This window comes from Zalophus californianus, chromosome 14, assembly GCF_009762305.2.
Source record: "Zalophus californianus isolate mZalCal1 chromosome 14, mZalCal1.pri.v2, whole genome shotgun sequence".
NCBI lineage: Eukaryota > Metazoa > Chordata > Mammalia > Carnivora > Otariidae > Zalophus > Zalophus californianus.
The window spans coordinates 29,698,983-29,843,161 of NC_045608.1; the positions used below are offsets into that span (position 1 = coordinate 29,698,983).

Below are 144,179 nucleotides of genomic sequence, written 5' to 3' on the forward strand. Positions count from 1 at the left end.
TCAATAATCAATCTCAATGTGAATGGCCTAAATGCTCCCATAAAACAGCACAGGGTTGCAGATTGGATAAAAAGACAGGACCCATCCATATGCTGTCTACAAGAGACTCATTTTGAACCTAAAGATACATCCAGACTGAAACTGAAGGGATGGAGATCCATCTTCCATGCCAATAGACCTCAAAAGAAAGCTGGGGTAGCAATTCTTATATCAGACAAATTAGATTTTAAAGCTAAAGTTTGTAGTTAGAGACACAGAAGGATACTATTATCACTCTTAAAGTGCCTATCCAACAAGAGGAGTTAAAAATTGTAAATATCTATGCTCCCAACATGGAAGAAGCCAACTACATAAGCCAACAGTTAACCAAAATAAGAAGTCATATTGATAACAATACATAAATTGCAGGAGACCTCAATACTCCACTCTCAGCAATAGACAGATCATCTAAGCAGAAAATCAATGAAGAAACAAGAGCTTTGAATGACACACTGGACCAGATGGACCTCAAAGATATATAGTGAACATTCCACCCTAAAACAACAGAATACTCATTCTCTCAAGCACACATGGAACTTTCTCCAGAAGAGATCACATACTGGCTCAAAAATCAGGTCTCAATAGATACCAAAAGATTGAGATTATTCCCTGCATATTTTCAGACCATAATGCTTTAAAACTGGAACTCTATCACAAGAAAAAATTTGGCAGAAATTCAAACACTTGGAAGCTAAAGACCATTCTGCTCAAGAATGTTTGGGTCAACCAGGAAATCAAAGAAGAACTTAAACAATTCATGGAAACCAATGAGAATGAAAACATATTGGTCCAAAACCTATGGGATACTGCAAAGGCAGTCCTAAGGGGGAAATACATAGCCATCCAAGCCTCACTCAAAAAAACACAAAAATCCCAAACTCACCATCTAAGTCTACACCTTAAAGAACTAGAGAAAAAGCAACAAATGATGCCTAAGCCACGAAGTAGAAGAGAAATAATTAAGATTAGAGCAGAGAGCAATGAATTAGAAACCAGAAACACAGTAGATCAGATCAACAAAACTAGAAGCTGGCCCTTTGAAAGAATTAAGAAGATCGATAAACCACTGGCCAGACTTATCCAAAAGAAAACAGAAAGGACCCAAATTAAAAAAATTATGAATGAAAGGGGAGAGATAATGACTAACACCAAGGAAATAGAAACAATTATTAGAAATTATTATCAACAACTATATGCCAATAAGCTGAGCAAGCTGGATGAAGTGGATGTCTTACTGGAAACCTATAAACTACCAAGACTGAAACCTAGGAAGAAATTGACAACATGAATAGGCCAATAACAGGTAACAAATTGAAGCAGTGACCAAAAACCTCCCAAAAAATAAAAGTTGAGGCCCTGATGGATTCCCTGGGGAATTCTACCAAACATTCAAAGAAGAAATAATACCTATTGTACTGAAGCTGTTTCAAAAGATAGAAACTGAAGGAAAACTTTCAAACTCATTCTGTGAGGTCAGCATTCCCTTAATCCCCAAACCCGGCAAGGACCCCATCCAAAATGAGAATTAGACGCCATTATCCCTGATGAATATGGATTCCAAAATTCTCAACAAAATCCTAGCTAAAAGGATCATCCACCATGAGCAAGTGGGATTTATCCCCGGGATGCAAGGGTGGTTCAACATTTGAAATCATTCAATGTGATAGAACACATTAATAAGAGGAGAGAGAAGAACAATGTGGTTCTCTCAATTGATGCAGAAAAAGCATTTCACAAAATACAGCATCCTTTTCTGATTAAAACTCTTCAGAGTATAGGGATAGAGGGAACATACCTCAAGTTCATAAAATCCATCTATGTAAAAACCCACAGTGAATATCACCCTTTCTCTTAAGATCAGGAACACTTCAAGGATGCCCACTCTCACCATTATTGTTCAACATAGTACTAGAAGTCCTAGCAACAGCAATCAGACAACAAAAAGAAATAAAAGAGTATTCAAATTGGCAAAGAAGTCAAACTCTCTCTCTTCACAGATGACATGATACTTTATGTGGAAAACCCAAAAGACTCCACCCCCAAATTATTAGAACTCAAACAGCAATTCAGTAACGTGGCAGGATACAAAGTCAATGCACAGAAATCAGTTGCTTTCTTATACACTAACAATGCAACTGTAAAAAGAGAAATTAGAGAAATGATTCCATTTACAATAGCACCAAAAACCGTAAGATACCTCGGAATAAACCTAACCAAAGAGGTAAAGGATCTATACTCTAGGAACTACAGAACACTCACGAAAGAAATTTAAGAAGACAGAAAAAGATGGAAAAATATTCCATGCTCATGAATCCGAAGAAAAAACATTGTTAACATGTCTATGCTACCCAGACCAATCTACACCTTCAATGCCAACCCGATCAAAATTCCAATGACATTTTTCAAAGTGCTGGAACAAACAATCCTAAAATTTGTATGGAATCAGAAAAGATCCCAAATCGCCAAGGAAATGTTGAAAAAGAAAAAAAAAAAACAACTGGGGGCATCACGTTGCCTGATTTCAAGCTATATTACAAAGCAGTGATCACAAAGACAGCATGGTACTGGCACAAAAACAGACATATAGACCAATGGAACAGAATAGAGAGCCCAGATGTGGACCCTCAACTCTGTGGTCAAATAATCTTCGACAAAGCAGAAAAAAACATGCAATGGAAAAAAGACAGTCTCTTCAATAAATGGTGTTGGGAAAATTGGACAGCCACATGCAGAAGAATGAAACTCGACCATTCTCTAACACCATACACACAGATAAACTCAAAATGGATGAAAGACCTCAATGTGAGACAGGAATCCATCAAAATCCTAGAGGATAACATAGGCAATAACCTCTTTGACAACGGCCACAGCAACTTCTTTCAAGATACATCTCCAAAAGCTAGTGAAACAAGAGCAAAAATGAACTTTTGGGACTTCCTCAAGATAAAAAGCTTCTGCACAGCAAAGGAAACAGTCAACAAAACAAAGAGGCAACCCACAGAATGGGAGAAGATATTTGCAAATGACACTACAGATAAAGGGCTGGTATCCAAGATCTATAAAAACTTCTCAAACTCAACAGCCAAAAAACAAATAATCAAGTCAAAAACGGACAGAAGACATAAACAGACACTTCTCCAAAGAAGACATACAAATGGCTAACAGACACATGAAAAAATATTCATCATCATTAGCCATCAGAGAAATTCAAATCAAAACCACATTGAGATACCACCTTACACGAGTTAGAATGGCAAAAATGGACAAGGCAAGAAACAACAAATGTTGGAGAGGTTGTGGAGAAAGGGGAACCCTCTTACACTGTTGGTGGGAATGCAAGTTGGTAGCCACTTTGGAAAACATTGTGGAGGTGCCTCAGAAAATTAAAAATAGAGCTACTCTGTGACCCAGCAATTGCACTCCTGGGTATATATATCCCAAGGGCACAGATGTAGTAAAAAGAAGGGCCATATGCACCCCAATGTTCATAGCAGCAATGTCTGCAATAGCCAAACTGGAAAGAGCCAAAATGCCCTTCAACAGATGATTGGATAAAGAAGATGTGGTCCATATATACAATGGAATAATCCTCATCCATCAGAAAGGATGAATACCCAACTTTTGCATCCACATGAATGGGACTGGAGGAGATTATGTTAAGTGAAATAAGTCAAGCCAGTGGTTTATTGACCGTGGTCAATTATCATATGGTTTCACTTGTTTGTAGTACATAAGGAATAGCATAGAGGACATTAGAAGGAAGGGAAAAATAAAGGGGGGGAAATCGGAGAGAGAGATGAAACATGAGAGACTATGGACTCTGAGAAACAAACTGAGGGTTTTAGAGGGGAGCAAGTGGAGGGATGGCTTAGCCTGGTGATGGGTATTAAGGAGGGCACGTACAGCATGGAGCACTGGGTGTTATACAAAAACAATGAATTGTGGATCACTACATCAAAAAGTAATGATGTATAGTATGGTGACTAACATAACATAATAAAATAAAATAAAAAAAAAAGAAACACAGTAGATCAGATCAACGAAACTAGAAACTGGCCCTTTGAAAGAATTAAGAAGATCGATAAACCACTGGCCAGACTTATCCAAAAGAAAACAGAAAGGACCCAAATTAATAAAATTATGAATGAAAGGGGAGAGATCACAACTAACACCATGGAAATAGAAACAATTATTAGAAATTATTATCAACAACTATATGCCAATAAGCTGAGCAACCTGGATGAAATGGATGCCTTCCTGGAAACGTATAAACTACTAAGACTGAAACAGGAAGAAATTGACAACCTGAATTTTCCAATAACCAGCAACGAGATTGAAGCAATGATCAAAAACCTCCCATAAAACAAGAGTCTAGGGCCTAGTGGATTCCCAGAGGAATTCTACCAAATATTCAAAGAAGAAATAATACCTATTGTACTGAAGCTGTTTCAAAAAACAGAAACAGAAGGAAAGCTTCCAGATTCATTCTAGGAGTCTTAATTACCTTAATCCCCAAACCAGGCAAAGACCCCATCAAAAAGGAGAATTTCAGGCTGATATCCTGATGAATATGGATTCCAAAATTCTCAACAAAATCCTAGCTAAAAGTATCATCCACCATGACCAAGTGCGGTTTATCCCCGGGATGCAAGGATGGTTCAACATTTGAAATCATTCAATGTGATAGAACACATTAATAAGAGGAGAGAGAAGAACGATGTGGTTCTCTCAATTGATGCAGAAAAAGCATTTCACAAAATACAGCATCCTTTTCTGATTAAAACTCTTCAGAGTATAGGGATAGAGGGAACATACCTCAAGTTCATAAAATCCATCTATGTAAAACCCACAGCGAATATCATCCTCAATGGGGAAAAGCTGAAAGCTTTTCCCTTAAGATCAGGAACATGTCAAGGATGCCCACTCTCAGCACTATGTGTTAACATAGTACTAGAAGTCCTAGCAACAGCAATCAGACAACAAAAATAAATAAAAGGTATTCAAATTGTCAAAGAAGAAGTCAAACTCTCTCTCTTCACAGATGACATGATAATTTATATGGGAAAACCCAAAAGACTCCACCCCCAAATTACTAGAATTCAAACAGCAATTCAGTAATGTGACAGGATACAAAATCAATGCACAGAAATCAGTTGTTTTCCTATACACCAACAATGTAACTGTAGAAAGAGAAATTAGAGAAACGATTCCATTTACAATAGCACCAAAAACCGTAAGATAACTCAGAATAAACCTAACTAAAGAGGTAAAGGATCTATACTCTAGGAACTACAGAACACTGATGAAAGAAATTGAAGAAGACACAAAAAGATGGAAAAACATTCCATGCTCATGGATCGGAAGAATAAACAATGTTAAAAAGGCAATGCTACCCAGGCCAATCTATACTTTCAATGCCATCCCAATCAAAACTCCAATGACATTTTCCCAGTGCTGGAACAAACAATCCTAAAATTTGTATGGAATCAGAAAAGACCCCATATCGCCAAGGAAATGTTGAAAAAGAAAAAAAGCTGGGGGCATCACGTTGCCTGATTTCAAGCTATATTACAAAGCAGTGATCACAAAGACAGCATGGTATTGGCACAAAAACAGACATATAGTCCAATGGAACAGAATAGAGAGCCCAGATGTGGACCCTCAACATCTGTGGTCAAATAATCTTTGACAAAACAGAAGAAAATATGCAATGGAAAAAAGTCTCTTCAATAAATGGTGGTGGGAAAATTGGACAGCCACATGCATAAAAATGAAACTCGACCATTCTCTAACACCATACACAAACATAAACTCAGAATGGATGAAAGACCTCAATATGAGACAGGAATCCATCAAAATCTTAGAGGAGAACATAGGCAATAACCTCTTTGACAACGGCCACAACAACTTCTTTCAAGATACATCTCCAAAGGCTAGTGAAACAAAAGCAAAAGTGAACTGTTGGGACTTCATCAAGATAAAAATCTTCTGCACAGCAAAGGCAACAGTCAACAAAATAAGAGGCAACCCATGGAATGGGAGAAGATATTTGCAAGTGACACTCAGACAAAGCGCTGATTTCCAAGATCTATAAAGAACTTCTCAAACTCAACACCCAAGAAACAAATAATCAAGTGAAAAACTGGGGAGAAGACATGAACAGACACTTCTCCAAAGAAGACATACAAATGGCTAACAGATATATGAAAAAATGCTCATCATCATTAGCCATCAGAGAAATTCAAATCAAAACCACATTGAGATACCACCTTACACCATTTAGTATGGCAAAATTGACAAGGCAAGAAACAACAAATGTTGGAGAGGTTGTGGAGAAAGGGGAACCCTCTTACACTGTTGGTGGGAATGCAAGTTGGTAGCCACTTTGGAAAACAGTGTGGAGATGCCTCAGAAAATTAAAAATAGAGCTACCCTATGACCCAGCAATTGCACTCCTGGGTATTTACCTCAAAGACACAGATGTAGTAAAAAGAAGAGCCATATGCACCCCAATGTTCATAGCAGCAATGTCTGCAATAACCAAACTGTGGAAAGTGTCAAGATGCCCTTCAACAGATGAATGGATAAAGAAGATGTGGTCCATATATACAATGGAATATTCCTCAGCCATCAGAAAAGATGAATACCCAACTTTTACATCCACATGGATGGGACTGGAGGAGATAATGCTAAGTGAAATAAGTCAAGCAGAGAAGGTCAATTATATGGTTTCACTTATATGTGGAACATAAGGAATAGCGTGGAGGACCTTAGGAGAAAGAAGGAAAAAATGAAGGGGGGGAAATCGGAGGGGGAGACGAATCATGACAGACTATGGACTCTGAGAAACAATCTAAGAGTTTTAGAGGGGAGGGGGTTGGGGGCATGGGTTAGCCTGGTGATGGGTATTAAGGAGGGCATGTACTGCATGGAGCCGTGTGTGTTATATGAAAACAATGAATCATGGAACACTACATCAAAAACTAATGATGTATTGTATGGTGACTAACATAACATAATAAAATTAAATTAAATTAATAAAATAAATAAATAAAGAATAAAATTATTTGAATTCACATTTTTCCAAAGAAGACATAGAGATGGCCTTAAGGCACATGAAAAGATGTTTAACATCTCTTATCATCAGGGGAATACAGATCAATTTGTCTATTATTTTGTAACATAAGTAGAGACAAGAAAAATGGAAGTTTTTAGTAGAATGTCATTGTTTTATATGGCTGGTGGGAGATACACTGAGAAAAGATGATTAATGAACAATGGGATAATCAGTTTTCAAGTTCTAAAAACAATATCCAGATAATGACCAGCATTTTTTGTTCTTAGCCTTTGTTTCATTTTATCAAATAAAACAAAAGTATGGTATATCTTTAAACATCATTCTTACTGCATATTGGGAGAAAATGATATACTTATAACTCATCAGACAACGAACCCCTTGACGATAGATAATATTGTACCTTGGCGCCAAATATAGGAGTGTTTGTTGAATTAATAATTTTTTAACAATATTCTTCACCTGACAGCATGGAGACTGTGCATAATGTAACATTTGTTATACTCTCCTTAATCCCAGTATTCAGGGCCTCCAGACTCTCAGCTGGCTTGGGAACATCCCCACTTACCAAAAGAATTTATCAAATTTTCATCATCATTTTTGCATCAACCCAGAGCTGAAGCCAGAGTTCTCCTAACTTTTGGCTGATGATTCCTGCATTTGGGTGTAACTGATGTTTAAAACTTACAGAGATTCCATATTCACTCTTCATTCTTTCTGTTGCTAAAAAAAAAAAAAGAGAGAGAGAGAGAGAATTTAATGACTGTTGGCCATATAATATGTAAATAGGCATAGTTTTTGCCAAAATGAACATTCTAAATTCTCACTACAGAATCCACAGAGGGAAAAAAAGACTTAGAACACCCAAGGCAGGTTGTTTCAGGTGAGTGAAAACAGGTAAGTTGGTTACTGTATGAAAGTGCATGTCCACCCACAAACTATTCAACCAACAGCCCCAGCCACCTCCCCTCTCCAAGTTGGCAGAAGACCTGCTTGTGAAATCAAGGACAAAGATCAGATCCACACAAGACAATGGTTCCAATATTAACTTAAAACTTCCAAAACTCACTTCCATATTTTTATTGGTCAAAGCAGTCATAGACCCACTCCAGAGTCAAAAGGAAAAGACATAAGCTCTTGATGCAAGAAACATTATGTACAAAAAGGAGGAATGAAATTTTTAAAAGTTCTTTTTGGACACTAGTTCCCTCAGTCTGCCATCTAGCCACAATCCTTGTGCTACACATGCAAAAATACATACATACATACATACATACATACATACTAACCTTTCTCAAGATCCCAAAAATACTGCTCTCATAAAATCATCAGCTCAAATTTCAGGATCTTGTGATCCAAATCACAAGATACATTTCCTCCATTGTGGCTCCTTGGTTGCAGCTTCTGGGGTAGTTTATCTAAATTCGAAGACCTGTGAACTAAGGAGACAAATTCTCAGCTTCATATACACCCAACATAGGACAAACAAGATCATCACTGCCATTCCTCTCATTTCAAAGGGAAGGAGAGGAGGAAGCACACAGTCACTGGTGGAGAGCAATTGTGAAATCTAGCTGTACCCACAGCACCAGTTGATTAGGGCCCACTGCAGCTACCTGGGAGTAGTCCTCTGTGATTCTTGACTCCATCCTTTAAATAATCCTTCATTTCCCATAAGAAATGGCTTATGTTATAGCTAAAATAATTTCTCACCTTGCTTCCTGCCCATAGGACCTTGAAGGCCCAGAGTCCTCTTTTTATTGTAAACTGGCTTTGTGCCTTTTAGTCCAAGATGATACAATTTCTTTAAAACTTTTGTGAGTTTCTCATGTATAAAATTAGACTGAAGTCACAATCACTCTCCATTAGACAGAAGCCATACCACATTTATTTACTGAGATAGGCGTTTCTCTACCTTGTGCTCAATGTGAGATTGATATAGGAGAATAATCTTGAGATTCTTAGAAGCCCAAATGTCCAGTCGACAGGTGTACAAGGCACACCCTTGATATTATTAGAAGAATTTTTGTCCAGCTTAAAGACACCACCTTAAATATCTCTTGTCTGAGCTAAGACCAACTTACTCTAAGGATATGTTAGGCTGTAAGTGTTCTGGATTTTATTTTTTCCTTAAGGCGATTTATTACTTTCAAAATATCTTGCTATCTGGAGAAGCTGAGAAGGATATACTGCTTTATTTCCAACACAGTAAATTCTGGCTTCTTTGTATTTCCTCTAAATTCTGCTTGAAATTAAATAGTTGCCCTCTAACTCATGTAGCTTCTCCTATACTTTATTATAGTCAGCTGAAAGTAGCCAGTTATCCCCTACAAAATTCTGCTTTGAAATCTTAATCAGACCCATAAGTTCATTAGGTATCCATCTAACTTCCGTTTGCTGAAGCCTACAATTTCACCAAATGTTTCATCACCATATAATATGGGTCTCCCTTTCCTCAGTCTTATAAAAATTTTCTTACTGTCCTTCAAGCCTTCATAATTGTTTTTTTTTCTTTTTGAAAACTTCAGGCTTCTGCAACCACTCAGACTCAAAGCCACATTCTTTAAGATTTCTTTTACTGAGGACCCCTATTTTTAGCTGTTAAATTCTTCAGTCAGCATTCAGAAATACAGTCATTATGCGTATTATTAAATAAGGGATGTATTATAGAAATAAGATCCTACAAAATTTCAGGAAAGACTGGAGAAGTAGAAATCTGAAAGGAGGACTTGAGGGATAAGAATAAAGTCCCCAAGCAGCCCTCTTATTTATTTATTTTTTAAAAGTTTATTTATTTATTTATTTATTTATTTATTTATTTATTTATTTATTTATTTATTTATTTATTTGGCAGAGAGATACAGAGAGAGAACAAGTAGGCCAGTGTGCCCAGCTGCCAGAGCAGGGTCATCAGAGAGAACAGATGGGGAGTCAGTGGTAGGTTTGGCCTCTGCATCTGATCTGTGTGCCTGGATCACTGGGAGTTGGCCAGACCAGCAGTCCAGAAGAGGACCTGATGACACCTGGTGGAAGAGACTAAGACAAGATGGGACCTGCTTGCACCTGTCTCTCTCACTGCCTCCCACCAGGATGACCTTCAGAACATCACAGCTCCTGCTAGCTTCTGCCTGCTCAATTCCATTCAGCCTTCTCTTTTAGCTAACTCTAATCTGGAATCAGTGAAGGGGGTCCTGCAAAACGGAGTTCCAGTTTAGCCAGGATGATGTAGTACACCCCACTTCAACTTCAACCCAGTGAGATCTGGGTATATGTGGTGAAAGTTAAAATGTTCTCTGGATTATTCTTCTGGATATCAAAATTGTTGTCAGTAGTAACCAGTTTATTTCTCTTGTTTTCTTTCTGAAGTGAGGTGGTCCCTGGGGATAAAAGTCGTCTTGACCAGCAGATGAGATATGTGGACCTCTCTTGAATGTGCTAAAATCATCCTTCTTCAAATTTTGTCACTACCATAAACTAAACAAGACTTAAATTTTAGAATGGTGATCTTAGGGCAACTTATACATTTGTGGTCAATTTTATACCATATAGCCATCTCACCAAGGGAAAATAGTGAATTTGGATGACAAGAAAGGAATGATGTGCGAGTCATCTTAATGACTAATTTTAAATGCAGGTGGATCACGTCACTTCCTCACTGAATCTGCCCAGCCACAACATTTCTGCTCCTTCTTCAGCTCCAGCTGTACAGCCCAGAATTGCTGGGTTCTCCACATGCAACTTGGGGCCCATGCTCTGTCCATGCTCCTTCCCCTCCCCAGTTTGCCTTCTTGTCCTGTACAACTTTCCATTTATTCAATAAGCCCCTCTTTCTGCCTGGAAGATTTCTACTCCTCACTTCAGATCCGGCTCCACATCACTTCTCAGGAAACCTTTCCTAGATCCCCCAGCCCCACATGCAGAAGAGAATTAATTACTTCTTCCACCTCCAGGGTGCTTCATGCCTGCCTATGTTATAATGCATATGACATTCTAGTAAAATGCATACTTAGTCTGACTCCAGATGTAGCAATGAGCTCCGGGGGGGGGGGGGGCAGATAAGGATCTTATTCTTCATTAAGAATATCTCCATCCATAGGACAAGATTGGCACATAGATCATCACAAATATTGGTCAGAAATGGATGTGCCAATTGGTGGGTAGTGCAAAGGATGGATAAATGAATAAATGGGAAATACATGAAAAAAATAGTGAACATTTCCCCTAAGCCTTGCCCTGTACCTTACTGCCAACTAAAATACCAGCCAGAATTAATGTGCAACCCTGAGATGACCAGTAGAGTAAGGGTGAGGAGCAGATGGTCTCCATGACTACACACATTCCCTGAGCAGTAGTCTTGGGAAATCAGGAAGGCCTTACAGGCAGACACAGCATGACAAATCTAATGGAAAAATCCATAATTCCACCAGAAAGATAGGTGTGCAAGTGCTCCCTTTCCATCCCCCAGACTGCCTCCATCCCATAAAATAAATGTAACTGCATTTGTCATCAATAGGACTGAGCTGTCTTCTTCCACTACGGGAATTCCCTGGTACGGGCTGGCACAATTGCATTTCCTTAAACCAACCAGTAAAAAGATGGGGCATGTAGAATCTTTAAAAAAGAAAGACCCTAGTCCTGCCATTCACTGATTCCGACATTACTATACCCTTAGTCTCAGCCATGTACTCACATTCACACATACACAAATACACAGCATTTCTTCCTTCTACATCCACCCAGTCAAAAAATTGACAAACCAGAGGAAGGAAACCCAGAAAGTTTTGATGGACACAGAAAACATCTAAAGGTCCTAAGGCAAAAATAGGAAACAATAAGTCAAGACAAATCGCATCCTTCACTATTGATTTTTTAAAAAAACTCATTATAAATGCAACTTGCCACATTTTGAAGGCAAAAAAAATTGAACCGTATGAAATAAAAAGAAAACTTACTTCATTACTTTATCCCACCCCCCAATCCATAAAGCCTTCTCCCTCAAAGTGTCCACCATTAAGATTTTGGTATCTTTCATGATATACAATGACCTTTGAACAACACAGATTTGAACTGCATGGGTCCACTTATACAAAGATTTTTTAGTCTATAAATACAGTACTGTACTGTCAATGCATTTTCTCTTCCTTATGATTTTCTTTTTTAAAAAAGATTTATTTATTTATTTGAGAGAGAGAGAGAGAGAACGAGTAGGAGGGGCAGAGGGAGAGGGAGAGAGAATCTCAAGCAGACTCTGTGCTGAGTGCAGAGCTCAATGTAGGGCTCAATCCCAGGACTCTGAGATCATGACCTGAGCTGAAATCAAGAGTTGGACACTTAACTGATTGAGGCACATAGGTGTCCCCTTATGACTTTCTTAATAACATTTTTTCCTAGCTTTATTGTAAGAATACAGTATATAATACATATACAAGATATGTGCTAATTGATTGTTTATGTTATAAGTAAGACAACAGGTGGCTACTAAGTTTTCATGGCGTCAAAAGTCATGCTCAGATTTTCAATTGCGTGGGAGGTCAGCACCCCTATCCTCCAGGTTGTTCAAGAGTCATCTGTATTTAGATACATACATAAAGACATATGTTTTTGAATGCAGTTGTAAACAAGTTATACATATTGTCATCCAACTGGTTCTTTCCATTTAACAATTCTTTCCATATGAATATATACGCATTTACTGAATTCTCTTTTTTCATTCTCTTCCTTCGTACCCTCTTCTACACAGTCATACACTCATAGACACATACACACACATACACATAGTTTTTTCATTGTTTGTTATTCCAATTTGTTATTATATTGCATATTTTATGTATCTTGTTTTTCTGACCCAAATATATCTCATGAAATCAACTGGTTTAGCTCTAGTTCATTCTTCTTAATAGCTGAACTATTCCATTCCATAATATCACAAATATTGCACTGTGTGAACACACCATGGTTTATTAAATCATTTCTCATTTGATGTATGTTAATTTTGTTTGTTGTGATCACAACCAATGCTGCAGTCAATGCATATACATATTCTTAAACACCAGTGTTTTTATGTATATTACAAATTCTCAGGAGTCAGCTCACTGATAAGGGTACAATATATTTTATTTTAAAAGATAATGCTGCTGGGGGACCTGGGTGGCTCAGTCAGTTAAATATCTGACGCTTGATTTTGACTCAGGTCATGATCTCAGGGTCATGAGATCGACCCCGGCATTGGGTTCCTCTGCTCAGTGTGGAGTTTGCTCTAGATTCTCTCTCCCTCTCTCTCCCCTTCTGCCCTCCACTCGCTCATTCTTTCTCTAAAATAAATAAATAAAATCTTTAAAAAAAAAAGATAATGCTGGATTGTTTTCTCAAAATGCTATAACAATTCTGATTTCCTCCAGAGATCTATGTAAATATCTTTTTTGCATATTTCTGCCAGGATTGAAGTTATAATCATTTCAAATTTTCATCAATCTAGTGAGAAGTTAAATGTCATTGTTACCTGGTTTTTCATTACCTGGTTTTTCATTTTCATTCTGTTCACCCCCACTAAGGGTGAACAGAATCTCTGATATATTGATTCTTTTCCTTGACCTGCATTTCTGGAATTGGTCTTTTCATAATCTTCAACTGCCTTTATTGCATTGTTTCTCTTTTTATTACTAATTTGTACAATATTCATTTATTTATTCAATGATATTATTAAATGCATACTAGAGCCAGGCACTGTATTGGGCACTGTGAAACAGGAAAGTCCCTACCTTCAGATAGCTTCTGCTCTAATGTGGGAAGACAGGCAATCAGTCAGCAAGAGATACATTATGTCTAATGGAAGGCAGTGCTGTGGAGAAATGTGAGACCAGGAGAGACACAGGAAATACCTGAAGGAAGTTCTTTAACTGACTTATACAGTGAAAATAGTTTGATCCCAAATGATTATTTCTCATATTACTTTATGAGATATTTTACCTCAGAAATTTTTTTTCTGACAAAGATTTTTACTATTGTTTTTATTTTACTTCATTTTATTTTTCATTATGTTCAGTTAACCAACATAGAGTACATAATAAGTTCTTGTTGTAGTGTTCAATCATTCATTAGTTGCGTATAACACCCAGTGCTCATCACAACACCTGCCTACCTAATACCCATCATCCGATCACCCCATCCCCCCACTACCTCCCTTCTGTAACCCTCAGTTTGTTTCCTGGAGTCCAGAGTCTCTCATGGTTTGTCTCCTTCTCTGATTTCTTCCCATTCAGTTTTCCTTCCCTTGCCCTGTGGTCCTCTATTTTATTCCTTAAGTTCCACATGTGACTGAAACTATATGGTAATTGTCTTTCTCTGCTTGACTTATTTCACTTAGCAGAATCCCCTCCAACTCCATCCATGTCAATACAATGGTGGGTAATCATCCTTTCTGATGGCTGAATAATATTCCATTGTATATATGAACCACATATTCTTTATCCATTCATCTGTTGAAGGGCATCTCAGTTCCTTCCACAGTTTGGCTATTGTGGACATTGCTTCTGTGAACATTGAGGTGCATGTGCCCCTTCTTTCACTACATCTGTATCTATGGGGTAAAAACCTAGTAGTACAATTGCTGGGTTGTAGGGTAGCTCTATTTTTAACATCTTGAGGAACCTCTGTAGTGTTTTCTAGACTGGCTGTACCAGCTTGCATTCCCACCAACAGTGTAAGACGGTTCCCCTTTCTCCACATTCTCGCCAACATTTGTTGTTTCCTGTTTTGTTAATTTTTGCCATTCTGACTGGTGGTAAGGTGGTATCTCATTGTGGTTTTGATTTGTTATTTCCCTGATGGCTAGTAATGTTGAACATTTTTTCATGTGTCTGTTAGCCATTTGTATGTCTTCTTTGGAGAAGTGTCTGTTCATGTCTTCTGCCCATTTCTTGATTGGATTCTTTGTTTTTTGGGTGTTGAGTTTGGGAAGTTCTTTATAGATTTTTGAATATCAGCTCTTTATCCGAAATGTCATTTGCAAATAGCTTCTCCCTTCCATGGGCTGCCTCTTTGTTTTGTTGACTGTTTCCTTTGTTGTGCAAAAGCTTTTTATCTTGATGAAGTCCCAAAAGTTCATTTTTGCTTTTGTTTCCCTTGACTTTAGGGATGTGTCCTGAAAGAAGTTGCTGTGTCCAATGTCAAAGAGGTTACTGCCTATGATCTCTAGGATTTTGATGGATTCCTATCTCACACTGAGGTCTTTCATCCATTTTGAGTTTTTCTTTGTGTATGGTGTAAGAGAATGGTCCAGTTTCATTCTTCTGCATGTGGCTGTCCAATTTTCCCAGCACCATTTATTGAAGAGACTGTCTTTTTTCCATTGGATGTTCTTTCCTGCTTTGTTGAAGATTATTTGACCATGGAGCTGATGGTCCATTTCTGGGGTCTCTATTCTTTCCGTTGATCTAGTGTCTCTGACTGTGTGCCAATATCATACCGTCTTGATGACTACAGCTTTGTAATATAGCTTGAAGTCAGGCATTGTGATGCCCCCAGCATTGGTTTCCTTTTTCAACATTCCCCTGGTAATTTGGGGTCTTTGTGGTTCCATACAAATTTTAGGATTGTTTGTTCCAACTCTGTAAAAAATGTCAATGCTATCAAAATAGGGATTGCATTGAAAGTGTAATTTGCTCTGAGCAGCGTAGACATTTTAACAATGTTAATTCTTCTGATCCATGAGCATGGAATGTTTTTCCATCTCTTTGTGTCTTCCTCAATTTCTTTCAGAAGTGTCCTGTAGGTTCTAGAATATAGATCTTTTACCTCTTTGGTTAGGTTTATTCCTAGGTGTCTTATGGTTTTTGGAGCTGTTGTAAGTGGAATCGATTCCTTATTTTCTCTTTCTACAGTCACATTGTTAGTGTAAAGAAATGCAAATGATTTATGTGCATTGATTTTGTATCCTGATGTATTGCTGAATTGCTATATGAGTTCTAGCAATTTGGGGGTGAAGTCTTTAAGGTTTTCAACATAATGTATCATGTCATCTGTGAAGAGAGAGAGTTTGACTTCTTCTTTGCCAATTTGAATACACTTTATTTCTTTTTGTTGTCTGATTGCTGTTGCTAGGACTTCTAATACTATGTTGAACAATAGTAGTGAGAGTGGGTATCCCTGTCGGGTTCCTGACCTTAAGGGAAAAGCTCTCAGTTTTTCCCCATTGAGGATGATATTCACTGTGGGCTTTTCATAGATGGCTTTTATGATATTGAGGTATGCTCTCTCTATCCCTATACTTTAAAGAGTTTTAATCAGGAAAGGATAGTGTATTTTGTCAAATGCTTTTTCTGCAACAATTGAGAAGATCATATGTTTCTTGTCTTTTATTGATGTGCTCTATCACGTTGATTGATTTGCAAATGTTGAACCACACTTGCATCTTAGGAATAAATCCCACCTGGTAATAGTGAATAATCCTATAAGGTACTGTTGGATCCTATTGGTTAGAATCATGTTGAGTATTTTGGCATTCATGTTCATCAAGGATATTGGTCTGTAATTCTCCTTTTTGATTTGGTTTTAGGGTCAGGATAATCCTGGCCTCATAGAACGAGTTTGGACGTTTCCTTGTATTTATATGTTTTTGAAACAGCTTCAGTAGAATAGGTATTATTTCTTCCTTAAATGTGTGGTAGAATTCCCCTGGGAAGCCTTCAGCATGGACTCTTGTTTTTTGGGAGGTTTTTGATTACTGCTTCAATTTCTCTGCTGGTTATTGGTCTGTTCAGATTGTCTATTTCTTCCTGTTTCAGTTTTGGTAGTTTATAAGTGTCTAGGAATGCATGGATTGCTTAATTTGTTGGCGTATAATTGCTGGTAATAATTTCTAATAATTGTTTCTATTTCCTTGGTGTTAGTCATGATCTCTCTCCCCTTTCATTCATGACTGTATTGATTTGGGTTCTTTCCCTTTTCTTTTGGATAAGTCTGGCCAGTGGTTTATCAATTTATCAATTCTTTCAAAGAACCAACTTCTAGTTTCATTGATCTGTTCTACTGTTTTTCTGGTTTCTATTTCATTGATTTCTGCTCTAATGTTCATTATTTCTCTTCTCCTATTTGGTTTAGGCTTTATTTGCTGTTCTTTCTCCAGGTCCTTTAGGTGTAAGGTTAGCTTGTGCATTTGGGATTTTTCTAATTTTTTGAAAGAGGTTTGGGTGGCTATGTATTTCTCCCTTAGGACTGCCTTTGCAGTATCCCATGGGTTTTGAATCGATGTGTTTTCATTCTTGTTGGTTTCTATGAATTGTTTAAGTTCTTCTTTAATTTCCTGGTTGACCCAATGATTCTTTAGCAAGATGCTTTTTAACTTCCACGTGATTGAATTCCTTCCAAATTTATTCTTGTGATTGAGTTCCGGTTTCAAAGTATTGTGGTCTGAAAATAATGCAGGGAATAATCTCAATTTTTTGGTACCAGTTGAGATCTGATTTGTAACCCAGTATGTGGTCTATTCTGGAGAAAGGTCCATGTGCACTCGAGAAGAATGGATATTCTGTTGTTTTAGGATGGAATGTTCTGTATATATGTATGAAGTCCATCTGGTCCAATGTGTCATTCAAAGCCCTTGTTTCTTTGTTGATCTTCTGCTTAGATGGCCTGTCCATTGCTGTGAGTGGAGTGTTGAGATCTCCTACTATTAATGCATTACTATCTATATGTTTCTTTATTTTGTTTCTTAATTGGTTTGTATAATTGGGTGCTTCTATGTTGGGGGCATAGATATGTACAATTGTTAGCTCTTCTTTTTGGATGGACCCTTTAAGTATGATATAGTGTCCCTTTACATCTCTTACTATATATAGCCTTTGGTTTAAAATCTAATTTGTCTGATATGAGAATTGCTACCCCAGCTTTCTTTTGACATCTGTTGACATGATAAATTGTTCTCCATCCCCTTACCTTCAATCTGGGGGTGTCTTTAGTTTCAAAATGTGTCTCTTGTAGACAGCATATGGATGCGTCCTGCTTTGTTATCCAATCTGAAACCCTGTGCCTCTTGATGGGAGCATTCAGCCCATTCATGTTTAAAGTAACTATTGAAAGATATGAATTTAGTGCCATTGTATTATCTGTAAGGTCCCTGTTTCTGTAAGTTTTCTGTTTCTTTATGGTCTATGTGACTCTTAGGGTTTCTTTTCATTTACAGAATCCCCTTTAATATTTCTTGAAGGGCTGGCTTGTTTGTAACACACTCTTTCAGTTTCTGCCTGTCTTGAAAGCTCTTTATCTATCCATCCATTCTAAAGACAGTCTTGCTGGGTAATGTATTCTTGGCTGCATGTTCTTTTCATTTAGTAGCCTGAATATGTCCTGCCAGCCCTTTCTGGGTTGCCAGGTCTCTGTGGACAGGTTTGATGTTATTCTGATGTTCCTCCCTCTGTATGTAAGAAATCTCTTCCCCCTAGCAGCTCTAAGAATAGCTTCCTTGGTTCTAAGATTTGCAAGCTTCACTAGTACATGTTGGGGTGTTGCTCTATTTTTCTTGATTTTGAGAGGAGTCCTCTCTGCCTCTTGGACTCAAATGCTTGTTTCCTTCTCCAGATTATGGAAGTTCTCAGCTATGATTTGTTCAAATACACCTTCTAGTCCTCTCTCTCTCCACCCTCTCGGGGATCCAAATAATTCTGACATTGGAGCATTTCATGGCATCATTGATCCCTCTAATTCTAATCTCATGTGCCACTAGCTGTTTATCCCTTTCTTCTGTATTTTCCTTCCTTTCTATCAGTTTATCTTCTAGGTCATTCATCTGTTTTTCTGCTTCATTCACCCTGGCTGTTAGAGTATCCAGTTTAGACTGCGTTTCATTCATAGCACTTTTAAGTTCTGCCTCATTAGATCTCATTTCTGCCCTTAGAGGTTCTATATAGTCACTAAACTTTTTTCAAGCCTAGCTATTGACCTCATGATTGTTATCCTGAAGTCCATCTCTGACATCTTGCTTATATCCATATCCATTAGTTCTGTGGCAGAAGACATTGTCTCTGGTTCTTTTCTTTGTTGGGAGTTCCTCCTCCTAGTCATTCTGTTGATGGATGGGTGAACAACTTGACAGAGTCTAAAATACCAACCACGACCCAAGTCAGATGTACCCTAGCAAAATCCAGGATGGTTGGATGTTATCACAGAAAAAACAAACCCAAAATGAAACACAAGAATAAAATTTAAAAAGTGAAAAAAAAGAAAAAAGATTAAAAATAGGAATATAAAGGAAAAAAGTGGGGGGATGGATTGGGGGGCTATTATCTCTCAGTGTGGACAAAACAGGGAGTTTCAGTTGTTCCTGGGTGTATTTTGATCTGTGTGTTAGCGGACACTACATCCCCAAATCACTAGGAAAGTAAAACTTGTATATATAAAAAGGTAAAACTGAGTGAAAAATGGGCTAAAATAAAGCATATGTCTATAAAAAATATAGCTGTGTAAAAATACAAATTAAAAAGTGCCTATGCAAAAATGAGTTGGTATAATAGATATCTAGTTGAAATGAGAAGGTATAAGGAAGAATACGGCAGGGGAAAACGGCATGAGAAAAGGAAAAAATCAAAAAGAAAGAAAGAAACAAACAAAAGGAAAGGAAAATTATATCTGAAAAGTAAACAAGTCATGAGGCCACACCTGGAGCTCAATATACAATTTTCCCCTTCTGTTGGGATTTTATAGTTTTATAGGATTCAAAGGATTATTATCCACTTGACTTCCAGCCTGTCTTCTGGGGGAGGGTCCTGCTGCTCTATTTCTCAGGTAATCCTGCCTGTGTGGATTTGCCCCACCCCCTAGCTTCCAGGTTTCTTAACTTGACACAAAATTAGCAAGATAAGTCCACATTTAACTGTTTCCTTGATTACTCTCAGATATTTACCACTGCACAAAAATTTTATCATTCTTTTATGCAATTCAAAAAATTGCAGTTTTAGTTGGAATTACATTAAAGTTGCTTATTAATTTTGAAGCCTAAGTTTACAATGTCTTCACATCTAAAAATATTAGATAATTTTTACACTTTCATATCTTGCTTTACTCTTTCACATATAATTTAGTGTTGAATTTAATTCCTAATCATTCCTTCATTTTTTTATACCCTAAAGTGAATTGGAATTCTTTTTCCTATCTCAATTTGTTACTTATTTTTGCTGGTTAACAAAAACAACATCTATTGACAATATTTATCTCTTATTCAATCACCTCATCAAAATGCCAGAATAATTTTATGAAGGTTTTATTATTGAATTTTCCATGTATCAAATAACATCAAAAATAATTTTCTCTTCCAATATTTTACTATCTTTGCTTATCCCATTCACTAGGTCTTACTAACACAGTGTTGGAATACAGTGATGGTAGCTGGCATTTTGTTCCTGAATAAGCGGTTGTAATATTTGTGGCAGAGGGAAAGATGTGATAGAGGAACCCAGACATGGATGTTAAAACTTTGTCTCTTAGTGGCCTCACTTCAGCTCATATCTCATTGGCCAGTGCAAGTCATATTGAAAAGAAAAATTACCCAGAGCAGGCCCAGGCTGGTGGACCCCAGAAGATGGAGAGTTACTAGATATAGCTAGAGATAACCAGAATCCCTGCTGGGAGCAAGTGATAACCAGCTGTTTCTGCTTCTTTTCTGCCACAAGTTCCCTGCACTGCCCTAACCGCTGTTCCAGCCTAAAGCAACCACCCCTCTCCCAATTTAAACCCACCTACCAGCAGTCAACATAGCCCTTGGAACCTGACCCCCTGCACTCCCCTATAAAATCTCTATAACCCCACTGCCTGGGGCCCAGAATTTTTTTTTTTTTAAAGATTTTATTTATTTATTCATGAGAGACAGAGGAGAGAGAGAGAGAGAGGCAGAGGGAGAAGCAGGCTCCCAAGGAGCAGGGAGCCCGATGCGGGACTCGATCCCAGGACCCTGGGATCATGACCTGAGCTGAAGGCAGACGCTTAACCATCTGAGCCACCCAGGCGCCCTGGGGCCCAGAATTTTGAGTGCGAGCTTGTCTGGGTCCACTGGTGTAAAATAAACCTGAGTTCTCCTACTTCTCTGTCACTTGGTTTCTCACCAGTCTGATTTTTATTTTCTGCAACATTTCAGCCTTGCCTGACTTCAGTAAGATGGGAGTATAACCTCACAGAGAAGTGTGAGTAGGGGGTACCATAAGAAAAGGCCTTGTAGGAAGAAGCAGAAAATATTCTGAAAAATAATACTACTTGCCACAATAGTCTACATCAGTTAGCAAACTACAACCTGTCAGCCAAATTCTATGTTTTGTATGGCCTGTGAGCTAAAATTGGTCCTTATATTTTTAAATTATTGAAAAAAATTATGAAGAATGATATATTGTGAAATACGAAAATTATATGTTTACGTTCGTCCATAAGTAAAATCTTACTGGAACACAGCCATGCTATTCCTTTATGTGTTCCCTGCAATTGCTTTCATATTTTATAACAGAAGAATTGATTAGTTGTGATCTACTTCATAGCTACCAGCTACTAGCTACTGGTGGCCCTCAGTTCAGATTCTTCTCTCTGCACCCTCATATAGCTTATCCTCTAGACACCTCCTATGACAACCTTCTTGTTTTTCCCTGAAGTCCACTTTTTTCAGGACACAAGTAATGACTTCAAATCACAAGCATTCCCATGGGGCATGCCACTATACCTATCATGTCTTGGAAGAAATGTCCCATTCTTTAAGAGCTGGGCACCATTCTCTTATCCACAGTGATCTGAGATTTATCCATATATATCAAGAACATTTATGCCTCCACAGAAAGAAGTTAACATCAGTGACTCAAAAATAGCAGAGGAGATTGGAATTTTAAAAAGACAACTGGTGTTTAGTGCCTTGAAATAACTTGGATTATTCCACAAATACCTTCTGTTACCTGAGCTTACTCCATGGTGAGTAAGGGCCAGGCAGGGCTAGGTAGGGAGAGATAGACTGGGGGGGCTCCATGCCCAGGCTCACAAAAATCGTAAAAATATGGAGCTGTAAGGAAACCAGAGATAAGGGACTAAACCAGACAATCCTGTCCTAAGTGCCAGAAGTGGGGTCTTAGTTATAACAGCTGCTTGTGACCAACAAAGAATTACCACACCCCAAAAAGGAAGTAAGCCATTAAAAGTTATCACTAGTCCTTACCCAATGTTGCTATCAATAGAGATGTTAAAAGGATTTAAGTTCCCTGGTTAGCTTCCTATAAAAGACCAACCCTAAAAGCCCCCAGTGGCAACCCTGTTGGGACCCCTCTCACTCTTGAGAGCTTTTTCTGTTATCCTCACTTAAAACTATCGCTTTACTCACTCTCCTTTGTCCTCAAGATTCATTCCTCAACTCCATGAGACAAGAACCTCACTCTCACACTTCAATAGGACATTAAAACATTTTTTTCCCCTTGGTAACTTCAAATAAAAAAATCAGCCACAAGTTGTGTGTGGATTTCTTTGAATTCGCATCCAATTGTAGAACTCTGTCTGGGGCTGGCTGAGAACCTCTTCTGAGAATTTGGAGTGCCAGACTAACCAAATTCAAAGAGAGGCCTCTTGTGCAGAGGTACGAGGAGCTAAGGCAGCTCAAACCTCAATTGGAGTGTTGTCCTAGAGGGGAAAGAATGCGCATGCCAACTTTCTTATGGATATTCAGCAAAATAAATACTTTGAAACTAAAATAGATGACTTTGACAAATGTACATGTACAAGTACATGTTTTGCAGAGAAACATAGATGAGTGACAAAGTGACATACACTGACATCCTAGAAACTAGAAAAAATGTTAGAGCTACTACCCAAGGTAAACTTAAACTGGTTACTGGATAATTCAAACAAAAACATCTGTGGTAGAGAGGGGACAAGATGAGGGAAGCCATGTTCCCTACCCCAGGGGAGCTCGTGACCTAGTAGAGGACACTGGGCAAATCATCACAGTACAAGGAGATGAGCAGTATGTGTGTTCCATGTGGTAGGGTGAGCAGGAGCACTCCCTTTTGCAAGTTTTCCAGGGTGGGTGGAGATAAGGTGAATGTACCAGCCCCACTTTGCTGGAAATTGGAGAGGTAAGCAGAAGCCATATCACAAAGGTTATTTACATTAAGAACTGTAGCTTTGATTTTTTTTTATTTTTTAAAGGTTTTATTTATTTATTTGGCAGAGAGATCCAGAGAGAGAACAAGTAGGCAGAGAGGCAGGCAGAGGGAGAGGGAGAAGCAGGCTCCCCACCGAGCAGGGAGCCCAATGCGGGGCTCGATCCCAGGACCCTGGGATCATGACCTGAGCCGAAGGCAGCCGCTTAACCGACTGAGCCACCCAGGCGCCCCAAGAACTGTAGCTTTGATACTGTAGATCAGTTGTTTTAAAATATTTTTGCTCAAATGCCCACTAAAAGGATCTTGAAAGCCTACATCTCCCATGTGCATTTCTCATGGAAACTTCAAACTTTTTTTTGTCATAAGCTTAAGTAACTGCAAAAGATATCATTCCTGTTCTTCGTAAATACTGACATTTAAAACTATTACATCAATTATTATGTCCAGGGGAGTCTAAATACTATATAATTTGATACCTGTCTATGATCTATTTTCAAAAATACATGAACAATGTGTTCCTAAAAGTCAGAAATTTTACATTCTCTTTTTTTATTCCTTAAACTTACTGAGAGTAACTTTCTTTTCTTTGGGAAAGCACTTTATCAGATCCCTTGGTTATGTAAAGAAAAGCCCCAGGCCTAGAAGGAATAGAAGGTTGAGACAAATGGGAGTTAAATTGCTCTGCAACTGTCTTTCTCAAACCTTCAGGACATCAGGATCACCTGGAGAGTTTGTTAAGGCACAGGTGGCAGGGTTCCCCCCACCTCCACCCCAGGATTCTGACCCAGCAGGTTTGCTGAGTTCCTGACATGTTTCCAGGTAATATTCAGGCTGCTCATCTGAAGACCACACTTTTAAAACTACTGCTCAACAAAATCAAATAAAGAAGTATTGTTTTTGGACAAATTTTTAAAATTGTTTAAAGAGATTTTCAGTTTTCCTCTGGCCCACTGAGATAAAAGGAATTTGGGGAGGCCAAGGATTAAAAGCTGTAAAGGATGTAATATAAAAGATTCTGCTTTAAGGGACAAGGCCCCTATTAAGGTGGTGTCAGGCAGGGGAGAGGAGAAAGAAAAAAGCCTTTTCCATAAAGTAGATTAGCCCTAACATAAAAACTCCATGAGGGTGGTGACCTGTTTTGTTAATTGCCAAATTGTCAGCACCAAAAACATTGTCAGGCACAGTAAGCTTTCAACAAATTTTGAGTGAATAAATAGTTCAATCTGGCTGAGGCTCTGAGCTACCATACTGCTCTATCAAGTCTTCTGTTCTGCATAGGAGCCTAATACTAGGAGAATAAGGAGCCTCAGCTTGCTTGAAGCAGTATGGGAAAGGTCAGCCTGGGCCAGGATGGATGAGCCAAGGTAATATGAGATGCCGGTGCAGGCCCTCAGAGCAAGTGGAGGCCAGCAGCAACCAAGGAAATGCTGGTTACAAATTCCAAGCAGGAGTTAGGGAAAGGAGCCAGAATTCCAACAGTGTCACAGGATGGCAGCTCAAGTACTTTAATTTTTATATCAAGGAAAATGCAAACACATAAAAAAGAAGGAAATCTTGCCACTTGCAACCACATGAATAGAACTAGAGAGTATTATTATACTAAGCAAAAGAAGTCAGTCAGAGAAAGACAAATATCATATGATTTCACTCATATGTGGAATTTAAGAAACAAAATAATAAAGTGAGCAAAGGGGGAAAAAGAGAGAGAGGCAAACCAAGAAACAGACTCTCAACTATAGAGAACTGATGGTTACTAGAGGGAAGGTGGGTGGGGATGGTTAAATAGGTAACAGGGATTAAGGAGTGTACTTGTGATAAGCAGCAGGTGTTGTATGGAAGTGTTGGATCACTAAATTAGACACCTGAAACTAATAGGTACGTTAACTAACTGGAATTTAAATAAAAACTTAAAAAAATTAAAGTATATAATTGTTAAAAAAAATTTAAAAGGAGAGAAGACAAGCAAAATTTGGGCCTCTGGTGAAACATGTGTTAAGTATGAAAGACAGTTACTTAGCCTTACCGGATGACATTGAGTCATTTCACCTCCCTGGGCATCAGTTTCCTTACCTGCAAATCAATTTTTTTTTCAATTTAAATTCAATTTAATTAATGTATGGTGTATTATTACTTTCAGAGGTAGAATTTAGTGATTCATCAGTTGCATATAACACCCAGTGCTCATTCCATCAAGTGCCCTACTTAATGCCTATCACCCAGTTACCCCATCTTCCCACCCACCTACCCTCCTGCAAATCAAAATTTTTAAACTGAAGGACTTGTGAGTACCCTTCCAATTCTGAGAGAATGGGATTTGCTAGAGGTTTTTCATTAAAAGCAATAGTGATTGGTCCTGTGCATATGGACTTGCTCTGAGACAAAATCAAGGGCCTTATTTTTCCTTTTTGGGAGAAACTCCAAAACCAAAAATGATTGACAGCATGCCTATGCCCAAACCAGAATATTTATTAACAGTTCCTTATGTTCTCAAGTTTTTTCGAACCTTATTATTTGTTTATTTAAATTAGCACAGATAGGCTATGTTTTCTGATAGATGGAATCTCTCCCTGGTAAAGAGAGAGAGTGCTAAGATCTTGAAGCATTTTCGACAGTTTGGCCAAATGCAAAAGGAGCATTCTGGAATGTTGTGTACTTTAAACATGGGAAATACACATATCTTTGATGAGCATAAAACACTGTCTCTCTAGCTACAGACTACAAAGGCATTATCTCTGACTTTAAGCCTTACAGATTGCACAGAGTATTCTTGTTACAGAACCATTCTGTTGTGTAATAAAGCCAAGATGCGGACATAGCAGTGCTTAGTGAAATGGGAGCAATGTGGGAGCAGGAACATGTGGGTACAGAGATAACACAAGTCAGTGACTAGGACCTGGGCTAAGGGCAGAACTGGGAGGCTCAGACTGATATGTGCCAGGTGGCAAACATATGATGACCTCTGCAAACTCTTTCCAAGCCAGTTTTTGTTGAACTTGTGTGTCTGTGCAGAAAATCTTCCATTTGCCCCACCCCTCCTTCCAGCTCTGTGCCCTGGGAGGCTCAGCAGTAGGGATCTGTCAATAACTGCTTGCCCTCTGGCTACAGGTTGGATTAAACCCATGAGGCTGGGTTGCAGATCAGAGAGGAAGGAAGAGGAATGGGGTGCCCCCCAGTTCCTCCCTGTTTGGTGGGGATGTCACCACAGGCATATACTCTCTCCAGTGCAGTCAGTCAACACAGTCTCTGCTCTCCCCTCAGACCCAGGACTGCAAATAGGGGAACAGGCATGACTGTCCCAAATACCTGTGGGGGTTTAACTATACTCTGCCCACATTTTTGTAGATAGTCCTTTTATTTGACTCTTCTCAAATAATCCAGTTTGAGTGGGCCATCCTTTCCAGGACCCTGAATGTCTAAATGAAGCTCCATATCTGGGAGGGATATGAGAACACTTACAGAAACTCAGGAAGAGAAAAAATAAAGTGATCACTAGGATAAAGGGAAAGAAGGCAGGAAAACTGAAGTTTACTTGAAGAAGAAAAGACCAAGAGAAAGTCTTCACTACCGTGGTCTCCTTGAGAACACAAAGAGCAGTAGGTAAGGGTGAGGAAATGCAGACTTACCTTTTGTCTGGCACAGAATAGCTACTTGACCTTGGGCAAGTCAGCCTTTCTGGGGTCACTTTCTTCCTCTGTGAAACTGGAAGAGCTGGACCAAGGTAAAGAGACTCTAGTGTACCTTTTAACTCTGAAAAAAAAAGGGGGGGTTCTCACCATGTTGACTCTGTAACCTACCCTTACACTTTCCTTTATTTTGTGGCTTCCCTTAGCCCTAAGGGCGATGCTCTGCATGCAATGGGGCTAAGGTATAAATCTCTATTTCAAAAATAGTCACCACCACCATGTCCCCCTTCCCAAATCAATCAATTGAATCCTTCTAACAGTCTTCAGCTTCAGGTTGTGGCTGGTACCACCCCATCTTCCCTGCTCTACCCCACCCACCAGTCAAGGAACATAATGTGACACACAAAGGCTGGTCATCATTAAGGGTTTACTATGTGCAAGGCACTGCCTTTTTATTCTCTCTACCCATGCTTCAAAAAATCTTATCTACTTTTAATGTACTCCTCTAATTAAAAATCACATTTTTATATGGCATTCAAGGTTTTTCATGATCCAAATCATGTTGGCTTTACTTACCCCCATGTCCTCACCAATCCCTACTGTCTGACCCTGTATTTAGCTGAGCAAACTCTTATATAGCACTTACTATATGCCAGGTGTCATTCTAAATGCTTTACAAGTGTTGATTCATTTGATTCTTATAACAACAGTAAATGCTACTGTATTAGTTAGAATAGGGCAGGCTAAAATGCAGTAACAAATTAACCCAAAAATATCAGTGGCTTAAAACACAAAAGATTTGTTGTTCATTATTTGTACAGTATGGGGCAGAGAGGGCTCTGCTCCACATTGTCATCCAGGGACCAGGCTGCCAGAGGCATCTATCATCATATAGAACATATGGCCTCTGAGGACCCTGAAGATGTGAAAAAGGAAGTGAGTGGGGAGGCATTGGCATTCACTGGCTCAGGGTGGAACTGACACCCATCACCTCACAGAAAGCCTGCTGGCCAGAAGTAGTCACACGGTGGGTCCCAACTGAACTATAACAGAAACTGGAAAGAGAGAGCATACATGGGGTTTGGTGAGCTCAGGTTCCCTGCCACAGTTAGGAAATCTTAGTATCCTTTTCAGAGAGAAGGAAATTAAAAATCAAAGTCCTGGAAAGTTTATGTAACAGGTTCAAGCTCACACAGGTCGTCAATTGAAAATCCAGATCCATACCCAGTCAGTCTGGCTCTAAGGTCAATATGGTTAATTGCTGTGACAGTCTACCTCCTGTCCTACCCCATCCTTCCCTATTCCCTCTCTACCCCTTCCTACCCCCAAATATGTGCTTTTATCATAACTTTCCTTCTTTTTCTGTAACACTCTTCCCAACTGTGCCTGCCTAGCAAAATCCTATTTACTGTTCACAGTGCAACTTCAACAGTATGGGAAGATGTCCTCACACTTCGCTGATGGAGAGACAGGCACCCTGACGTCTGAGTTCTTCAAGTATTGTACATACACTTAGGATATAACACTTTTTACATATAACCTTTGTGTGTTGCACATTTATTCTTGTGTTATCCTTCTTCCCAACTAGATGAACTCTGCTTGGTCAGAGACTGTCATACTCATCTGTCTCCCCGGCACCCAACAGGGGGCCAGGCATGAGGAACACACAATCAAAGGAGTGCTGTGGTGCCTGTGTGGCTCAGGTCATGATCTTGGGGTCCTGGGATTGAGCCCCATGTCAGGCTCCCTGCTGAGCAGGGAGTCTGCTTGTCCCTCTCCCGCTGCCCCTCCCTTTGCTCTCTCTCTCTCTCTCTCAAATAAATAAATAAATAATAAATAAAATTTTAAATAAACTTTTAAAAAATAAAATTAAAATTTTAAAAAAATAAAGGAGTGCTGAATAAATGAGCAAACGAATGGATAAATATTTCCCTTATTTTAAAATAAAATTTTAAAAAATAAAAGGAGTGCTGAATAAATGAGCAAACGAATGGATAAATATTTCCCTTTCTGTACATGCTGTTGTTATGAGGATCCAAGGGCCAAACGTATGTGAAAGTGCTAACAACAGAATGTTCTGAGTGGGGATGGGACAAAAATCTTTTATTGAGCCAAGCTCTGTGCCAATTGTTATTGCTGGGCTTTTTGTGCAGGTAGAGGTGTTCTGCAAATGGATTTCGATATATTTCCTTTACCACTGGAAGTGGGGTCAGAATAGGAAATATAAACCTCTAAGAAATTTGCTTCCTTTGGTTTTATGGGCAGAAGCTAAATTTGTGTCTGCAGTTGACCCTCTATTCTGGGCAGCATGATTTGGCATGACTTTGGTGAGCCCTTCTGGTCATGCACCTATCCCAAATATATGCTCCTAATTCATTTGTTAGCTCAGAAATTGGTGAAATCACCCAAATGTTAGATTAGACTAAAATAACATTGCTTCATATTTCTTTGAGAACATAAACAATTAAGCAGGCAGGCCCTCATCTTTCCACAGTCAGGCCATTGCCTCCCACAGACCATCTTGTCATTCTGGCTGAAGTGTCCCACTTCTGTCGATGATCCCCTCCTGCCTTCTCAGATAGTGTCCCACAACCTCTCTGGTACTGTTATCTGCCTCCCTAAGGCCCCCAACCTATTGGATGTTTCCATCAATACATACACATACCCATGAGACCCTTTACTGAAGAGAATGCTTCCTTTACCCCATGCTGACTCCCCCTCTGCACCCTCTAGCATAAAAACTGCTGAAAGTACTTGTCCATACTTGCTGTTATTACTTCCTCACTTTCCATCATTCCCTAAGCAACTCCAACTAGGCCCCCACCTGTACGGCTGCTCACCATTTCCTCTCTTGCTCCTGAAATCCACTCTCCATGAAAAAGCCAGAAGGATCCTTTTAAAACCTGAAAACCCAGTGGCTTCTCATCATTCTCAGAATGGAATCTTAGGTATGAATCATGCCTCTAGCTAGCAACTGAACTTCTCTGAACCTCCTGTGTAAATGGAGTCAATAAGCCCACCTCCACATTTGTTGTAAATGTCAAATGTCAACATCTGTAAGGCACTTAGAAAAATCTTAGTGGTTGGCACATAGAAAGCACTATGTAAATTTTTTAAAGATTTTTATTTATTTTATTTTATTTTTATTTTTTACTTTTTAATTTCTGCAGCAAAATGGGTTCTGCATTTTCTTATATATTTTTTTATTATGTTATGTTAGTCACCATACAGTACGTCATTAGTTTTTGATGTAGTGATCCATGATTCATTGTTTGTATATAACACCCAGTGCTCCATGCAATACGTGCCCTCAATACCCATCACCGGGCTAACCGATCCCCCCACCCCCCTCCCCTCTGAAACCCTCAGTTTGTTTCCCAGAGTCCATAGTCTCTCATGGTTCGTCTCCTATGATTCCCCCCCTTCATTTTCCCCTTCCTTCTCCTAAAGTCTTACATGCTATTCCTTATGTTCCACAAATAAGTGAAATCATATGATAATTGTCTTTCTCTGCTTGACTTATTTCACTCAGCATCATCTCCTCCAGTCCCATCCATGTTGATGTAAATATTGGGTATTCATCCTTTCTGATGGCTGAGTAATATTCCATTGTATATATGAACCATATTGTCTTCATCCATCTGTCTGTTGAAGGGCATCTCGGCTCTTTCCACAGTTTGGCTGTTGTGGACATTGCTGCTATGAATATTGGGGTGCATGTGCCCCTTCTTTTCACTACATCTCTATCTTTGGGGTGAATACCCAGTAGTGCAATTGCTGGGTCATAGGATAGCTCTATTTTTAACATTTTGAGGAATCTCTATACTGTTTTCCAAAGTGGCTGTACCAACTTGCATTCCCACCAACAGTGTAAGAGGGTTCCACTTTCTCCACAACCTCTCCAACATTTGTTGTTTCTTGTCTTGTCAATTTTTGCCATTCTAACTGGTGTAAGGTGGTATCTCAATGTGGTTTTGATTTGAATTTCCCCGATGGCTAATGATGTTGAACATTTTTTCATGTGTCTGTTAGCCATTTGTATGTCTTCTTTAGAGAAGTGTCTGTTCATGTCTTCTGCCCATTTCTTGACTGGATTATTTGTTTTGTGGGTGTTGAGTTTGAGAAGTTCTTTATAGATCTTGAATACCAGCCCTTTGTCTGTAGCGTCATTTGCAAATACCTTCTCCCATTCTGTGGGTTGCCTCTTTGTTTTGTTGACTGTTTCCTTTGCTGTGCAGAAGCTTTTTATCTTGATGAAGACCCAAAAGTCCATGTTTGCTTTTGTTTCCCTATGCCTTTGGAGACTTGTCTTAAAAGAAGTTTCTGATGGCTGATGTCGAAGAGATTACTGCCTGTGTTCTCCTCTAGGATTTTGATGGATTCCTATCTCACTTTGAGGTCTATCATCCATTTAGAGTTTATCTTTGTGGATCGTGTAAGAGAATGGTCGAGTTTCATTTTTCTGTATTAGCTGTCCAATTTTCCCAGCATCATTTATTGAAGAGAGTGGCTTTTTTCCATTGCATATTTTTTCCTGCTTTTTCGAAGATTATTTGACCAAAGAATTCAGGGTCCATATCTGGGCTCTCTATTCTGTTCCATTGGTCTATGTGTCTATTTTAGTGCCAGTACCATGCTGTCTTGGTGTTCATGGCTTTGTAATATAGCTTTAAATCAGGCAACCTGATACCTCCAGCTTTGTTTTTCTTTTTCAGTATTTCCTTGGTGATTCGGGGTCTTTTCTGGTTCCATACAAATTTTAGGATTGTTTATTCCAGCTCTTTGAAAAATATTGTTGGTATTTTGGTTGGGATGGTGTGGAAACTATAGATCACTCTGAGCAGCATAGACATTTTAACAATTTTTGTTCTTCCAATACATGAACATGGAATGTTTTCCATCTCTTTGTGTCTTCCTCAATTTCTTTCAAAGTGTTCTGTAGTTTCTAGAGTATAGATTCTTTACTTCTTTGGTTAGGTTTATTCCAATGTATCTTATAGTTTTTGGTGCTATTGTAAATGGAATCGATTCTCTAATTTCTCTTTCTACAGTTATATTGTTAGTGTATAGAAAAGCAACTGATTTCTGTGCATTGATTTTGTATCTTGCCACATGACTGAATGGTTATATGAGTTCTAGTAATTTGGGGGTGGAGTCTTTTGGATTTTCCTCATAAAGTGTCATGTCATCTGTGAAGAGAGAGAGTTTGACTTCTTCTTTGCCAATTTGAATACCTTTTATTTCTTTTTGTTGTCTGATTGCTGTTGCTAGGACTTCTAGTACTATATTGAACAATAGTTGAGAGTGGGCATCCTTGTAGTGTTCCTGATCTTAAGGGAAAAGCTCTCATATTTTCCCCCTTGAGGATGATATTCACTGTGGGCTTTTCATAGATGCTTTTTATGAATTTGAGGAATGTTCCCTCTATCCCTATACTCTGAAGAGTTTTAATCAGGAAAAGATGTTGTAATTTGTCAAATGCTTTTTTTTTTTTTTGCATCAGTTGAGAGAATCATATCGTTCTTGTCTCTTCTCTTAGTAATGTGTTCTATCACATTGATTGATTTGCAACTCATGAACCACCTCTGCATCCCAGGAATAAATCCCACCTGGTCGTGATGGATAATCCTTTTAATGTACTGTTGGATCCTATTGGCTGTGATCTTGTTGAGAATTTTTGTATGCATATTTATCAGGTATATTGGTCTGTAATTCTCCTCCTTGATGGGATCTTTGCCTGGCTTGTGGATCAAGTTAATCCTGGCTTCATAGAACAAGTTTGGACGTTTTCCTTCTGTTTCTATTTTTTGAAACAGCTTCAGTAGAATAGGTATTATGTCTTCTTTAAATGTTTGGTAGAATTCCCCAGGGAATCCATCAGGCCCTGGACTCTTGTTTTTTGGGAGGTTTTTGATCATTGCTTCAATCTCGTTCCTGGTTATTGGTCTAATTAGATTGTCAATTCCTTCCTGTTTCAATCTTGGTAGTTTATAGTTTCCAGGAATGCATCCATTTCTTCCTAGTTGCTTAATTTATTGGCATATAGTTGTCGATAATAATTTCTGATAATTGTTTCTATTTCCTTGGTGCTAGTCGTGATCTCTCCCCTTTCAATCATAATTTTATTACTTTGGGTCCTTTCTCTTTTCTTTTGGATAAGTCTGGCCAGAGGTTTATCGATCTTATTAATTCTTTCAAAGAGCAAGCTTCTAGCTTTGTCGATCATCTCTACTGTATTTCTGGTTTCTAATTCATTGATCTCTGCACTAATCTTAATTATTTCTCTTCTTCTGCTGGGCTTAGACTTTATTTGTTGTTCTTTCTCCATCTTTTTAAGGTGTAAAGGTAGCTTGTGTATTCAGGATTTTTCTATTTTTTTTGAGTGAGGCTTGGATGGCTATGTATTTTCCCCACAAGACCACCTTTGCAGTATACCTTAGCTTTTGAACCAATATGTGTTTGTTCTCATTGGTTTCCATGAATTGTTTAAGTTCTTCTTTGATTTCCTGGTTGAATTAATATTCTTAAGCAGGATGGTCTTTAGCTTCTGAGTGTTTGAATTTCTTCCAAATTTTTCTTGTGATTGAGTTCCAGTTTTAAAGCATTGTGGTCTGAGAATATGCAGGGAATAATCCCAATCTTTTGGTATCAGTCAAGACCTGATTTGTAACCCAGTATTGGTCTATTCTGGAGAAAGTTCCATATGCGCTTGAGAGGAATGAGTATTCTGTTGTTTTAGGGTGGAATGTTCTGTATATATCTATGAGGTCCATCTGGTCCAGTGTGTCATTCAAAGCTCTTATTTCTTTGTTGATCTTCTGCTTAAATGATTTGTCTATTGCTGAGAGTGGAGTGTTGAGGTCTTCTACTATTAACGTATTATTATCAATATGACTCTTTATTTTGGTTAACAGTTCGCTTATGTAGTTAGCTGCTCCCCCATTGGGGGCATAGATATTTACAAATGTTAGTTCCTCTTGTTGGATAGACCCTTTTAGAATGATAATATAGTGTCTTTCTGTGTCTCTAACTACAGTCTTTAGCTTAAAATCTAATTTGTCTGATATGTGAATTGCTACCCTATCTTTCTTTTGAGGTCTGTTGGCATGAAAAATGGTTCTCCATCCCCTCACTTTCAGTCTGGATGTATCTATAGATTCAAAATGAGTCTCTTGTAGACAGCATATGGATGGGTCCTGTCTTTTTATCCAATCTGCAACTCTGTGCCATTTCATGGGAGAATTTAGGCCATTCATGGTGAGAGTGATTATTGAAAGATATGATTTTATTACCATCATGTTGCCTGTGAAGTCCTTTTTCCTATAGATTGTCTCTGTAACTTTCTGGTCTATATTACTCTTGGGGTCTTTCTTCTTTTGTAGAACCCCATTAATATTTCTTACAGGGCCAGCTTGGTGGTCACATATTCTTTCAGTTTCTGCTGGCCTTGGAAGTTTCTTGTCTCTCCATTCATTCTGAATGACAACCTTGCTGGATAAAGTATCCTTGGCTGCATGTTCTTCTCATTTAGTACCCTGAATATGTCTTGCCAGCCCTTTCTGTCTTGCCAGGTCTCTGTGGACAGGTCTGCCATTATTCTGATGTTCCTCCCTCTGTACGTAAGATATCTCTTCCCCCTAGCCACTTTCAAGATTGTTTCCCTGGATCTAAGATTTGCAAATTGTACTATTATATGCTGGGGTGTTGGTCTATTCTCTTGATCTTGGGAGGGATCCTCTCTGCCTCTTGGACACAAATACTTGTTTCTTTCCCCAGATTAGGGAAGTTCTCAGCTACTATTTGTTCAAATATACCTTTTAGTCCTTTCTCTCTCTCCACCCCTTTAGGGATCCCAATAATTCTGACATTGGAATGTTTCATGGCATCCTTAATCTCTCTCAGTCTGATCTCTTAGGCTTTAATCTGTTTTTCCCATGCTTCCCCGGTTTCCTTCTTTTCTATCATCTTATCTTCTAGTTCACTAATTTGTTCTTCTCTCCCATTTACCCTGGCATTCAGAGTATCCAGTTTAGAATGCTTTTCATTCATAGCATTTTTAAGTTTGGCCTGATTAGATCTCATTTCTGGCCTTAGAGATTCTATATTGTTGCTAATATTTTTCTCAAGCCTAGATATCAACTTCATAATTGTTACTCTGAAGTCTATTTCTGACATCGTGCTTATATCTGTATCCATTAAGTCTGTGGCAGAGGCCACAGTTTTTTATTCTTTTCTTTGTTGGGAGTTCCTCCTCTTAGTCATTCTGTTGGGGGGTGGTTGAGAGAATTACAGACTCCAAAATAGTAGCCTCAACCCAAGCAGGACACAACTGTTTTATAGGGACCCTAGGGTTGTTGTCCTCTTGTTCTTCCAACCTGTTTTCTGGGGGAGGGCTTGCCATGCTGTTACTCAGGCAACCCTGCCTGGGTGGATTTGCCCTGCCCCCTCTGGGGGGAGGAGTGGGTGGGCTCAATGAAAACCGGTTTTGGGGGGGGGCTTTTGTTCTCTGGTGGCTTTCCCTGGTGGCTTTCTGTGTCTCTTCCAAGAGACAGAGCAGAGATGACTGCCTCCAAACCTCTGTCTCAGGACAGAGAAATCACAATCTTCTCTTCACTGAGCTCTCCAGGCCACGCTGTCTCCATTTCTATCTGTGCTGCTAAAAACCAGAGTCTCCTGGGTAGTGTGCCCCACAGCAACATACCCAGTGGTGGAACCCAGGGCCAGGCACATCTCTGCCCTTTGTGCTTCTAAAACTGCGAGCTGCCAGTTCGCATTCGCACACTTGCAGCTCCTGGATCCTGTCTGGGGTCTGGACTAAAGTCCTTTACCTGCCACTACTGGTCTGCAAATCTGTGACCAGTCCCCAGCATGGGACACCTTTGTGCCCTGGTGTTATATCACCTTCCCGGTGCCAGCTTATGGTGGCTCCCTCCCCTTTCTGTTTATCTTCCGATATCTGTGGGCAGAATCACAGCTCCCTGCTTCATACCTCGAGACCATCAGATATATTCTGTTTGTAGAGACCCAGATATATATTCTTACATCTCAGGCTGATTTCATGGGTGTTCAGAATGGTTTGGTAGATATCCAGCTAAATTCAGGAGACTGGTTGGAAGAGTGTCCCCTACACCTCTGCCATCTTTTCCGCCCTCCAATGTAAATTCTTATTATGGCTTCAGTGGCATATTTTCGCAAAGATGTGTGAAGCAATAGAAAAAATATATATTGACCTCTGTTCCCAGTTCCTGGCACAGAGCTACTAAAATCCTTGTAATTTCCTGAGTGGTAATTACACTAATGGCATCTTTGTTCTAATATTTGATCTTTGACCTTGGTTCCTGACACAGAGCTCCTAAATCCCTTGGATGATCCTGGGTGATAGGGGTGCTTTTTCTTCTAATGAGGCAACTGTGAGATCACACCTATGTGATTAAGCCTCCATAAACACCCCAAAGTACAGAGTTTGAAGTTTCTGGGTTGCTGAACACATCTACATTTTCATTTGGCTGTTCATTTGTATCCTTTATAATATTCTTTATAATAAACCAGGAACCCTAAGTTTTTCTCTGAGTTGTGTGAGCCATTCTAGCAAATTACACAACCCAAGGAAGGGGTCATGGGAACCTAGATTTATAAATTCAGAAGCACAAGTGACAACCTGGGACTTGCAATTGGCATCTGAAGTGGGGAGCAGTTTTGTGGGATATAAGCCCTTATGCTATAGGCCTTAATACTCTCTCCAGATAGATAATATCAGAACCTAATTGAATTTTAGGACATCATCTGGTGTCAGATCATTGCTTGATTGTGGAAAGCCACCCACACATCTGGCATTAGAAGTTATTGTGAGCATGTAAGTAAAGGAGAAATACAAGAGAAGTGTGTCTTTACAGAGTTACTTTTCAACACCCAGCATTGTATGTGTTGTGCAAATGGCACAGCCCTTCATATGTGAAGGACACCTGCCCCTGTGTCTTCTTGCTCCCCATTCCATATCCTTCCCCAGGCTCTGTCTCTTTACTCAGTCACCCCCCCCGACACTCTCTCCCTCTCTTTCTCTTTCTCTTTCTCTCTCTCCCTCCCTCCCTCTCTCTCTCTGTCTTGCTCCCTCTCTCTCTCATTCTGCATTTCCCTCTGTCTCTGTCCTTCTCCCCCTCTCTCTTTCTCTCTCTCCCCCTTTCTCTTTCCCCTTCTCTCTCTTTCTCCCTCTCTTACCTCTCCCCCCCTTTCTCCCTCTCTTCCTCTCTTTTTCTACAAAGGCAGCATAACACTGAGGAGGGTGGTGGAGCTGTGAAGAGCAGAGGTGTCTGAGCTGTTGGGTTGTACAAGAAGAGAGAGAGCTCTATGCATGCTCCCTACAATCCTCTTTTCCACCCTTTCAGAGAAAAAGACATGGGCTGGTGTGGCATGCAGTGCACTTGCAGCACCCATCATTGCAGTTGTGTGGCCAGTGTCTCAGTTCACAAGTTTGCTTTTTATTGTTCATCAACTGAATGAGTTTCTCTCCAGCTAAGGTCACTTTTAAAAAAAGACCACTCTTTCAATCATATTTTGGACCCGGCTGTAAGGAGAACCACAGGGATTGGTGTATGATTGATTGCACAGTTCTCTAAGAATTTTCAAAGACTTAATCTCATTTAATCCCCACAACAACCCACTTAACATGAGGACACTGGAGACCCAGAAACCCAGCAGAGTCAGAACCCTAACCCATGCCTCTGGGTCAAAATCTCATGTTATTTCTACTCTGCTTCTTCCAAGAGATTTTTGCCCTATTTTCTTGCATAATTGGAGGGAGATCAGCCCTCCCACCCTTGCAAAAAAGGGAAGAACTAAAATAGCAAAACCTACTCTCTTTCCTAGGACTTAGCCAAACCCTTAGGTCACCTTGCCCATCCTTGAAATTTCTTTCATCTCTCCAGGACTGCACACAGAAGGCAGCTGCTGAGGCTTGCCTTCTTCCAAGAGCACCCTGTGCTCTAACACCTCTCCTTCCACAACATGCCTGGGGCTCACTCCCTGGATCCTGCCACCAGTTTTCCCAACTAGCTAATCACATCTACAGATCTTTGACAAAGGTTCCAGAATGCTGCAAGTCTGAGGGTTAAGGACAAGTTGTCTCTTCTTTTCCAGGTAACATAAACAGTGGCTTTCTGAAGGCCCTGCCCGGCTTTTATATAGTGTCTCAACTATGTGATTCTGGTGGGGAAAAGATGCCTGTGAAATACCCTCATCTGAGCCCCAGGGCATGTTGCTAGAGCAACAACCTTAAGCCTGGAATGACCTTGGGTCAGGCGGCACCCAGAGAGAACATGCTTTGCTTCAGGGACAAGCCAGAGGGAAGTCACTTTACAAAATGTATTTCCATGCCTGGGAAATCAAACTCAGACCTCTGTCCTCAGCCCTTTCCAGACCACCCACTTGTGAACATCTTTCAGCTTGGGGCTGGAGCTGGTATTTTCAGAAATGGGCACTGGTGGGCGCCTGGGTGGCTCAGTTGGTTAAGCAACTGCCTTCGGCTCAGGTCATGATCGTGGAGTCCCGGGATCGAGTCCCGCATCGGGCTCCCTGCTCAACAGGGTGTCTGCTTCTCCCTCTGACCCTCTTCCCTCTCGTGCTCTCTCTATCTCATTCTCTCTCTCAAATAAATAAATAAAATCTTAAAAAAAATAAAGAAATGGGCACTGGTTTGGACTCTACCTCAAAGCCCCGGTCCATCCCAAAATTTGGCGCGAGGCTGCATTTAAACATGCAGGTTGTTGTGCCTGATACCAACAGTATTCCTGCCCTGCAAGTTTTAGCAAAGAGAAAACCAACAATATTGTACTTAAAACTAAACAATTTTGCTTTGGATAATGGAATGATTGATGATGGTTTCTGTGCAGTTTTATGATAGAGAAGAACTGGCAGAAAGGAGGGTTTTTCCTTGTCTTGGCCAGTGCTCCATGAGGTGCCCTTGAGCAACACAATTCCCCCATCTCACTATTTGAACTTGTGAAATATGGACAATAGGGTTATTTCCTTCTTCTTAATGAGATGAATGAGGCAGATGTTCATGAGATGTCTTGAGAAGTTTGCTGGAAATTTTAAAACAAATTCTACCAAAATCATTTCCTCAAAACCTCAGTTTATTGAATTTCCTATCTTGAAAATTAAATGCAATTCTAAAATGATATTAAAAAAAGAGGAAGATCTCAATTCCATAATATGCCATAAACCTTGTAAAAAACATTGGAAGTGACCTTGTCTAGCTGAGGCTGTGGAAATTATGTCCTAATCTAATTGTTTCTTTCCATTTCTCTAACTTCACATTACCAGAAATATGCAGTTCACTTCATAATGACATTTACTCAAGGTTATGATAACAAACTAACTGTCTCTCCCAGTGATGCATATGTTCTGGTGTTTTCCGGCCCAAGGCCCACTTGCTTGCTTTTCTTTCAAACCTCATTCATTCTCAGTCATCTCAGCCAGAAAGTTCCTGCTTCAGAATTGAAGGTAAGTACATTTTCTACTAGTCCTCGGGTTCTTAATTGCTTTTGGATCATAAATAGAACTAAGTCAAAAACAAATCTGGGAAAAGGTTAAGTTCAGAATTTCCTTTTAATTATGGTCCTTCATCCTTCTTGAGGGAATTTGTTATCTTTCTAATGAAACTATAACAATAAAATCTATTATTTGTTTGTCTAAAGCAGACTTCCCTATTAATGATTTCATTAGCTTCTCTATACTTGTATTCTTTAAAGTATCATCAAGCTCACTGCAAGGACTATCATCAAGCTCACTGCAAGGACTATGGTCAGGTCTATCCTCATGTTTCTTTCGCTCCTTCATGAGAGTCGCCCTTTTACTTGATTAGCTTTTCTGTTTCTACAAGCACTATAGTTTTGCTGCCATGGTGATTAGGGATGCTGGCATGTGGTTGGCTTCCTGTGCCTCTGGTATGAGTGTTTAAGCAACTCTACCATCAACATTGTATGTGGATTATTTGTGGTTCTGGGGCAATGTACACTCTTTCTGCCTTTAAGATCACTAGTCCTCTGACTTCCTAGACAGTAATACGGGATGTAGTATAAACAAGAATTAAAAGTAATGTTCATTATCACATACTCCTTCAAAGTGGTTCTTACTTGGAAAGCCATGCAGTCACTGCAGACTTGAGACACTCCCTCTTTGCTTGTTTGGCTCTGTCATCGGAGACATGCATTCTCCAGAGTGGAGGTCCCAGTCTTTTTATAAAACCAGCTGTTCTTTATATTTTTGTTTCTTTGGGCTGCTTTTAGACAACTCTACCACTCATCCTCCCCCAAACACATGTATATACACACATACACACATATGTACACATACATGCACAGATATACACATATACACACAGAAAAAGCCCAAGAAGAGTAGAAATGGTAATGGGATAAAAGAGGTACTGAGAGTAAGAACTTGAGCAAGACTGAGAAAAGAACTCCTTTCAGTGCACCCTGAGCAGGAGTGCAGAAGAGATGGTTATAACCCGTACTCACTCATTCATGTACTGATCAAAAATGTCTACTGATACTTAGGTGCCAGGCCTTGCTGTGAACCACAGTCAGAGTGCCCGCTGCAAACCTCCAGAAGCTCCAGGGGCTGAGGACACAGATGTGAGACAGCATTTCACACTATCTCCTACCTGAGCACACACACAACTGGGGGAGCACAGAGCAGGAAGCCTAACTCTGCCTTTTGGGAACCCCAGCCCATGTAGAGAGGGGAGGGAGGGCCCCTAATAGGGAATGCAGTAGACAGCTCTGCAACAGTCTTCACTTTTCAGGTAACCCCATATCTCTTATGGCAGGGGGAGAGATTTGCTCCAGCAACAATTGCCCTCTCACTGCCTCAGAGCAACTTAAGGCAGTTTAGTGTAAAAAAAAAAATTGTTTTAAGCCATCCTATTCTTTACCTTGTTAATTTTTCCAGGTATGTTTCCCATCTGAATATTTAATGGCTAATTAACTTTTAATGAGATCCTTCTGCTCAGTGTAAGCAGCATCCATCTTGCATTCATTGTACAAATATTGCTATGGCCAGGTTCTCTGCTAGGTGCTGGGTGTACAGAGATGGTGAGGACAGTTCTTACCCTAAAAAGCTCAGAATCCATTTATGAGGGAAGACTGTGTTTTAATGAGAGCAATGCCATCAGAAAAATAAGGACATACAGTCTATAGGAACATAGATGGAAAGCTCTCTCATTCTCCTTTGGGAGAAAGGAGGCAGTGTAGGGAAGTCTGGTCTGCACAGAGAAAAGAATGAATGTGCTGAACATGAGAAGGTGATGAAGAAAATGAGGAAGGGACACAACACAGAAATTATACCACGTGCACAGGCTCAGTGGGAACTTATGAGCTGACAGACAGATGGCCGGGTGTATGTGGAACCCAGGTGTACCTGGGGCTCAGCGAGGTGAAAGATAAAAAAGAAGTTATAAAAATAGTGTAAATCTTAAGTTTGTGCTTTGTTCTCTGGCTATGAAGAGCCATGGTATTAAAATTTAGCAGGTGGTTTTAAAGTAAGTGCTCAACTCAAAATACGCATGTTCCAAGCACTATGCCAGCAACACATACAAGACTTATACGGACCCTGACTTGGTGGGAAAACAAAACATATGCAAACAATAGAGCATGTTCAAGTGTAAATGACCTAGCATGTGTTCAAGTGTCAAAGTGTAGAGCCAGCAAGCATTTTTGAAGCTGTTACAACCAACTTCAGAGAAAGGTCAACATGGAGACACATGAAGGAAGGGTCTTGGAAGAATGTGTACCGCTAGAGTAGAACTTCAACAAGGGGAGCACTGGAGTCAGTGGAAGGTCAAGGATCAGGGTGAGGAGGGGAAAAAAGAGTGGAGATAACCCACGCATGGAGGGAGCCTCCCCAGCTGTGTAAATGTGGGCAAAACCTCACTTCTTGGGACCTTCATTTCCTTGTTCTAAAATGTGGTAGCATTGTGATTGATGTGTAATTCCAGTCTCCTTGTGAATATCAAATAAGACATTAGACTACAAGAGAAGAGCTCTGTAAAATGTTGTAATATCTATACACTGGCCACCTACAGGTCCATTGCCAGCTGGTTGCTTACACTGACTGTGCCTCTGCATATACCATGCATTGGGAAAGAAAAGAATGAAGCTGCCTCATACCCCAATATACAGGGTTACTGGGAGTCCTCTTATAAGTGATCCTAGATGGAATTCAAAGAAGACTGTGCACTGGATTCAGATGAGCCATTGTTTATCATTAAATAGCACTGCCAAGTGAATAGCCAGTGTTTAGAGTTAGAGATGCTTCTCCTCGGTCAGATCAAGAAAATTGAGATTAGCTGGTAGTGGTAATTTGATGCCAGCGAAGGCTGTTGGAACATCTCAGGATCAATAAGTGAACTGAAAATTCATCTGTCATTGGAGTTCCCTTTTCCCTACTTCTTTCAACAGAGTGCTGATTAATAATATCCACAAGTCTTACTATGATGCTCGTCTGTTCTATTTTTCTATTCCATTCTATTCTGTTATTCTATTCTATTCTATTCTATTCTATTCTATTCTATTATTTTATTCTATTCAGCACCCAAATAGCCTTAGTGTAGGAGCCCCCAGTCTCCAGCTCCTCCTACCACTCCAGGCCTAAACTTAAACACCCCTTAAATGCCCACATGCTTGGAGGGTCAGTATCATTACCTAGGCAGACTAGCCTTGTGGTCTGGAATCCTGCTTCTTCCACTTATGCTCAGACTCCAAAGTCTGTATGGAATAAAAGAGAGAACATGGGCGTTGGAGCAAGGCAGATTTAGTAGCTGGTTGACCTTGAGCAAGTTACTTAACCTCTCTGAGCCTGTTTTCTTATCATGAAATGGATGGGAAAGCAAGGGAATAGGAATAGTACCTCTTATGTTTAATTGGAGCATTAGAGAATACCTTTTAATATTCACCCTCTCTGACCTTTAACATAGAGACCATTGTAAGAGAAGTCATGCAAAATCAAATTGTCCTTAAAGTACAGAATTTTAATGATATGCTGATGTACCAGGAATTTGCTTTTTTATCCACTAGAGTATTAATTAAAATTGCTCAACACACATTTTGGGCCCTACACAGCACTTGTAGGTAAAGCCAATCCTTTTTCATATCATCTACACCATGTGGAAGCTATGACTCAGATTAGCAAGTTCATATAGACTTACGTGTTCTTTTTCTTGTGTGAACATATCACATCTCCCCAGTTAGATTTTGGTGGACAGCATGGTGTTTCCTATCTTTTTTATTCCCAACCACACATAACCTGAAATTGGGTCCTAGAAGGTATTCACAAATGCCAATTCTTTCTTTGACTACTTGGATTAAAGTAAAAAAATCCTAAAGCTGTCCTCCCATCCTGACCCTCCCAACCACCCACTCTCACCACTTGCCTTGGATAACAACTGCCCCCAACTAACATCCCTTTGTCCTCTGGGACTAAGACCCACTATGGAGTGCATGAAGCACAAAGTTAGTGACCACTAGTTCCTCAAAACTCCAAAACAAGATCCAAAGATCTAAGCTGCTCATTGTGTTCATGGCCGCTTTGGGGTCCATTTAGGTTGGAGTCAACTCACTTCCCAAAGGTAGTGAGAAGGCTTCAGGGAACCCATCAAATGTATGAAGAGTTTAAAATTCTTCATCTGGAAGAGGAAAGCAGTTGTTTAATATTGTTTTATTTAATTGCATTTGTTCAGCTGACTAAATCAGTTAGAAATCACTTCATGCTTTTGGAAAGGAGGGTGAATCTAGAGCTATTTCAGTAATGGGAATAGAAATGGAACTGTGTAGTAAAGAATCTAGTACTCATTTTTAAGGAGAACTGCAACAAGTGTTCGATGGATTTTCTTCATTTGATAAAGATGAAGTCCCAGGAGAGATTGAACGCCACTAAGACTGCTCCCTGATACACGTACCCCTGCCAGGGGCCCTCAGCTCCCCTTATGTGCATGTGTTCTTGGTCCCCAATACTGTAGCATGTTTCCTTTTCCTAGCAGTGACACAACTCTGGGGTCTTCCTATTTCACACTCTCACCAAAGTCAACTACACTTGCCCATATTCCCTTCTGAGCTATCTGACCACTTTCTATAAATCATAAATAACGGGATTAAGTGAACTTGTATCAACCTTGTCTCAGGTATAAATAAAAAAAGAGATTGAAAAAGAAAGCATTTTCTGCAGCTGATACTTTCACCCAAAGGAAGGCACCAGGATAGGAGTGGCAGACTGGTGTCAGTTTTGTGCAAGACAGTGGAGGACAGCTGGGACTATCCAGAAATCTCCCCATGCTAAGACTGAGATGACTGGAAGCAACCGCTCTTATAATGAGAATCAGAGATGGTTTGAAAGAGACTCCAAGGCATACACTTGGTACACAGAAGCAAACCACAGTGTTAAAGAGTAGTGAGGGTATCCACCTAATAGCTGGAGTGGAGGCTGAGGGTAAACTTTAGTGGAGGCTGAGGATAAACTGTACAAGCTCCCCTCATGTATTTTGCAGCATGTTTTAAATACCAAATTCAGAAAACTTGGAAAGCAACAACAACAACAAAAACACAATCAAAAAAATCTCTCCAACTTGATCTATAGATTCAACACAATCCTAGTCAAAATCCCAACAAGCTGTTTTGTAGACTTTGATAAACTCATCCTAGAATTTATATGAAAAAGCAAAAGGCTTAGAATAGCCAACACAATACCAAATAACAAAGTTGGAGGACTGACATGACCCCACTTCAAGACTTACTATAAAACTACAGAAATCAAGACAACGTTGGTATTAACAAAAGAATCAGCAAATAGATAAGTGGAACACAATAGAAAGCATAGAAGTAGACCCACATAAATGTAGCCAACTGATTTCAACATAGGTGCAAGAGCAACTCAATTGAAACGTGGTAAGCTTTTCAACAAATAATACTGGAGATTTGGATATTTATATGCAAACAAAAAAGAATCTAAACATAGATCTTACACACAAAACAATTAACTCCAAATGGAAAATACAAAACTATACAAATTCTAGAAGCAAAAAGGAGAAAATCTACATAACGTTGGATTTGGTGATGAGGTTTTTTTAAAATTTAATTAATAGGTTAATTTAAATTCAATTAGAAAACATATAGTACATCATTAGTTCCAGATTACTGTTCAATAATTCATAAGTTGCTATAACACCCAGTGCTCATAACATCACATGACCTCTTTAATGCCCATCACCCAGTTGCCCAATTCCCCCCCACCTCCCGTTCCACAACCCTCAGTTTGTTTCCCAGAGTCAAGATTCTTTCATGGTTTGTCTCCTCTCTGATGACTTCCCATTCAGTTTTCCTCACTTCCCTTATGATCCTCTGCACTATTCCTTATATTACACACATGAGTAAACCATAAAAGAATTGTCTTTCTCTGATTGACTTATTTCGCTCAGCATAATGCCCTCCAGGTCTAACCACATTGATTTAATGGTAGGTATTCATCTTTTCTGAAGGCTGAATAATATTCCATTCTATAAATAAACCACATGTTCTTTATTCATTCATCTGTTAAAGGGCAGCTCAAGTCCTTCCACAGTTTGCCTATTGTGGACATTGCTGCTTTGAACATTGGGATGCAGGTGCCCCTTTGTTTCACTACATATGTATCTTGGGGGTAAATACACAGTAGTGCAATTGCTGGGTCATAGGGTAGCTCTATTTTTAATTTTGAGGAACCTCCATACTGTTTTCCAGAGTGGCTGTACCAGTTTGCATTCCCATCAACAATGTGAGAGGGTTCCCCTTTCTCCACATCCTTACCAACATTTGTTGATCCCTGTCTTGTTAATTTTTGCCATTCTAACAGATATAAGGTGGTATCTCATTGTGGTATTGATTTGTATTTCCCTGCTGGCTAGAGATGTTGGACATTTTCTCAAGTGTCTATTGGTCATTTGTATGTCTTCTTTGGAGAAGTGTCTGTCCATGTCTTCTGCCCATTTCTTGACTGGATTGTTTGTTTGTCTGGTGTTGAGTTTGATCAGTTCTTTATAGATCTTGGATACTAGACTTTTATCTGATATGTCATTTGCAAATATCTTCTCCCATTCCATAGGTGGCTTTTAGTTTTGTTGACTGTTTCCTTTGCTGTGCAGGAGCTTTTATCTTGATGAAACCCTAAAAGCTCGTTTTTGTTTTTGTGTCCCTTGCCTTTACAGATGTGTTTAGCAAGAAGGTACTGCAGCTGAGGTCACAGGAGTTGCTGCCTGTGTTCTCCTCTAGGATTTTGATGGATTCCTGTCTCACATTGAGGTCTTTCATCCATTTTGACTTTATCTTTGTCTATGGTGTAAAGAATGGTCCAGTTTCATTCTTTGATATAAAACTGTCCAATTTTCCCAGCACCATTTATTGAAGAGACTGTCTTTTTGCCATTGGATATTCTTCCCTGCTTTGTCAAAGAGTGGTTGACCATAGAGTTGAGGGTCCATTTCTGTATTTATTCTGTTCCATTGATCTATGTGTCTGCTTTTGTGCCAGTACCATGCTGCCTTGATGATCACAGCTTTGTAATATAGATTGAAGTCAGGTATTGTAATGCCCCCAGCTTTGGTTTTCTTTTTCAACATTCCCCTGGGTCTTTTGTGGTTCCATACAAATTTTAGGATTATTTGTTCCAGTTCTCTGAAAAATGCTGATGGTATTTTGATAGGGATTGCATTAAAAGAGTAGATTGCTCTAGGCAGCAAAGATATTTTCACAATGTTTATTCTTCCAATCCATGAGCATGGAATGTTTGTCCATTCTTTTCTCTTCCTCAATTTCTTTCATAAGTATTCTGTAGGTTTTAGAGTGCAGATTCTTTGCCTCTTTCGTTAGGTTTATTCCTAAGATTCTTATGTGGTTTTTTTTTTTAAGATTTTATTTATTTATTTGAGAGAGAGAGAATGAGAGATAGCACGAGAGGGAAGAAGGTCAGAGGGAGAAGCAGGGAGCCTGATGTGGGACTCAATCCCAGGACTCCAGGATCATGACCTGAGCCGAAGGCAGTTGCTTAACCAACTGAGCCACCCAGGTGCCCGATTCTTATGGTTTTTGGTGCTATTGTAAATGGGTTCGATTCATTAATTTCTCTTTCTTTAGTCACATTATTAGTGTATAGAAATGCAACTGATTTTTATTTTATTTTATTTTATTTTATTATGTTATGTTAGTCACAATACAATACAAAATTAGTTTTTGATGTAGTGATCCACACTTCATTGTTTTCATATAACACCCAGTGCTCCATGTAGTACATGCCCTCCTTAATACCCATCACCAGGCTAACCCATTCTCCACCCCCCTCCCCTCTAACACCCTCAGTTTGTTTCTCAGAGTCCATAGTCTCTCATGGTTCATCTCTCCCTCTGATTCCTGCTCTTCATTTTTCCCTTCCTTCTCCTAATGTCCTCCATGCTATTCCTTATGTTCCACAAATAAGTAAAACCCTATGATAATTGATTTTCTCTGCTTGACTTATTTCACTTAACATAATCTCCTCCAGTCCCATCCATGTGGATATAAAAGTTGGGTATTCATCCTTTCTGATGGCTGAGTAATATTCCATTGTATATATGGACCACATCTTCTTTATCCATTCATCTGTTGAAGGGCATCTCGGCTCTTTCCACAGTTTGGCTATTGCGGACATTGCTGCTATGAATATTGGGGTGCATATGGCCCTCCTTTTCACTACATCTGTGTCTTTGGGGTAAATACCCAGTAGTGCAATTGCTGGGTCATACTGTAGCTCTATTTTTAATTTCCTGAGGCACCTCCACACTGTTTTCCAAAGTGGCTACCAACTTGCATTCCCACCAACAGTGTAAGAGGGTTCCCCTTTCTCCACAACCTCTCCAACATTTGTTGTTTCTTGCCATGTCAATTTTTGCCATTCTAATTGGTGTAAGGTGATATCTCAATGTGGTTTTGATTTGAATTTCTCTGATGGCTAATGAGGATGAATATTTTTTCACGTGTCTGTTAGCCATTTGTATGTCTTCTTTGGAGAAGTGTCTGTTCATGTCTTCTGCCCACTTTTTGACTTGATTATTTGTTTTTTGGGGGTTGAGTTTGAGAAGTTCTTTATAGATCTTGGATACCAGCCCTTTATCTGTAGTGTCATTTGCAAATATCTTCTCCCATTCTGTGGGTTCCCTCTTTGTTTTGTTGACTGTTTCCTTCTCTGTGCAGAAGCTTTTTATCTTGATGAAATCCCAAAGATCATTTTTGCTTTTCTTTCACTAACCCTTGGAGAAGAATCTTGAAAGAAGTTGCTATGGCCGATGTCAAAGAGGTTACTGCCTATCTTCTCCTCTAGGATTTTGATGGATTCCTGTCTCACATTGAGGTCTATTATCCAGAGTTTATCTTTGTGTATGGTGTTAGAGAATGGTTGAGTTTCATTCTTCTGCATGTGGCTGTCCAATTTTCTCAGGACCATTTATTGAAGAGACTGTCTTTTTTCCATTGCATATTTTTTCCTGCTTTGTCGAAGATTATTTGACCATAGAGTTGAGGGCTCTCTATTCTACTTTAAATTTTTATTGTTATGTTAATCACCGTACATCACATCATTAGTTTTTGATGTAGTGTTCCATGATTCATTGTTTGTGCAAAACACCCAGTGCTCCATGCAGAACGTGCCCTCTTTAATACCCATCACCAGGCTAACCCATCCCCCCACCCCCTCCCCTCTAGAACCCTCAGTTTGTTTTTCAGAGTCCATCATCTCTCTATTCTGTTCCATTGGTCTATATGTCTGTTTTAGTGACAGTACCATGCTGTCTTGGTGATCACTGCTTTGTAATATATCTTGAAATCGGGCAACATGATGCCCCAGCTTTGCTTTTCTTTTTCAACATTTCCTTGGCGATTCAGGATCTTTACTGATTTCATACAAATTTTAGGATTGTTTATTTCAGCACTTTGAAAAATGTCATTGGAATTTTTAAAAATTTTATTATGTATGTTAGTCACCATACAATACATCATTAGTTTTTGATGTGGTGATCCATGAATCATTGTTTTTGTATAACACTGAGTGCTCCATGCAGTACATGCCCTCCTTAATACTCATCACTGGGCTAACCAATCCCCCCTCCCCCTCCCCCCTAAAACCCTGTTTGTTTCTCAGAGTCCATAGTTTCTCATGGTTCATGTCATTGGAATTTTGATGGGGATGGCAATGAGGGTATAGATTGCTCTGTGTAGCATAGACATTTTAACAATGTTTATTCCTCTGATCCATGAGCATGGAATATTTTTCCATCTTTTTTGTGTCTTCTTCAATATTTTTCATGAGTGTTCTGTAGTTCCTAGAGTATAGATCCTTTACCTCTTTGGTTAGGTTTATTCCGAAGTATCTTACGGTTTTTGGTGCTATTGTAAATGGAATCGTTTCCCTAATTTCTCTTTCTACAGTTGCATTTTTAGTGTATAACAGAGCAGCTGATTTCTGTGCATTGATTTTGTATCCTACCACATTACTGCATTGCTGTATGCGTTCTAGTAATTCCAGGGTGGAGTCTTTTGGATTTTCCACATAAAGTATCATGTCATCTGCAAAGAGAGAGAGTTTGACTTCTTCTTTGCCAATTTGAATACATTTTATTTCTTTTTGTTGTCTGATTGCTGTTGCTAGGACTTCTAGTGCTATGTTGAACAATAGTGGCGAGAGTGGGCATCCTTGACGTGTTCCTGATCTTAAGGGAAAGGCTCTCAACTTTTCTCCATTGAGGATGATATTCGCTTGGGTTTTTCATAGATTGATTTTATGAACTTGAGGAATGTTCCCTCTATCTCTATACTTTGAAGAGTTTTAATCAGGAAAGGATGCTGTATTTTTTCAAATGCTTTTTCTGCATCAATTGAGAGGATCATGTGGTTCTTGTCTCTTCTTTTATTAATGTGTTCTATCACATTGATTGATTTGAAATGTTTACCATCCCTGCATCCCAGGGTTAAATCCCACTTGGTCATGTTGGATGATCCTTTTGATGTTTGTTGGATCCTATTAGCTAGGATTTTGTTGAGAATTTTGGAATCCATTTTCATCAGGGATATTGGTGTGAAATTCTCCATTTTGATGGGGTCCTTGCCTGGTTTGGGGTTAAGGGAATGCTGGCCTCATAGAATGAGTCTGGAAGCTTTCCTTCCGTTTCTATTTTTTGAAACAGCTTCAGTACAATGGGTATTATTTCTTCTTTGAATGTTTGGTTGAATTCCCCAGAGAATCCATCAGGTCCTGGAGTCTTGTTTTTTGGGAAGTTTTTGATCACTACTTTAATCTTATTACTGGTTATTGGTCTATTCAGGTCGTCAATTTCTTCCTGTTTCAACCTTGGGAGTTTATAGATTTCCAGGAAGGCATCCATTTCATCCAGGTTGCTCAGCTTATTGGCATATAGTTGTTGATAATAATTTCTAGTAATTATTTCTGTTTCTTTGATGTTAGTTGTGATCTCTTCCTTTTCATTCATAGTTTTATTAATTTGGGTCCTTTCTCTTTTCTTTTGGATAAGTCTACCCAGTGGTTTTCCAATCTTATTAATTCTTTAAAGAATGAGCTTCTAGTTTCGTTGATCTGATCTACTGTTTCTGGTTTATAATTCATTGATCTCTGCTCTAATCTTAATTATTTCTCTTCTAATGCATGGCTTAGCCATCGTTTGTGGCTTTTTCTATAGTTCTTTAAGGTAGAGAGTTAGATGGTGAATTTGGGATTTTTCTGTTTTTTGAGTGAGGCTTGGATGGCTCTGTATTTCCCCCCTAGGACTGCCTTTGCAGTACCCCATAGGTTTTGGACTGATTGTGTTCATTCTTTTTGGTTTCCATGAATTGTTTAAGTTCTTCTTTGATTTCCTATTTGACCCAAACATTCTTGAGCACAGTGGTCTTTAGCTTCCAAGTGTTTGAATTTCTGCCAAGTTTTTTCTCGTGATTGAGTTCCAGTTTTAAAGCATTATGATCTGAGAATATGCAGGGAATAATCTTAATCTTTTGGTATCAGTTGAGACCTGATTTCTGAGCCAGTATGTGGTCTATTCTGGAGAAAGTTCCATGTGTGTTCAAGAAGAATGAGTATTCTGTTGTTTTAAGGTTAAATATTCTGTATATATCTATGAGGTCCATCTGGTCCAGTGTTTCATTCAAAGCTCTTATTTCTTTGTTGATCTGCTTAAATGATTTGTCTATTGCTGAGAGTGGAGTACTGAGGTCTCCTACAATTAACATATTGTTATCAATATGACTTTTTATTTTGGTTAACAGTTGGCTTATGTAGATGGCTGCTCCCATGTTGGGGGCATAGATATTTACAATTGTTAGATCTTCTTGTTGGATAGACCCTTTAAGAATGATATAGTGTCCTTCTGTGTCTCTAACTACAGTCTTTAGTTTAAAATCTAATTTGTCTGATATAAGAATTGCTACGCCAGCTTTCTTTTGCCGTCCATTGGCATGGAAGATGGATCTCCATCCCTTCACTTTCAGTCTGGATGTACCTTTAGGTTCAAAATGAGTCTCTTGTAGACAGCATATGGATGGGTGCTGTCTTTTTATACAATCTGCAACCCTGTGCCATGTTATGGGAGCATTTAGGCCATTCATGTTGAGAGTGACTATTGAAAGATATGAATTTATTGTCATCATGTTGCCTATGAAGGCCTTTTTTTTTTATAGTTTGTTCCTGTAAATTTCTGTTCTATATCACTCTTGGGGTCCTTCTCCTTTTATAGAACCCTCCTTAATATTTCTTGCAGGACCAGCTTAGTGGTCACATATTCTTTCAGTTTCTGCCAGTCATGGAAGGTCTGCATCTCTCCATCCATTCTAAATGACAGCCCTGCCAGATAAAGTATTCTTGGCTGCATGTTCTTCTCATTTAGTACCCTGAATATGTCTTGCCAGGCCTTTCTGGCTTGCCAGGTCTCTGTGGATAGGTCTGACATTATTCTGTTGTTCCTCCCTCTGTATGTAAGGAATCTCTTACCCCAACTGCCCTTAAGATGGTTTCCTGGGCTCTAAGATTTGCTAGTTTTACTATTACTTGCTGGGGTGTTGGCCTGTTCTCCTTGATCTTGGGAGGGGTCCTCTCTGCCTCTAGGACATGAATGTTTGTTTCATTCCCCAGATTAGGGAAGTTCTCAGCTACGATTTGCTCAAATATATCTTCTAGTCCTCTCTCTCTCTCCACCCTCTCAGGGATCCCAGTAGTTCTGACATTGTAATGTTTCATGGTGTCACTTATTTCTCTGATTCTATTTTCATGGATTCTGAGTTGTTTTTCCCTGGCCTCCTCTTTTCCCTTCTTGTCTATTAATTGGTTTTCTAGGTCAGTAATTCGTTCTGCCTCACTTACCCTAGTTGTTAGATTATCTAGATTAGATTGGATCTCATTGATAGCATTTTTATTTAAATTCTGCCTGAATTTCATTTTTCCCCTTAGAGACTCTATGTTGCCATTAATTGATTTCTCCATTTTAGTTATTGTCTTCACAATTGCTAGCCTGAATTCCATCTCTAACATCTTGCTTATATCTGAATCCATTTGTAAATCTGTGACATAAGTCATAGTCTCTGAGTCTTTCTTATTTTGGGGTTTCCTCCTCCTAGTCATTCTGTTCAGGGGTGGTTCAGGGAATGTATGAGTTCAAATTGTTGACCACAACCCAAGCAAGATGCACCTGTTTTCTAGGGACCTTAGAGTTGCTGGCCTCTTGTTCTTCCAGCCTGTCTTCTGGGGGAGGGGCCTGCCACGCTGTTACTCAGGCAACCCTGTTTGGCAGAGTTGCCCTGCCCCCTGTGGCGGGGGCTGGGCTCAGTGAGAACCGGTTTTGGGGGGTTTTTGTTCTCTGGCGGCTTTCCCTGGTGGCTTTCTGCATCTCTTCCGAGAGTCAGAGCAGCAGAGATTGTTTCCAGCCCTCTGCCTCAGAGCAGAGAGATCGCAGTCTGTTCTTTAGTGAGCTCGCCAGGTCGCAATATCTCCGTTTCTGTCTGTGCTGCTATAAACTGCAGCGTCCTGGGTTGTGCACCCCTTAGCAGTGCTCCTAGTCCTCGCCTTCAGGTTGGGGCACGTCTCTGCCCTTTGTGCTTCTAAAACCACCAGCTGCCCCCAGTTCACACGCGCAGCCCCACAGCTCTGGGTTTCCATCTGGGGGGCTGCTCTAAAGTCCTTTCCCCATAGCTACCAGTCTGCAGATCTGTGCCTGGTCCCCAGCGCGAGAGGCTATGTCTCACCAGTGGTGTAGGATCCCGATGGCCAGACTTCCTCCCCCTTTCGTTTATCCTCCAATATCTCCTGGCGGAATCAAGGCTCCCCACTTCGTACCTTGAAACCAACTGCCTGTGATTTTGTAGAGATCCAGACCTATCTTCTTACAACTCAGGCTGATTTTGTGGGTGTTCAGAGTGGTCTGGTAAATATCCAGCTCAATTCCAGGGATCGGTTGGACTAGGGTCCTCTACTCCGCCACCATCTTTCCCCCTACCTCTGTTTTCATGGATTTTAAGCTGCTTCTCCCAGGCATCCTCTTTATCCTTCTTTTCTATCAATTTGTGTTCTAGATCACGAATTCATTCTTCTGCCTCGTTTACCCTAGCTGTTAGAGTATCTAGACTAGATTGGATCTCATTGATAGCATTTTTAAGTTCTGCCAATTCGGCTTTCACTTCTGCCCTTAGAGATTCTATTTGTCATTAATCGATTTCTCCATTCTAGCTATTGTCTTCATAACTGTTACCCTGAAGTCCATCTCCGACATCTTGGTTATATCTGTGTCCATTTGTAAATCTGTGGCAGAAGTCACATTCTCTGAGTCTTACCTATTTTGGGGGTTCTTCCTCTTAGTCATTGGTTGTGGGGAGTTTGAGGGAATGTACAGAGTCCAAATTATTGACCACAACCCAAGCAAGATGCACCTGTTTTATAGGGACCTTAGGATAACAATCATGAGGTCAATAGCTAGGCTTGAAAAAAGTTTAGTGACTATATGGAACCTCTAAGGGCAGAAATGAGATCTAATGAGGCAGAACTTAAAAGTGCTATGAATGAAACGCGGTCTAAACTGGATACTCTAACAGCCAGGGTGAATGAAGCAGAAAAACAGGTTAATGACCTAGAAGATAAACTGATAGAAAGGAAGGAAAATATAGAAGAAAGGGATAAACAGCTAGTGGCACATGAGATTAGAATTAGAGGGATCAATGATGCCATGAAATGCTCCAATGTCAGAATTATTTGGATCCCCGAGAGGGTGGAGAGAGAGAGGACTAGAAGGTGTATTTGAACAAATCATAGCTGAGAACTTCCATAATCTGGAGAAGGAAACAAGCATTTGAGTCCAAGAGGCAGAGAGGACTCCTCTCAAAATCAAGAAAAATAGAGCAACACCCCAACATGTACTAGTGAAGCTTGCAAATCTTAGAACCAAGGAAGCTATTCTTAGAGCTGTTAGGGGGAAGAGATTTCTTACATACAGAGGGAGGAACATCAGAATAACATCAAACCTGTCCACAGAGACCTGGCAACCCAGAAAGGGCTGGCAGGACATATTCAGGCTACTAAATGAAAAGAACATGCAGCCAAGAATACATTACCCAGCAAGATTGTCTTTAGAATGGATGGATAGAAAGAGTTTCCAGGACAGGCAGAAACTGAAAGAATATGTGACAACTCTGGGAAAGAAACTGAAGGTTACAGAATGGAGGGGGTTGGAGAGATAGCATAACCTCGTGATGGATATTAAGGAGGGCATGTTTTGGGATAAGCACTGGGTCTTATATGCAACTAATGAATCACTGAAGGCTACAACAAAAACTTACGATGTAATATATGCTGGCTAACTTAACATTAAAAAAAAACCTGTCAAGATCATCAAAAACAATGAAGATCTGAGAAATTTTCACAGCCAAAAGGAGCATAGGAGACATGCCACATGTAATGACTACTATATATTATGTGGGATCCTAGAACAGAAAAAGGACATTAGGTAAAAACAAAGGAAATATGAAGAAGTGTAGACTTTAGTTAATAATCATATGTGAGTATTGGTCATTAATTGTGCTTAATGTACAATACTAATGTAAGATATTAATAATATGACAATCTGTACAAGACTGTTGAATCACAGATCTGTACTTCTGAAACAAATAATGCAACATATGTTAAGAAAAAAGAAAAAGAAGAAGATAGCAGGACGGGAAGAATGAAGGGGAGTAAGTCAGAAGGGGAGACAAACCATGAGAGACGATGGACTCTGAAAAACAAACTGAGGGTTCTAGAGGGGAGGAGAGTAGGGGGATGGGTTAGCCTGGTGATGGGTATTAAAGAAGGCACATTCTGCATGGAGCACTGGGTGTTATGCACAAACAATGAATCATGGAACACTACATCAAAAACTAATGATGTAATATATGGTGATTAACATAACAAGAAAAAATAAAAAAAAATATGACAATCTGCGTGTGCTCCCTATGGGAACCCATTGTGCTATCTTTGTAGCTTTTCCATGAATCTAAAATAAGCTTATTTTAGGGATGCCTGGGTGGCTCAGCTGGTAAAGCAGCAGACTCTTGATTTTGGTGCAGTCATGATCTCAGGGTTGTGAGATCAAGCCTTGGGTCATTCTCTGCACTGGACATGGAGCCTGCTTAAGATTCTCTCTCTCTCCATCCCCCACCCCGCTCCTTCCTCTCTCTCTCCCTCTGTCTCTAAGAAAAAAAAAAACTAAATTATGTTTATTTTTTAAAAATGGTTCTGGGGTTCCTGGGTGGCTCAGCTGGTTAAGCAACTAACTTCAGCACAGGTCATGATCTCAGCGTCCTGATATCTAGTCCCACGTCCACTCCATGCTCAGCAAGGGGTCTGCTTGGCCCTCTGCCCCTCCCTCCTCCACTCATATTCTCTCTCTCAAATAAATAAATTAAATCTTTTTAAAAAGATGTTTAAAAAATAAAAAATTCTTCCATCACCCAGTTAAAATTTGAGGTATGTCTTTTGGGGATTCTTCTATGCCTATGCATATATATATTATATGTGTATAACAAATTATATATATAATAGATATATATTGAGCCATGATTTTAATCTACCTGATGGACCTTCCAGAATTTATTTAATGAATCCTCAATCACCAGTCTCTTATGTTGTTTTCAGTTTTTCACTGTTATAATAAACAATTCAATGAATATTATTGTATATACATATTATTTGTACATATCACTGATTATTTCTTTAGGAGTCACAGATCAGTCAGGTTTTTAGGTCCTAAAGGCAAACAGTGTGATAGTGGAACTATTATCTGTCACCTCCTATTGGGTTAAAGTGTGTGACTAGGATCATTACTCTAGATTTTCAGTGATGACACATTTTCTAATTAAGGTGTTTGAAGTATACCCCTTAATATTTAACAAAAAATTGGTACCTGAATTTTGAACAACCTAAAATTATTAAAATTTAAATAATCAGCTGTGATTATCTTTCACAGCACCCGTTTATTTATAACTATTTTTTCATCTTCTTTTCTTCTATTTTGATTTTTCTGAACTGTCATTGGTCAGATTAGACTCCAATGTTAAAACTATTTGTGGGGCGCCTGGGTGGCTCAGTCATTAAGCATCTGCTTTTGGCTCAGGTCATGATCCCAGGGTCCTGGGATCAAGCCCTGCATCAGGCTCCCTGCTAAACGGGAAGCCTGCTTCTCCCTCTCCCACTCCCCCTGTTTGTGTTCCCTCTCTCGCTGTGTCTCTCTCTGTCAAATAAATAAATAAAATCTTTTTTTAAAAAAGAAAGAAAACTATTTGCTTTAACTACTGTATTTTTCATTCCCTCCAACTTATACCCAGAGTAAAGAATAATTACTTCTTATACCTTCCAGACAATTATCAGTATTTTTCTCCTGGATGAATAGACTTTGTACAAAGCCAAGGAGGGATGACCAGCTTCTGGGAGACCCATTACCTTTCTCAACTCACTAGGCCACCTTTTGATTTGTACCAGATAGATCCCCAGAGATCTGAAATTAATGAATATTTTAATCCCTTTATATTGATAATATTGGGCTTATACTTTTTTTTATCATGGTGTATATTTCCTGTTTTATTCACTAAAACAGTGCTTTTTATCCTGAATATCTCAAAGTCTTCTATATGTTAATATAGACCTCACATACCAGTTTTGGTTGCTCCACAAACTACTGGTAAAAATAGTCACATCTCTTAATATTTGAACTAAATGTTCAAATATTAATATGCTATGTTAGGGAAAAAAGCTAGTATCTTCCTCTGGGTTGCCACTGTACCATGAATTTTCTAAAACCCCAAATTACAGATGTATAGGGGCTTAAAGACTCCAAAACCCAGCAAGAAAAGTTTGGCGTTTGATCACTGCCACGTGGTGTCACTGTTAGAAATGGCTCCACTTTTTTTTTGTAAGTTTTTATTTAAATTCCAGTTAGTTAACATACAATGTAATATTAGTTTCAGGTGTAGGACTTTGTTGGTCCAGGCAGTCCTAACTCCTCCAGACACAGAACCGGCCAAGCATGCCTAACTGGGATCCTCAGAGCATTCCTCAGCACTTTCCAAGACCTCAACAGCTATCCACAGGGTACTAACTGCCCTGGAGCCCCGGGCCAAAACTGGGTCCAACATTCACCGGCTCACTCCTTCTAGATAAGGACTGTGTCTCTTTCTATTTCTGAGAATAAACATTCCCAGAGGTTTGACTTTTTTTTCCTTTTCAACTTTCAAAAAATTAAGACATCTGATTTCAACTATTCTCTACAGATAGAAGTACTCACTTTCTCTTAAAGTAAAACCCATTTTCTTTCTCTCTTGTACAAAAGGTCTCATTATTTTCTGCTTTTACAACCCAGGAGACCTTGGGCCCTGCACATGCACCTGTAAATAAAGCTGCTTTCTGAGAGTCTAGACAACCTGATGCTTCTCCTTGCCTAAGAAGAGAGTGAAGGCTATGTGTAGATCAGATACTGGGTCACAAATCAGGTCTCAACCAGTACCGAAAGATTGAGATTATATCCTGCATATTTTCAGACCACAATGCTTTGAAACTGGAACTCAATCACAGATGATATTTGGAAGGAACACAAACACTTGGAAGTTAAAGAGCATCCTGCTAAAAAATGAATTGTTCAACCAGGAAATTAAAGAAGAAATCAAAAAAATTCATGGGAACTAATGAGAATGAAAACACATCTGTTCTAAACCTTTGGGATACAGCAGAGGTGGTCCTAAGAGGCAAGTACATTGTAATTAATACAAAAAATTTTTAGAAAAATCTCAAATACAAAAGCTAACCTTATAGCTAAAGGACCTGGAGAAAAAAAAGCAAATAAAGCCTAAACCAAGCAGGAGAAGAGAAATAATAAAGATTAGAGCAGAAATAAATGAAATAGAAACCAGAAGAACAGTAGGACAGATCAACAAAACTAAAAGCATGTTCTTTGAAAGAATTAATAAGATTGGTAAGCCTCTAGCCAGACTTATCCAAAAGAAAAGAGAAAGGACCCAAATTAATAAAATCATGAATGAAAGGGGAGAGATCACAACCAACACCAAGGAAATTCAGACAATTTTAAGAACATACTAAGAGCAACTATATGCCAACAAATTAGGCAATATGGAAGAAATAGATGCATTTCTGGAAACCTATAAACTAACAAAACTGAAACAAGAAGAAATAGACAATCTGAACAGACCAATAACCAGCAAGCAATTGAAATGGTATTCAAAAACGTCTCCCCCCAAAAAGATTCCAGGGCCAAGGGCTTCCCAGGAGAATTCTACCAAACATTTAAAGAAGAAATAATACCTATTCTACTGATTCTGTTTCAAAAAATAGAAATGGAGGGCACCTGGGTGGCTCAGTCATTTAGCGTCTGCCTTTGGCTCAGATCATGATCCCAGAGTCCTGGGATCGAGTCCCACATCAGGCTCCCTGCTCAGTGGGAAGCCTGCTTCTCCCTCTCCCACTCCCCCTGCTTGTGTTCCCTCTCTCGCTGTATCTCTCTCTGTCAAATAAATAAATTAAATCTTTAAAAAAAAAAAAGAAATGGAAGGAAAATTTCCAAACTCATTCTATGAGGCCAGCATTACCTCGATCCCAAAACCACACAAAGACCCCATCAATAAGGAGAATTATAGACAATAACCTTATAAATATGGAGGCCAAAATTCACAAAAGATCCTAGCCAATAGGATCCAACGGTACATAAAAAGGATTATTAAAAGATGGCGGAGGAGTAGGAGACCTAAATTTTGTCTGGTCCCAGGAATTCAGATAGATAGGGATCAAACCATTCTGAACACCTAAGAACTCAACAGGAGATCAAAGAAAAGAATAGCAGCAACTCTCTGAACAGAAAAGCGACCACTTTCTGGAAGGTAGGATGTGAGGAGAAGTGAATCTGAGGCGATATTTGGGAAGCTAGATGGTGGAGGAGGGGGCCTCTGTCAGGCGCTACTGGCAAGTGATAGAGCAGCAAAGCACAAAATCGAAATACTTCGCTAGGGGAATACTGCACATTGAATTCATGGCTTTTTTTTTTTTTTTTTTACCATGATTCTTTAGTCTTTCAAAGTTAATTTTTTTTAATTTTTTTTAATTTTTCTTTTTCCTTTTTTATTTTCTTTTAAATTTTTTATTGTTATGTTAATCACCATACATTACATCATTAGGTTTTGATGCAGTGTTCCATGATTCATTGTTTGTGCATAACACCCAGGGCTCCACGCAGAACGTGCCCTTTTTAATACCCATCACCAGGCTAACCCATCCCCCTACCCTCCTCCCCTCTAGAACCCTCAGTTTGTTTTTCAGAGTCCATCGACTCTCATGGTTTGTTTCCCCCTCCGATTTACTCCCCTTCATTCTTCCCTCCTGCAATCTTCTTCTTCTTCTTTTTTTTCTTAACATATATTGCATTATTTGTTTCAGAGGTACAGATCTATGATTCAACAGTCTTGGACAATTCACAGCAGTCACCATAGCACATACCCTCCCCACTGTCTATCACCCAGGCACCCCATCCCTCCCACACTCCCACCACTCCAGCAACCCTCAGTTTGCTTCCTGAGATTAAGAATTCCTCATATAAGTGAGGTCATATGATATATGTCTTTCTCTGATTGACTTATTTCACTCAGCATAACACCCTCCAGTTCTATCCACGTCATTGCAAATGGCAAGATCTCATTCCTTTTCATGACTTCATAATATTCCATTGTGTATATATACTACATCTTCTTTATCCATTCATCTGTCAATGGACATCTTGGCTCTTTCCACAGTTTGGCTATTGTTGACATTGCTGCTATATACATTGGGGTGCACGTACCCCCTCAGATACCTACATTTGTATCTTTGTGGTAAATACCCAGTAGTGCAATTCCTGGGTCATAGGGCAGCTCTATTTTCAACTTTTTGAGGAATTTCATACTCTTTTCCAAAGTGGCTGCACCAGCTTTCTTTACCACCAACAGTGTAGGAGGGTTTCTCTTTCTCTGCAACCCTGCCAACATCTGTTGTTTCCTAACTTGTTAATTTTAGCCTTTCTGACTACTGTGAGGTGGTATATCATTGAGGTTTTGATTTGGATTTCCCTGATGCCAAGGGATGTTGAGCACTTTTTTAGTGCCTGTTGGCCATTTGGATGTCTTCTTTGGAGAAATGTCTGTTCATGTCTTCTGCCCATTTCTTGATTGGATTATTTGTTCTTTGGGTGTGAGTTTGATAAGTTCTTTATAGATTTTGGATACTAGCCCTTTATCTGATATGTCGTTTGCAAATATTTTCTCCCATTCTGTCGGTTGTCTTTCGGTTTTGTGGACTGTTTCTTTTGCTGTGCAGAAGCTTTTTATCTTGATGAAATCCCAATAGTTCATTTTTGCCCTGGCTTCCCGTGCCTTTGGCGATGTTTCTAGAAAGAAGTTACTGCGGCTCAGGTCGAAAAGGTTGCTACCTGTGTTCTCCTTTAGGATTTGGATGGACTCCTGTCTCACGTTTAGGTCTTTCAACCATTTGGAGTCTATTTTTGTGTGTGGTGTAAGGAAATGGTCCAGTTTCATTCTTCTGCATGTGGTTGTCCAATTTTCCCAAAACCATTTGTTGAAGAGACTGTCTTTTTTCCACTGGGCTTTCTTTCCTGCTTTGTCAAAGATGAGTTGACAATAGAATTGAGGGTCCATTTCTGGGCTCTCTATTCTGTTGCATTGATCTATGTGTCTGTTTGTGCCAGTACCATACTGTCTTGATGATGACAGATTTGTACTAGAGAGGGAAGTCTGAAATTATGATGCCGCCCACTTTGCTTTTCTTTTCAGTATTCCTCTGGATATTCGGGGTCTCTTCTGGTTCCATACAAATTTTAGGATTATTTATTCCATTTCTTTGAAAAAAGTGGATGGCATTTTGATAGGGATTGCATTGAATGTGTAGATTGCTCTAGGTAGCATTGACTCTTCACAATGTTTGTTTTTCCAATCCATGAGCATGGAACGTTTTTCCCTTTCTTTGTGTCTTCCTCAATTTCTTTCCTGAGTATTTTATAGTTTTCTGAGTACAGATCCTTTGCCTCTTTGGTTAGATTTATTCCTAGGTATCTTATGCTTTAGGGTGCAATTGTAAATGGGATCGACTCCTTAATTTCTCTTTCTTCTGTCTTGTTGTTGGTGTATAGGAATGCCACTGATTTCTGTGCATTGATTTTATATCCTGCCACTTGACCGAATTCCTGTATGAGTTCTAGCAGTTTTGGGGTGGAGTTTTTTGGGTTTTCCACATAAAGTATCATATCATCTGCAAAGAGTGAGAGTTTGACTTCCTCTTTGCCTATTTGGATGCCTTTCATTTCTTTTTGTTGTCTGATTGCTGTGGCTAGGACTTCTAATATTATATTGAATAGCAGTGGTGATACTGGACATCCCTGCTGCGTTCCTGACCTTAGGGGAAAAGCTCTCAGCTTTTCCCCATTGAGAATCATATTGGCTGTAGGTTTTTCAGAGATGGCTTTTATGATATTGAGGTATGTACCCTCTATGCCCATATTCTGAAGAGTTTTGATCAAGAAAGGATGCTGTACTTTGTCAAATGCTTTTTCTGCATCTATTGAGAGGATCATAGGGTTCTTGTTCTTTCTTTTATTAATGTATTGTATCACGTTGATTGATTTGTGGATGTTGAACCAAACTTGCAGCCCAGGGATAAATCCCACTTGGTCATGGTGAGGAATCTCTTTAATGTACTGTTGGATCCTACTGGGTAGTATTTTGGTGAGAATGTTTGCATCCATGTTCATCAAGGATATTGGTCTGTAATTCTCCTTTTTGATGGAATCTTTCTCTGATTTGGGGATCAAGGTAATGGTGGTCTCATAAAATGAGTTTGGAAGTTTTCCTTCCATTTCTATTTTTTGGAACAGTTTCAGAAGAATAGGTATTAAATCTTCCTTAAACGTTTGGTAGAATTCCCCTGGGAAGCCATCTGGCCCCGGGCTTTGGTTTGTTGGGAGATTTTTGATGACTGCTTCAATTTCCTTAGTGGTTATAGGTCTGTTCAGGTTTTCTATTTCTTCCTGGTTCAATTTTGGTAGTTGATACATCTCTAGGAATGCATCTATTTCTTCCAGGTTATCTAATTTGCTGGCATAGAGTTGCTCATAATATGTTCTTATAATTGTTTCTATTTCTATGGTGTTGGTTGTGATCTCTCCTCTTTCATTCATGATTTTGTTGATTTGGGTCTTTTCTCTTTTCTTTTTGATAAGTCTGGACAAACGTTTATGAATCTTCTTAATTCTTTCAAAGAAACAGCTCCTAATTTCATTGATCTTTTCTACTGTTATTTTGGTTCCTATTTCATTGATTTCTGCTCTGATCTTTATTATTTCTCTTCTCCTGCTGTGTTTAGCCATTATTTGCTGGTTTTTTTTTCTAGCTCCTTTAGGTGTAGGGTTAGGTTGTGTATTTGAGACCTTTCTTGTTTCTAGAGAAAGTCTTGTATTGCTATATACTTTCCTCTCAGGACTGCCTTTGCTGCATCCCAAAGATTTTGAACAGTTGTGTTTTCATTTTCATTGGTTTCCATGGATTTTTTAAATTCTTCTTTAATTTCCTGGTTGACCCATTCATTCCTTAGTAGGATGCCCTTTAGCCTCCCTGTATTTGAGTTCTTTCTGACTATCCTCTTGTGATTGAGGTCTAGTTTCAAATCATTGTGGTCTGAAGATATGCAGGAAATGATCCCAATTTTTGGTACCGGTTGAGACCTGATTTGTGACCTAGGATGTGATCTATTCTGGAGAATGTGCCATGGGCACTAGAAAAGAATGTGTATTCCTATGCTTTGGGATGGAATGTTCTGAATATGTCTGTGAAGTCCATTTGGTCCAGTGTGTCATTTAAAGTCTTTATTTCCTTGTTGATCTTTTGCTTGGATGATCTGTCCATTTCAGTCAGGGGGGTGTTAAAGTCCCCCACTATTATTGTATTGTTGTCAATGTGTTTCTTTGCTTTTGTTATTAATTGCCTTATAGAATTGGCTGCTCCTATGTTCGGGGCATAGATATTTACAATTGTTAGATCTTCTTGTTGGATAGAACCTTTAAATAGGATATAATGTCCTTCTTAATCTCTTATTACAGTCTTTGTTTTAAAATCTAATTTGTCTGATATAAGGATTGCCACCCCAGCTTTCTTTTGGTGTCTATTAGCATGGTAAATGGTTTTCCACCCATGCACTTTCAATGTGGGGGTGTGTTTGGGTCTAAAATGAATCTCTTGCAGACAGCATATCGATGGGTCTTGTTTTTTATCCACTCTGATAGCCTGTGTCTTTTGATTGGAGCATTTAGCACATTTACATTCACGGAAACTATTGAAAGATATGAATTTAGTGCCATTGTATTGCCTGTAAGATGACTGTTACTCTATATTGTCTCTGTTCCTTTCCGGTCTATGCTGCTTTTAGGCTCTCTCTTTGCTTAGAGGACCCCTTTCAATATTTCTTGGAGGGCTGGTTTCGTGTTTGCAAATTCCTTTAGTTTTTGTTTGTTCTGGAAGCTTTTTATCTCTCCTTCTATTTTCAATGACAGCCTAGCTGGATATAGTAATCTTGGCTGCATATTTTTCTCATTTAGTGCTCTGAAGATATCCTGCCAGTCCTTTCTGGCCTGCCAGGTCTCTGTGGATAGGTCTGTTGCCAATCTCATGTTTCTACCATTATAGGTTACATATCTCTTTTCTCGAGCTGCTTTCAAGATTTTCTCTTTGTCTCTGAGACTCGTAAGTTTTACTATTAGATGTCGGGGTGTTGACCTATTTTTATTGATTTTGAGAGGGGTTCTCTGTGCCTCCTGGATTTTGATGCCTGTTTCCTTCCCCACATTAGGGAAGTTCTCTTCTATGATTTGCTCCAATATGCCTTCTGCCCCTCTCTCTCTTTCTTCTTCTTGTGGGATCCCAATTATTCTAAATTTGTTTCATCTTATGGTATCGCTTATCTCTCGAATTCTGGCCTCATGATCCAGTAGTTCTTTATCTCTCTTTTTCTCAGCCTCTTTATTTTCCATCATTTCATCTTCTATATCGCTAATTCTCTCTTCTGCCTCATTTATCCTAGCAGTTAGTGCCCTCGTTTTTTATTGCACCTCATTAATAGCCTTTTTGATTTCGACTTGGTTAGATTTTAGTTCTTTTATTTCTCCAGGAAGCGTTTCTCTAATAACTTCCATGCTTTTTTAAAGCCCAGCTAGTATCTTTAAAATCATGATTCTGAACTCTCAGTCTGACATTGTACTAATGTCCGTATTGAGTAGATCCCTGGAAGACGGTGCTACTCTTGTTCTTTTTGTTGAGGTGATTTTTTTTTTGTCTTCTCATTTTGTCTGGGGAGAATAGATGAATGAGAGAAGAAAATGCTAACAGGCTAACAAGGTCCACAGAAAATATACTCTAATCAAATCAGAAAAGACCTGAAACCAGGGGAAAAGAAAGGGAAAGAGAAAAAAGAAAGAGAAAAAAAGAAAAAGAATAAGATAAAAACAAACAAAAACAGAACAAAACAAATAAAACGAATATGATCAAATATGATCAAGCTAGTGCATAGATCAGTGCCACACACTAGATTTTGCGTGTATTTTGGTCTGTTAGAAGAAAGTGCCTCCTAAAATTTTAAAGAGAGAAAGACTTATATATGTACAAAATAATGGTTGATACAATAAAGGGATGCAATATGACTGTATAGATGAAAATTATTAAAAATTTTAAAAGAGGAATTGGTAAGGTGCTTGAAAAAATAAAGAAGAGGATAAAAAAAAGAAAGAAAGAAAGAAAAAAAGGAGATGGAGAGAATGTGATCAGGCAGGAGACTAGAACAAAGACATACACTAGAGATTTAGGGTATATTTTGATATGTTAGAAGAAACTGTATCTCAAATTTTAAAGAGAGAACAACATATATATATATATGCAAAAATAAGGATAACTAGTATGAAGGGATAGAATATGACTCTAAAAATGAAAAATAAAAATTTTTTTTAATAGGGATTGATAAGATGTTGGTTGAAAAAGGGAAAAAATATTTTAAAAAACCGTTAAAAAATTAACTTTGAAAGACTAATGAATCATGGTGAAAAAGCCATGAATTCTGTGTGCAATATTCCCCTAGCGCCAGAGTTCTGCTGTTCTCATTGATCGGTAACCTTGGTCTTGGCTCGCTGCTCTTGCTGATCTTCTGGGGGAGGGGCCTGTTGCCGTGGTTCCCAAATGTCTTTGCTGGAGGCGGAATTGCCCCGCCCTTCCGGGTCTGGGCTAAGCAATCTGCTCCAGGTTTGATCTCGGGAGCTTTTGTTCCCAGCAAGCTTTCCGTGCAGGTATGGAGGATGACAGTGAAAATGGTGGCCTCCCAATCTCCAACCCGGAGGAGCCAAGAACTCGGGGCCCTGCTCCTCATTGCGCCCCCAGAGAAAAGAAGTCAGTCACTCCCATCTCCCCGGTCTCCGGCCACACTCCGTGCTCACCCAGCCTGTGACCGAGCGTTTCTATCTCTGGCACCTGACCCTGTGGGGAGTCTCCAAACCCAGCAGATCCCTGTGGTGTGCTCCCGCGCTGCTCCTCCCCAGGGGAGGAAGGGGAGTCTCCCCAGCTCTGCGCCTTGTTGGTTCCCTGCTGGAGGAGCAGTGGCCCGACTGTCACCGATCACAGTTTATGGCAACCCCGAGCTATGAGCTCCTGCCTCGGCTCCATCTCTACAGCTGGCTTTCCCGCTCTGATACCTGGGAGCTTTGCCACACTCAGGCACCCCAGGTCTTTCTGTGACCCCGAGGGTCCCGAGACCACTCAGTCCCGCGAGGTTTCCACCCCCAGCTTAGCCACTGGACCGACGTCCCTCAGCGGATCCGAGTTCTAAAAGTTCCGATTTTGTGCTCCACGGCTCTATCACTTGTCAGAAGCGGCCGAGGGAGGCCCCCTCCCCTGCCGTCTATCCTCCCGAATATCGCCTCGGATTCACTTCTCTGCACGTCCTACCTTCCAGTAAGTGGTCGCTTCTCTGTTCAGATAGTTGTTGCTATTTTTTATTTCGATCTCCTGTTGAGTTCGTAGGTGTTCAGAATGGTTTGATCCCTATTCAGCTGAATTCCTGAGACCAGAAGAAATCCAGGTCTCCTACTCCTCCAACATCTTGCTCCGCCCTCCTCTTTTTCACTTTTTCAACCAACATCTTATCAATCCCATTTTAAAAAAGTCTTTTTTATTTTTCATTTTTTAGAGTTCTATTCTATCCCTTCATAGTAGTTAACCTTATTTTTGGTATATATATATAAGTTGTTCTCCCTTTAAATTTTTGGGATACAGTTTCTTCAAACAGACCAAAATATACCCTAAATCTCTAGTGTATGGCTTTGTTCTAGTCTTTTGCCTGATCACATTCTCTCCCCCCCTTTTTTCAATTCCTCTTCTTTTTTTTTCAACCAACTTCTTATCTTACCAATTCATTTTATAAAATCTTTTATAATTTTCATCTTTACAGTCATATTCCATTCCTTCATCATATTTACCCTATTTTTGTACAAATGTAAGCTTTTCTTTCTTTAAAATTTTGGGAGGCACTTTCTTCTAACAGACCAAAATATGCCTCAAATCTAGTGTGTGGCACTGATCTATGCACCAGCCTGATCATATTTGATCATATTCTGGTTTTGTTTTCTTTTTTTTTATCTTCTTCTGTTTCTTTTTTTTTTTTTTTCTCTTTTCTTTCTTTCCCTTTCTTTTCTCCTGGTTTCAGGTCTCTTCTGATTGTTTAGTGTACATTTCTTGGGGTCGTTGTTACCTTGTTAGTGTTTTGTTCTCTCATTCATCTATTGTCCTCTGGACAAAATGACAAGACGGAAAAATCACCTCAAAAAAAAAAAAGAACAAAAAGCAGTACCAACTGCCAGGGACTGAATCAATGCTTACATTAGTAAGATGTCAGAACTAGAGTTCAGAATGACAATTTTAAAGATACTAGCTGGTCTTGAAAAAGGCATAGAAGATATCAGAGAAACTCTTTCTGGAGAAATAAAAGAACTAATTCTAACCAAGTCTAAATCAAAAAGGCTATTAATGAGCTGTAATAAAAAATGGAGGCTCTAACTGTTAAATGAGGCAGAAGAGAGAATCAGCGATATAGAAGAGCAAATGATGGAAAATAAAGAAGCTGAGAAAAAGAGAGATAAACAACTACTGGATCACAAGGGCAGAATTCGAGAGATAAGCGATACCATAAGATGAAACAAATTTAGAATAATTGGGATCCCACAAGAAGAAGAAAGAGAGAGAGGGGCAGAAGGCATATTGGAGCAAATTATAGCAGAGAACTTCCCTAATGTGGGGAAGGAAACAGGCACCAAAATCCAGGAGGCACAGAGAACCCCTCTCAAAATCAATAAAATAGGTCAACACCCCGACATCTAATAGTAAAACTTACGAGTCTCGGAGACAAAGAGAAAATCTTGAAAGCAGCACAGGAGAAGAGATATGTAACCTATAATGGTAGAAACATGAGATTGGCAACAGACCTATCCACAGAGACCTGGCAGGCCAGAAAGGACTGACAGGATATCTTCAGAGCACTAAACGAGAAAAATATGCAGCCAAGAATACTGTATTCAGCTAGGCTGTCATTGAAAATAGAAGGAGAGATAAAAAGCTTCCAGGACAAACAAAAACTAAAGGAATTTGCAAACACAAAACCAGCCCTACAAGAAATATTGAAAGGGGTCTTCTAAGCAAAGAGAGAGCCTAAAAGTAACAAAAACCAGAAAGGACCAGAGAGAATATAGAGTAACAGTCACCTTACAGGCAATACAATGGCACTAAATTCATATCTTTCAATAGTTACCCTGAATGTAAATGGGCTAAATGCTCCAATCAAAAGACACAGACTACCAGAGTGGATTAAAAAACAAGACCCACCAATATGCTGTCTACAAGAGACTCATTTAAATCCAAAGACACCCACAGATTGAAAGTGAGGGGGTGGAAAACCATTTACCATGCTAACGGACACCAAAAGAAAGCTGGGGTGGCAATCCTTATATCAAACAAATTAGATTTTAAAACAAAGACTGTAATAAGAGATGAAGAAGGGCACTATATCCTACTTAAGGGTCTTTCCAACAAGAAGATCTAACAATTGTAAATATCTATGCCCCGAACATGGGAGCAGCCAATTCTATAAGGCAAATAATAACAAAAGCAAAGAACCACATCGACAAAAATACAATAATAGTGGGGGACTTTAACAACCCCCTCACTGAAATGGACAGATCATCTAAGCTAAAGATCAACAAGGAACAAAGATTTTAATAACACACTGGACCAAATGGACTACACACACACATTTAGAACATTCCATCCCAAAGCAACGGAATACACATTCTTCTCTAGTGCCCATGGAACATTCTCCAGAATAGATCACATCCTAGTTCACAAATCAGGTCTCAACCAGTACCAAAAGATTGGGATCATTTCCTGCATATTTTCAAACCACAATGCTTTGAAACTAGAACTCAATCACAAGAGGAAACTCAGAAAGAACTCAAATACAGGGAGGCTAAAGAGCATCCTACTAAAGAATGAATGGGTCAACCAGGAAATTAAAGAAGAATTTAAAATAATTCATGGATACAAATGAAAATGAAAACACAATTGTTCAAAATCTTTGAGATGCAACAAAGGCAGTCCTAAGAGGATAGTATATAGCAATACAAGCCTTTCTCAAGAAACAAGAAACATCTCAAATACACAACGTAACCCTACACCTAAAAGAACTGGAGAAAGAACAGCAAATAATGCCTAAACCCAGCAGGAGAAGAGAAATAATAAAGATCAGAGCAGAAATCAATGAAATAGGAACCAAAAGAACAGTAGAAAAGATCAACGAAACTAGAAGGTGTTTCTTTGAAAGAATTAATAAGATTGATAAACCCCAGGCCAGACTTATCAAAAAGAATAGAGAAAAGACCCAAATCAACAAAATCATGAATGAAAGAGGAGAGATCACAACCAACACCAAAGACATAGAAACAATTATAAGAACATACTATGAGCAACTCTATGCCAGCAAATTAGATAACCTGGAAGAAATAGATGCATTCCTAGAGATGTATCAACTACCAAAACTGAACCAGGAAGAAACAGAAAACCTGAACAGACCTATAACCACTAAGGAAATTGAAGCAGTCATCAAAAGTCTCCCAACAAACAAAAACCCAGGGCCAGATGGCTTCCTAGGGGAATTCTACCAAACTTTCAAAGAGAATTAATACCTATTCTTCTGAAACTGTTCCAAAAAATAGAAATGGAAGGAAAACTTCCAAACTCATTTTATGAGACCACCATTACCTTGATCCCCAAACCAGACAAAGACGCCATCAAAAAGGAGAATTACAGACCAATATCCTTGATGAACATGGATGCAAAAATTCTCACCAAAATACTAGCCAACAGGATCAAATATTCAATTAAAAGGATTATTCACCATGATGAAGTGGGATTTTTCCCTGGGCCGCAAGTTTGGTTCAACATCCACAAATCAATCAATGTGATACAATACATTAATAAAAGAAAGAACAAGAATCATATGATCCTCTCAATAGATGCAGAAAATGCATTTGACAAAGTACAGCATCCTTTCTTGATCAAAACTCTTCAGAGTATAGGTATAGAGGGTACATACCACAGTAACATAAAAGCCATCTATGAAAAACCCACAGCGAATATAATTCTTAATGGGGAAACCTGAGAGCTTTCCCCCTGAAATCAGGAACACGGCAGGGATGTCCACTCTCACCACTGCTATTCAACATAGTATTAGAAGTCCTAGCCACAGCAATCAGACAGCAAAAAGAAATCAAAGGCATCCAAATCGGCAAAGAGGAAGTCAAACTCTCACTCTTTGCAGATGATATGATACTTTATGTGGAAAACCCAAAAGACTTCACCCCAAAACTGCTAGAACTCATACATGAATTCAGTCAAGTGGCACGATATAAAATCAATGCACAGAAATCAGTGGCATTCCTATACACCAACAACAAGACAGACGGAAGAGAGATTAAGGAGTCAATCCCAATTACAATTGCACCCAAGACCATAAGATACTTAGGAATAAATCTAACCAAAGAGGCAAAGGATCTGTACTCAGAAAACTATAAAATACTCATGAAAGAAATTGAGGAAGACACAAAGAAATGGAAAAACGTTCCATGCTCATGGATTGGAAGAACCAACATTGTGAAGATGTCAATGCTACCTAGAGCAATCTACACATTCAATGCAATCCCTATCAAAATACCATCCACTTTTTTCAAAGAAATAGAACAAATAATCCTCAAATTTGTATGGAACCAGAAAAGACCCTGAATAGCCACAGGAATGTTGGAAAAAAAAGCGAAGCTGGCGGCATCACAATTCCGGACTTCAACCTCTATTACAAAGCTGTCGTCATGAAGACAGTATGTTACTGGCACAACAACAGACACATAGATCAATGCAACAGAATAGAGAGCCCAGAAATGGACCTTCAACTCAATGGTCAACTAATCTTCGACAAAGCAGGAGAGAATGCCCAATGGAAAAAAGACAGTCTCTCCAAGAAATGGTGTTTGGAAAATTGGGCAGCCACATGCAGAAGAATGAAACTGGACCATTTCCTTACACCATACACAAAAATAGACTCAAAATAGTAGAAAGACCTTTGGGCGCCTAGGTGGCTCAGTTGGTTAAGCGACTGCCTACAGCTCTGGTTATGATCTCAGGGTCCTGGGATCGAACCCTGTATCGGTCTCCATGCTTGGCAGGAAGCCTGCTTCTCCTTCTGACCCTCCCCCTGCTTGTGCTCCGTCTCTCGGTGTCTCTCTCTCTCTGTGTGTGTCAATTAAATAAATAAATAAAACCTTTAAAAAAATAGTTGGAAGACCTAAATGTGAGACAGGAGTCCATCAAAATACTAAAGGAGAACACAGGCAGCAACCTCTTTGACCTCAGCCACAGCAACTTCTTCCTCAAAACAACACCAAAGGCAAGGGAAACAAGGGCAAAAATGAACTATTGGGACTTCATCAAGATAAAAACTTTTGCACAGCAAAAGAAACAGTCAACAAAACCAAAAGACAACCAACAGAATAGGAGAAGATATTTGCAAATGACATATGAGATAAAGGGCTAGTATCCAGAATCTATAAGAACTTACCAAACTTAACACCCAAAGAACAAATGATCTAATCAAGAAATGGGCAGAAGACACGAACAGACATTTCTCCCAACAAGACATCCAAATGGCCAACAGACACATGAGAAAGTGCTCAACATCACTCAGCATCAGGGAAATCCAAATCAAAACCTCAATGAGATATCACCACACACTAGTCGGAATGGCTAAAATTAAGTCAGGAAGCAACAGATGTTGGCAGGGATGTGGAGAAAGGAGAACCCTCCTACACTGTTGGTGGGAATGCAAGCTGGTGCAGCCACTCTGGAAAACAGTATGGAGGTTCCTCAAAAAGTTGAAAATAGAGTTACCATACGATCCAGCAATTGCACTACTGGGTATTTACCCCAAAGTCAGAAATGTAGGGATCCGAAGGGATACATGCATCTTGATGTTTATAGCAGCAATGTCCACAATAGCCAAACTGTGGAAAGAGCCAAGATGTCCATTGACAGATGAATGGATAAAGAAGAGGTGGCATATATATACAATGGAATATTATGCAGCCATCAAAAGGAATAAGATCTTGCCATTTGCAACGACGTGGATGGAACTGGAGGGTGTTATGCTGAGTGAAATAAGTCAATAAGAGAAAGATATGTAGCATATGACCTCACTGATATGAGGAATTCTTAATCTCAGGAAACAAACTGAGGGTTGCTGGAGTGGTGGGGGGTGGGAGGGAAGGGGTGGCTGGGTGATAGACATTGGGGAGGGTATGTGCTATGGTCAGCACTGTGAATTGTGTAAGACTGTTGAATCTCAGACCTGTACTTCTGAAACAAATAATATATTATATGTTAAAAAAAAGAAGAAGTAGAAGAAGAAGAAGATAGCAGAAAGGGAGAATTGAAGGGGGGGGAAATCGGAGGGGGATACGAACGATGAGACACTATGGACTCAGAAACAGAGAGTTCTAGAGTGAATTGGGGTGGGGGGATGGGTTAGCCTGGTGAGTTATTAAGGAGGGCATGTACTGAGTGGAGCACTGGATGTTATATGCCAACAATGAATCATGGAACACTACATCAAAAACTAATGATGTAATGTATGGTGATTAACATAACATAATAAACTAAAATTTAAGAAAAGGATTATTCACCATGACCAGGTGGGATTTATTCCTGTATTCCTTATAACCCTATATGCAAGGTGGTGTTCAACATTCCCAAATCAATCAACGTGATAGAGCATATTAATAAAAGAAAAGACAAGGGGTGCCTGGGTGGCTCAGTCGCTAAATGTCTGCCTTTGGCTCAGGTCCTGATCCCAGTGTCCTGGGATCAAGCCCCGCATCAGGCTCCCTGCTCAGCGGGAGGCCTGCTTCTCCCTCTCCTACTCTCCCCGCTGTGTTCCCTCTCTCACTGTCTCTCTCGGTCAAATAAATAAATAAAGTCTTTAAAAAAGAAAAAGGAAAAGAGAAGAACAATATGATCCTCTCAATCAGTGCAGAGAAAGCATTTGACAAAATACAGCATCCTTTCTTGATTAAAACTCTCCATAGTGCAGGGATAGAGGGAAAATACCTCAATACCATCTATGAAAAGCCCACAGCGAATATCATTCTCAATAGGGAAAAACTGAGAGTGTTTCCCCTAAGGTCAGAAACAGGACAAGGATGCCCACTCTCGCCACTATTGTTCAACATAGTACTTGAAGTCCTAGCCTCAGCAATCACACAACAAAAAGAAATAAAAGATATTCAAATTGACAAAGAAGATGTCAAACTCTCACTCTTTTCAGATGACATGATACTTTATGTGGAAAACCCAAAACACTCCACCCCCAAATTGCTAGAACTCATACAGCAATTCAGCAATGTGGCAGGACACAAAATTAATGCACAGAAATCGGTTGCATTTCTATACAATAACAATGTGACTGTAGAAAGAGAATTTTTTTTTAAGATTTTATTTATTTGACAGAGAGAGATAGTGAGAGAGGGAACACAAGCAGGGGGAGTGGGAGAGGGAGAAGCAAGCTTCCTGCGGTGCAGGGAGCCCGATGCAGGACTCGATCCCAGGACCCTGGGACCATCATCCTGGGACCAGGACCTGAGCTGAAGGCAGACGCTTAATGACTGAGCCACCCAGGCGCCCCTGTAGAAAGAGAAATTAAGAAATTGATCCCATTTCCAATTGCACCAAAAACCATAGATACCTAGGAATAAACCTAACCAAAGAGACAAAGGATTTTTACTCTAAAACCTACAGAACACTTATGAAAGAAATTGAGGAAGACACAAAGAAATGGAAAAACATTCCATGCTCATGGATTGGAATAACAGACATTGTAAAAATGTCTATGCCACCCAGAGCAATCTGCACATTCAATGCAATCGCTATCAAAATACCACTGAAAATTTTCACAGAGCTGGAACAAACAATCTTAAAATTTGTATGGAATCAGAAGAGACACTGAATCACCAGGGGAATGTTGAAAAAGAAAAGCAAAGCTGGCGTCATCACAGTGGCTGACTTCTAGCTCTATTACAAAGCTGTGATCCTCAAGACAGCATGGTACTGGCAGAAAAACACATAGATCAATGCACCAGAATAGAGAGATCAGAAATGGGCCCTCAACTCTATGGTCAACCACTCTTTGACAAAGCAGGAAAGAAGATCCAATGGAAAAAAGACAGTTTTTTCAATAAATGGTGCTGGGAAAATTGGACAGCCACATGCAGAAGAATGAAACTGGACCATTCTCTTACACCATATGCAAAGATAAACTCAAAATGGATGAAAAACCTAAATGTGAGACAGGAATCCATCAAAATCCTAGAGAAGAACACAGGGTAACCTCTTTGACATCAGCCACAGAAACTTCTTTCAACATACGTCTCCAAAGGCAAGGGAAACAAAAGCAAACATGAACTTTTGGGTCTTCATCAAGTTAAAAAGCTTCTGCACAGCAAAGGAAACAGTCAACAAAACAAAGTGGCAACCCACAGAATGGGAGAAGATATCTGCAAATGACACTACAAACAAAGGGCTGGTATCCAAGATCTATAGAGAACTTCTCAAACTCAACACCCAAAAACCAAAGAATTCAGTCAAGAAATTGGCAGAAGACATGAACAGACACTTCTCCAAAGAAGACATATGAATGGCTAACAGACACATGAAAAAAACGTTCAACATCATTAGCCATCAGGGAAATTCAAATCAAAACCACATTGAGATACCACCTTACACCAGTTAGAATGGCAAAAATTAATGAGGCAGGAAACAACAAATGTTGGTAAGGATGTGGAGAAAGGGGAATCTCTTACACTGTTGGTGGGAATGCAAGTTGGTACAGCCACTTTGGAAAACAGTATGGAGGTTCCTCAAAAAGTTAAAAATAGAGCTACTCTATGACCCAGCAATTGCACTACTGGGTATTTACCCCAAAGATACAGACATAGTGAAAAGAAGGGGCACATGCACCCCAATGTTCATAGCAGCAATGTCCACAATAGCCAAACTGGAAGGAGCTGAGATGCCCTTCAACAGATGGATGGATGAAGAAGATGTGGTTCATATAGACAATGGAATATTACTCAGCCATCAGAAAGGATGAATACTCACCATGTGCATTGACATGGATGGAACTGGAGGAGATTCTGCTAAGTGAAATAAGACAATCAGAGAAAGACAATTATCATATGGTTTCACTCATATGTGGAACATAAGGAATAGCATGGAGGACATTAGGGGAAGGAAGGGAAAACAGAAGAGGGGGAAATCGTAGGGGGAGGCGAACCATGAGAATCTATGGACTCAGGGAAACAAACAGGGTTTCAGAGGGGAGGTGGATGGGGGAATGGGTTAGCCTGGTGATGGGTATTAAGGAGGGCACGTGTTGTAATGAGCACTGGGTGTTAAATGCAAACAATGAATCATGGAACACTAGATCAAAAACTAATGATGTACTGTATGGTGACTAATTGAATTTAAGTAAAATAAATAAATAAATCCCAACTCTGCAACTTAAAGCTTATGGAACTTCAGACCAGTAGGTTGTCCTCTCTGCCTCAATTCCACAGAAGCAAATTGGGTAGAATACAACTACCTCATATTATTGGTAAGAGGATTAAAGTGGTATGTGTCATGTATAGCATGTGGCATAGTACCAGTTGGCAAATAACAGGAATTTAATAAATAATAGAGCTTTCTCTTTTCTTTTAGAGCTCTTTGAAAATATAAAAAATTATATGTTTACACTTTCTGGTCAAAGGTAATAATCAATATAAAAATCTCATTTTAGGTTGCCCTTGCTCCCTTTTTTTTTTTTTTTTTTGCAAGAAGCATCTGTCAAGTGAGCCACATAACAGTAGTTCTGGCCACATTTGTTTCATCCATGATGCCATTAGCTCTGATAGTTCATGTTTTCATAGACCCAACCAAAACAAATTGGGTTTTCCCTATAGTCCTTATATAGTTATAATTGGTCCCCAATTCTCTGCTTTATACCCTAAACTGACCCTTCAGTGCAAATGAGTCAGCAAAGCTTGTTTCTGGGTACAAATTCCACAGCTATGAAAGACTTCCTTCACTTCTCCATCACTCACCCTCTCATTTCTGACTCCTAGGCAACACCATAGAGATGGAGCCTCCTAAGATGTTAGTTTCTGAAGCTCAAGATGGAGGAGCAAAGAACTAATCCCAGAGGTGAAAAAAATAGAAGAATGACTGAAATATAAAGATCACTCATAAACCAAGACTTAGCCAATCTAGCTGGATTATTCAGGCTGAGTGTGACCTCCCTTAGGGGTTGTCTGGCCAATCAATAATGCCGTGCTCATACTGAAGCCAGGGAATCAAATGCTTGATTTGTGTAGATAAGGCTAGAGTCAGCAGGAAGAAGAAAAATAATAAAACCTGCTAGTTTGAGTATAAATGGATTCTCTCTTTATTTTGGGGTAATAATTCTTGGTGTTATTTTCTAAAATGCTTTGGCCATCATTTTAGCAATTGTTCCAACTGACTGCAAGCATTCTGGGGAGCACTAATGGTTATCAGATTTTGCTCCCTGGCAGCATTATATAGAAAGCCATTGTTTAGTACATACTAAGTCCTGATCCCCCCTGATCTAAAAGGCATCTTCAAATACAAGTGGAAAATGCAAAGAGGATTTGCAAAGAAAATTGTTGCTTCAAGGAATGTGTTTCATTACTAATTTGGAAAAATATCTCACATTTGGTACACTGAAGCTAGAAAATGAACTAATAACGTTTTGTCAGGCGGTAAAGAGCACTAGTAGGCTCGTTTTCATTTTCTCCTAAATATCCCATGAATAGTTAATGTGTTTTGCTTTTCATATTTACTGAACATATTGGCTTTCAAAAAGAATAGCCAAAACTTTTCAAACATGCTCTATATTCTCCTACTATGACCATAAATTTAACTTTATCTTTTATATTGAAAGAGCATTAAACCAGGGCAGGTTTTTTTTTTTTATCAATATTTAAGATTCCACAATAGTCTATGGCTCTGCCAAATTAAAAAAACAAAGAAACAAATTTATAAACACGGTGTTCCCAAATAAAATATAATTTCTTTAACCTAAAATGGAGAATACGACTGTAGGTGCATAAGTAGTGGTGTGTTAATGCAACGTTCTATGCCAAAAGGGATCATAGTGGAAGAGATGAGGGGTTTGGCAGAGGCTGGGGCCCTGACCAATTTTGTTTAGCGAGAGGCAGGTTTCAATAGAATTTTGGTTGGAGAGAAGCACTATGGATTTGCAAGGTGGACACTTTTGCCCAGCAAACTGCAAGCCCAGAAAGGAAGAAAAATACTCTAAAATTGTGTTGCTTGGAATAAAGAAATCAAGACACAAAAAAGCAGATGGGAGAGAAGCAGCAGAGGGTTTTGAATTGGTGCAAGCCAGACCACAGCAAGTGGAGATTATTATCTGCATTCTTTAAGTCAAAAAACAGTCTCACCTGAAATATTTGGATCATTAAGATCAGTAAACAGAGGGTCACTGTGAAGTGTTAATGAAATGAGTTTTGTTTCTTCTGTCACTTAATGTTTTCTACAAGCAATACCTAAGTTGGAACAACAGGGACATCTGAATATAGTATAACTTATGACCCCTACAGGGCTCTGAGAAAGACACTGAACCAATAAGCAAATAATACATACCAGTTTTTGTTGCAATTTGGGTTGGGGTGGGGGATGATTTGTCTGGTTTCTTGTACATATTGTTACCCTTGCTATTTAAGAAAGGAATGCAGGTGTGGCAGTTAAAAGGCGGCTCACCAGAGTATGGCACTTGACTGTTACCTAAACTATCTGGATGTTTCCTCAATTGTAATGGGGAGAATAACATCACTACCTACAGGGTTGTTGTAAGAATTAAATGAGTTAATATGTGTGGAATGCTTAGAATGGTGTCCAGTACACAGTAAGCCCTCATAAATACCTATTAGTATCATCATCCTCTTCAACCAAAAATGAAGTTGCACACTGGAGGCAGAAAGATAGTGGCAGAGTAGGAGGACCCTAAGCTCACCCATGATTATAACTAGATAACTATGAAATTATCCTAAATACCCCAGAAATCAACCTGAAGACTGATAGAACAAACACCACAACTAAAGGGAAAGAAGAGGCCACATTGAAGAAGGTAGGAAGTGCAGAGACATGGTTTGGTGTAGAAAGAGATCGTGGCTGCTATGGATGGAAGGGGGAGCCATGGTAGCAGAGAAGGGTGAGAGAGATAGAGGAGCACACATGGGAATGCACAGGAGAACATTTCCCCATAGCCACTGGCATAGAAAATGAGACAGGCTGAATTTCATGAGTTCTTGCAACCAGTGAGGCTTAAAGCCTGGAGTTTTAAAAATCAGTAGGCTTGGCTTGGATAGACCCCAGAGGTCAATGTGCTGGTCTTGGAGGGAAGAAAGGCAAACAACCTGGGAGCGGAGAGCATGGAAACAGTGATCTGAGGAGTGCCTGGGGCAAACAGTGGGGAGAATATTTGTTCTTCTCAGAAGAGCATTCATGGAGACACTTCTCTGGAACAAAGGACTTGGCTAGAGCCATTTCCCTCCCCTGCCCCTTAGCATAAACACAGAGCCACCTGTGGAAAGCAGCACAGCCAAAATTGGCCGCCTAACTTGCTTGCATTTAGCCCTGCATCCCTGTGCACTGATGAAATTGCCCTTCTCAGTCACACTTACCTCAGTCCCAATGTGGTAGTCCCTCCCCCAAGAGACCAACACAAATCCCTGCTCACACCAAGTCTTCCAACCAAAGAGTTCATCAGGGTGTCAGTTCTGATGGATATGGTACTTAGATCAGAGCACACCTAATTAAAACTCACTACGTTCAGGCCAGGGACGAAACACTGCCCTCCATAGGCATGCAGAGCCTCTGAAGATGACTGGCCAGGATAGAGCAGCCAAAACACAACAGCAGAGCACACACAGCACACACTGAAGACACTCCCTGGAGTGGCAGGCCTTGGGTACTACATGACCTCTTCTTCATAAGGCCATTAATTTTAGGAGAAGGAGACATAACTGGCTTTTCTAAAACACAGAGACAGAAAGAGACTTAGACAGAATGAAAAGACAGAGGAATTTATCCCAAATGAAAGAACAAGAGTAGACCAGGTACAGAGAGGCGTGCCTGGGTTGCTCAGTTAGTTAAGCATCTGACTCTTGATTTCAGCTCAGGTCATGATCTCAGGGTAATGGGATTGAGCCCCATGTTGGGCTCTGCACTCAGGGCAGAGCCTGCTTAAGATTCTCTGCTTCTTCCTCTGCCCCTCCACCTGCTCACGCACACTCTCATAAATAAATAAATAAATAAATACTTTAGAAAAATAATACCAGGGCCAGAGATCTAAGCAAAACAGATAAAAGTAACATGCCTGATGGAGAATTTAAAGCAACATTTATAAGGATACTCACTGGACTTGAGAAAAGAATGGAAGACATCAGACAGACCCTTTCTGCAGAGATAAAAGTTAAAAAAGAATCAATCAGAGATGAGTAATGTAATAAATGAAATTAGAAATACGTTTGATGCAATGAACAACAGGCTGGAAGAAGCAGAGGTAATGGAAGTATAGAAAGTAAAGTAATGGAAAGTGATGGAAAGCAAAGAAGCTGAACAAAAGAGAGAAAGAGAAATTATGCAAAGTGAAAATAGACTTAGGGAATTCAGCTACTTCATCAATGTAATAAATTCATATTATAGGAGACTCAGAAGAAGAAGATAGAGAAAGGGGGGCAGATAATCTATTTGAAGAAATACTTCCCTAATCTGGGAAAGGTAACATATACCCAGATCCAGGAGGCACAGAGAACTCCCACCAAAATCAACAAAAGCAGACCCACAACAAGACATACTGTAATTAAATTTACAAAATACAGTGATAAAGAAAAAATCTTAAAAGCAGCAATGCCAAAGGAGTCACTAACTTACAAAGGAAAACCCATAAGGCTAGCAGGAAATTTTTCAACAGAAACTTAGCAAGCCAGAAGAGAGTAGTATGATATATTCAAAATGTTGGATGGGAAAAATCTATAGCTAAGAATATTCTAACCACCAAGCTTATCATTCCAAATAGAAGGAGAGATAAAGAGTTTCCCAGACAAACAAAAACTAAAGGAGCTCATGGGGACTAAACCAGCCCTGCAGGAATATTAAATGGGACAATTTGAGTGGAAAGGAGAGACCAAAAGTAAAATATGAAGGTAGGAAACATGAAAACAGTAAAAAATGAATATTTCTGTTTAAAAAAAAGTCAAGGAACTCACCAAAATAAAGTATATAAAATATAACATATACCTAAATCATAGGGAGGAAAGGAGAAAAAAATGGGTTCAAAACTTAAATGACCATCAACTAAATATAGACTGCTATATGCAGAAGAGGTTATATACAAACCTGATGGTAACCATTATATCAAAATTACTGAAAAACATGAAAAGAATAAAGAGAAAGAAATCCAAATATATCACTAAAGAAAATCAGCAAAACATGAAAGAGAGAAAGACAAGAAAGGGTCAGAGAAAATCTCCAGAAGCAACCACAAAACAAGTAATAAAATGACAGTAAATACATATCTATCAATAATTACTTTAGGGGCTCCTGGGTGGCTCAGTCATTAAGCTTCTGCCTTCGGCTCAGGTCATTATCCCAGGGTCCTGGGATCAAGCCCTGCATTAGGCTCCCTGCTTGGTGGGAAGCCTGCTTCTCCCTCTCCCACTCCCACTGCTTGTGTTCCTGCTCTCACTGTCTCTCTCTCTGTCAAGTAAATAAAATCTTTAAAAAAATATTACTTTAAATGTAAATGGACTAAATGCTCCAATCAAAAGACACAGGGTGTCAGAATGAATAAAAAACAAGACCCATCTATATTCTGTCCACAAGAGACTCATTTTAGTCATAAAGACACCTGTAGATTGAAAGTGAGGGGATGGAGAAATATTTATCATGCAAATGGAAGTCAAAAGAAAGCTGGAGTAGGAATACTTATATCAGAAAAACTAGACTTTGAAACAAAGACTGTAACAAGAAACAAAGAAGAGTACTATATAATAACAAAGGGGACAATCTAACGAGATTTAACAATTATAAATACTTATGCACCCAATGTGAGAGCACACAAATACATAAAGCAATTAATAACAGACATAAAGGAACTCATTGATAATAATACAATAGTAGGGGACTTTAACACCCCTCTTACATCACTGGACAGATATCTAAGCAGAAAATCAATAAGGAAACAATGGCTTGGAATGACACACTGGACCAGATAGATTTAACAGATATATTCAGAACAATCCATCCAAAAACAGTAGAATACACATTCTTTTCAAGTGCACAGGGAACATTCTCCAGAATAGATCACATATTAGCCCATAAATGAAAACAACTCAAGAAGATTGAAGTCATATTATGCATCTTTTCTGACCACAACACTAGGAAACTAGAAATCAACCATGAGGAAAAAGGTGGAAAGACCACAAATACATGGAGGTTCAACACTTGCTATTAAATAATGAATTGGTCAACCAGGAAATTAAAAAGAAATAAAAAAATTGCATGGAAACAAATGAAAATTAAAACAAAATGGTCCAAAATCTTTGGAATGCAAAAAAAGCTATCCTAAGAGGGAAGTTTATAGCAATACAGGCCTAATTCAAGAAGCAAGAAAGATCTCAAATAAACAACATAAACTTACACCTAAAGGGGCTAGAAAAAGAACAACAAATGAAGCCTAAAACCAGCAGAAGGAAGGAAATAATGATTACAGCAGAGATTAATTATATAGAAACAACAACAAAACAAAATAAAACAATACAACAGATCAATGAAAAGAGAACACAGGCATTAATGAAATGAGCCGGTTCTTTGAAAAAATAAATAAAATTGATAAAGCCAAACTTAACAAAAAAAGAAAGAGAAAGGACCCAAATAAATAAAATCACAAATTAGAGGAGAAATAACAAACAACACCACAGAAATACAAACAATTGTAAGAAAATATGAAAAACTATAGGGTAACAAATTGGACAACCTAGAAGAAATGGATAAATTCCTAGAAACATATAACCTATCAAAACTGAAACATGAAGAAATAGAAAATGTGAACAGACTGATTACTGGGAAAGAAATTGAATCAGTAATAATAATAATAATAATAATAATAAAACTTCCAACAAACAAAAATCCAGGACCAGATGGTTTTACAGGTGAATTCTACCAAACATTTAAAGAAGAGTTAATACCTATTCTCAAACTATCCCAAAAAATAGAAAAGGAAGGAAAACTTCCAAATTCATTACTCTGATACCAAAACCAGATGAAGACACACTGAAAAAGAGAACTACAGGCCAATATCCATGATGAACACAGATGCAAAAATCCTTTAAAAAATACTAGCAAATCAAATCCAACAATACTTTTTTAAAAGTCAATCACCACAATATGGTGGGATTTATTCCTGGATTGCAAGCGTCATTCAATACTCACAAATCAATGAAAGTGACACACCACATTAATAAAAGAAATCAATAGATGCAGAAAAAACATTTGACGAAGTACAGCATCAATTCATGGTAAAAATCCTCAACTAAGTAGGTTGAGAGGAAACATACCTCAACATAATAAAGGCCATATATGAAAAACCCACAGCTAATATCATCTTCAATGGGGAAAAACTGAGAGCTTTTCCCCTAAGGTCAGGACAAGACAGGGATGTCCACTCTCACTACTGTTATTTAACATGGTACTGGGAGTCCTAGCCACAGCAATCAGACAACAAAAAGAAATAAAAGGCATCCAAATTGGCAAGGAAGAAGTAAAACTTTCACTATTTACAGATAACATGATATTATACATAGAAAGCCCTAAAGACTCTACAGAAAAACTGCTAGGATTGATAAGCAAATTCAGTAAAGTCACAGGATACAAAATCAATGTACAGAAATCAGTTGCATTTCTATACACTGTAACAATGTGACTGAAGAAAGAGAAATTAAGGAATCAATTCCATTTACAATTGCACCAAAAACAATAAGACACCCAGGAATACACATAACCAAGAGGTAAAAAACCTATACTCTGAAAATTATAAAACACTAATGAAAGAATTTGAAGATGACACAAAAAATGGAAAGACATTCCATGTTCATGCATTGGAAGAGCAAATATTGTTAAAATGTCTATATTACCCAAAGCAATCTACACATTTAATGCAATTCCCATCAAAATACCAATAGCATCTTTCACAGAACTAGAACAAACAATTTTAAAATTTGTGTGGAACCACAAAGGTCCTAAATAGCCAAAGCAATCTTGAAAAATAAAAGAAAAGCTAGAGGCATCACAGTTTCAGACTACAAGTTACATTACAAAGTTGTAGTGATCAAAACAGTATGATACTGGCACAAAAACAGACACATAGATGAATAGAACAAATAGAAAACACAGAAATAAACCCACAATTATACGGTCAATTAATCTTTGACAAAGCAGGAAGGAATATCCAATGCGGAAAAAACTGTCTTTTCAACAAATGGTGTTGAGAAAACTAGACAGCAACATGCAAAAGATTGAAACTGGATCATTTTCTTATACCATACACAAAATAAATTCAAAATGAGATAATGACCTAAATGTGAGACAGGAGATCCCATTAAAACCCTAGAAGAGAACACAGACATTAATTTCTTTGTCATTGGCCATAGCAACTTCTTTCTAGATACGTCTCCTGAGGCAAGGGAAAGAAATCAAAAGTAAACTATTGGGACTTCATCAAAATAAGAAGCTTCTGCACAGTGAAGGAAACAATTAACAAAAGTCAAAAGCAACCTACAGAATGGGAGGAGATATTTGCAAATGACATATCTGATAAAGAGTTAGTATTCAAAATGTATAAAGAACGTATAAAACTCAACACCAAAACAATAATAATCCAGTTAAGAAATGGACAGAAGACATGAATAGACATTTTTCCAAGGAAGACATACAGATGCCAAGGAAGACACATGAAAAGATGCTCACCATCACTCATCATCGGGGAAATATAAATCAAAACTACAATGAGATATCACCTCACCCCTGTCAGAATGACTAAAATCAACAACACAAGAAACAGCAGGTTTTTGTGAGGATGGGGAACCCTCTCACACTTTTGGTGGGAATGCAAATTGATGCAGCCACTCTGGAAAATGGTGTGGAGTTTCCTCAAAAAGTTAAAAACAGAACTATCCTATGATCCAGCAATCACACTACTGGGTCTTCACCCAAATAATACAAGAACACTAATTCAAAGAATACACACACTCCTATGTTTAAAGCCCCATTATTTACAATAGCTAAATTATGTAAACAACCCAAGTATCCATCTATTGTTGAATGGATAAAGAAGAAGTGATATATATCCATAATGGAATATTACTCAGACATAAAAATCAATGAGGTCATGCCATTTGCAACAACTGGGTTGGAGTCAGAGAGTATAATGCTAAGTGAAATAAGTCAGAGAAAGATAAATACCATATGATTTCACTCATATGTGGAATGTATGAAAACAAAGGAGCAAAGGGAAAAAAGACAGAGAGAGAAGGAGACCAGAAAATGGACTCTTAACTATAGAGAACAAACCAATGGTTAGGAGAATGGAGGTGGGTGGGGCATGTGTTAAATAGGTCATGGGTGTTAAGCAGTACACTTGCTGTGATGAGCACCTGGTGATGTATGGAATTGTTGAATCACTATATCATACACCAGAAAATAATAATACATTGTATGTTAACTAACTGGAATTTAATTAAAAAAATTTTTTTAAATGCAGTTGCACTCCACCTGTAGACCTTACCAACCAGATTAGCAGCAGTTCATGAATCCACAGGAACAATGGATGATTGAATGCCTGTTAAAGGTGGCTCCATGGACTACACTATTTCAAATTCAAATGTCTATTCACATTCAGTACCCTCCTTGGGTTTACAGGATTAGCAGCAGCAGATTATCAATGTCCATTGGCTGAAGCTGGGTTTCAGAACCACCTCTTCCTAAGAGTTGCAGAATCTCTTTCAACATTTTTTTCTTTTTCAGTTCTACCATTAAATGCATTTAAGATTGAAAATATATAACCAAGTCTTATTAAATTGGCTCTGGATGTTGGATCAAGATGGTGAAGTAGGAAGATCTTGAGCACACCATGTCCCACAGACCCACCAAAATCTAATCTATATGTAGAACAGCTATCTCTGAAAACAAACTGAAGACTAGCAGAACAGATCATACACAACTAAGGATATAAAGAAAAAGCCACATTGAAATGGGTAGAAGGGGCAGAGATGTGGTTTAGTCAGTATGCACACACCCAGAATGGTAACCCACAAGTGGGAAGTATATCAGAACCATAGAGGCGCTCCCTGTGGAACAAAGAATCCAAAACCCAAATAGGCTCTACAGTCCAAGGGACCTGCTCTGGCAAGATGAGCCTCCATAACATCTGACTTTGAAACCATAGGGCTTATGTCTGGGAAATGCAGAAGGCAGTAGGAAATCCAGACTTCACTCTTAGATGGCATGCCCATGATTTCACTTGCTCTGAGACTCAGCACAGAGACATCAGTTTGAAAAACACCTGAGTTATACACGGAGATCCCCCGACAAATATTAAGGATTGTGACAGAGGAGCAGGGACCTATTGGAATATTCGCCAGGGACAGAAGCAATGATGGGCACTCATTTTTTTCTAGTGCTGGCACCTGCTGTGCTAGCACTGCTCATCCTGACCCAGAATTCCCCTGTGGACTTGCCCCATTTAACCCATCTGCCAGACCTAGGCCTCTGCCAAATGGCTCACTGCCCTACCACTGTCAGCAGATGATCTCAGCCTTCACCAGAGCCCATCCCAAGTAGCTCAAGGCCCCACCACACCTGATGGGTGCCCTCAGCCAGAATCAGAGTTTCTCCCAAGTGGCTCCCTGTCCTACCAGTCCAGAAAGTACCCTCAGCAGGCAACAGAGCTCCTCCAAGCACCCCCATCCAGGGAAGCCAGCACTGAACACCAGAATGCCTACAAAAGTCTCAGTCAGATTTCACAGCAAGCTGCACCAGAAGCCTATCCTACACGCCAGTGCACCCACAGCATTCCAGCTAGAAGGGCCAAGGGCCAACCCTGCTTACCAGCATGCTTGTTGCAGCCATGGCAAGACATTGCAGACAGCCATGCCAGGGGACAGCCCCACACACCAGTGAGTCTGCACTAATTGTGACCCAGCCACAACAAGAGTGTACACACAACCCACACAGGGGTCAGTCATAGGGCACCTGGTTCAAGTGACCAGAAGCCTTTGAGCTATTGAGCCTCACAGGTCACCTGCATAAATTCACTCCTTTAAGGTCAGGAATCATAACTAATCAGTCATAACTGATATACCTAATACATAGAAATGAACAAAGAGACAAAATAAGGAAATAGAGGAATATGTTCCAAACAAAAGGATGACAAAATCTCAGAAAAAGAGGTAAAGGAAACCTGATGGTGAGAACAGACATCCAAGTTCAGGAATCACAGTGTGTCCTAAGTAAAATGAACCCAAAGGGAGCCATACCAAGCACATTATAGTCAAAGTGTCAACAGTTAAAGAGCAAATCTTAAAAGCAGCAAGAGAAAAACAACTAGTTACATACAAAGGATCCCCCAATGACTATAAGCTAATTTTTCAGCAGAAACTGCAAGCTAGAAGGGAGTGTCATGATATATTCCAAGTGAAGAAATGAAAAAATTTACAACAAAGAATACTATACCTAGAAAGATTATCACTCAGAATTGAAAGAGAAATAGTTTTCCACACAAGAAGAAGCTAAAGAATTTCATCACCGCTAAACCAGCCTTATAAGAAATATTAAAGGGATTTCCTTAAACAGAAAAGAAAAGGCCATAACTAGAAATAAGAAAATTATGAAAGAAAAAAAATTCACTGGTAAAGGTAAATATAGAGTAAATGTAGTGGATCAACCATCTATATAGCTAGTATGTAGGTTAAAAGAGAAAAGTTCTACAATCATCTAGATCTACAATACTTAGGTATAAACAAAATAATAAGATGTAAATTATGACATCAAAAACATAAAACAAGGGGGGATAAAAATGTAGTGCTTTTAGAATGCACTTGAACTTAAGTAACCATCAACTTGAAATAGACTGCTATATACATAGGATATATATATGAACTTCATGGGAGCCACAAACCAAATATCCATAATAGATACACAAAAGGCAAAGAAATGAATACAAACACAACACTAAGGAAAGTCACCAAATCATAAAGGAAAGAGAGCAGGAAAAGAAAAAAAGAAGAACTACAAAAACAACCTGAAAACAATTAACAAATGGCAAAAAGTACACATCTATCAATAATTACTTTTTTATTGTTTTACTTTTTAGCTCATTTTTATTTTTTTATTTTTCTATTTTTTATTATGTTCAGTTAGCCCCTGTATAGTACATCATTAGTTTTTTATGTACTGTTCAATGAATCATTAGTTGCGTATAACTTGGTGTTATACGTGCTCATCACAACACGTGCCCTCCTCAATACCCATCACCTGGGTTCCCCATTCCCCTATCCCCATCCCCTCTGAAACCCTCAGTTTGTTTCCAGGAGTCCATAGTCTCTTATGGTTCATCTCCCTCTCTGATTTTTCCCCCTTCAGTTTTCCCTCCATTCTTCTATGGTCCTCCAAGCTATTCTTTATGTTCCACATGTGAGTGAAACCATATGATAATTGTCTTTCTCTGCGTGACTTATTTCACTTAGCAGAATACCCTCCAGTTCCATCCGTGTCTATGCAAATGGTGGGTATTCATCCTTTCTGATGGCTGAGTAATAATCCATTGTATTTATGAACCACATCTTCTTTGAAGGGCATCTCATCTCCTTCCACAGTTTGGCTATTGTGGACATTGCTGCTATGAACATTGGGGTGCATGTGACCCTTCTTTTCATTACCTCTGTATCTTCGGGGTAAATACCTAGTAGTACAATTGCTGGGACATAGTATAGCTCTATTTTTAACTTCTTAAGGAAACTCCATAATGTTTTCCAGAGTGGCTGTACCAGCTTGCATTTCCACCACCAGTGTAAGAGGGTTCCCCTTTCTCCACATCCTCACCAATATTTGTTAATTCCTGTCTTCTTATTTTTTGCTATTCTAACAGGTGTAAGGTGGTATCTCATGGTGGTTTTGATTTATTTCCCTGATGGCAAGTGATGTAGAGCATTTTTTCATATGTCTGTTGGCTATTTGTATGTCTTCTTTTTTTAATATTATTTATTTATTTATTTTTATTTTATTTTTTTATTATGTAATGTTAGTCACCATACAGTACATCATTACTTTTAATGTGGTGTTCCATAATTCATTGTTTGCATATACACCCAGTACTCCATGCAATACGTGCCCTCCTTTAATACCCATCACAGGGCTAACCCATCCTCCCGCCCCCCTCCCCTCTAAAACCCTCAGTTTTTTCTTGGAGTCCATAGTCTTTCACGGTTCATCTCCCTCTCCAATTGACCCCCTTCATTTTCCCTTCCTTCTCCTAATGTCCTCTGTGCTATTCCTTATGTTCCACAAATAAGTGAAACCCTATGATAATTGATTTTCTCTGCTTGACTTATTTCATTTAGCATAATCTCCTCCAGTCCAGTCCATGTTGATGCAAAAGTTGGGTATTCATCCTTTCTGATGGCTGCATAATATTCCATTGTATATATGGACCACATCTTCTTTATCCATTCATCTGTTGAAGGGCATCTCGGCTCTTTCCACAGTTTGGTTATTGTGGACATTGCTGCTATGAACATTGGGGTGCATATGGCCCCTCTTTTCACTACATCTGTATCTTTGGGGTAAATACCCATTGGTCAATTGTTGGGTGATAGGGTAGCTCTATTTTTTATTTTTTGAGGAATCTCCACACTGTTTTCCAAAGTGGCTATACCAACTTGCATTCCCACCAACAGTGTAAGAGGGTTTCCCTTTCTCCACAACCTCTCCAACATTAGTTGTTTCCTCCTTTGTCAATTTTTTCCATTCTAACTGATATCTCAATGTGGTTTTGATTTGAATTTCCCTGATGGTTAACGATGATAAACATTTTTTTCATGTGTCTGTTAGCCATTTATGTAACTTCTTTGGAGAAGTGTCTGTTCATGTCTTCTGCCCATTTTTTTACTTGATCATTTGTTTTTTGGTATTGAGTTTGAGAAGTTCTTTATAGATCTTGGATACCAGCCCTTTGTCTCTAGTGTTATTTGCAAATATCTTCTCCCATTCCGTGGGTTGCCTCCTTGTTTTATTGACTGTTTCCTTTTCTGTGCAGAGCTTTTTATCTTGATGAAGTCCCAAAAATTCATATTTGCTTTTGCTTCCCTTGCCCGTAGAGACCTGTCTTGAAAGAAGTTGCTGTGGCTGAAGTCAAAGAGTTTACTGCCTATGTTCTCCTCTAGGATTTTGATGGATTCCTGTCTCACATTGAAATCTTTCATCCACTTTTAGTTTTTCTTTGTGTGTGGTGTAAGAGAATGGTCGAGTTTCCTTATTCTGTATATAGCTGCCCAATTTTCCCAGCACCATTTACTATCTTTTTACCGTTGGATATCTTTTCCTGCTTTGTCGAAGATTATTTGACCATAGAGTTGAGGGTCCATATCTGGGCTCTCTATTCTGTTCCATTGGTCGATGTGTCTGTTTTTGTGCCAATACCATGCTGTCTTGGTGATCACTGCTTTGTAATATAGTTTGAAATCGGGCAACATGATGCCCCAGCTTTGTTTTTCTTTTTCAACATTTCTTTGGAGATTCCAGGTCCTTTCTGATTCCATACAAATTTTAGGATTGTTCCAACACTTTGAAAATTCCATTGGTATTTTGATTGGGATGACATTGAAAGTATAGATTGCTCAGAGCAGCATAGACATTTTAACAATGTTTATTCTTCTGATCCATGAGCATGGAATGTTTTCCCATCTTTTTGTGTCTTCAATTTCTTTCATGAGTGTTCTGTAGTTCCTAGAGTATAGATCCTTTACCTCTTTGGTTAGGTTTATTCCAAGGTATCTTATGGTTTTTGATGCTATTGTAAATGGAATCGGTTCCCTAATTTCTCTTTCTACAGTTGCATTGTTAGTGTATAAGAAAGCAACTGATTTCTGTGCATTGATTTTGTATCCTGCCACATTACTGAATTGTTGTATGAGTTCTAGTAATTTGGGGTTGGAGTCTTTTGGGTTTTCCACATAAAGTATTATGTCATCTGTGAAGAGAGAGAGTTTGACTTCTTCTTTGCCAATTTGAATACACTTTATTTCTTTTTGTTGTCTGATTGCTGTTGCTAGGACTTCTAGTACTATGTTGAAGTATAGTGGTGAGAGTGGGCATCCTTGTAGTGTTCCTGGGATCTTAAGGGAAAGGCTCTCAGCTTTTCCCCATTGAGACTTATATTCACTGTGGGTTTTTCATAAATGGAGTTTATGAACTTGAGGAATGGTCCCTCTATCCCTATAGTCTGAAGAGTTTTAATCAGGAAAGGATGCTGTATTTTGTCAAATGCTTTTTCTGCATCCATTGAGAGGACCATATGGTTCTTCTCTCTCCTCTTATTAATGTGTTCTATCACACTGATTGATTTGTGAATGTTGAACTACATTTGCATCCCGGGATAAAACCCACTTGGTCGTAGTGGATGATCGTTTTACTGTACTGTTGGATGCTATTAGCTAGGATCTTGTTGAGAATTTTGGCATCCATATTCATCAGGGATATTGGTCTGAGATTCTCTTTTCTGATGGGGTCTTTGCCTGATTTGGGGATCAAGGTAATGCTGGCCTCATAGAATGAGTCTGGAAGCTTTCCTTCTGTTTCTATTTTTTGAAACAGCTTCAGTAGAATAGGTATTATTTCTTCTTTGAATGTTTGGTACAATTCCGCAGGGAATCCATCAGGCCCTGGATTCATGATTTTTAGGAGGTTTTTGATCACTGCTGCAATCTCATTACTGGTTATTGGTCTATTCAAGTTATCAATTTATTCCTGTTTCAGTGTTGGTAGTTTCTAGGTTTCCAGAAATGCATCCATTTCTTCCAAGTTGCTTAATTTATTGGCATATAGTTTTGATAATAATTTCTGGTAATTGTTTCTATTTGCTTGATGTTAGTTGTGTTCTCTCCCCTTTCAGTCATAATTTCATTAATTTGGGTCTTTTCTCTTTTCTTTTGGATAAGTCTGGACAGAGGTTTATCAATCTTGTGAATTCTTTCAAAAAACAGTTTCTAGTTTCATTGATATGTTCTCCTATATTTCTGGTTTCTAATTCATTGATCTCTGCTCTAATCTTAATTATTTCCCTTCTCGTGCATGGGTTAGGCTTAATTTGTTGTTGATTCTCCAGTTTTCAAAGGTGTAAAGATAGTTTGTGTACCCGGGATTTTTTTATTTTTTTGAGTGACCCTTGAATGGCTATGTAGTTCCCCCTTAGGACCACCTTTGCAGCATCCCATAGGTTTTTGATTCATATGTTTTTGCTCTCGTTGGTTTCCATGAGTTGTTTAAGTTCTTCTTTGATTTCCTGGTTGACCCAAACATTCTTGAGCAGAGTGGTCTTTAACTTCCAAGTGTTTGAATTTCTTCCAAACTTTTTCTTGTGATTGAGTTCCGATTTCAAAGCACTGTGGTCTGTAAATATGCAGGGAATAATATCAATCTTTTGGTGGATATCGGTGGACCCGATTTGTGACCCAGTATATGGTCTATTCTGGAAAAAGTTCCATGTGTGCTCAAGAAGAAGGAGTATTCTCTTGTTTTAGGGTTGAATGTTCTGTATATATCTATGAGGTCCATCTGGTCCAGTGTGTCAGTTAAAGCTCTTGTTTCTTTGTTGATTTTCTGCTTAGATGATCTGTCCATTGCTGAGAGTGGAGTGTTAAGGTCTCCTACTATTAACGTGTTATTATCAATATGACTATTTTGGTTAACAGTAGGCTTATGTAGTTGGCTGCTCCCATGTTGGTGGTATAGATATTTACAATTGTTAGCTCTTCTTGTTGGATAGACCATTTAAGAATGATATAGCATCCTTCTGTGTCTCTAACTGCAGTCTTTAGCTTAAAATCTAATTTGTCTGATATGAAAATTGCTACCCCAGCTTTCTTTCAAGGTCTGTTAGCATGAAAGATGGCTCTCCATTCCTTTGCTTTCAGCCTGGATGTATCTTTAGGTTCAAAATGAGTCTCTTTTAGACAGTATATAGATAGGTCCTGTCTTTTATCCAATCTGCAACCCTGTGCCATTTTATAGGAACATTTAGGCTCTTCACATTGAGGGTGATTATTGAAAGATATTAATTAATTGTCATCATATTGCCTGTGAAGTCCTTGTTCCTATAGATTGTCTCTGTAAATTTCTGGTCTATATTACTCGGGGTCTCTCTCCTTTTATAGAACCTTCCTTAATATTTCTTGCAGGGCTGGCACAGTGGTCACACATTCTTTCAGTTTCTGCCGGTTCTGGAAGCTCTGCATCTCTCCATCCATTCTAAATGACAGCCTTACCAGATAAAGTATTTTTCCTGCATGTTCTTCTCATTTAGTACCCTGAATATGTCTTGCCAGGCCTTTCTGGCTTGCCAGGTCTCTGTGGATAGGTCTGACATTATTCTGATGCTCCTCCCTCTGTATGTAAGGAATCTCTTCCCCCTATCTGCTCTTAAGATAATTTCCTTGGTTTTAAGTTTGCGAGTTTTAATATTACATGCTGGGGTATTGGTTCTGTTCCCCTTGATCTTGGGAGGGGTCCTCTCTGCCTCTAGGACATGAATGGTTGTTTCATTCTCCAGATTAGGGAAGTTCTCAGCTATGATTTGCTCAAATATATCTTCTAGTCCTCTCTCTCTCCACCCCCTCAGGGATCCCAACAATTCTGACATTGGAACATTTAATGGCATCATTTATTTCTCTTTGTTTTCATGGATTTTAAGCTGTTTGTTCCAGGCCTCCTCTTATTCCTTCTTTTCCATTAGTTTGTCTTCTAGATCACTAATTCGTTCTTCTGCCTCGTTTACCCTGGCTTTTAGATAATCTCATTTACACTGCATCTCATTTATAGCATTTTTAAGTTTGGCCTGATTAGCTCTCATTTCTGCCCTTAGAGAATCTATGTTGCTGTTAATGTTTTTCTCCAGTCTAGCTATTGTCTTCATAACTGTTACCCTGAAGTCTATATCTGACATCTTGCTTATATCCATATCCATTATTTCTGCAGGAGAGGCCATTGTCTCTAGGACTTTTCTTTGTTGAGAGTTCCTCCTCCTAGTTATTCTGTTGAGTTGTGGTTGAGGGGATGTACAGTCAAAACTATCAACCACAGTCCAGACAAGGTGCACCCTGGGAAAGTTCAGAGCAATTGGAAGCCACCACCAAAAAAACCCAGGCAAAATGAAACCCAAGAATAAGATTTATAAAGTACAAAATTAAAAACAAACATACAAAACCCACAGAAAATACCTCCCAAAAAAAAAAAAACAACAAAAAAGGCGGGGGCGTGCAGGGAACATGGCTATAATCCCTCTATGTGGGCAAGGGAGAGTGTTTCAGCTCTTCCTGGGTGTATTTTGTTCTCTTTGTTAGAGAACACTACTTCCCGGAGATACAGGGAAATTAAAACTGTTATATATATAAAGGTAGTATTGAATAAGGAAAAAAGGACTACATTGAAGCTTATATCTATCTATCTATCTATCTATCTATCTATCTATCTATCTATAAAAGAAAAAAGTACATGTGTGAAAAAGTTCAAGTTAAAAAGTTACTATGGAATATGTTGTATTAAACATCTGGTTGAAATGATAAGTAGGTAAAAAAAAACACAGAAGAAGCATGAGAAAGAATGAAAAGAAAACATTTGTATGTATTATTTGGAGAAGTGTCTGTTCATGCCTTCTGCACATTTCTTGACTGGATTTTTTGTCTTTTGGGTGTTGAGTTTGAGTTCTTTATAGATCTTGGATACCAACCCTTTATCTGTTACGTCATTTGCAAATATCTTCTCCCATTCCCTAGGTTGCCTTTTAGTTTTGTTGACTGTATCCTTTGCCATGCAGAAGTTTTTTTATCTTGATGGAGTAAATGTATATAGACTAAGTGTTCCAATCAAAACACATAGGGTGACTGAATGGATAAACAAAACAATATCTATGCATACTACATAAAGGAGACTCACTTCAGATCTAAAGACACACAGAGACTGAAAGTGAAGGGATTGAAAATATATTCCATGCAAACTGAAACAGAAAGAAAGCTGGGATAGCAATACTTATATTAGACTAAATAGAGTTTAAACCAAAGAGTGTAACAAGAGACAAAGAAGATTTTTACATTACGATAAAGGGATGAATCCAACAAGAGGATATAACACTTGTAAATGTCTATGTGCTCAACACAGGGACATCTAAATAAATAAAGCAAATATTAACAGACATAAAGGGAGAAATTGACAACAGTACAATAATAATAAGTGACTTTAACAACCCAGTTACATCAATAGATAAATCATCCAGACAAAAAATTCAATAAGGAAACATTGGCCTTAAACAACCCATTAAACCAGGTGTAATCAATATATACAGAGCATTCCATCTAAAACTAGCAGAATACACATTCTTTTCAAATGCACATAGAACATTCTCCAGAATAGACCTCATGTTAGGCTACAAAACAAGTCCTGGTAAATTTAAGATTGAAATCATATCAAGCATCTTTTCTGACCACAGTGGTATGAAACTAGAAACCAATTACAAGAAGAAAACAAACATGTGAAGGTTAAACAACATGCTACTTAACAACAAATGTGTCAATGAAAAAATCAAAAAGGAAATAAAAAAATACCTTGAAGCAGATGAAAATGGAAACACAACAGTTCAAAAATCTATGGGATGCAGCAAAAGCAGTTCTAAGAGGAAAGTTTATAGTGATACAGACCTATCTCAAGAAACAAGAAAAATCTCAAATAAAGTCTATCCTTACACCTAAAGAAATTAGAAAAAGAAAAACAAAGCCCAATGTTAGTAGAAGAAAGGAAATAATAAAGAGAAACAAAATTGGTAAACCTTTAGCTAGACTCATCAAGAAAAAAGAGAGGACTCAAATAAAACCAGAAATGAAAAAGGAGACATTGCAAGTGATACCACAAAAATACTAAAGATCATAAGAGACTATTGTGAACAGTTATATGCCAACAAGTGGGACGACCTAGAAGAAATGGATATATTCCTAGAAATGTGCAATCTTTCAAGACTGAATCAAGAAGAGATAGAAAAACTGAACAGACTGATAACTAGTAATGAAATGGAATCAGTAATTTAAAAAAAAACTACCAATAACTTCATAGGTGAATTCTACCAAACATTTAAAGAAGAATTAATACCTATTCTTCTCAAACTATTCCAAAAAATTGAAGAAGGAAGAATGCTTCCAAACTCATTCTATGGGGCCAGTATTATCCTGATACCAAAACTGAAGACATCACAAAGAAAGAAAATTATAGGCCAATATCCCTGATGAACACTGATACAGAAATCCTTAACAAAATATTAGCAAACCTACTTCAACTATACAATAAAAGGATCATACACCATGACCAAGTGGGATTTATTCCAAGGATGCAAGAATGGTCCAACATTCACAAATCATCCAAAGTGATTTACCACATTAATAAAAATAAAAATAAAAATTATATGATCATCTCAATAGATGCAGAAAAAGCATCTTATCAAATTCAATATTCATTTTATGATTAAAAACTCTCAACAAAGTGGATATAGAAGAGAATGCCATATCACAAACCCACAGCTAATGTCATATTCAATGGTGAAAAGCTGAAAGCTTTTCCCCTAAGATCAGATACCACAAAACAAGAATATCCAGTCCTGCCACTTTTATTGAACATAGTATTGAGAAGCCTAGTTACAGCAATGAGAGAAGAAATAGAAATAAAAGGCATCCAAATTGAAAAAATAGTAAAACTGTCACTATTTCAGATGATATATATATATCTATCCCTACATATATACATCCCTAAAGACTCCATCAAAAAATATTAGAACTAATAAATTAATCCAGTAATGTTGCAGGATACAAAATTAATATACATAAACCTGTGGTATTTCTATACACTAATAAACTATCAGAAAGAGAAATGAAGTAAACAATGTCATTCAAAATTGTATAAAAAAAATACCTGGGGGCACCTGGGTGGCTCAGTCATTAGACATCTACCTTCGGTTCAGGTCGTGATCCCAGGGTCCTGGGATCAAGCTCCATATCGGGCTCCCTGCTCTGCAGGAAGCCTGTTTCTCCCTCTTCCAGTCCCCCTGCTTGTGTTCCCTCTCACGCTGTGTCTCTCTCTATCAAATAAATAAAATCTTAAAAAAAAAACCAGAATAAATTTAATCAATGAGGTGAAAGACCTATGTTCTGAAAACTATGAAACATAGATAAAAGAATATACCATGATGAAAGAACATACCAATATACCATGCTCATGGATTAGAAGAATTAATATTATTAAAATGTCTATGCTACCTAAAGCAATCTACAGATTCAACACAATCCCTATCAAAATACCAACAGCAATTTTCACAGAACTAGAACAAAGAATCCTAAAGTTTGTATGGAAATACAAAAAGACCCAAATAGCCAAAGCAATTTTGAGAAAGCACAAAGCTGGAGTTATCACACTTTCTGATTTCAAACCATACTACAAAATGATAGTAATCAAAATACTATGGTACTGACACACACGCACAAAAGACACACAGACCAATGGAACTCAGAACAGAGTCCAAAAATAAACCCACACTTATATGAATCAGTTAATCTTTGACAAAGGAGGCAAGAACATACAGTGTGAAAAATAAAGTTTCTTTAATAAATGGTATTGGGAATACTGGACAGCTATATGTAAAAGAATGAAACTGGACTACTTTCTTATACCATTTACAAAAATAAACTCAAAATAAATTAAAGACTTACACATAAGAATAGAAACCATAAAACTGTCAGAAGAAAATTAGACAGCAAGCCCTTAGATATTGGTCTAAACAATATTTTTTTTGATCTGTCCTCTAGGGCTAGGACAAAAAAGCAAAAATAAACAAATGGAACTACATCAAATGAAAAGGCTTTGCACAGCAAAGGAAACCATCAACAAAAGGAAAAGGCAACCTACTGAATGGGAGAAGATATTTGCAAATGATGTAACTAAAAGGCATTAATATCCAAAATATATAAAGAACTCACATAACTCAATATGAAAAAGCAAACGATCCAATTAAAAATTTGGCAGAGGACCTGAATAGACTTTTGTCCAAAGAAGACATGCAGATGATCAAATGACACATGAAAAACTGCTCAACATCACTAATCATCAGGATAATGCAAATAAAAACCACAATGAGATATCACCTGACACCTCACAGAATGGCTAGTGTGAAAAAAAAAAAAAAGAAATAACAAATGTTAACAAGGATGTGAAGAAAAAGGAACACTTCTGAACTGTTGATGGGAATACAAAACAGTGCAACCACTATGGAAAACATTATGGAGTTTCCTCAAAAAATTAAAAATAATAGTACCATATGATCCAGCAGTTCCACTCTTGGTATTTATCTGAAGAAAATGAAAACACTAATTTGAAAAGATACATGTACTCCTATGTTCATTGCAGCATTATTTGCAATAGCCAAGATACAAAAGCAGCCTGAGTGCCCATCAATAGATGAATGGATAAAGATGTAGCAGAAAGAGAGAGAGAGAGAATACAATCTTACTCAGCCATAAAAAAAGAATGAAATCTTGCTGTTTGTGACAAAATGGATGGGCCTAGGAGGCATTATGCTAAGTGAAATAAATCAGACAAAGAAAGACAAATACTGTACGATTTCACTTATGTATGGAATCTGAAAAAACAAACAGACAAAACAAAACAGATACAGAGAATAATCTGGTGGCTGACAGAGGGGAAGGGGAGTAATAGGGAAAATGGACTACAAAATACAAACTTCCATTCATAAACTAAATAAGACACAAGGATACAATATACAGCATAGGGAATATAGTCAGTAATATGTAACAACTGTTACTGTAATTAGATTTATTGTAGTAATTGCCTTGTATATATATAAATGTTGAATCACTATGCTGTACACCTGGAACTAATATAATATTGTATGTCAACAACACTTTAATTTAAAAAAAATGAATATATATACCAAGTTTGATCACACTTAATGCACTCAGGTAGAAGACAGAAGTCTCTTTCCAGACAGCATCTCCATAGGCAGTTCATGGTGGACACAACCTTGGGCCCTGCATTAGTTGGTTCTCCAGAGAAGCAGAACCAACAGAAGATGATAGATATAGACAGATGATAGATAGATGATAAATGATAGATGATAGATAGCTGATGATGATAGATAGATAAAGAAAGCAGTTATAAGAAATAGGCTCACACTATTATAGAGCCTGAGAAGTTTCAAGATCTACAGTCCACAAGCTGGAGACCCAGGAGACCTGATGGTGTAGTTCCAGTCAGGAAGCCTGCAGCCTCAAGACCCAAGAAGAGCTGATGTTTCTGTTTGAGTCCAGAGGCAGGAAAAGACCAATGACCCATCTCAGCAGTCAGGCAGAAGGAGTTCCCCCTTACTCATGGGAGGCTTTTTGTTCTATTCAGGCCTTCAACAGATTAGATAAGGCCTGCTGGGGAAGGCAACTTGCTTTAATCAGTCTACTGATTCAAGTGTTAATTTCACCTGAAAACACCTTCACAGATATACCCAGAGTAATGTTTGACAAATATAGGCCACCTGGGGCCCAATCAAGTTGACACATAAAATTAACCATCATTGGCCCCACCCTCTCCAACAGATGTAGACACATGAGTGCACACTGACAGGATACAGACTTCCCAGGGCCTAAGTAGGTGGAACTAGTGTGACTAAGCCTCCTGGTTTGCCTGGGGCTGAGGAAGATGCCAGGGACACTGACCTCTCAGTCCCAGGCAAACAGAGACAAGGTGGTTAGCCTAGGTAGAACCTTATCAGTTGCTATCACCTGTCACTTCACTACTTTCTTACACTGATCTACCTAACTCATAAACTTTCACCTTAATACTTGACCTCTGATCTCAGTCTTTCGTAATGAAATTAGTTCCTTTCTAGGAGAAACGTCACTATAATATAGTAATGTGTGCCTTGTGAACTTTTGATCAAAAGCTACATTCCTAGGGATGCCTGGGTGGCTCAGTACGTTAAGCGGTTGCCTTCGGCTCGGGTCATGATCCCAGGGCCCTGGATGGATCCCTGCATCAGGTTCCCTACTCAGTGGGGAGTCTGCTTCTCATTCTCTCTCTCTGCCCCTCTCCCTTCTTATGCTGTCTGTCTCTCTCTCTGACAAATAAATAAATAAAATCTTAAAAAAAAAAAAGAAGCTACACTCCCAGATTCACTCTCCCCAGGACCACCTTACAACATGGCCACTGGCTTCCCACACACTCAAGTGAAGGGTAATTAAACTCCATCTCTTGAAGGGAAAAGTATAAAAAAATCTGTGATCATACCTTTAAAACCACCACCTCAGCAAAGGCAAATTTTACACAGTTCATAAAACTGCCTGTATCCAGCCATCTGGAAACTAAAACAGTAAAAATTCCACAAGCTCTCACCAGAAGCAGACTTCTCAGAGTTGTTCAATTATGATCTACTCAGCCCCTTCTGCTTGAGGAAAACTGGATCTTCTGGTGCCATAATTCAACTCCAACACCTTGAAATTATTGGGAGTCTCCAGAAATACCACTTTTGTGAGTTCTATCTTTGAAACAGAAATAATAACACATATTTTGGGGATGGTACATCAATACTATTGCCATTATGTCATTAGCTGTAGGGTCAGCACTGATCCAGAAAGACAAACAGTAAAATAGAAAGGACCTAAACATCTCATTAATTCACTGAATCCAGGCGCCACCTCCAAATCAGAGAAGGGTAGTTGTGTGTTTCCTTTTTCTACACATGCCTTTCATTTCTTTTACTTCTTTTTTTCATTTTAATCTATCTCATTTAATCTATCTCACACACAGTTGGATTCATGAGAAGAAGGATGGGGTGTAGAAAAGGGAGAGGACAAAGAACAATCTTTATTTTTATCTCTGGGCTTAAAATTTCACTAAAGATGTAGAGAAGTTAAAATGAGGGTCCAGTAAACTGCTTTATTTAAATACTACACCATCATATTTCATAGAAGCAATAGAGCTTTCTTAAAGATAACGTGACTTAGTTTTTATTTTATTTAGACTATTTTGCAACTGATGTTGCTATATATTCTTTAGGTGGCCTGGTGGTTTTTACCTCAGACTTCCAGCAAGTACTACAAAGAAGAAAATATTCTGAAGATCAATCAAGCATTCTGTCAAGTCAAAGTAACACCCTTGTCTTAACCACTAGTGGGAGAAATGAAGCACATTATCAATCTATATGAAAACATCAATGATACAGGAAGAAATAATTCAGACTGTCCTCATGTGGTTTTGCCAGAAGAGATATTTTTTATAATATCCATTATCGGGGTTTTGGAAAATCTGATGGTCCTTCTGGCTGTGATCAAGAATAAGAATCTCCAGTCACCCATGTACTTTTTCATTTGCAGCTTGGCCATTTCTGATATGTTGGGCAGCCTATATAAGATCCTGGAAAACATCCTGATCATGTTCAGAAACATGGGTTATCTCAAGCCTCGTGGCAATTTTGAAACCACAGCAGATGATATTATCGACTCCCTGTTCATCCTCTCCCTCCTTGGCTCCATTTTCAGCCTGTCCATGATAGCAGCTGACCGCTACCTCACAATCTTCCATGCTCTGCAATACCACAGCATTGTGACCATGCGCCGTGCCACTGTTGTCCTAATGGTCACCTGGACTGGCTGCACAGGCAGTGCTATTACCATGGTGATCTTCTCTCATCACATCCCCACAGTGATCACCTTCACGTCGCTGTTCCCTCTGATGTTGGTCTTTATCCTGTGCCTTTATGTGCACATGTTCTTGCTTGCCCGTTCCCATGCCAGGAAGATCTTGACCCTTCCCAGAGCCAACATGAAAGGGGCCATCACGCTGACCATCCTGCTTGGGGTCTTCATCTTCTGTTGGGCCCCCTTTGTCCTTCATGTCCTGTTAATGACGTTTTGCCCAAATAACCCTTACTGTGCCTGCTACATGTCCCTCTTCCAGGTGAATGGCATGTTGATCATGTGCAATGCAGTCATTGACCCCTTTATATATGCCTTCCGGAGCCCAGAACTCAGGGATGCATTTAAAAAGATGATCTTCTGTAGCAGGTACCAGTAGAATTATTGGTCCCTGATTTTAAGAGCCATGGAGTTAATACTGTCAAGTGACAGAATAACATGACACACCAACAAATGCTAATGCTTTCCAACTGTCCCTTTTCCTTCTTTAATGTGCACAAGGATTATCCCACTAACTAGTGTTTGTAATAACTTAGTCCTGTGTGAAGAGTCTTGCTGTAGGTACAACTTTTATAAATAGAGAGATAAAGTAATGTATTAAAAAGAATGACAGAATACAAAACTCAGAAAACAATACAAGTTTGAGAGCTTTGTGCTAAGGTAATAACTTGTTCTTCTATAGATATCTAGCAAGCCTCTTGCTGGGATTGCCTTTCCAAGCTGCAGGTCATTGTAATCAATTTCTTTTTTTTTAATTTTATTTTATTATGTTATGTTAGTCACCATACAATACATCATTAGTTTTTGAGTGGTAATCAATTTCTAGAAGTTAAATTGCCAGGACAGGTACTCAGGGCACAAACTACAATGTCTTTGTAAGTAAGCCAAAGGTGCCAATAAATTACTGCAACTGAATTTTGCCTATCTTGCCCTACCACACAGAATCCCTGCTCTCCCTCCCTCCTTCCTGTGTGCTTGTTTTACTGTATGCCATCTCAAATCTTTTTTTCAATCTTTTTTTTTTTAAGTGGGCTCCACACTGGGCATGGGGCTTGAACTCACGACTCTGAGATCAAAACCTGAGCTGAGATCAAGAGTCAGACACCCAACAGACTGAGCCACCCAGGCACACCATCTCAAATCTTTTTAGAAACAAGTAGGGTATAAATTATGAATGTCAAATAAGCAGCTTTGCATTTCCAAAATAAAGGAAACTTGTCTGTTACTCTTCTTTGCTCATGTAGTATTCCACTGGCCTTAAAATCATTTCCTGGCTAAAACTCTCATGCTTTAGAAGCATGAAATTTCAGAGGAGGAAATAAAAATTTAATATATTTGGCTTCTATGTGGAAATAAATAAAGGCCAGAGGAAAATTGTGATTATTTGAAGAAAGTATAACCATTCTTTGTGTATTTGTCTGAATGTAGGGGTAAAAGAAAAGAGACCCCAAGCCCCAGTAGATAATTTGTAGAATAATTAGAGTGTGTGTGCATGTGTGTGTGTATTTGCCATGATTTGGGACTGTGGGGGGAACCAAAACCAAAATACCACTTCAAGAACAGTGCTATTACTGAGACTCAAGCCATGGACTGATGAAGAACATTGTAACTCCTTCCACAGACGAGTAAGAGGCAGATGCTGTCACTGGAAAATTTCACCCTACTGTTAGCCACAGGAAAGATGCCAGATATTGAAAAGTGGCATCCCAGTGACAATATAGAAATAAAATTGGTAAGTTCATCCATTTTCATAGCTAAAGATAAAGCTTAAAAAAGAAGCAAATTCTGAACATAAGTCCTTGCTAAGTTGGAGAGTAACTTAAAGGGATGAGTGATGAGAGAGAAGAAAGAAGTAAGCTCCTTAAATCCACAGAGCAGGGCTGCTCAGGACCCACTGGGAGGGGCTGCATCTTCTGGAAAAGGCAAAACTTGACTCTCCAGAGAGTTTTCCCTGAGCTGCCAAGAGGAGAAGCCAGCCACAAATAGGACTGCTGGTCTGGTAGTGGTGAGTAAGGGCAGGGCTAGATTGGGAGAGATAAGTAGGGAGCTATGTGGTCAGGTTCACAGAAATTCCAAAAATGTGGAGGTGTAAGGAAACAAGAGCTAAGGGAACAAAACAGACCACCCTGCCCTAGGTTTCAGGGGGAGGGTGTCTTTTTTTATGACAGTCACCTATGACCAACAAAGAATAACCAGACCCTAGAAAAGAAGTAAGCCATTAAAGATGTTATCACCAGTCCTTACTCAAACCAAGATGTCATAAGAATGTTAAGACCACAAGCTCCTTGGTCAGCTCTAAATAAAAGACTGTCTGTGGAGACCCATGTTGGCAACCCTGTCCAGATCCCTCTCACTCATGAGAGCTCTTTCTGTATCCTTGCTTAATAAAACTCTATCATTTTATTGTCTGGGAGATTCATTCTTTGACTCTGTGAGGCAAGAACCTAGCCCTCCTGCTTCAGTGGGTTTAATATCAGATGGGTGTAGGCACAAAAACTTAAGAAGCAAAGCAGAAAGCACGGAGTTAAAGGGAAGAACAGTGCTGGCAGGTTTCTAGACAGCAAGCATCACAGATTGGAGATGGAACCCGAAGTATGTCTTGTCTTCTGTGTTCTACAGAAATCCTTCCTTGGTTACTTCTCCTCACCAAATGGACAATATTATTCTAATGTATATTAACCTGGATTTCTTAATAAATAAGATACTATATGTAAGTTTATTTTTCATAAAATCTAAAGCACCCTATAAATGATTTTTAAATGTTATTTCTACCATTAAAAGAATAATATGTAGAACTTTTTTCTGTGATTGAACTGAGTATTCTCAATAAAATGTAACCTTCCTTTGATGTTGTGCTATTCTATGATACTGTAGAGGTGGGTGGTACAATTTAACACCTGTCATAAATGGTCCAAAACTGCTGTGCTTGTTAAATTCTGCCTTTGTTAGTAGCTTTGCCATCCCCTCATCACTCCCAAGCTCAGCTGTCACATCTGTTGTCAGATGAAATCACCTAGAAATTTCTTCACTTCTCAATGCCTTTCATTTATTATATTTAATCTGAGAAATAAAACCAAGGTGGCTATTCTAAGAGTGTATAAGTAAAAAATAAGGGCTGAGTGCCAACTCAGAGACATTTTCAATTCTAGGTCCTTAGGTATTTTCAAATCAGTTCAAGGTCTTTAATACTTATAATTACTGAAAAAAAGTATGGTTTCCTATCTCTACCTTCATATGTAATTCAAATAAAAACAGTATCAAACAGCAACATGGCTCAGATTTTTCCCATGATGACCACTTCAATTCTTTTATTTTGATCACATTTTTAAACTGCTTTGCTGATGCCATCAATTAGGGAGCAAAAGGAAAGCTGAGGGCAAAGCACAAGCTAACACCCCACAACCCTACTCCCAGGTGAGATTTTTTTTTTTAATTTCAATTAGCCAACATATAGTACATCATTAGTTCCAAATGTAGAGTTCAATAATTCATCACCCAGTGCTCATCACATCATGTGCCCTCCTTAATGCCCATCACCTAATTACCCCATCCACCCACACACCTCCCCTCCAGCAACCCTGTTTGTTTCCTATAGTTAAGAATCTCTCATAGTTTCTCTCCCTCTCTGATTTCTTCCCATTTAGCTTTCCCTACCTTCCTCTATGATCCTCTGTGCTGTTTCTTATATTACACATATGAGTGAAACCATATGATAATTGTCTTTCTCTGATTGACTTATTTTGCTCAGTATAATACCCTGCAGTTCCATCCACATCGATGTAAATGGTAAGTATTCATCCTTTCTGGTGGGTGAATAATACAATGGAATATTACTCCCCAGGTGAGATATGTGTGACATTCCTCAGGCACTCCTGGCTGCCCAAGAACAAAGAAAAGGAAAAACAAATGGTTAACTGATAGAGATCACAGTCAAGTAGGACATGAGTCTCCATCAGTTTGCACCTGTCTTAATGATTTACAAGAAAAGAGCAATCTCCAGAAACCTATAGACTCAATTTCCTGGAACCCTAACCTCATTCTCCCCTCCATAGGATAGAAAATCTTATATAATCAGTCTCTCCTCACAACCCCATTGCAGCTCTTTCTGCCCATGGGTCCTGTCCCCATGTCATAATAAAACACATTTTTGCACTAAAAACATCTCAAGAATTCTTTCTTGGCCATTGGCTCTGAACCCCACCTCTCCAAAACCACATCACCATTTACATGTACAGTTTTATTGATAATCCAGCCTTGGATCAGACAGCTGAAATTAAATGAAGGATGAAGTACTACAAATGACTTGATGTCCTCTTTTTTTTCTCACTTTGCCTTTCTTTTTGTTGTTATTTTTAATTTTAACTTTAATTTATTTTTATATTGAAGTATAATTAACATACAATGTTATATTCCTTTCATGTGTACAACATAATGATTCAACAATTCTATACATTACTCAATGCTCACTAAGATAAGTGTAGTCACCATCTGTCACCATACAAATTTATTACGATATTATTGACTATATTCCCTATGCTATACTTTTCATCTCTGTGGCTCATCTATTTTACAACTGGAAGTTCATATTTCTTAATCCCCTTTATCTATTTTGTCCTTTCCTCCACCCACCTCCCTCTGGCAACCACTAGTTTGTTCTCTGTATTTAAGAATCTATCTGGGTTTTTGTTTGTTCATTTTTTGTTTTTTAGATTCCAAAAATAAGTGAAATCATATGGTATTTGTCTTTCTCTGTCTGACTTGTTTTCACTTAGCATAACACTCTAGGTTCATGCAGAAGTGCAGTACTTCTGAGCCCTATCTAGTAAAAAGGGAGGGAAGTTTCCTTTTCCTCTCCCTCATTTCCCCATTACACTGTTCTGAATGTTTGTTTTCCCCCAAGATTCATATGTTGAAATCTTAATCCCCAAAGGTGGTGGTATTTGAAGGTGGGGCCTTTGGGAAGTGATTAGGTCATGAGTGTAGAGCCCTCATGAATGGGATTAGTGTCCTTATCAAAGAGACCCCAGAGAGATTCTTCCTCCTTTCTACCAGATGAGAACACAGCAAGAGAAGTAACCAGCTTTGAACCTGGAAGAGATCCCCCCGGAACCTGACCATGCTGGCACCCTGATCTCAGACTTCTAACCTCCAGAACTGTAAGGAATAAATTTCTGTTGTTCATAAGCTACATAGCCTCTGGCATTTTGTTATAGCAGCCTACAAGAACTAAGACACGCATCTAGTCATGGACAGACAGAAGTGGAGGTATTTCAATAAACACCCAGGCCTTCAACCACACATTCACTGGGCTGAGGGTGGAAAGGGGCTGAGAGCAGCCAAAGAGCACCCCCAGACCACCTGGTTAAGACCTACCAGGAAACATGAGCAAATCAATAAACAAATCATAAACAGTTGTCAGAGTTGGTGTTTCCTGGGCTGTGGGAAGATCTAGTAATAAAAATAGTGACAATAGTACCTATGTATTACTGAACAATTATAATAAGCCAGGCATTATGTTAAAAGCTTTGCGTGCCTTAATCCCCACAACGCTACGAGTAGGTACTATTATACCCTCATTTTTGTGTGTGTGAATAAGCTGAGGTTCTGGGATATTAAGTACCTTTTGCAGCAGCAGACTCTGAAGTAGTCTTCCTGATCCCTGCCTCCTGTGTTTCACATCTTTGCATAACCCCTGTTCCTTGAGTATGGGTAGGACTGTGATTTGCTTTTAAAGCATAGAATGTGACAAATATGATGGGACATCACTCTCATGATTATATTACATTATATAAAATACCATCTTACTACAAACTTATTAGAGAGACTCTGCTTCCTGGCTTAACCAAGTAAGTAGACATTCTAGAAATCCCACATGTGAGGAATTATAGGCAGCCTCTGAGAGCTGGGCAAAAAAATAGAAGTTTTGAGCCCTGAATACTGCTGACAGCACATGAGTCTGAAAGCAACCCCTGAGCATCAGATGGGAATGTAGCCCCTCCCATACCTTGATTTCAGCCTTGTGAGACCTTGAACAGAGGATTCAGCCAAGTCATGTCCAGGTTTATGAGCCATGGAAACTGGAAGATAACACATGTGTATTGTTTTAAGGTAATTTTGTGGAAATTTATTATGCAGCTATGGAAAATGAATATACTTACCCAACTCAAGAGTGCAAGGCAGAGTCAAAAGTCAACTCCAGGTTGCCATCTGGCCCCAGAACTCTGTAATGCTATGATGGCTCACACAAGTGGCCATATCATGGCAGAGTGGCTATTCACTTTGTCTCATCCTACATCAGGACAGGCAAGTTGAGAGCACCTGAGGTTACTGTCCACCTTGCTGAGCACCGAACACCATTCTTCCCACCTACATCCAGAGGCCCTGGCTCAGGGGTTTTGCTTGAGGTGAGAATCAGGCTATAAAACAAATAGCTCCTAATCTCTTTTCAAAGTAACTGACTTCATTTTCAACAGTGATGGATAAATTCCAGCACTCTCAAAAACAATAGAAGTTTGGCAAAAAGCAATTGGGAGAACAATACATGCATTGAAGATATAGGTGAATATATGTGCTGGGGAGTTTGCTGAGAGGACTGGGGAAGCATTGGGGAGCCCTCCTGGGGTCAAAACAAATCTCACTGACCTTGGGAACTTTCCCTACAAGGGATCCCAAATTTGGTTGATAAGTCTTTGGAGCAATTTATGCATCAGGACATTGTTGAAAACAACAAAAGCAGAAATCAGTGGTGCTTAATAGCTGGATATGGTCAAGGAAAGAGCCACCCAATAGAGCCCTGTCCAAACCATCCTCATTCCAAGGCAAACCCAATACTACATCAGCTGAGGAGAACATCAGAGGTATAATACTGCAGGGTGGGTTGGGGGGGGTGGTAGACTTCAATGAAATAATTCAGCCAGTCACAAAACAAACAAGCAACTAAGAATAACAAGCCCCAAAAGGGGGAGGGGAACCAGTACCCAAATTTGCTACATTATATTATCTAGAATGTGCAGGTCCCAGGAAAAAAATTGTAAGACATGCAAAGGAACAAGAAAGTATGCCATATGCCGAGGGGAAAATATCTGGCAACAGAAACTGCCTGCAAGAGCAATCAGATATCTAATTTAACAATGCTTCACAGTAGCTATTATAAAACATTTTCAAAAAAATTAAAGAAAACCGTGATTAAAGAAGAGAAGTTATGATAGGAATGTCACTTCAAAAAGACTATCAATAAAGAGATAGAAATTATTTTACTTCTACATTTTTTATTATGTTATGTAAATCACTATACAATACATCATTAGTTTTTGATGTAGTGTTCCATGATTCATTGTTTGCATATAACACCCAGTGATCCACACAGAACGTGGCCTCTTTAATACCCATCACCAGGCTAACCCATCCTCCCACCCCCATCCCCTCTAGAACCCTCAGGTTGTTTTTAAGAGTCCATAGTCTCTCATGGTACGTCTCCCCCTCCGATTTCCCCCCTTTCATTCTACCCTCCTCCTATTTTCTTCTTTCTTTTAATTATAATATATTATTTGCTACAGAGGTACAGATCTGTGATTCAACAAGTCTTGCACAATTCACAGCGCTCACCATAGCACATACCTTCCCCAATATCTATCACCCAGCCACCCCATCCCTCCTATCCCCCCACCACTCCAGCAACCCTCAGTTTGTTTCCTGAGATTAAGAATTCCTCATATCAGTGAGGTCATATGACACATCTTTCTCTGATTGACTTATTTCACTCAGCATAATACCCTCCAGTTCCATCCACATCGTTGCAAATGGCAAGATCTCATTCCTTTTGATGGCTGCATAATATTCCATTGTGTATATATACCACTTCTTCTTTATCCATTCATCTGTCAATGGACATCTTGGCTCTTTCACAGTTTGGCTATTGTGAACATTGCTGCTATAAACATCGGGGTGCACGTACCCCTTCGGATCGCTACATTTGTATCTTTGGGGTAAATACCCAGTAGTGCAATTGCTAGATCTATTTTCAACTGTTTGAGGAACTGCCATACTGTTTTCCAGAGTGGCTGCACCAGCTTGCTTTCCTGCCAACAGTGTAGGAGGGTTCCCCTTTCTCCGCATCCCCGCCAACATCTGTCATCTCCTGATTTCTTAATTTTAGCCATTCTGACTAGTGTGAGATGGTATCTCATTGAGGTTTTGATTTGGATTTCCCTGATGCCGAGCAATGTTGGGCACTTTTTCATGTGTCTGTTGGCCATTTGGATGTCTTCTTTGGAAAATGTCTGTTCGTGTCTTCTGCCCATTTCTTGATTAGATTATTTGTTCTTTGGGTGTTAAGTTTGATAAGTTCTTTATAGATTTTGGATACTAGCCATTTATCTGATATGTCATTTGCAAATATCTTCTCCCATTCTGTTGGTTGTCTTTTGGTTTTGTGGACTGTTTCTTTTGCTGTGCAAAAGCTTTTTATCTTGATGAGGTCACAATAGTTCATTTTTGTCCTTGCTTCCCTTGCCTTTGGAGATGTTTCTAGGAAGAAGTTGCTGTGGCTGAGGTCGAAGAGGTTGCTGCCTGTGTTCTCCTTTAGGATATTGATGGACTCATGTCTCAGACTGAGGTCTTTCAACCATTTTGAGTCTATTTTTGTGTGTGGTGTAAGGAAATGGTCCAGTTTCATTCTTCTGCATGTGGATGTCCAATTTTCCCAACACCAATTCTTGAAGAGACTGTCTTTTTTCCATCGGACATTCTTTCCTGCTTTGTCGAAGATTAGTTGACCATAGAGTTGAGGGTCCATTTCTGGGCTCTCTATTCTGTTCCATTGATCTATGTGTCTGTTTTTATGCCAGTACCATACTGTTTTGATGATGACAGTTTTGTAATAGGGCTTGAAGTCTGGAATTGTGATGCCACCAGGTTTGCTTTTCTTTTTCAACATTCCTCTGGCTGTTTGAGGTCTTTTCTGGTTCCATACAAATTTGAGGATTATTTGTTCTATTTCTTTGAAAAAAGTAGATTGTATTTTGATGGGGATTGATTTGATTGTGTATATTGCTCTAGGTAGACTGACATCTTCACAATATTTGTTCTTCCATTCCATGAGCATGGAACGTTTTTCCATTTCTTTGTGTCTTCCTCAATTTCTTTCATGAGTATTTTATAGTTTTCTAAGTACAGATTCTTTACCACTTTGGTTAGATTTATTCCTAGGTATCTTATGGTTTTGAGTGCAATTGTAAATGGGATCGACTCCTTAATTTCTCTTTCTTCTGTCTTGTTGTTGGTGTATAGGAATGCCACTGATTTCTGCACATTGATTTTATATCCTGCCACTTTACTGAATTCCTGTATGAGTTCTAGAGGTTTGGAGTGGAGTCTTTTGGGTTTTCCACATAAAGTGTCATATCATCTGCAAAGAATGAGAGTTTGACTTCTTCTTTGACAATTCGGATGCCTTTTATTTCTTTTTGTTGTCTGATTGCTGTGGCTAGGACTTCTAGTTCTATGTTGAATAGCAGTGGTGATAGTGGACATCCCTGCCACGTTCCTGATCTCAGAGGGAAAGCTCTCAGTTTTTGCCCATTGAGAATGATATTCGCTGTGGGTTTTTCATAGATGGCTTTTATGATATTGATGTATGTACCCTCTATCCCTATACTCTGAAGAGTTTTGATAAAGAAAGGATGCTGTACTTTGTCAAATGCTTTTTCTGCGTCTCTTGAGAGGATCATAGGGTTCTTGTTCTTTCTTTTATTAATGTATTGTATCACATTGATTGATTTGTGGATATTGAACCAACCTTGCAGCCCAGGGATAAATCCCACTTGGTCGTGGTGAATAATCCTTTTAATGGACAGTTCGATCCTATTGGCTAGGATTTTGGTGAGAATTTTTGCATCCATGTTCATCAAGGATATTGGTCTGTAATTCTCCTTTTTGATGGGGTCTTTGGTTTGGGGATCAAGGTAATGGTGGCCTCATAAAACGAGTTTGGAATCTCAGGAAACAAACTGAGGGTTGCTGGAGTGGTGGGGGGTGGGAGGGATTAGGTGGCTGGGTGATAGACATTGGGGAAGATATGTGCTACGGTGAGCGCTGTGAATTGTGTAAGACTGTTGAATCACAGATCTGTACTTCTGAAACAAATAACGCAACATATTTTAAGAAAAAAGAAAAAGAAGAAGATAGCAGGAGAGGAAGAATGAAGGGGAGTAAGTCGGAGGGGGAGACGAACCAGGAGAGATGATGGACTCTGAAAAACAAACTGAGGTTTCTAGAGGGGAGGAGGGTGGGGGGATGGGTTGGCCTGGTGATGGGTATTAGAGAGGGCACATTCTGCATGGAGCACTGGGTGTTGTGAACAAACAATGAATCATGGAACACTACACCAAAACAAATGACGTAATATATGGTGATTAACATAACAATAAAAAATTAAAAGATGGAAAAAAAAAAAAAAAAGCCATGTATTCTATGTGCAGTATTCCCCTAGCGCTGGTGTTCTGCCGTTCTCATTGATTGGTAAACTTGGTCTTGGCGGGCTGTTCTTGCTCATCTTCTGGGGGAGGGGCCTGTTGCCGTGGGTCCCGAATGTCTTTCCTGGAGGTGGAATCGCCCTGCCCTTGCTGGTCCAGGCTAAGTAATCTCTTCAGGTTTGCTCTCGGGAGCTTTTGTTCCCTGCAAGCTTTCCATACAGCTTTGGAGGACGAAAGTGAAAATGATGACCTCCCAAGCTACCCCCAGGGAGGAGCTGAGAACTCGGGGCCCCACTCCCCAGTGCGCCCCCAGAGAAAAGCAGTCAGTCACTCCCGTCTCCCCGGTCTCCGGCCGCACTCCGTGCTCACCCGGCTTGTGACCGAGCGTTTTATCTCTGGCACCCGACCCCGTGTGGAGTCTCCAAACCCAGCAGATCCCTGTGGTGCACTCCTGTGCTGCTCCTCCCGGGGAGGAAGGGGAGTCTCCCTGGATCTGCCGCTTGTTGGATCCCTGCTGGAGGAGCAGTGGCCTGTGTCACCGATCACAGTTTATGGCATCCGTGAGCTCAGAGCCCGCGCCTCAGCTCCGTCTCTGCAGCCGGCTTCCCTGCTCTGATACCTGGGAGCTCTGCCACACTCAGGCACCCCCGGTCTTTCTGTGACCCCGAGAGTCCTGAGACCACACTGTCCCATGAGGGTTCCCCCCCACCCCCCCACCCCCACTTAGCCACTGGAGCGACATCCCTCAGCAGAGCCAACTTCTAAAAGTTCCAATTTTGTGCCCCACAGTTCTATCACTTGCTAGAAGTGGCCCACGGAGGCCCCCTCCCCCGCCATCTATCCTCACGAATATCAACGCGGATTCACTTCTCCGCACGTCCTACCTTCCAGAAAGTGGTCGCTTTTCTGTTCATAGAGTCGCTGCTATTCTTTTCTTCAATCTGCTGTTGATTTCGTAAGTGTTCAGAATGGTTTGATCCCTATCCAGCTGAATTCCTGGAACCAGACAAAATCCAGGTCTCCTACTCCTCCGCCATCTTGCTCCGCCCCAGAAATTATTTAAAAAAAAACACACACAAGTTGTAGAGATTAAAGTATAAGAACTGGACAATTAAAAGAGAATGTAGAAGTGATACCACAGAAGTAATGGTGCAATGAGCTCCAAAAATGTTTCCTTCACCGAAGTGAAAATTGATTAAATAAAATTTTCTGAACTCTAAAATCAATCAAACACAGCGACCACGGAAGTGTTTCATGAAGAAAGTGGCAACTAAATTTCTCTAAGAGAGCAAGGAGGCATTTTTTTCAGCTTTGTTGACATATATTTGACATGCAGCACTGTATAAGTTCAAGAGGTACAACAGAATGATTTGACATACATACATTGCAACATGTTCACCACATAAGTTTTGTCAACATCCATCACCTCCTATAGTTATAAAAAAAATTGTTTTCCTTGTGATGAGAACTTTTAGGATTTACTCTTTTAGTAATTTTCAAATATACTATATAGCAATGTTAACTATAGTCATCATGTTGTACATTGCATCCCAGTACTTATTTACCTTATAAGTGGAATTTTACACATTTTGACTACCTTCACCCAATTCCCCCTCCCCATGGTGACATTTTTATTACTTGCCTACCATCCCCCCTCTTCTAGTTTCCTAGGGGCCATGGAAATGCTGGCCCTGCTTCCTGGTGTGGTTTGTTGTTGCTGGGGGGAGATAAGGACCTTGTTCTAAAAAAATTAGCGTGTGCGTTTTGCCCTATCTGATGGGCACCAGCACACATGTCTTGAGGGACCAGCACAGAACCTGAATTTTCACCTGCTTTAAGCTGGAGCAAGGTCCTAGGAAATACCCAGTGAATAAATACACTATCCATAGCCACCAGGCAAGGGAGAGAGGACAGGGCAAGTAGCAGACATGGTTCTTGGAAATAGTAAAATCACAAGAAAGACTTTACCTGGTAATGTCCAAGCCTCCAGCCTCAGGTTTATATGACAAGAGATTAGGGCTGAAGTCAAAGTCAGGTATTTTTAACTGTATGTTTTGGCACTCAGTACTAGCAAAACCTAACACCTACTTAAAAATTATTAATATAACTCTTAATTACTGAGCTTATGTTGGCTCATTTCCTCTTAGCAGTAATGGCTTTTTAGTGCCTACTGGCTTCATAAACATCCAAATTTATCTATGAGTAGGAGTAACTAAAGTTTAGGAGAGAGTGATCCAGGCAGAAGAAAGATCATGTGCAGAGGTCTAAAGGCAACCCCACACTGCCAGAGCAGAAGTCTCCACAGAGGAAAGCCCCATCCCAGGGGTGTGCAAGAAAACCCACTAGAGGACAGAAATACTAGCACACCTTCCGAGGTTTCTATTACATCTAAAGAGCTATGTTTTACTGATTTAAAAATAGGATTCACAATAAGATGTGTACATAGTTAGTAAATACATACTCAAAATATATGACTGGCAAAAACATAGAGAAAATTATTTTATTTACAAGGATTCAAGATCAAAAGATTTTGGACACGAGAAGAAAGAGTACAGAGGTGGAGGCAAAGTACAGTAAGCAAAAGACAGAGTGATAACCAACAGCCGTCCAACCATTTCAAAGTTGTGTTTCATTTAAAGGGTAATAGAGTTTTTATCCAGGGAATGAGTAGCATTCATTTTAGAAACATCTCTGGCACTCTATGGATCATTAATTAAATAACCCAAAGCAGGGATCACCCAGATACTGTTTTGGTTCTTTGGGCAAGAGGGGATAGTGGTTTGGGTCACTGATGGAGAATGGAGGATGCAGATATCCAGTCTAGAGGTAAAATGGACAGATATGTCCAAAGCTTAGATATGGAAGGAAGGGGGATAGAAAGGAACTTGAAATGGCTCTGAGTCTGACTGGGCTGTAGGGAGGGTATTTAGAGATGGGGAACAGAAGAGGAGAAGTGTGTTGAGGGTGAGGTGTCCAGGAAATAGCATAGATATCAACTGGGCAGTTGGCATTTTGAGTGGGGAGCACAAGGGAGGCCTAATCAAGATTGATTTGGGAGTTGATAGCAGAGTGGTGGTAAAGAAAGCCATAAGACTGAAGTGGCAATCGAGGGGAGTATGCAGATAACCAGGGCTGGAACCAAGCTTGGAAAACTGCTAGATCCATGGAAAAGCTTCCAAAGCTGCCTGTGTTTGGGAGTGCTGATTAAGCTTCTGTCTCCGCAGAGAGAGCAGATACCGTCTCCTGGGTTCTGCCTCTCACTTCCTTTTTTAAAAAAGATTATTTATTTATTTATTTATTTATTTATTTATTTATTTATTTATTTATTTATTTAAGAGAGCATGAGAGAGAGAGAGAGAGAGAGCATGAGCAGGAAGAGGAGCAGAGGCAAGGGAAGAAGCAGACTCCCCACTGAGCAGGGAGCCTGACGTGGGGCTTGATCCCAGGACTCCGGGATCATGACCTGAACCGAAGGCAGACACTTAACAGACTGAGCCACTCAGGTGCCCCTGCCTCTCACTTCTTATGCTCAGAGTCTCACAAGGTCAGTTGTGCAAACAGTTCCCTCTGTATTTCCCTCTCTAAACCTTCTCTCCATGAGAACCTACTACCAGTGCTGGCCAGGAGGCCTGTGTCATTCCATTTCCTTGTCTCACTTCAGTTTCCTCTTTCTCTTAGATTCTTATGAATAAAAAATTCCTCCTTCTCATTCAAGCCAAAAGAGAAGACCTTGAGAACAATAAGTAAGGAGAATGCCATATTCCCAGGAATCCCCTGACCCACCTACTCCACAGAAGGCCCAATTCTGGGTTCATCTCTGATGTGCTGCTCAGCATGTTAAATCTTTTTTGATAGGAAATACGGCATGCTACACTGCTTCATCGCTGCCATCCCATAGCCTCATGAGGAACATGGGGCACTGAGTATCGTTTTCATCCACGACAGGAACAACAAACTAAACCTTTCCTCATTTTATAGGGTGAATTGTGGTGCAGTAGGAAACACACTTTGGCTGGAGCAGGAGACCTAGATTCCTGTCCTAATTATGATAAGTTAGCAATTGCCTACTACTTGGTAATTCCCTCATTTTACCTGCACTTGCCATAATGTGAGAGTTTGATAAGGCCAGTGGTTTTCAAAATTTAGGTGGAGTTCTGCAAGTCCCCAGGGACAAGGGAGTGACAAGGCCCTGAGCAGGAGGGGCCTGGACTCATCACCCCTGCTATTCAGAACAGCCAGCCTCATGAAGGGCCACTAAAAGCCATTTGGTCTGTGTGACCAATGAGATACCTCCAGTTCTAAAGGACTTGATTAATCTTTTCCCAGTAGTCTTAGGTATAATTACCATGATTTTTATTATGAGATACCAAGAAAGAGAGAAGTCCAATACATCTCAACAGCAACATTAGAAGCCAGTAGACAGAAAAATCAAAGCTTCCCAAGTGTGCTTAGGTTTTAGTATCATTTGCCCCTTATATTTTGCTCCTTGCTGAACTCAAGCAGTGTCTACATATACAGAAAGGCAACAGGGATATTTTAATGCTCTTGGAAATGGTAATATCACAAGAAAGACTTTGTCTGAGAGTTCCCAATCTTCCAGTATCAGGTTTACATGACAAGAATTGTACAGGTCTTTCCCAAACCAGTTTCATGGTGGAAAAAGTGCCTGCAACAGCAAAAATGAAGGCAAAGCAGCCCAGCTGTCAGCTTCAGGCAGTGCCCATGCCTGCAGACTTAGCCAGCAGCTTTCCACATGGTGGTGCAGATGAGGCTTTCATATATTCATATATATACATTTCATATATTCAGGCTATGCAGAGGAGATACTACTTATGTACTCATTCATTTTTCTCTATGTTGCATGTTGCCCTTCATGTTGAAAAATAATGATGCTGTCCCAGCAACCAGAGGGTATGCCTATGGACATCGTGCATGATTTTCTAGGGGCCTGCACCACAAAACCAAGCAAAGCCCTATTGCTGTTGGAGAGAAAACAACTACAAGTTTTGCGTCCCTGGCACCAAGCTCAAGCCAACTGGACTAATAGACTACACACTGGTCCAGTAGGTGAGCTAGGTGAATTTCTTTGAAAGCATGTCTAATTTTGACTTTTATTAAAAAGAGAGAAGAACTGGAAGTCAATTTCAGAAGCAGGTAATATTTATTTTATTTCTTTGAGTTAACATTATCTCAACTTTGATTCAAAGGGGTACAATTAACATGGTTTAGCTAATTCATTCAACAACAGCATAGCTTATTTGTTCCACAAAAATATTCTGAATGTAGTGAAGCTAAGTTTCAGGTCTTGGAAGGATGCTTGTATTAATTTACTTACAGTGCTTGTATGCATGCGGATGTAAGAAAACATGTATAAAGTAAAATTATTTGTGTAAATATTATGGAATATCCCAAGCAGAATGGACGTGTTTGAGCACCATTTTGTAAAAGATATTCTTAACTTACCAATTCAGTTGAGGTGCTGGCATTTAGTGAACCCACCTTGTTCAGACACTGTGTTCTTCATCCATTTCTTTATCAACATTTGTCAATATCTAACATTCTTAATATAATATATGTGGTATATTACAAATAATATTCGGATGCATTTTTAGTAAGATTTTGTAATTACTCATCAACCCATCTTCAGGATAGTGGTGAAATCTTAGGAGTATCTGGCATCCTGGCCCCAGCAGAGGAGCAGGGTGAATGCACAAGTCTGCAACGGTTTGCAGTCCCAGGGCACACAAAGGCAGTGGTGCTTGCACGTCCCTGGGACTCCCCCTGGAAGGATAACAGTGGGCACACCCTGCTCCACTGCTCCCAGGCCACGGCTGGGTGCCACCCTACTGTGCTTTCCGGGGCAACCACTGCCCTGAGAGCTGTTGCCCAGTCATGGGTGCAGCTGTTTCACTCCTCCCAGGTGATGGTAAATGACCTGCATGTTCTAGTCATTTTCAGGGTGCTCAGGCAAAGAGCGGTCACCCGACTGGCCCAGCTCATGGTTTATGGGGACCCAAGCTGAGAGTCCCTCCTGGGACTGCTGACCATAACCAGGTTCCCTGCTCCACTGCTTGGGCAGTCTACTGGTTCAGGCATTCCCATTTATTCTGTGTCCCCTGGGATCCTGAGACCACAATGACCAGCCTAGAATTCTGCCCTTTTTACCCCCGGAGCCCTTTCAGAAAGGGGTGCATCTCACTGGAGCAGATTTCTAAGGGTTCTGACTTTGGACTCTGGTGTTATATCACCTTCCAGTAGCCAGCTTATGAAGGCCCCTTCCCCCCTCCATTTATCTTCCGATATCGCCACAGAGATACATGACTCCGCACCTCCTACCTTGCAAAAAGCAGTTGCTTTTCTGCTTGTAGAGTTCCAGATATATTCTCTTAGATCGCAGGCTGAATTCTTGGGTCTTCAGAATGGTTTGATAGATATCCAGTTAAATTCAAGGGATCACATGAAACGAGGTCCCCTACAATTCTGTCATCTTGCCTCTTACCCCATTTTTAAAAAAAATTTTATATCAATGGTAACATAGTGAACATTTTTCTATAACTGGTTTTTTTTTTTGCTTGTATGGATACCAATAGATTTTTATCTATGTAACATATCTGCTATATGTTATTCCACTGTATGAATGCAACTTGTCTGTTCTCCCATTGCTTTATATTTAGATTGTCTCAAATTGTTCACTATCATGAGTAATGCTTCTATAAATATTCTTGTGTAAGTCTGCTTGTGAACCTGTAAGAGTTCCTCTGGAGCACACAGGGTGGGCACACTTCGAATTAACTGGAAAATGCAAATTTGTTTTCCAAAATGATTGTGCCAATTTACAATTCCACCACCAACCTATGGAAATTCCTGTTTTCCTGTATCTTCATCAATTCATGATATCTTCAGATTTTCATCAATTTGACTGGTATCCAATGCCTACCCTGATGGCTAATAAGGTAGAGTAGATTTTCATGTTTTTTAACCATTTGTGTTTCATGAAAAATTACTAATGATGCTTATTAGTTTTATTGCTTTGTCTTTGGCTTCTTTGGGATTTTCTATGTAGACACTGATAATATTTGCAAACATGGCTTTTTTGTTGTTGTTGTTAGTCACCATACAGTACATCATTAGTTTTGATATAGTGCTCTATGATTCTTTACTTGCATATAACACCCAGTGCTCATTACAACATGTGCCTTCCTTCATACCCATCACCAGGCTACCCCATCCCCTCAACCCCATCCCCTCTGAAACCCTCTTATCCTTTTCTTCTCTTATTTATTTCTCTGGCTAGGATCTCCAGTAAACTGGTGAAAAGAAGCAAAGATTGAGGAATTCCTTGTTTTTCACAACTCTACTAGGACTGCTTTTTTAAATGTCACCAATATGTTAATTTTCTAAAAATAATCTTTCATCAAATTGAAGATGTTCTTTTGCCTGGTTTCCTAACAGTATGTTTATCATTAATGAATATTGAATCTTATACAATGCTTTTTCATCATCTATCAAATGATCAATTTTTCTCCTTTATTAGTGTGGTAGATTGCTTAATACTGACCTATCTTTGGAAATTATGAAGATTGACATGAATTACAACAACCATGGCCATATTTAAAAAGCCAAAATATGTTGGTTAACCAAAAACTTGTTCTTCAATTAGATTTATATATTTGAAATTATCTATACTGATATAATTCAATATATTTCATTAATGACTTCTAACAGATTTTATGAGAAATGGGAACAGTACCAAAAAAATAAAAATTCAAGATATGTGGCTACCATACATATTCCCTTTAAAATAAAGGAAAAAAAGAAAAAAATTCTGCATGTAATAATTAGATGGCTACTCCTTTACATATATTTAGTGCTGGTTTTTAATCTATTTTGTGTAGGTCTATATTTGCTACACATGAAACAGTTTGAAGCTAGAAGTTTTTATACTTGTGATACCAATCTTTTGTAGATATTACTATGGCCATTAAAGAAATATCAAACAATTGCTATTTATTTTGCCAACATGTGTTGCATATTTAAGATCTATTATTCAGAAAGTATTGCTGAGAAAATAATCCAGTTATTCTTTTTTTATTAAATTTTTTATTGTTATGTTAATCACCATACATTACATCATTAGTTTATGATGTAGTGTTCCATGATTCATTGTTTGTGCATAACACCAAGTGCTCCACGCAGAACGTGCTCTCTTTAATACCCATCACCAGGCTAACCCATCCCCCCACCCCTTCCCCTCTAGAAACCTCAGTTTATTTTTCAGAGTCCATCGTCTCTCATGGTTCATCTCCCCCTCCGACGTACTCCCCTTCATTCTTCCCCTCCTGCTATCTTCTTCTTCTTTTTATTTTCTTAACATATATTCCATTATTTCTTTCAGAAGTACAGATCTGTGATTCAACAGTCTTGCACAATTCATAGCGCTCACCATAGCTCATACCCTCCCCAATGTCTATTGCCCAGCCACCCCATCCCACCCCCCCCACCACTCCAGCAACACTCAGTTTGTTTCCTGAGGTTAAAAATTCCTCATATCAGTGAGGTCATATGATACATGTCTTTTTCTGATTGACTTATTTCACTCAGCATAACACCCTCCAGTTCCATCCATGTTGTTGCAAATGGCAAGATCTCATTCCTTTTGATGGCTGCATAATATTCCATTCTGTATACCACTCCTTCTTTATCCTTTCATCTGTCGATGGGCATCTTGGCTCTTTCCACAGTTTGGCTATTGTGGACATTGCTGCTATAAACATTGGAATGCATGTACCCCTTCAGATCCCTACATTTGTATCTTTGGGGTAAATACCCAGTAGTGAAATTGCTGGATCATATGGTAGCTCTATTTTCAACTTTTTGAAGAACCTCCATACTGTTTTCCAGAGGGGTTGCACCAGCTTGCATTCCCACCAACAGGGTAGGAGGGTTCGCCTTTCTCCATATCCTCATCGACATTTGTTGTTTCCTCTCTTGTTAATTTTAGCCATTCTGACGGGTGTGAGGTGGTATCTCATTGAGGTTTTGATTTGGATTTCCCTGATGCCGAGCAATGTTGAGCACTTTTTCATGTGTCTGTTGGCCATTTGGATGTCTTCTTTGGAAAAATGTCTGTTCATGTCTTCTGCCCATTTCTTGATTGGATTATTTGTTCTTTGGGTGTTGAGTTGGATAAGTTCTTTATAGATTTTGGATACTAGCCCTTTATCTGATAGGTCATTTGCAAATATTTTCTCCCATTCTGTCAGTTGTCTTTTGGTTTTGTGGACTGTTTCTTTTGCTGTGCAAAAGCTTCTTATCTTGATGAAATCCCAATAGTTCATTTTTGCCCTGGCTTCCCGTGCCTTTGGCGATGTTTCTAGGAAGAAGTTGCTGCGGCTGAGGTCGAAGAGGTTGCTACCCGTGTTCTCCTTTAGGATTTTGATGGACTCCTGTCTCACGTTTAGGTCTTTCAACCATTTGGAGTCTATTTTTGTGTGTGGTGTAAGGAAATGGTCCAGTTTCATTCTTCTGCATGTGGCTGTCCAATTTTCCCAACACGATTTGTGGAAGAAACGGTCCTTTTTTCCACTGGACATTCTTTCCTGCTTTGTCAAAGATGAGTTGACCATAGAGTTGAGGGTCCATTTCTGGGCTCTCTATTCTGTTCCATTGATCTATGTGTCTGTTTTTGTGCCAGTACCATACTGTCTTGATGATGACAGCTTTGTAATAGAGCTGGGAGTCCGGAATTGTGATGCCGCCAGCTTTGCTTTTCTTTTTCAATATTCCTCTGGCTATGCGGGTTCTCTTCTGGTTCCATACAAATTTTAGGATTATTTGTTCCATTTCTTTGAAAAAAGTGGATTTTTTTAAAGATTTTATTTATTTGAGAGAGAGAGAGAATGAGAGATAGAGAGCACGAGAGGGAAGAGGGTCAGAGGGAGAAGCAGACTCCCCGCTGAGCGGGGAGCCCGATGCGGGACTCGATCCTGGGACTCCAGGATCATGACCTGAGCCGAAGGCAGTCGCTTAACCAACTGAACCACCCAGGCGCCCAAGTGGATGGTATTTGATGGGGATTGCACTGAATGTGTAGATTGCTCTAGATAGCATTGACATCTTCACAATTTTGGTTCTTCCAATCCATGAGCATGGAACGTTTTTCCATTTCGTTGTGTCTTCTTCAATTTCTTTCATGAGTATTTTATAGTTTCTGAGTAAAGATCCTTTGTGTCTTTGGTTAAATTTATTCCTAGGTATCTTATGGTTTGGGGTGCAATTGTAAATGGGACCGACTCCTTGATTTGTCTCTCTTCTGTCTTGTTGTTGGTGTCTAGGAATGCCACTGATTTCTGTGCATTGATTTTATAGCCTGCTACTTGACTGAATTCCTGTATGAGTTCTAGCAGTTTTGGGGTGGAGTCTTTTGGGTTTTCCACATACAGTATCATATCATCTGCAAAGACTGAGAGTTTTAATTCTTCTTTCCTGATTAGGATGCCTTTCATTTTTTTTTGTTGTTGTTGTCTGATTGCAGTGGCTAGGACTTCTAATACTATGTTGAATAGCAGGGGTGATAGTGGACATCACTGCCATGTTCCTGACCTTAGGGGTAAAGCTCTCAGCTTTTCCCCATTGAGAATGATATTCGCTGTGGGTTTTTCATAGATGGCTTTTATGATATTGAGGTATGTACCCTCTATCCCTATACTCTGAAGAGTTTTGATCAAGAAAGAATGCTGTACTTTGTCAAATGCTTTTTCTGCATCTATTGAGAAGATAATATGATTCTTGTACTTTCTTTTCTTAATGTATTGTATCACGTTGATTGATTTGCGGATGTTGAACCAGCCTTGCAGCCCAGGGATAAATCCCACTTGGTCGTGGTGAATAATCCTTTTAATGTACTGTTGGATCCTATTGGCTAGTATTTTGGTGAGAATTTTTGCATCCGTGTTCATCAAGGATATTGGTCTGTAATTCTCCTTTTTGATGGAATCTTTCTCTGATTTGGGGATCAAGGTAATGGTGGTCTCATAAAATGAGTTTGGAAGTTTTCCTTCCATTTCTATTTTTTGGAACAGTTTCAGGAGAATAGGTATTAATTCTTCTTTAAATGTTTGGTAGAAATCCCCTGGGAAGCCATTGGCCCTAGGCTTTTGTTTTTTGGGAGATTTTTGATGACTGCTTCAATTTCCTTAGTGGTTATAGGTCTGTTCAGGTTTTCTATTTCTTCCTGGTTCAATTTTGGTAGTTGATACATCTCTAGGAATGCACCCATTTCTTCCAGGTTATCTAATTTGCTGGCATAGAGTTGCTCATAATATGTTCTTAGAATTGTTTCTATTTCTTTGGTGTTGGTTGTGATCTCTCCTCTTTCATTCATGATTTTGTTGATTTGGGTCATTTCTCTTTTCTTTTTGATAAGTCTGGCCAGGGGTTTATCAATCTTGTTAATTCCTTCAAAGAATCAGCTCCTACTTTCATTGATCTCTTCTACTGTTCTTTTGGTTTCTAGTTCATTGATTTCTGCTCTGATCTTTATTATTTCTCTTCACCTGCTGGGTTTAGGCTTTATTTGCTGTTCTTTCTCCAGCTCCTTTAGGTGTACGGTTAGGTCGTGTATTTGAGATCTTTCTTGTTTCTAGAGAAAAGCTTGTATTGCTATATACTTTCCTCTCAGGACGGCCTTTGCTGCATCCCAAAGATTTTGAACAGTTGTGTTTTCATTTTCATTGGTTTCCATGAATTTTTTTAATTCTTCTTTAATTTCCTGGTTGACCCATTCATTCTTTAGTAGGATGCTCTTTAGCCTCCATGTATTTGAGTTTTTTCCGACTTTCCTCTTGTGATTGAGTTCTAGTTTCAAAGCATTGTGGTCTGAAAATATGCAGGGAATGATCCCAATCTTTTGGTACCGGTTGAGACCTGATTTGTGACCTAGGATGTGATCAATTCTGGAGAAAGTTCCATGGGCACTAGAGAAGAATGTGTATTCTGTTGCTTTGGGACGGAATGTTCTGAATATGTCTGTGAAGTCCATTTGGTCCAGTGTGTCATTTAAAGTCTTTATTTCCTTGTTGATCTTTTGCTTAGATGATCTGTCCATTTCAGTCAGGGGGTGTTAAAGTCCCCCACGATTATTCTATTGTTGTCAATGTGTTTATTTGCTTTTGTTATTAATTGCCTTATATAATTGGCTGCTCCCATGTTCGGGGCATAGATATTTACAATTGTTAGATCTTCTTGTTGCATAGGCCCTTTAAGTAAGATATAGTGTCCTTCTTCATCTCTTATTACAGTCTTTGTTTTAAAATCTAATTTGTCTGATATAGGAATTGCCACCCCAGCTTTATTTTGGTGTCCATTAGCATGGTAAATTGTTTTCCACCCCCTCACTTTCAGTCTGGGGGTGTCCTTGGGTCTAAAATGAGTCTCTTGCAGACAGCATATGGATGGGTCTTGTTTTTTAATCCAATCTGATAGCCTGTGTCTTTTGATTGGGGCATTTAGCCCATTTACATTCAGGGTAAGTATTGAAAGATATGAATTTAGTGCCATTGTATTGCCTGTAAGGAGACTGTGACTGTATATGTCTGTTTTCCTTTCTGATCTATGCTGCTTTTAGGATCCCTCTTTGCCTAGAGGACCCCCTTCAATATTTCTTTTAGGGCTGGTTTCGTGTTTGCAAATTCCTTTAGTTTTTGTTTTTCCTGGAAGATTTTTACCTCTCCTTCTATTTTTAATGACAGCCTAGATGGATATAGTATTGTTGGCTGCATATTTTTCTCGTTTAGTGCTCTGAAGATATCTTGCCAGTCCTTTCTGGCCTGCCAGGTCTCTGTGGATAGGTCTGTTGCCAGTCTAATGTTTCTAACATTGTAGGTTACATATCTCTTCTCCCGAGCTGCTTTCTAGATTTTCTCTTTGTCTCTGAGACTCCTAAGTTTTACTACTAGATGTCAGGGTGTTGACCTATTTTTATTGATTTTGAGAGGGGTTCTCTGTGCTCCTGGATTTTGATGCCTGTTTCCTTCCCCACATTAGGGACGTTCTCTGCTATAATTTGCTCCAATATGCCTTTTGCCCCTCTCTCTCTTTCTTCTTCTTCTGGGTTCCAATTATTCTAATGTTGTTTCGTCTTATCGTATCACTTACTTCTCAAATTCTGCCCCCGTGATCCTGTAGTTCTTTATCTCTCTTTTTCTCAGCCTCTTTATTTTCCATCATTTGGTCTTCTATATTGCTGATTCTCTCTTCTGCCTCATTTATCCTAGCAGTTAGTGGCCCCATTTTTTATTGCACCTCATTAATAGCCTTTTTGATTTCGACTTGGTTAGATTTTAGTTCTTTTATTTCTCCAGAAAGGGTTTCTCTAATAACTTCCACGCTTTTTTCAGGCCCATCTAGTATCTTTAAAATCATGATTCTGAACTCTAGGTCCTACATCATACTAATGTCCGTATTGAGTAGGTCCCTGGCAGACGGTACTACCTCTTGTTCTTTTTGCTGAGGCGATTTTTTCGTCTTGTCATTTTGTCCAGAGGAGAATAGATGAATGAGAGAACAAAATGTTAACAGGTTAACAACGTCCCCAGCAAACATACTCTATAGAAATCAGAAAAGACCTGAAACCAGGGGAAAAGAAAGGGAAAGAAAGAAAAAAGAAAGGGAAAAAAAAGAAAAAGATAAAAACAAACAAAAACGGGACAAAACAAAAAAAAAGAATATGATCAAATATGATCAGGCTAGTGCATAGATCGGTGCCACACACTAAATTTTAGGTGTATTTTGGTCTGTTAGAAGAAAGTGCCTGCTAAAATTTTAAAGGAAGAAAGACATACATGTACAAAATAAGGGTTGGTACAATGAAGGGATGGAATATGACTGTAAAGATGATAATTATAAAAGGTTTTATAAACGGAATTGATAAGAAGTTGTTTGAAAGAAGAAAGAAGAAGATTTTAAAAAAAAGAAAAAAAGGGAGAGACTGTGATCAGGCAGGAGTCTAAAACAAAGCCATACACTACTGATTTAGGGTATATTTTGATCTGTTAGAAGAAACTGTATCTCAATATTTAAAGAGAGAAGAACTTATATATATATATGCCAAAAATAAGGGTAACTACTATGAAGGGATAAAATATGACTCTAAAAATGAAAAATAAAAAATGTTTTTTAAAAAAAGGGATTGATAAGATGTTGGTTGAAAAAGGGAACAAGAAAAATTAAAAAAAAACACAAAAAAACAGTTAAAAAATAACTTTGAAAAACTAATGAATCATGGAAAAAAGCCATGAATTCTATGTGCAGTATTCCCCTAGCACTGGAGTTCTCCCATTCTCCTTGATCGGTAAACTTGGTCTTGGCTTGCTGGCTGTTCATGCTGATCTTCTGTGGGCGGGGCCTGTTGCTGTGGTTCCCAAATATCTTTGCCGGAGGCAGAATTGCCCCGCCCTTGTCGGTCTGGGCTAAGCAAGTTGCTTGCGTTCGCTCTCAGGAGCTTTTGTTCCCTGCAAGCTCTCGGTACAGCTTTGGAGGAACAGGGTGAAAATGGTGGCCTCCCACTCTCTGCCCATAGGAGCTGAGAACTTGGGGCCCCACACCTCAGTCCGCCCCCAGAGAAAAACAGTCAGTCACTCCCGTCTCCCCGGTCTCCGGCCGCACTCCGTGCTCACCTGGCCCGTGACTGAGCGTTTCTATCTCTGGCACCCAATCCCGTGTGGAGTCTCCAAACCCAGCAGATCCCTGCGGTGTGCTCCCGCGCCCCTCCTCCCGGGGGAGGAAGGGGAGTCTCCCCAGCTCTGCTGCTTATTGGGTCCCTGCTGGAGGCGCAGTGGCCCGACTGGGCCACGGATCAGTTTATGGCCACCTCGAGCTGAGAGCCCGCACCTTGGTTCCGTCTCTGCAGCCGGCTTCCCTGCTCCTATACCCAGAGCTCTGCTGCACTCAGGCACCCCCAGTCTTTCTGTGACCCCGAGGGTCCTGAGTCAACACTGTCCCGCGTGGTTTCCACCTCCCACTTAGCCACTGGAGTGACGTCCCTCAGCGGAACCGACTTCCAAAAGTTCCAATTTTGGAGGGGGCGGAGAAAGATGGTGGAGGAGTAGGAGACCTAGATTTTGTCTGGTCTCAGGAATTCAGCTGAATAGAGATCAAACCGTTCTGAACACCTACGAACTCAACAGGAGATCGAAGAGGAGAGTAGCAACAACTTTCTGAACAGAGAAGCAACCACTTACTGGAAGGTAGGACGTGCGGAGAAGTGAATCCAAGGCGATATTCCGGAGGATAGACGGCGGTGGAGGGGCCTCCGCCGGCCGCTTCTGGCAAGTGATAGAGCCGCGGAGCACAAAATCGGACCTTTTAGAAGTTGGCTCAGCTGAAGGATGTCGCTGCAGTGGCTAAGCAGGGGGTGGAATCCTCCCGGGACAGTGTGGTCTCAGGACCCTTGGGGTCACAGAAAGACTGGGGGTGCCTGAGTGCGCCAGAGCTCCCAGGTATTGGAGCGGGGAAGCTGGCCACAGAGACGGAGCTGAGGCGTGGGCACTCAGGTCGGGGTTGCCATAAAATGTGATCCGCGGCCCAGTTGGGCCACTGCTCCCCCAGTAGGGACCCAACAAGCGGCAGATCCGGAATAATTTGGATCCCAGAAGAAGAAGAAAGAGAGAGGGGGGCAGAAGGTATATTTGAGCAAATAATAGCAGAGAACGTCCCTAATGTGGGGAAGGAAACAGGCATCAAAATCCAGGAGGCACAGAGAACCCCTCTCAAAATCAATAATAATAGGTCAACACCCCGACATCTAATAGTAAAACTTATGAGTCTCAGAGATAAAGAGAAAATCTAGAAAGCAGCCTAGGAGATGTAACCTACAATGTTAGAAACATTAGATTGGCAACAGACCTATCCACAGAGACCTGGAAGGCCAGAAAGGACTGGCATGATATCTTCAGAGCACTAAACGAGAAAAATATGCAGCCAAGAATACTATATCCAGCTAGGCCATCATTGAAGATAGAAGGAGAAATAAAAAACTTCCAGAACAAACAAAAACTGAAGGAATTTGCAAACACGAAACCAGCCCTCCAAGAAATATTGAAAGGGGTCCTCTAAGCAAAGAGAGAGCCTAAAAGCAGCATAGATCAGAAAGGAACACAGGCAAAATACAGTTAACAGTCTCCTTACAGGCAATACAATGGCACTAAATTCATACCTTTCAATAGTTATTCTGAATGTAAATGGGCTAAATGCCCCCCAATCAAAAGACACAGGCTATCAGATTGGATTAAAAACAAGACACATCCATATGCTGTCTGCAAGACTCATTTTAGACCCAAAGACACCCCCAGATTGAAAGTGAGGGGGTGGAAAACCATTCACCATGCTAATGGACACCAAAAGAAAGATGGGGTGGCAATCCTTACATCAGACAAACTAGATTTTAAAACAAAGACTGTAAGAAGAGATGAGGAAGGACACTATATCCTACTTAAAGGGTCTATCCAACAAGAAGATCTAACAATTGTAAATATCTATGCCCCGAACATGGGAGCAGCCAATTATATAAGGCAATTAATAACAAAAGCGGAGAAACACATTGACAACAATACAATAATAGTGGGGGATTTTAACACCCCCTGACTGAAATGGACAGATCATCTAAGCTAAAGATCAACAAGGAAATAAAGACTTTAAATAACGCACTGAACCAAATGGACTTCACAGACATATTCAGAACATTCCATCCCAAAGCAACGGAATACACATTCTTCTCTAGTGCCCATGGAACATCTCCAGAATTGATCACATCCTAGGTCACAAATCAGGTCTCAACCGGTACCAAAAGATTGGGATCATTCCCTGCGTATTTTCAGACCACAATGCTTTGAAACTAGAACTCAATCACAAGAGGAAAGTCGGAAAGAACTCAAATACATGGAGGCTAAAGAGCATCCTACTAAAGAATGAATGGGTCAACCAGGAAATTAAAGAAGAATTAAAAAAATTCATGGAGACCAATGAAAATGAAAACACAACCGTTCAAAATCTCTGGGATACAGCAAAGGCAGTCCTGAGAGGAATGTGTATAGCAATACAAGCCTTTCTCAAGAAACAAGAAAGGTCTCAAATACACAACCTAACCCTACACCTAAAGGAGCTGGAGAAAGAACAGCAAATAAAGCCTAAACCCAGCAGGAGAAGAGAAATCATAAAGATCAGAGCAGAAATCAATGAACTAGAAACCAAAAGAACAGTAGAACAGATCAACACAACTAGGAGCTGGTTCTTTGAAAGAATTAACAAGATTGATAAATCCCTGGCCAGACTTATCAAAAAGAAAAGAGAAATGACCCAAATCAACAAAATCATGAATGAAAGAGGAGAGATCACAACCAACACCAAAGAAATAAAAACAATTATAAGAACATATTATGAGCAACCCTATGGCAGCAAATTAGATAACCTGGAAGAAATGGGTGCATTCCTAGAGATGTACCAACTACCAAAATTGAACCAGGAAGAAATAGAAAACCTGAACAGACCTATAACCACTAAGGAAATTGAAGCAGTGATCAAAAATTTCCCAAGAAACAAAAGCCCAGGGCCAGATGGCTTCCCAGGGGAGTTCTATCAGATATTTAAAGAAGAATTAATACCTATTCTCCTGAAACTGTTCCAAAAAATAGAAATGGAAGGAAAACTTCCAAACTCATTTTCTGAGGCCAGCATTACCTTGATCCCAAAACCAGAAAAAGATCCCATCAAAAAGGAGAATTACAGACCAATATCCTTGATGAACATGGATGCAAAAATTCTCACCAAAATACTAGCCAATAGGATCCAACAGTACATTAAAAGGATTATTCACCACGACCAAGTGGGATTTATCCCTGGGCTGCAAGGCTGGTTCAACATCCGCAAATCAATCAACGTGATACAATACATTATCAAAAGAAAGAACAAGAATCATATGATCCTCTCAATAGCTGCAGAAAAAGCATTTGACAAAGTACAGCATCCTTTCTTGATCAAAACTCTTCAGAGTATAGGGTTAGAGGGTACATACCTCCATATCATAAAAGCCATCTACGAAAAACCCACAGCGAATATCATTCTCAATGGAGAAAGGCTGAGAGCTTTTCCCCTAAGGTCAGGAACGCGGCAGGGATGTCCACTCTCCCCACTGCTATTCAACATAGTATTAGAAGTCCTAGCCACAGCAATCAGACAACAAAAAGAAATCAAAGGCATCCAAATCGTCAAAGAGGAAGTCAAACTCTCACTCTTTGCAGATGATATGATACTGTATGTGGAAAACCCAAAAGACTCCACCCCAAAACTGCTAGAACTCATACAGGAATTCAGTCAAGTAGCAGGCTATAAAATCAATGCACAGAAATCAGTGGCATTCCTAGACACCAACAACAAGACAGAAGAGAGACAAATCAAGGAGTCGATCCCATTCACAACTGCACCCAAAACCACAAGATACCTAGGAATTAATTTAACCAAAGAGGCAAAGGATCTGTACTCAGAAAACTATAAAATACTCAGGAAAGAAATTGAAGAAGACACAAAGAAATGGAAAAACGTTCCATGCTCATGGATTGGGAGAACCAACATTGTGAAGATGTCAATGCTACCTAGAGCAATCTACACATTCAATGCAATCCCCATCAAAATACCACCCACTTTTTTCAAAGAAATGGAACAAATAATCCTAAAATTTGTATGGAACCAGAAGAGATCCCCGAATAGCCAGAGGAATATTGAAAAAGAAAAACAAAGCTGGCGGCACCACAATTCCGGACTCCCAGCTCTATTACAAAGCTGTCATCATCAAGACAGTATGGTACTGGCACAAAAACAGACAGATCGATCAATGGAACAGAATCGAGAGCCCAGAAATGGACCCTCAACTCTATGGTCAACTTATCTTTGACAAAGCAGGAAAGAATGTCCAATGGAAAAGAGACAGTCTCTTCAACAAATGGTGTTGGGAAAATTGGACAGCCACATGCAGAAGAATGAAACTGGACCATTTCCTTACACCACACACAAAAATAGACTCCAAATGGTTGAAAGACCTAAACGTGAGACAGGAGTCCATCCAAATCCTAAAGGAGAACACAGGTAGCAACCTTTTCGACCTGAGCCGCAGCAACTTCTTCCTAGAAACATCGCCAAAGGCATGGGAAGCCAGGGCAAAAATGAACTATTGGGATTTCATCAAGATAAAAAGCTTTTGCACAGCAAAAGAAACAGTCCACAAAACCAAAAGACAACCGACAGAATGGGAGAAAATATTTGCAAATGACATATCAGATAAAGGGCTAGTATCCAAAATCTATAAAGAACTTATCAAACTCAACACCCAAAGAACAAATAATCCAATCAAGAAATGGGCAGAAGACATGAACAGACATTTCTCCAAAGAAGACATCCAAATGGCCAACAGGCACATGAAAAAGTGCTCAACATCGCTCGGCATCAGGGAAATCCAAATCAAAACCTCAATGAGATACCACCTCACACCCGTCAGAATGGCTAAAATTAACAAGTCAGGGAATGACAGATGTTGGCGGGGATGTGGAGAAAGGGGAACCCTCCTACACTGTTGGTGGGAATGCAAGCTGGTGCAACCCCTCTGGAAAACAGTATGGAGGTTCCTCAAACAGTTGAAATTAGAGCTACCGTTCGATCCAGCAATTGCACTACTGGGTATTTACCACAAAGATACAAATGTAGGGACCCGAAGGGGTACGTGTACCCCAATGTTTATAGCAGCAATGTCCACCATAGCCAAACTGTGGAAAGAGCCAAGATGCCCATCGACAGATGAATGGATAAAGAAGGTGTGGTATATATACACAATGGAATATTATGCAGCCATCAAAAGGAATGAGATCTTGCCATTTGCAACGACGTGGATGGAACTGGAGGGTGTTATGCTGAGTGAAATAAGTCAATCAGAGAAAGACATGTATCACATGACCTCACTGATATGAGGAATTCTTAATCTCAGGAAAGAAACTGAGTGTTACTGGAGTGGTTGGGGGTGGGAGGGATGGGGTGGCTGGGTGATAGACATTGGGGAGGGTATGTGCTACGGTGAGCGCTGTGAATTGTGCAAGACTGTTGAATCACAGTTCTGTACTTCTGAAACAAATAACGCAACATATTTTAAGAAAAAAGAAAAAGAAGAAGATAACAGGAGAGGAAGAAAAGGGGAGTATGTCAGAGGGGGAGACGAACCATGAGAGATGATGGACTCTGAAAAACAAACTGAGGGTTCTAGAGGGGAGGGGGGTAGGGGGATGGGTTAGCCTGGTGATGGGTATTGAGGAGGGCACGTTCTGCATGGAGCACTGGGTGTTATGAACAAACAATGAATCATGGAACACTGCACCAAAAACTAATGATGTAATATATGGTGATTAACGTAACAATAAAAAATTTAAAAAAAAAAAAAAAAAAAAAGAACTTATCAAACTCAACACCCAAAGAACAAATAATCCAATCAAGAAATGGGCAGAAAACATGAACAGATATTTCTCCAAAGAAGACATCCAAATGGCCAACAGGCACATGAAAAAGTGCTCAACATCGCTCGGCATCAGGGAAATCCAAATCAAAACCTCAATGAGATACCACCTCACACCCGTCAGAATGGCTAAAATTAACAAGTCAGGGAATGACAGATGTTGGCGGGGATGTGGAGAAAGGGGAACCCTCCTACACTGTTGGTGGGAATGCAAGCTGGTGCAACCCCTCTGGAAAACAGTATGGAGGTTCCTCAAACAGTTGAAATTAGAGCTACCGTTCGATCCAGCAATTGCACTACTGGGTATTTACCACAAAGATACAAATGTAGGGACCCGAAGGGGTACGTGTACCCCAATGTTTATAGCAGCAATGTCCACCATAGCCAAACTGTGGAAAGAGCCAAGATGCCCATCGACAGATGAATGGATAAAGAAGGTGTGGTATATATACACAATGGAATATTATGCAGCCATCAAAAGGAATGAGATCTTGCCATTTGCAACGACGTGGATGGAACTGGAGGGTGTTATGCTGAGTGAAATAAGTCAATCAGAGAAAGACATGTATCACATGACCTCACTGATATGAGGAATTCTTAATCTCAGGAAAGAAACTGAGTGTTACTGGAGTGGTTGGGGGTGGGAGGGATGGGGTGGCTGGGTGATAGACATTGGGGAGGGTATGTGCTACGGTGAGCGCTGTGAATTGTGCAAGACTGTTGAATCACAGTTCTGTACTTCTGAAACAAATAACGCAACATATTTTAAGAAAAAAGAAAAAGAAGAAGATAACAGGAGAGGAAGAAAAGGGGAGTATGTCAGAGGGGGAGACGAACCATGAGAGATGATGGACTCTGAAAAACAAACTGAGGGTTCTAGAGGGGAGGGGGGTAGGGGGATGGGTTAGCCTGGTGATGGGTATTGAGGAGGGCACGTTCTGCATGGAGCACTGGGTGTTATGAACAAACAATGAATCATGGAACACTGCACCAAAAACTAATGATGTAATATATGGTGATTAACGTAACAATAAAAAATTTAAAAAAAAAAAAAAAAAAAAAGAACTTATCAAACTCAACACCCAAAGAACAAATAATCCAATCAAGAAATGGGCAGAAAACATGAACAGATATTTCTCCAAAGAAGACATCCAAATGGCCAACAGGCACATGAAAAAGTGCTCAACATCGCTCGGCATCAGGGAAATCCAAATCAAAACCTCAATGAGATACCACCTCACACCCGTCAGTATGGCTAAAATTAACAAGTCAGGGAACGACAGATGTTGGCGGGGCTGTGGAGCAAGGGGAACCCTCCTACACTGTTGGTGGGAATGCAAGCTAGTGCAACCACTCTGGAAAACAGTATGGAGGTTCCTCAAACAGTTGAAATTAGAGCTACCATTCGATCCAGCAATTGCACTACTGGGTATTTACCCCAAAGATACAAATGTAGGGACCCGAAGGGGTACGTGCACCCCAATGTTTATAGCAGCAATGTCCACAATAGCCAAACTGTGAAAGAGGCAAGATGTCCATCGACAGATGAATGGATAAAGAAGAGGTGGTATATATACACAATGGAATATTATGCAGCCACCAAAAGGAATGAGATCTTGCCATTTGCAACGACGTGGATGGAACTGGAGGGTGTTATGCTGAGTGAAATAAGTCAATCAAAGAAAGACATGTATCATATTACCTCACTGATATGAGGAATTCTTAATCTCAGGAAGCAAAGTGAGTGTTACTGGAGTGTTTGGGGGTGGGAGGGATGGGGTGGCTGGGTGATAGACATTTGGGAGGGTATGTGCTACGGTGAGCACTGTGAATTGTGCAAGACTGTTGAATCACAGATCTGTACTTCTGAAACAAATAAGGTAACATATTTTAAGAAAAAAGAAAAAGAAGAAGATAACAGGAGAGGAAGAATGAAGGGGAGTAAGTCAGAGGGGAGACGAACCATGAAAGATGATGGACTCTCAAAAACAAACGGAGGGTAGAGGGGAGGAGGGTAGGGGGATGGGTTAGCCTGGTGATGGGTATTAAAGAGGGCACATTCTGCATGGAGCACTGGGTGTATGAACAAACAATGAATCATGGAACACTACATCAAAAACTAATGATGTAATATATGGTGATTAACATAACAATAAAAAAATTTTTAAAAAGTTCCAATTTTGTGCTCTGTGGCTCTAGCACTTGCCAGAAGCGGCCGACGGAGGCCCCCTCCCCCGCCATCTATCCTCCCGAATATCGCCTCAGATTCACTTCTCCGCACATCCTACCTTCCAGTAAGTGGTCGCTTCTCTCTTCAGAGAGTTGTTGTTACTCTCTTCTTTGATCTCCTTTTGAGTTCGTAGGTGTTCAAAATGGTTTGATCCCTATTCAGCTGAATTCCTGAGACCAGACGAAATCCAGGTCTGCTACTCCTCCGCCAGCTTGCTCCGCCCCCTCAATAATCCAGTTATTCTTTACAAATATACATACATGGGGGTTTTTGGAAAAGATGGCAGAGAAGTAAGGGACCCTATTCCAACTGGTCTGTGGAATTGAGCTGGACATCTACCAGACCAATCTGAGCACACATGAAATCAGCCGGAGATGTAAGAAGATCTGGATCTCTACAAATGGAAGATCGCAGGTGGTTGGTTTTGAAGTACGAAGTGGGGAGCCATGATTCCGTGGGAAAATATCAGGATAAACTGCAGCGGGAGGGAACCTGGTCATGGGAATCCTGCCCAGCTGGTGAGCATTACCCTCCCACGCTGGGAATGGGGCACAGACTCATAGACCAGTAGTGACCGGGAAAGGACTTTAGATGGAAACCGGAGCGGTGGGGGTATGCATGCAAACTGGGAGCAGCTGGTGGTTTTAGAAACACAAAGGGCAGAGATGAGCCCCAACCTGGAGGCAGGACTGGGAGAGCAGCTAAGGAGTGCACAACCCAGGTCGCTGCAGTTTATAGCAGCACAGACAGAAATGGAGAGAGTGTGGCCTGGACAGCTCACTGAAGAACAGACTATGATCTCTCTGCTGTGAGGCAGAGGGTTGGAAATGGTCTCTTCTGCTCTGACTCTCGGAAGAGATGTGGAAAGCCACCAGGGAAAGCCACCAGAGAATAAAAGCCCCCCAAAAACCGTTTCCACTGAGCCCATCCCCCGCCACAGGGGGCAGAACAACTCTGCCCAAACAGGGTTGCCTGAGTCACAGTGCAGCAGGCCCCTCCCCCAGAAGACAGGCTGAGAAAACAAGAGGCCAGCAACCCTAAGGTCCCTAGAAAACAGGTGCATCTTGCTTGGGTTCTGGTCAATAATTTGACTCTATACATTCCCTCAACCACCCATCAACAGAATGACTAGGAGGAGGAACCCCCAAAATGGAAAGACTCAAATTATGACTTACGCTGCAGATGTACAAATGGATGCAGATATAACCAAGATCTTGGAGATGGAATTCAGGCGAGCAATTGTGAAGACAATAGCTAGAATGGAGAAATCAATTAATGGCATCATAGAGTCTGTAAGGGCAGAAATGAAAGCTGAATTGGCAGAACTTAAAAATGTTATCAATGAGATCCAATCTAATCTAGATAATCTAACACCTAGGGTAAGTGAGGCAGGAGAACAAATTAGTGACCGGGAAGACAATTTAATAGATAAAAAGGGAAAAGAGGAGGCTCAGAATTCATGAAAATAGAATCAGAGAAATAAGTGACACCATGAAGTATTCCAATTTCAGAATTATTGGAATCCTTGAGAGGGTGGAGAGAGAGAGGACTAGAAGATATATTTGAGCAAATCATAGCTGAGAACTTCCCTAATCTGGGGAATGAAACAAACATTTGTGTCCTAGAGGCAGAGAGGACCCCTCCTAAGATCAAGGAAAACAGGCCAACATCCCCGCATGTAATAGTAAAACTCGCAAATCTTAGAACCAAGGAAACTACCTTAAGGGCAGTTAGGGGGAAGAGATTCCTTATGTACAGAGGGAGAAACATCAGAATAATGTCAGACCTACCCACAGAAAGCTGGCAAGCCAGAAAGGCCTGGCAAGACATATTCAGGGTACTAAACGAGAAGAACATGCAACCAAGAAGACTTTATCTGGCAAGGCTGTCATTTAGAATGGATGGAGAGATGCAGAGCAGCTTCAAAGACCAATAGAAACTGAAAGAATATGTGACCACTTTGCCAGTCCTGCAAGAAATATTAAGGGGGGTCCTATAAAAGGAGAAAGACCCCAAGAGTGATATACAACAGAAATTTACACAATCTATAAAGACAAGTTCTTCACAGGCAACATGATGACAATTAATTCACATCTACCAATAATCACTCTCAATGTGAACGGCCTAAATACTCCCATAAATGACACAGGGTTGCAGATTGGATAAAAAGACAGGACCCATCCATATGCTGTCTACAAGAGACTCATTTTGAACATAAAGATACATCCAGACTGAAAGTGAAGGAATGGAGATCCATCTTCCATGCCAATGGACCGCAAAAGAAAGCTGGTGTAGCAATTCTTATATCAGACAAATTAGATTTTAAACTAAAGACTGTAGTTAGAGACACAGAAGGACACTATATCATTCTTAAAGGGTCTATCCAACAAGAAGATCTAATAATTGTAAATATCTATGCCCCCAACATGGGAGCAGCCGTCTACATAAGCCAACTGTTAACCGAATTAAGAGTCATATTGATAACAATATGTTAATTGTAGGATACCTCAATACTACACTCTCAGCAATAGATAGATCATCAAAGCAGAAAATCATCAAAGAAACAAGAGGTTTGAATGACACACTGGACCATATGGACCTCATAGATATATACAGAACATTCCACCCTAAAACAACAGAATACTCATTCTTCTAGAGTACACATGGAACCTTCTCCTGAATAGACCACATACTGGGTCACAAATCAGGTCTCAACTGATACCAAAAGATTGGATTATTCCCTGCATATTCTCAGACCACAATGCTTTAAAATTGGAACTCCATCACAAGAAAAAATTTGGAAGAAATTAAAACACTTGGAAGCTAAAGACAACTCTGCTCAAGAATGTTTGGGTCAACCAGGAAATCAAGGAAGAGCTTAAACAATTCTTGGAAACCAATGAGAACAAAAACACATCAGTCCAAAACCTATGGGATACTGCAAAGGCAATCCTAAGGGGGAAATGCATAGCCATCCAAGCCTCACTCAAAAATTAGAAAAATCCCGAATTCACCAACTAACTCTACACCTTAAAGAACTAGGGAAAAAGCAACAAACGATGCGTAAGCCATGCGTTAGAAGAGAAATAATTAAGATTAGAGCAGAGATCAATGAATTAGAAACCAGAAACACAGTAGATCAGATCAACGAAACTAGAAGCTGGCCCTTTGAAAGAATTAATAAGATCGATAAACCACTGGCCAGACTTATCGAAAAGAAAAGAGAAAGGACCCAAATTAATAAAATTATGAATGAAAGGGGAGAGATAACAACTAACACCAAGGAAATAGGAACAATTATTAGAAATTATTATCAACAACTATATGCCAATCAACTGAGCAATCTGGATGAAATGGAGGTCTTCCTGAAAATCTATAAACTACCAAGACTGAAACAGGAAGAAATTGAAGACCTGAATAGGCCAATAACCAGTAACGAGATTGAAGCAGTGATCAAAAACCTCCCAAAAAACAAGAGTCCAGGGCCTGATGGATTCCCTGGGGAATTCTACCAAACATTCAAAGAAGAAATAATACCTATTGTACTGAGCTGTTTCAAAAATAGAAACAGAAGGAAAACATCCAAACTCATTCTATGAGGCCAACATTACCTTAATCCCCAAACCAGGCAAAGACCCCATCAAAAAGGAGAATTTCAGACCAATATCCCTGATGAATATGGATTCCAAAAACCTCAACAAAATCCTAGCTAATAGGATCCAATAGTACATAAAAGGATCATCCACCATGACCAAGTGGGATTTATCCCAAGGATGCAAGATGGTGGTTCAACATTCGCAAATCAATTAATGTGATAGAACACATTAATAAGAGGAGAGAGAAGAACCATATGGTCCTCTCAATTGATGCAGAAAAAGCACTGGACAAAATACAACATCTTTCCTGATTAAAACTCTTCAGACTATAGGGATAGAGGGAACATTCCTCAAGTTCATAAAATCCATCTATGGAAAACCCACAGCGAATATCATCCTCAATGGGGAAAAGCTGAAAGCCTTTCCCTTAAGATCAGGAACATGTCAAGAATGCCCACCCTGGGGTGGAGCAAGATGGCGGAGGAGTAGGAGACCTAAATTTCATCTGGTCTCAGGAATTCAGCTGAATAGGAATCAAACCATTCTGAACACCTACGAACTCAACAGGAGATCGAAGAGGAGAGTAGCAACAACTCTCTGAACAGAGAAGCGACCACTTACTGGAAGGTAGGACGTGCGGAGAAGTGAATCTGAGGCAATATTCGGGAGGATAGACGGCGGGGGAGGGGCCTCCGCCGGTCGCTTCTGGCAAGTAATAGAGTCATGGAGCACAAAATCAGAACTGTTAGAAGTCGGCTCCGCTGAGGGATGTCGCTCCACTGGCTAAGCAGAGGGTGGAATCCTCCCGGGACAGTGTGGTCTCAGGACCCTTGGGGTCACAGAAAGACCGGGGGAGCCTGAGTGCACCAGAGCTCCCAGGTATCGGAGCGGGGAAACTGGCTGCAGGGATGGAGGTGAGGCGCGGTCTCTCAGCTTGGGGTTGCCATAAACTGTGATCCGCGGGCCAGTTGGGCCACTGCTCCTCCAGCAAGGACCCAACAAGCGGCATATCCAGGGAGATTCCCCTTCCTTCCCGGGGAGGACCGGCGCAGGAGCGCACTGCAGGGATCTGCTGGGTTTGGAGACTCCACACGGGGTCGGGTACCAGAGATAGCAACGCCCGGGAACAGGCCGGGTGAGCTCAGAGTGTGGCCGGAGACTGGGGAGAAGGGAGTGACTGCTTTTCTCTGGGGGCGCACTGAGGAGCGGGGCCCCGAGTTCTCAGCTCCTCCGGGTGGAGACTGGGAGGCCACCATTTTTGCCCTGGTCCTCCAAGGCTGTACGGAGAGCTTGCAGGGAACAAAAGCTCCTGAGATCAAACCCGAGCAGCTTGCTTAGCCCGGACCGAAAAGGGCGGGGCAATTCAGCCTCCAGCAAAGACATTTGGAAACCACAGCAACAGGCCCCTCCCCCAGAAGATCAGCACGAACAGCCAGCAAGCCAAGACCAAGTTTACCCATCAAGGAGAACGGGAGAACTCCAGCGCTAGGGGAATACTGCACATAGAATTCATGGCTTTTTTTTAACATGATTCATTAGTTCATCAAAGTTAATTTTTGTTAACTGTTTTTTTATTCTTTTTCCCTTTTCAACCAACATCTTAACAATCTCTTTTAAAAAAAAAAACCACTTTTTATTTTTCATTTTTAGAGTCATATTTTATCCCTTCATAGTAGTTACCCTTATTTTTGGCATATATATATAAGTTGTTCTCTCTTTAAAATTTTGAAATACAGTTTCTTCTAACAGATAAAAATATACCCTAAATCACTAGTGTATGGCTCTGTTCTAGTCTCCTGCCTGATCACATTCTGTCCCTTTTTTCTTTTTTTTTTTAATCTTCTTTCTTTTTTCAAACAACTTCTTATCAAGTCCTTTTATAAAATCTTTTATAATTTTCATCTTTACAGTCATCTTCTATCCCTTCATTGTATCAACCCTTATTTTGTACATATATGTCTTTCTTCCTTTAAAATTTTGGAGACACTTTTTTCTAACAGACCAAAATACGCCCAAAATCTAGTGTGTGGCACTGATCTATTCACTAGCCTGATCATATTTGATCACATTCTGCTTTTTTTGTATTGTTCTGTTTTTCTTTTTATCTTTTTTTTTCTCTTTCTTTTTTCTTTCTTTCCCTTTCTTTTCCCCTGGTTTCAGGTCTTTTCGGAATTGTATACAGTATATTTGCTGGGGACGTTGTAAACCTGTTAGCATTTTGTTCTCTCATTCATCTATTCTCCTCTGGACAAAATGACAAAACGAAAAACATCACCTCAGCTAAAAGAACAAGAGGTAGTACCGTCAGCCAGGGACTTACTCAATACGGACATTAGTACGATGTCGGACCTAGAGTTCAGAACCATGACTTTAGAGATACTAGCTGGGTTTGAAAAAAGCGTGAAAGTTATTAGAGAAACCCTTTCTGGAGAAATAAAAGAACTAAAATCTAACAGAGTCGATATCAAAAAGGCTATTGATGAGGTGCAATCAAAAATGGGGGCACTAACTGCTAGGATAAATGAGGCAGAAGAGAGAATCAGCGATATAGAAGACCAAATGATGGAAAATAAGGAGGCTGGGAAAAAGAGGGAGAAACAACTACAGGATCATGAGGGCAGAATTCGAGAGGTAAGTGATACGATAACACGAAACAACAGTAGAAAAATTGGGATCCCAGAAGAAGAAAGAGAGAGAGGGGCAGAAGGTATATTGGAGCAAATAATAGCAGAGAACTTCACTAATGTGAGGAAGGAAACAGGCATCAAAATCCAGGAGGCACAGAGAACCCCTCTCAAAATCAGTAATAATAGATCAACAACCCGACATCTAATAGTAAAACTTACGAGTCTCAGAGACAAAGAGAAAATCCCGAAAGCAGCTCGGGAGAAGAGATATGTAACCTACAATGGTAAAAATATTAGATTGGCAACAGACCTATCCACAGAGACCTGGCAGGCCAGAAAGGACTGGCAAGGTATCTTCAGAGCACTAAACAAGAAAAATATGCAGCCAAGAACACGATATCCAGCTAGGCTGTCATTGAAAATAGAAGGAGAGATAAAAAGCTTCCAGGAAAAACAAAAACTAAAGGAATTTGCAAACACGAAACCAGCCCTCCAAGAAATATTGAAAGGGGTCCTCTAAGCAAAGAGGGAGCCTAAAAGCAGCAACGATCAGAAGGAACACAGACAACATACAGTAACAGTCACCTTACAGGCAATACAATGGCACTAAATTCATACCTTTCAGTAGTTACCCTGAATGTAAATGGGCTAAATGCCCCAATCAAAAGACACAGGCTATCAGATTGGATTTAAAAACAAGACCCATCAATATGCTGTCTGCAAGAGACTCATTTTAGGCCCAAAGACACCCCCAGATTGAAAGTGAGGGGGTGGAAAACCATTTACCACGCTAATGGATAACAAAAGAAAGCTGGGGTGGCAATCCTTATATCAGACAAACTAGATTTTAAAACAAAGACTGTAAGAAGAATGAGGAAGGACACTATATCCTACTTAAAGGGTCTATCCAACAAGAAGATCTAACAATTGTAAATATCTATGCCCCGAACATGGGAGCAGCCAATTATATAAGGCAATTAATAACAAAAGCGGAGAAACACATTGACAACAATACAATAATAGTGGGGGACTTTAAAAACCCCCTCACTGAATGGACAGATCATCTAAGCAAAAGATCAACAAGGAAATAAAGACTTTAAATGACACACTGGACCAAATGGACTTCACAGACATATTCAGAACATTCCATCCCAAAGCAACGGAATACACATTCTTCTCTAGTGCCCATGGAACATTCCCCAGGATTGATCACATCCTAGGTCACAAATCACGTCTCAACCGATACCAAAAGATTGGGATCATTCCCTGCGTATTTTCAGACCACAATGCTTTGAAACTAGAACTCAATCACAAGAGGAAAGTCGGAAAGAACTCAAATACATGGAGGCTAAAGAGCATCCTTCTAAAGAATGAATGGGTCAACCAGGAAATGAAAGAAGAATTTAAAAAAATCATGGAAACCAATGAAAATAAAACACAACTGTCGAAAATCTTTGGGATACAGCAAAGGCAGCCCTGAGAGGAAAGTATATAGCAATACAAGCCTTTCTCAAGAAACAAGAAAGGTCTCAAATACATAACCTAACCCTACACCTAAAGGAGCTGGAGAAAGAACAGCAAATAAAGCCTAAACCCAGCAGGAGAAGAGAAATAATAAATCTCAGAGCAGAAATCAATGAACTAGAAACCAAAAGAACAGTACAACATATCAACGGAACTAGGAGCTTGTTCTTTGAAAGAATTAACAAGATTGATAAACCCCAGTCCAGACTTATCAAAAAGAAAAGAGAAATGATCCAAATCAACAAAATCATGAATGAAAGAGGAGAGATCACAACCAACACCAAAGAAAGACAAACAATTATAAGAACATATTATGAGCAACTTTATGCCAGCAAATTAGATAACCTGGAAGAAATGAGTGCATTCCTAGAGATGTATCAACTACCAAAACTGAACCAGGAAGAAATAGAAAACATGAACAGACCTATAACCACTAAGGAAATTGAAGCAGTCATCAAAAATCTCCCAAGAAACAAAAGCCCAGGGCCAGATGGCTTCCCAGGGGAATTCTACCAGACATTTAAAGAAGAATTAATACCTATTCTCCTGAAACTGTTCCAAAAAATAGAAATGGAAGGAAAACTTCCAAACTCATTTTATGAGGCCACCATTACCTTGAACCCAAAACCAGACAAAGACCCCATCAAAAAGGAGAATTACAGACCAATATCCTTGATGAACATGGATGCAAAAATTCTCACCAAAATACTAGCCGATAGAATCCAACAGTACATTAAAATGATTATTCACCACGACCAAGTGGGATTTATCCCTGGGCTGCAAGGCTGGTTCAACATCAGCAAATCAATCAACGTGATACAATACATTAACAAAAGAAAGAACAAGAATCATGTGATCCTCTCAATAGATGCAGAAAAAGCATTTGACAAAGTACAGCATCCTTTCTTGATCAAAACTCTTCAGAGTATAGGGATAGTGGGTACATACCTCAATATCATAAAAGCCATCTACGAAAAACCTACAGCGAATATCATTCTCAATGGGGAAAAGCTGAGAGCTTTTCCCCTAAGGTCAGGAACGCGGCAGGGATGTCCACTCTCACCACTGCTATTCAACATAGTATTAGAAGTCCTAGCCACAGCAATCAGACAACAAAAAGAAATCAAAGGCATCCAAATCGGCAAACAGGAAGTCAAACTCTCACTCTTTGCAGATGATATGATATTTTATGTGGAAAACCCAAAAGACTCCACCCCAAAACTGCTAGAACTCATACAGGAATTCAGTCAAGTAGCAGGCTATAAAATCAATGCACAGAAATCAGTGGCATTCCTAGACACCAACAACAAGACAGAAGAGAGACAAATGAAGGAGTCGATCCCATTCACAATTGCACCCAAAACCACAAGATACCTAGGAATAAATTTAACCAAAGAGGCAAAGGATCTGTACTCAGAAAACTATAAAATACTCAGGAAAGAAATTGAAGAAGACACAAAGAAATGGAAAAACGTTCCATGCTCATGGATTGGGAGAACCAATATTGTGAAGATGTCAATGCTACCTAGAGCAATCTACACATTCAATGCAATCCCCAACAAAATACCATCCACTTTTTTCAAAGAAATGGAACAAATAATCCTAAAATTTGTATGGAACCAGAAGAGACCCCAAATAGCCAGAGGAATATTGAAAAAGAAAAGCAAAACTGGCGCATCAGAATTCCAGCCTTCCAGCTCTATTACAAAGCTGTCATCATCAAGACAGTATGGTACTGGCACAAAAACAGACACATAGATCAATGGAACAGAAGAGAGAGCCCAGAAATGGACCCTCAACTCTATGGTCAACTCATCTTTGACAAAGCAGGAAAGAATGTCCAATGGCAAAAAGACAGTCTCTTCAACAAATGGTGTTGGGAAAATTGGACAGCCACATGCAGAAGAATGAAACTGGACCATTTCCTTACACCACACACAAAAATAGACTCCA

The 144,179-nt window shown here is 39.6% G+C and overlaps 1 protein-coding gene across 1 annotated transcript; it reads left to right on the top strand.

Annotated features, from left to right (window-relative positions):
- Positions 1 to 39,266: 39,266 nt before the first annotated feature.
- Positions 39,267 to 104,500, top strand: MC2R (melanocortin 2 receptor). The gene is made up of 2 exons (XM_027575204.2): positions 39,267 to 39,350; positions 100,595 to 104,500. Exon 2 carries the CDS (start codon positions 100,718 to 100,720, stop codon positions 101,609 to 101,611), a length of 894 nt encoding a protein of 297 aa, XP_027431005.1. The 5' UTR covers positions 39,267 to 39,350; positions 100,595 to 100,717; the 3' UTR covers positions 101,612 to 104,500.
- Positions 104,501 to 144,179: the final 39,679 nt, after the last annotated feature.

Excerpts from the sequence above, each read along its gene's own strand:
- MC2R (XM_027575204.2), top strand. The coding sequence starts at position 100,718 with ATGAAGCACATTATCAATCTATATGAAAACATCAATGATACAGGAAGA.